At 43.3% G+C, this 144,179-nt stretch overlaps 1 pseudogene; it reads right to left on the bottom strand.

Moving 5' to 3' along the window:
- Positions 1–26,517: 26,517 nt before the first annotated feature.
- Positions 26,518–113,421, bottom strand: LOC114213474 (keratin, type II cytoskeletal 8 pseudogene; annotated as a pseudogene).
- Between the last annotated feature and the right edge of the window lie 30,758 nt (positions 113,422–144,179).

Here is a 144,179-nt window from a genome sequence, read left to right as displayed (position 1 = left end):
ATGACTGGGCCACCCAGGCGCTCCGGGTCCTCAGGTTTTAAAGGTAGCTCCAATGTTACTTACGTTTCTGACCTAATCCTCTTTCTAGGATCTCTACAAACACAGTGGGAGGACTTTCTCCCCATGTTGCAGGGAAGGATTTAAGATGCTAAACTTCTGGAATAATGCAAGGACATATCCATCAGTCAATCAAAACAAAGCTCCCAGGGGTGAAGTGATAGGGCCAGGACCTCACACATAGCAACGGGGAGAATTAGGCTTTGGACTTAAGTTTTTGGGAAGCAATTCTGGTGCTGTAAAGAGTATGCATTAAAGCAAACTTTGATTCTAAATTAGGACTGTCACTTACTAGTTAGTTATGTGATCCTGGTCAAATCAGGTAACCTCCTGGAGGTTATCCGCATTTCTAAAACAAGGAGAATGACCTCTTGCAGAGCTGGTGGGATTGGCAGTGCTGTGGTTTGGGGAAGTTGCGTGAGATGCTCAGAGCTGTGCATGCCCATAGGAGGTTGTTAGTAGTGGTTATGATTAGTGAATTCCAGGCTGAAGTTCTTTTTTCCACAGATACACAGCAACCTTTCAGGTAAGGAAAAGAAGTCTCCCAGTGCCTTTTAGACTAGCTGCAACTCTTACCCTACTCCCCCTACCACCCTGTTCATACATATAACTGCCCTGGGGCATTTGCCCCCCACAGGATAAACCCTTGTGGAAGCTGGCATACCTACCGTGGGCACCAGCAGGTACCAGCACAGGCTAAGCTTTCAGAAGGGCTGCTTCATTTGATCCTATCATTCTTCCATCCCTCAGTGTGACTCATAAGAGCCCAGACTTCCTTTCCTTTCATCTACGGTGATTTTGGTCTCTCACAGCCTCTCTTGCTTGTTAGGCTGAGCTGGGAGAAAATGCTCAGGGTTGCACTGTCAAATATTAATGAAGAAGAAAGGCCTCCTGTTTGGGGATCCCTGTAACAGCTAATAAACACCAGAGGCTCCGTTTGGGCAGTCCTTTGCAGTTTGCAGAATCCTTTCTTATCTATTAGCTCATTTAATATTTGCAAGGCAGTGTGATGGCTAAGGACGGGGCTCTGGAGTCTTGCACATTGCCTTCAAATTCCCTCCTTCACCTTTTCCCAGCTAAGTTTTCCTGGGCAACTAACTCTCTCTGAACCCCGTAGATTCGAGTGGGAAGTAGTTACTGTATGGTTAAGAAGAGCTCAGTAACGGTTGGCTAGTGTTCCTATCATGCCCATTTTACCGAGTGACTTCAATTTTTTCCATAGCCTAACCACTTGTCCTTAACCTAATAGGTCTAGCCTTACTTTCTTTATTTTTACCCCTGTATCTTGTCTTCCCAGCCCTCTGCCTCCACACCCTCCTCAGCCTCACCACCCCCCTTCACACATAGCCTACCCTGAACTTTTCCCTTTCTGCGCTGTGCAGGCTGTCTCGGGCCTTCGCAGGCGCTATCCTGTCTGTTCTGAGCCTGCTTCCTGGATCCTGGTAAATACCTACCCGTCCTCCAGGCAGGCAGACTCCCTCTTATCGCTAGGCTTCCTGCTTGCTTTCTGCACACCTTGGTTACAATACACCGACACAGTCTCTTTCCCTGTCTGTCCGCTCATCAGACTGAGTGCTCCCCTGATCTTAGATAAGCACTCAAGTCATTGAGTTTGGAGGCCGTGGGGCCGGTCCTGGAACTCAGGCTCCAGATCCCAGTCCCTCATGCTGTCTGGGCACCCCTGAGGCTGCCTCTCCACGTGGCTTCCTCACATTGCTGAGTAAATTTTTTTGGCCTAAGCTGGACACAGACAAAAATGAATGGTACGAAAACACTAGACTCCATGTTTACAGGCTCAGTAGAGATTTCCAAAGGACACCAAGCAGCCAGTGTGCAAAGGCCTGCTTTTAATGTATCAGAAAAGACACAATTACAGAATGCCCGCTTTTGATGTGCCTTCTGTTTCGTCTTTCTGAATAAAAGGGAAACTCTGGCTCCAGGCTGATTTTCGATCGCAAAAATAGACTAAATTCCAACCCTTAAATTATCAAAAGTGCCACATACTTGACAAGCAGCTAAGCAGAGAGCAGAAGCTACCAAGTTAGTAATTAAACAGAGCTTAAGTCAAATTAACAGAGACAGACATTCTTGTCTGGCGGTCAGAACAGAGGCCTGGAGAGTCCTGAATCTGGCCCTGGTGCCCGCATGTGTCAGAGTCAAGTCCTGACGTGCAGCCACAGTTGTCCAGCTGTGAGACCCAGCTCCCTCCACCCCCATCTGTCTTCCTAGAAAGGCTCCCAGGGTGGGAAGGGGTTGTGTTCCTGCTGAGAGATGAGAAGGGGGGCGGGGGAGGTAGGCCTGAAAGGAATCAGGAGGTGACTGCTGGGGGTACCTAGCTAATCCCCATTTCAGAATTTGTTTCCAAATATTACAAGGGGCCATGGTAGATCTTTTTAGAAAATACACAATGATTGTAGATTAGGAGCTCTTATAAGTACCTTAGTGGAAATTATTCATTCACTGAAAAAATACTGGGTGCCTACAGTGGTGGACAAAGCACAGTTCTAGGCGTGGGTTCCTGACATGCTGGAAGGGGAAGGCAGACAATGAACAGGCAGATAAATGTGTGGCATGGATATCACTATAGCGAAGGGAGGAAGAGAGGGAGTTCAGGAGGTAGAAGGGGTGGGCAGTAGGGGAGGATGGAGTTGTTATTATATTAGGCAATTAGGGGAAGCCCTTCTGATAAGGGATATTTGAGTAGAAACCTAAAAGCAGAAGAGAATTCCAGGCAGAAGAAGCAGCAAGTATAAAGTTCTTGAGTTGGAGGAGTGTTTAGGATGCTTGAGGACTGGCAAGGAGCCCAGTGTAGCGCGATTAGGGCAAGCAAGTGTGAGCGGTAGAAAGATGAGGTTTGAAAAGGTTAGGGGCTAGATTACATAGGCGTTCCAAAGACACTGGCTTTTATTCTAAGTCAAAAGTGAAGGCAGGATAGCCCCCTTTCTCATGGCTGAATAACATCCCATTGTGTATGTATACCACATCTTTTATCCAAGAAAAGGAGAAAAAAAGGGAAAAAAAGGCATTGAAGGATCTTGAGCAGGTCTGCGTGACTTAGAAGTAGACTTACAAGTGATTTCCAGTCACTTGGGCTGCTGCATTGGAAATAGGCTGTGGAGCAACAAGAGTAGAAACAGAAAGACCTGCTACGAGGCTATCGCAATAATCCAGTCACACAACTGTGACTCAGATCAGATGATGGTAGAAAGTGGTTAGATTCAGAATAACTTCTGACAGTGAAGCTTGTAGGATTTGCTGATAATTTGGAACCAGGATGAAAAAAGAAGCATTCAGGGATGACTTTAAGGATATGGGCCTGACCAAGTGGAATGATGGGTTCCTATATAATGAGATGGGGAAGAGAAGGTCTGGGGGTTGGAAACTAAGAATTCGTCTTTGGGTGTGATAATCGTGAGATGGCTGTCACACCGCTGTGAACAGCTTTGGGCTACTATAGTGTGTAATAGGTACTGCGAAGAAGCACAGCTCTGGAAATCAATGAGAATTTGGTTTTGTTTTTGTCTCCTGATGTCCCTTTAACATTTATTTGCTGGAGGAATAGTTTTCTCTGGCTTGGGTGAAGACTCTGGTGGGTACCATGATTTTTTGGGTTACTCTTAGGTATCAGTAAGTCTTCTAGTTTTCTTTAGGTAGGAAATCAGGGTCTGGATTCAGAAATAAGTATGTCCAGTTTAGTTTATTGATTAATACTTACATATGCATTAAAAGGTCACATTCCTTCTGCTTCCGATTTTTGCTTTTAAGCCTCTTCCTCTACCTTCAAACCTGTCAAGCTAGGTCCTGTAGCAGATAGGAAAAAATTTTCCCATTGGGGAAGAAATTATGGTTGGCTTTTTTTCTCTTACGTTCTCGGTAGCTGGGCTTTCAACCACTCCAGAGTTGGAGGCTTTGGAAGGTAGAGGGGAAAGAGATTAGAAAGTCCCCACTTGGCTGAGACCATCCTAGCACTTCTAGCCGTGTCCTCCTGGGTTCTTTCGTGGCTTCTGTGGCTGCTCCCCTGCTGTGGCTCCTCTTTCAGCAACACCGTGGGAGTGGGTGATATATCCTGTTCTTCCCGCTGCCACTGGTTTTCCCGCAGCTCCCTCTCCCATTTACAGTCTCATCACCCCACCGAGCGGCTCCTGGCTGACTCTCCTGCATGGCCCACCTCTTGTCCACAGGAAGCACACACCCTGTGCCTCAGCTGATCCCCCAAGGATATCTCTTCTCTGCTGCCACCCACTTCTTTAGCAGCCTCTCACCTTTAGCCCCCCCTCCAACCCCCCCCCCCAGGGGCAGTCAGACTCCACTGAATTAAGCAGCTCCCACCATCCCCCTTTCTCCAAACTGCAAGGAACACAGTTCAGCTCTCCAAGTCATAGTCTATCGCTAGATCTGAGCCGAAGGTAGACTTCCCCACCTTTTTTATTCTCCAGTGAGCAGAGCTATTCATAGCATAGCTGTCTTGAAAGAAATTTCACAAATCCGCTGTCTTCAATTTCTAGGAGCCAGACCATCTTATAACCTTGATTACAGTGAGGGGCTCAAGTTAAACTGTTCTCTGATACTGCTGTGAAAATCTTGATTCTCAGCAGCCCCTTGATTTCTCTGTGTTTATGTCTGTTGTATTAAAGCCTTGTCCCAAATTCCTTTATAACATCTTGTTACGTTTTCAAAGTGTGGGAATCAACAGCATATGAGATGTACTTAATGCCACAAGATTAGGGGGAATTGCCTATGGTATGAACAGCAAAAAGGTCTGAGGACTGAGCCTTGAGACTTTCAGAAATCGGAGAAATGAAGAACCAGCAAAAGGACACTGAGAAGGAGCATTTAGAATTTGCCCTATTTCTGGACCGGCTTTAAAAGAAAAAAAAAAAAAAAAAACCCAAACAACCCTTCAGGCTTGTAGAACTCCTCTTCTATTCTGAATTATAATCAATACTCTAAGAACTGGCTCTCCCAAGAGTGAATTTTCCATTCTTCATGATGTCACTCTCGATGTGTACATGCCTTGGCGTTTACCCAGTGTCTGTCATCTCCTTTTAACCGCTGATAACCCTGTGAGGAAAGTTCATTACAGACAGGAGAACTGAAGGCCAGAGAACTCTCAGAGACTTCCCCAAGGTTCAAGAAGTAAGAGACAATGGGTGGATTGAGATGTTTGGTTTCAATTTTTTCTTTAATAGACTTAATGTAGTTTAAAAAAATGTTTAATTCCAGGTAGTTCACTTTCAGTGTAATACTAGTTTCAGGTGTACAATATAGTGTTTCAATGCTTCCATACATCCCCCAGTGCTCATCACGACAAGTGCCCTCCTTCATCGCCATCACACCTATTTAATTCACCGCCCCCCTCCCCGACCGCCTTTTGGGTTTTGAGCTTTTTTGCGCAGCTGCCTTGGAGACCCTCATGAAAATCATAGTATTTCAAGCTTTTGCTGAAGTCGTCTATTTAATCAATGGATGACAAAGGTTTTATCTCACCAGCAGGACAGAGTACCTTGATTGATTAGTTATGACTGATTGATCAATTATGACTGCCTGATTGATTAGTTATGACTGCCTGATCAGTTATGACTGCCTGATTGATCAGTTATGACTGCGATTGATTAGTTATGACTGCTCTTGGTGTGGTAGGGGTTCTGGTGGCATGTATGCCATGTATTTGGCATCACCGATTTAATTTGTGTGTGTGAGTGTGCGCGCACGCGCGCGTGTGCACACACGTATTGTTTCCTGGAACAGTTTCAGTTTCTCAGAACATATTACAAGAATGGGAACAGGAAGAAAGAGCAGACTAAACCCATCTTGGGTTACTGAAGATGACAACATTGTATACATGCAATCTGAGAGCACACATTTTTTAAGATGTGGCATGAGTAAAGAAAACAGCCTCAAATCAGAGCAGCCTTACAAACCAGCAGTTTTCTCCCTGGATTTTTATTTTGAGAAATTTTGAACCAACAGAAAAGCAAAAGAGTGAGTAGTACAATGAGTACTGTATGTCATTTTCCTAGATTCATCAATTGTTAAAATTCTCCCTCTCTCTGCTTTTATTCTGAATTATTTGAAACTAATTTAGAAGTTCATGACACTTGGGGATTCATCTCTTAAGAACAGGGAATTTTCCTATGTGATCAAAATGCCATTATTATACCATTAAAAATAATATATAGGCCATATTTAAATTTACCCAGTTGTCCCTAAAAGTGAGATCAGATTGTACTACTTTTTGACAAGATTTTATCTCGGTAAATGATATATTGTAAGATTTTTGACTTCATTGATAAAATGTCCATCAAAAATGTGCATGCTGGGGTGCCTGGGTGGCTCAGTCAGGTAAGCGTCTGCCTTCAGCTCAGGTCATGATCCCGGGGTCCTGGACTCGAGCCCCGCATCGGGCTCCCTGTTCACCCTTCTCCCTCTGCCCCTCCCACTGCTCGTGTTCTCTCTCTCTCTCAAACAAAATCTTTAAAAAAAATGAGCATATTATTTTATTAGCTAGATACAGTACACTTTATTTTACTAGCCTTTTACTTTTGGGCATTTAGTCTGCTTTCTACTTATCAGTTGCTCTTGTAAATGCTGCTGCAGTGAACATTGTGGGAACATGGTAGATTGGCCATAATATATATTCCAACCTCTTTTTCCAGGGCCTTCCTATAGTAAGAGGCTACATTTTTCCCAGCTTGCCTTGATTTGGGTTCTAGATGTAATTTAGTTACCACCAATCACTTGCACTTACCTAAGATTTGGAAGACGAGAGAGAGGTGGATGTCTAGCTTTTGCTGCTCCTGGATTTCTCCTAGAAAGCATGGCTATTTATTTCTTCTGCAGTGTCAGAGGCTACGGAAAGCCATTGGAGAGTTGAAGGCAGAGGCATGGAATGATCTGATTTAGTTGTTGTTTTTTTTTTTTTTTTGAGTTCTTGTCTTTATCTTTTTTTTTAAGTTATTATGTTAATCACCATACATTACATCATTAGTTTTTGATGTAGTGCGCCATGATTCATTGTTTGCATATTACACCCAGTGCTCCATGCAGAACGTGCCCTCTTTAATACCCATCACCAGGCTAACCCATCCCCCCACCCCCCTCCCCTCTAGAACCCTCAGTTTGTTTTTCAGAGTCCAGAGTCTCTCATGGTTCATCTCCCCCGCTGATTTCCCCTTCATTTATGTTTAAAAAAAAAAAAAAAAGATAGCAGGAGGGGAAAAATAATTTAGTTTTTAGTCATGCTAGCTGCTGCTTGGAGAACAGATTAGAAGGGAGTGTAATTGGAATCAGGATCCAGTTAGGAGGCTCTTGCTATCTGGGCAGAGATGAGGGCGGTTTGGACTAAGATGGTATCTGTTGATAGAGGAGGTGAGCAATAGCTGTGTTCAGAATATATTCTGAAGGTGGAATCATCAGAATTTGCTGCTATATTGTCTATGGAATGTGAGAAAAAAATGATCCCTGGCTCCCTTGTCGTTAGAGTTCTGGATGTAATTCAGCGTTCCACCTATCAGATGCACTCACGTGAGATGTGGAAGGCAAAATTAAGGTAGAGGTCTTGCCTTTGCTATTTCTGACTTCATCCACTGCCCCTGGAAGGAAGGCAGCGTGTATGGGTTTAGCTGTAGGAACGATTGTAGATTTGGTGGTGGGAGCGTTGGCTGGTTGTCTCCTGGTGTTTCACTTTCCTCATGAACTAAAATGCAGACATCAGCTGAGATTGGGGATTGTGGGAGGAGGGACTGGGGCTTATTTTTTTATCCCGTGTTGCTTCCTCCCCTGCCAGGACCCTATGCAATTCCTGGCCTCTAGCAGATAATCACTTTGTTGTTAACTGGACAATTCTCTACTTTCACAGAAAGATTTACCCATAAAGCGGCACTTTTAACTTCAAAATAAATCAATGCAGTAAACTAAAGCAAGGAGATTGTCACATTGCTGAAAGAAGCAATCTTTTACTATTTAAACCTCAGGTTTCAAACAGTAGTTGTCTTTGAAAGTGTTGCTAGGTTTGGAAGTGTTTTTTGATTCTGACCTATCCCCAAAGGTTCTGTATCTTTTCAAGAAATGATTCGCCTCCTGAGGAGCTGTTAATGTTTCTTTAAGGGACAAATAGCCACCTATATTTGAAAACACTTGGGAAATCTCTCGCATTTTTCTGACAGTCTTGAGAAATTGGTAAGCCAGTCTTTAAAACTTGGCGTGATGAAACTGGTCATTCCTGTCATGGTCCATATTTCTTTTTAGAGCATGTTAGGTTTTTTTCATTATCCTTTGCTCTATTGAATCCTAATTTCTTGATTCAGATTTCTTTACCTAACCTCTAAATATCCTCAGATTGGAACTGAATGTTTAGATTGAATATAAGCCATCTGTGGTATCAGTGGTGGAAAAAGTATTTGATTTAGAGCTAGAAGATATAATTTTGGGTCCTTCCTCAGCAATGTCCTGGTTATATGACTTTGGGTTATTTAATTAAATTCCTGAGACTGCGTTTCTTTTTTTATAAAACAAGGTTGATACCTACCTCATATAGTTACTGTAAATAATGACAACTAACGTCTCTCTAACTTGCAGTCATTTTTCCACATACCATCTTCTTTGATCTTCAGATCAACTCCATGAGCTTGATGGGGCCTATATCAATCCCCTTCTACATACGTGGAAGCTGAGGCTGGGCAAGTCTCATGTGAAGGATCAAATAGGTGTCAGAGCTAGAATTTGAACCCAAGTATTTTTTCTGTCAAAGCCCATATGCCACCCATCGTATTCCATTGGGTGTATACAGCATTTTATAAATCTCAAAGTATTCTTCAAAAGCAAAGCACTATTATTTCTGTTATGTTACTATCTATTCCTGAGGAGATGTTCAGTGGTGGTTTTGTTGTGAAAATAGCCAGACATGCAGTTTGATGGTCTAGAATTGTGCTGTTCAGTATGGGAGTCACTAGCCACATGTGGCAGCTGGGCACTTGAAGTGTGGCTGCTATTACTGAGGAACTGAAGCTTTAAATTTTGTTTAATAACTTTAAGTTTAGAAACTGAAAATCCGTTTTAGTTACTGGAAAACTTGTAAGTATATTTGAAAGAATTTGGTTACGTCCATCTATTTTTCCAGCTGTAAATTTTATGATCTAAATACAGATGAGTATTTCCAGTGAAAATGTAGCAGTCATATTGAGATGTACTATAAGTATAAAAAATATGTCAGATTTTGAAGACTTAGTACGACAAATGTAAAACATCTTACTAATATTTATATTGATTACATTTTGAAAGGATAATACTGTAGATATACTGGGCTAAATATAGTATTAAAATTAATTTCATCTGTTTCTATTTACTTTTAAATGTGGCTACTAGAAAATTTAAAGCTATGCATGTGGCTCACATAGTATTTCTTGGACAGCATTACTCTAGAATTAGCTCTGAAGGAACATTTGTGTTTCTGTGACTAGGTATTTCCAGACCAGACAGTGCAAATCATAGTTCAAATTTCATGTTTTCTCTCAAATAAGGAGTCTCTGGAGCAACCTATTTTGTGTATTATGCACTGGCTAATTACTATTCCTTCCAAACAAGTAGATCTCTTGTGGGTGCTCAGTGAGGTTTGTTCAGACCTTCCGTGAGGAGCTTTCCTACTTCTGCCTGGTGGGAAGAACCAGCCAGTCTGGCAGGTATAGCCTTCTAACTCTCCTTCCCACCCACCCTCAAGGCTTCCCGAGTTTGTGTCTTGGGTTCCACTTTGACCTGCCCCCCCCCCAACCTCCTGCGGGTTCTAATTCTACCATGCTTGGTTTTGGTGCTTCCTGGCGAGGCTCCACCTGGGTCTGTGCTGGCTTGGCTATTTGCTTGGAGTGTTCCACTGTGCAGGACGTGATTGGACATAGCTATGGAAGATGCTAGGTTGCAGGTAATACCTTTCTACATATCCACATTCCTGAAAGTGGATGTGGAAGTTAAACATACCAAAAACAGAGCTATATAAGGTGAGGACTGTAAACCCTATAGCCTAAATAAATATCTTAAGTAATTCCTTGTCTTCTATTATTTTATTTTGGTTCAATATTTTATATATTGCAAATGATCACCACAGTAAGTCTAGTTAACATCCATCACCATACATGCAGATTTTTTTCTTGTGATGAGAACTTTTAAGATTTACTGTTTTAACAACTTTCAAATACACTATTATTAACTGTAGTCGCCATGCTGTACACTACATCGCCATGACTTATTGATTTTATAACTGGAAGTTTGTGCTTTTGACCTTCACCTATTTTGCCCATCCCATACCCCTGCCTCTGGCAATCACCAATCTCTTCTCTGTATCTGTGTTTTTAAAAATAACATATTTCCTATAAAGTGAGATTATAAAGTAGCTCTGACTTATTTCATGTAGCATAATGCCCTCAAGGTCCATTCGTGTCGTGACAAATGACAAGATTTCATTCTTTTTTATGGCTGAATAATGTTCCATTATATATCTATATCTGTCTATCTGTCTACACACATGTCGCATTTTCTTTATTCATCCACTGATGGATACTTGGTTGTTTGCATGTCTTGGCTATTGCAAGTAATGCTGCAGAGAACATGGGGACATATATAGCTTTTTGAGTAAGTGTTTTTGTTTTCTTTGGATAAGTAGCCAGTAGTGGAATTGTTGGATCATATGGTATTCTATTTTTAATTTGTTGAGGAAGCTCCATACTGTTTTCCATAGTGGCTGCACCAATTTACATTCCTACCAACAGTGCACAGGGTTCCCTTTTCTCCACATTCCTCACCTCCTGCTTGTTATTTCTTTTCTTTTCTTTTTTTTTTGGTAATAGCCATTCTAACAGGTGTGAGGTGATATCTCATTGTGTTTTGATTTGCATTTCCCTGATGATGAGTGATTTGAGCACCTTATGTTCCTGTTGGCCAAGTATATATCTTCTTTGGGAAAATGTCTGTTTAGATCCTATGCCTATTTTTTTAAATTTAAATTCAATTAGCCAACATACAGTACAGCATTGGTTTCAGATGTAGAGTTCAATAATTCATCAGTTGCATATAACACCCAGTGCTCCTCACATCACGTGCCCTCTGTAATCCCCATCCCCCCACGCATCCCCCCCTCCAGCAACCCTCTGTTTGTTTCCTATAGTTAAGAGTCTCTCATGGTTTATTTCCCTCTCTGGTGTCTTCCCATTCACTTTTCCCTCCCTTCCCCTATAATCCTCTGTGCTGTTTCTCATATTCCGCATATGGATAAAACCATTTGATAATTGTCTTTCTCTGACTGACTTATTTTGCTCAGCATAATACCGTCCAGTTCCATCCACATTGATGTAAATGGTAAGTATTCGTCCTTTCTGTTGGCTGAGTGATATTCCATTGTATATATATACCACATCTGTATCCATTCTTCGGTCAATGGACATCTCTCCTATGCCAATTTTTTAAATTGATTTTTCTTTTTTTCTTGCCATTGAGTTGTATGTCTTCTTTATGTATTTTGGATGTTATTATATATATGATTTGCAAATATTTTCTCCCACTCAGAAGTTGCCTTTTCATTTTGTTGATGTTTCTTTGCTGTGCAGAAACTTTGTAGTTTGATGTAGTCCTACTTGCTCAGTTTTGCTTTTGTTGCTCTTGCTTTTGGTGTCAGATTAAGAAAATTGTAGCCAAGGGCGCCCGGGTGACTCAGTTGGTTAAGCGACTGCCTTCAGTTCAGGTCATGATCCTGGAGTCCCGGGATCGAGTCCCGCATTGGGCTCCCTGCTCAGCAGGGAGTCTGTTTCTTCCTCTGACTCTCTTTCCTCTCATGCTCTCTCTCTCTCAAATAAATAAATAAAATCTTAAAAAAAAGGAAAAAAGAAAATTGTTACCAAGACTAGCGTCGAGGAGCTTACTGCCCATGTTTTCTTGTACGAACTTTGTGATTTTAGGTCTTATGTTCAAGTCTCTAATCCATTTTGAGTTAATTTTTGTGTATAGCATAAGATAAAGGTCCAGTTTCATTCTTTTGCATGTAGCTGTCCAGTTTTTCCAATACCATTTATTGAAGAGTTTATCCTTTCCCCTTTGTATATTATACCTTATCTCTTCTTTGAAACAAAATTTTTTTAAAAAGATTTTATTTATTTATTTGACACAGAGTGAGCATAAGTAGGCAGAGCGGCAGGGAGAGGGAGAAGCAGACTCCCTGCCGAGCAGGGAGCCCGATGCGGGGCTCGATCCCAGGACCCTGGGATCATGACCTGAGCCGAAGGCAAACGTTTAACCGAGCCACCCAGGCGCCCCGAAAAAAAATATATTTTTACTATAACGTAAGATTTACAGAAGTTTCCAGACAAGCCATACAAAACGGTCATAAGCTTTTTCTTGAAGGAAGGATTCTACACTTGGACTCTACGGCAAAGTCACAGTGTTATTAGGGCTGTGATGTTTGCTTATTGTTCCCATTTTGGTTCATCAAGCCCTTGTCCTCTACAATGTCTAAATAAAGTTAGACTTGGCTAGGGAGCATATTATAAAGAACTTGTTAGCTGCTTTTAACCAAATCTACTAGATCACCGTTCAAAGGGGGGAAAGGAGCCCGCAAAATTAAAACTACCTCTCCCCCTCAAAAAAAAAATAAAAACACCCACACCCCCAACGCTAACCCTGACAACTGCCGTCATTTGTAGTTCTTTATACTTAAACCATGATGGGGGAAGGGAATAAAAGCAGAGAGGGGCCGCTTGCTTTTAAATGTTTCGCAGCTATCCCACTGGTACTTCTAGCCTCCGCTCATGCTTTACAACAGTGAATCCGGACAAGACATAGATCTGCTAATGTGCATTTAGTCGCCAGAGGACTGAAGATGTCTGGGCTTTTATTCTGTAATGTTTCTAAGACTGTGTCCATTAAACGCAAACAATAAAGGAAGAAGTCTTGGCATATGAGGAGAAGTGATGCGCACTTGATCAGGTTGATTTTAAATATTATTCATGGCATATAGCCTAGTGCATGCTCTAGATGTTTCTATGGCTTGGGCTTTGTTGGTCTTCCACTGCTCTGCTCCATCATTTGCTAATGGATCATCTGGACTGGGAGGACTTCACAAAGCCTGGATCAATAGCAGAACTGGCAGATCTGCAGTGCGGGGGACCACTTATCTTTCAACATATCTAAACATATTTTTCCCAACTTGTCCACATTAGGATGATAAATTTCGGTCATGAAATGTACTTAAGGGGCTGCCATTGGGTATTCTACTGGAAGGAATAGTTAAAGTTTAAAAGTCCTTCCCTTGGGGCGCCTGGGTGGCTCAGTCCGTTAAGCATCTGCCTTCGGCTCAGGTCATGATCCCAGGGTCCTGGGATTGAGCCCAGCTTCTCCCTCTCCTCCCTGCGTGTGCTATCTCTCTCTCTCTTTCTCTCTAATAAATATATAAAATCTTAAAAAAGGGGGGGGGGATCCTGGGGGCCAACAAATATGGGCATTGCTCTCATCTTGTTCTTTAATGCCAGGAACTGGTTCTGCCAGCAACCGCTAGTTTCCTTGATAAAATCCTGCAGGGCAGCCCGGCCACCTTGCCAGATCCTGAGTTTGGCCTCTGGTCTTGACTCTGTCTTCCTATACCTTGTCTTTTAGCTACAATCTTTGATGCTATCTTTCTAACATTTCCTATTTGCTTTTTGATTTTGTGGGATTTTCACAGTTGAAAACATAATTATCTAAATGTACCACTATGGCTAAAGATTTGACACTTTTAGCACCCTTGATAAGTGCCCTCGTTTTTCTCAAATATATTAAGTTTTTATATCCCACAGATCTTATCGATAGTATTAATATTTTAATTTTTCCCACCATCAGTTTTTTTTTTTTTTAATATTAAGGGTAAAGAAACAACGCTTCTCAAAAGTTTTAGCCTTGGATTTTTCGCGTTTTTTTCAAATGAAACCTTAGTTGCAAGCCTAGAAAGTAAAGCAGAGCACTGTAGCATGCTGTGGTTGGAACAGCGGATGCGTGTGTTTGTGTGTGTGTATATGGGGCGGGTGGGGGGATCGGGAAGGGAGTGCAGGGGCTCTGACCAGAGCAGACAGATGGCTGCCAACTCAACATGTGAAAAATCACTGAGTCACTGAAATAAACTATTCATACAGGATATAGACCCTTCTTTTGGGGCAAAGGAGGTGATGCTGCTAAAACTATTGTTGACTTGCAGGTGGTGCCACCATGATGTTTTCGAGTTGATATCCAGTAGCCTGAAACTGCTTGTTGAAAGTTGATTTATGATTGTTAGAGTGAAATATTCCAATCAGGTTGGCCTGATTGGTCTCTGCTGGATTCTTGAATCCCATACTGGGCAGTCCTGGAGGGAGGCTCTGTGTGTTTATTCCTATGAGAACATGACTATAATTTGAAGGTGGAGGAAGAGAACTACAGATAAAGACACTTCACTCCGTGCTCAACAACTTGGTTTTATTCCCTTACCATCTAATCCCTGAAGATCGCAGATGATTTTTCTGGCCAGGTTTTCCTCATAAACCAGACAGTGAAGTATGGGACACTTGTTAAACACATAGAGATGGACTCCAAAGCTCTTGATCACCCTCCTTCCCTGCTTCCTATTCTCTGGTCCTACTTGGCGTGTTTGGCATGAGGATGGGGAGGGCAGAGCTCCAGCATCCAAGGTGGGCATGAGTGACACCATATTAATAAATGAGTATTTTATTAATGGTGAAGAAGTTCCCGCTTTTCCAAATGATGTGGTTTCAGTGAGAGGGCAGAAACTAAGATTCCTGTGCAAATGAATGGTTTATGAAATTGTCTTGCGAATGAAAGCAGATAAACGGTTTATCAGGCCCCATCCTTCTTCCCCATCAGCATTCCACTTCTTTCACTCTGCACAGTGGCATTTAGTTTTCAAACAACTTGAAAAAAAGGTGGGAAGGGGGGGGTGCCAGGTTTAAGTTTATTTACCATATGATTGGTACTGAATGCTTTAAACATTGATTTAAATGGTAGGATTTACTTTTCTATTCAAATATGAGATAATCCAGGCTCAGAGAGGTAGAGCATTTGCTGAAAGTCACACAGCTGGTAACTAGGTGTTGCTCTAAAATCCATTTGCTTACATAACACTGGGCAAATACCTTCATATGAATGAGTAGTTTCTACTTAGGATCCCTATAGCCCTTTGTACACAATAGAATATAACACACACCATGACTCGTGTTATGCACCTGTCTTCCTCACTATATGTAGGTTCCCTGAGGCTAGAGACTGAGGCAGACACTTTTGGTTCTCCTCCTATCAGCCTCTCCTTTCTTCTTTGCCGGTAGTACTTACCTCGTTGTCCAGGATATAGTCACATGACTACACTTAGCTGCAAGGAAGACTGGTAAATGTAATCTTTAAGTGGGATTTTTCTGCCCTTAAAAAAAATTGAGTTCTGGGGCACCTGGCTGGCTCAGTAGGTTAAGATCTGACTTGATTTTGGCTCAGGTCATGATCTCAGGGTCATGAGATCGAGCTCCATATTGGGCTCTGCACTCAGGGCAGAGTCTGCTTGAGATTTTCTCTCCCTCTTCTTCACTCTAAAATAAATAACCTTAAAAAAAAGTTGAGTTCTATTGCTAAGAAAGCAGGGGAGTTTGGATATGGGGTACAAAACATTTTTGTATAGAGTACTTTAAAATATATATATATTTTGGGGGCATCTTGGTGGCTTAGTCGGTTAAGCATCTGACTCTTGATTTTGGCTCAGGTCATGATCTCAGGTTCCTGGGATTGGAGACCTGCACTGGGGTCGCTGCTCACTGGGGAGTCTGCTTCTCCCTCTGTCCCTCCCCTTGCTTGTGTTCTCTCTCTCTCTCTCTCTCTAATAGATAAACAAAAACTTTAAAAAAAATTTAAAATACCTTAAAAAAATAAAATACCTTTTAGGAAGGGCACATTTTCTAGCCTCCTAACTTACCATAATAACATATATATTACCTCTGGGCATTGGGTTTAGAACTTGACAGAAACCTCTGTGGAGGCAGCACCCTCCTTTCTTTTCCTGACAATTCCTCTCTGAGGTCAGGAGTGGGTTCTACTCACTTTCTGCCTGGAAGGGGCTCCTACCCTCTCTCCAAAACCTGGAAATGAAGCTCTAATCCCTGGTAAGTGAGCCCCTCAAATCTGTATTTGCCTCTTCCTTGCTTTCTAAAGCATTTCTTTTGTCTTATCAAGTTCTTCTCATATGTTCAAAACACAGTTCAATGTGATTTTCACCTCATTTGCAGGAAAAGGTCCATTGAGAAAGGTGGGGGAAGAGGTACTTGTCATAGCTATTGCATTTTCCTGGAAACTAGTTGTGATATGATTAGCCCATTTGGAGAAGAGATCCGTGGACTCTGAGCAAGTGGTATGAATAAAAGTATTTCCCATTTAGGAAAAAAAAAACATTCATTCATTCATTTTTTTTATTTAAAATTTTCCAGCAGTTTGATTCTTGGGAAGGCTTTGAGGAACTTCGTGAAATTTTAGGCAATTTTCAAAGACTTCTCCAGTTGTTTTCCACAGGAAATGTAAAAGCACATATTTAATTTTAGTTCATTTGGAAGTATTTCAGGAAAACAGAATGTAGAAATAGGGAGAAATGTATAAATAAATAAATAAACTTTTTAAAAAAAGTCAGGAAATAAGTCATTTTGTGTTGTTTTACTAAAACCCATTTAATACTAATCACGCCTACCATTAACTATTTGAAGTTCCAACTGTCTTTTCGCAGGCAGGATTGCTTGGTAAGCTGGCTCTGTAGCACAGGGTTATGGCATTGGATTCATCTTAGTTATTTTAATAACCACAGAGATAAGCACAACCAGGGGCCTGGGACATATGTGTAGAATTGAATGGGTGCCAACAGTAGAAAGAGTTTCATTAATGGACCTAATTGATTCATGTCTTAAAACCTTGGTGAGACTCTTAAAAACTTCTGGCCATTCTGGGGAGGAAGGGAAATCAATTTGCAAGTTAATTAACTCGCCTCACATATTTATTTAGTTTAATTGTTTATGAACTTTATGCACATGGTTTTGCTCTGAATGAGAGAATCAATGTCCATAAATAAGTGAAAATATTTGATTTCTCTGCACTCTGCTTATGTGTCTGTATTATGGGTATTATAGCAGGACCCAAAGTTAACAAATTATTTTGACACAGAGAACTGTAATCAGGAACTTTCTACCTAAGTAAGGGTGTAAGCAGTTCTCCACAGTGATAGTATAAATAGAAATTTGAATTTGTTAATTGGCAAAATAAGTCATTTCCATTAGGTCAGTCTTATAGCCAATGGGGAATCTTTCTACTATCCAATTAAAAATATCAGCAATTAGGGACATCTTGTAGAAGCCTGTCTCATGTATTTTCTATTAGTAGCTGTGAAATAATAGAAAAACTATATTAATTAAACCTTTTTAATTTCCTAAGTGATAAGAACACTAGGAGCATCTTTTGTTCTAATATTTGGTCTTTGATCCTGATTCCTGACACAGAGCTCCTAAATCCCTTGTAATTTCCTGGGCAATAGCAATGTCTTTTGTTTTGATGAGATGACCTCTCGGTGGGCTCCTGGATGGGCTCTGGTCTCCAGAAACACCAAGCTATGATTAGATGCTTGGAATTTTCAGTTCCACCCCCTGTTTTCCAGAGAGGGGAGAGGGACTGGAAATGAAGTTAATGATCCACTATGCCTCTGTGATGAAGCCTCCATAAAAATCTCGGAAGTATGGGGTTTGGAGAACTTCCAGGTTAGTGAACATATCCACTTATCGGGAGGATCACACACCCCTACTTCACAGGGACGGCAGTTCCCAGACCTGCCCTAAGTATCTCTCTTCATCTGGCTGTTCATCTGTATCCTTTATTATATCCTTTATTACCTAATAAACTGGTAAGTGTTCCCCTAAATTCTATGAGCTGTTCTAGCAAATAATTGAACCTGAGGAAGGGGTAGTAGGAACCTTCCATTTAGAGCCCATTGGTCAGAAGCGCAGGTGACAACCTGGATTGGCTGTTGGCGTCTGAAGTGGTGGTGGTGGGGTGGGGAGCAGTCTTGTGGGGCTGAGCCCTCCACCTGTGGGATCTTAACGCCATCTCTGGGTAGATCGTGTCAGAAATGAGTTAAATTGTAGCATGTCAGGCTGGCATCACAGAACTGACTGGTGTGGGAGAAAGACCCACCACCCCTGGTGGCAGGAGTGTTGTGAGTGTGTCCAGAGTGGGAGAGTACAGGAGACACGCAGGGGGAATGGTGGTGGTCTCTACAGTAGCCCAGGGAGATAGAGCCAGGTTTGCCACATATTTGAAACACTCCTTTGTGAAAGTATAATTACATAGAGAAAAACATAAAAATCATAAGTGTGGAGCTCAAATTTTTATAAATGGAATCTACTCATGTAATTAGCACTCTGATTAAGAAACAGAGTATGACCAGGGGTGCCTGGATGGCTCAGTTGGTTAAACATCCAACTTTTGATTTTGCTCCGGTTATGATCTCAGGGTCATGGGATTAAACACTGTGTCGGGCTCCCTGCTGAGTGTGGAGCCTGCTTGAGATTCTCCCTCCCTCTCCCTCTGCCCCTCCCTGCTTGCACGCTCTCATTCTCTCTCTCTCTCAAAAAAAAAAAAAAAAAAAAAAACCCGAAAAAAACAAAACAAAGAAAACCCCATAACAGAATGTGACTAGTACCCTAGAAAATTCGGTCATGCTCCCTTGCAGACTGCCACTGTTTTTTGTTTTTGTTTTTGTTTTTGTTTTTGTTTTTTTAATATAGACACACAAGCACACCTTTTTCTTAGGCACCAATCCCCTTTGGTTTCCATCTATTCTTACTACCATCTAAAAGTAAATGAGTTCTGACATTTCTGATGAGCCCCCAGGTGGTACAGATGCAGTTGGTTAGCAGGCTGCACTTGGAGTAGCAGGGATCTAGAACTGCAAGGTCCAATAAGGTGACCTTAAGCTGTGTGTGACTATTGGGCACGTGAAATGTGGCTAGTCCAGGTTGCGATGTGCTGTGGCAGAGAAAGAAGAGTGAGAAACTGGAGGGGAGACTTTCCTGCTCCCATTTCCAGCACGAAGAACCTCCCTCTTGAACCAAAGGAACTCAAAGTATTCCCACACTACATACACTGCATCACTCTATGCTGCTAACTTCACAGGGACACGCACCACATCTGTTTCAGTGCGTCATTGTGATTCCAGCACCTGGCATAATGTCTGACATGTGAACATTCTTCAACATAGATCTTGAATGACTGAGAATGGAAGAACAAGGGTATGAAAAAAAAAAAGTGGTGGTCACAGGGGGCCCAAGATAGAGGAGAAATCACAACAAACTCAGTATATAGCTGCTTGACCACCTCCATGTAATTTGGTAGTTGAGCTCCATGGGATGAGACCCATTCATCTTTGAACCTCTCAACAATGCCTTGCCTATAGTAGGGGGAACTCAATAACTGTTGTGTGAAATTATATTTTTTAAAAAAGTAAATGCTACTAAAGGCCATTGCTGTTCCTTGAATTATTCTTAAAATAATAATATTGACTGGGGTGCCTGGGTGGCTCAGTTGGTTGAGTGTCCAACTCTTGGTTTTGCTGAGGTCATGATCTCATGGGTTGTGAGGTTAAGTCCCACATCAGGCTCCATGCTCAGCAGGGAGTCTGCTTGAAGATTCTCTCCCTCTGCCCCTCCCCCACTCACATGTACACTCTTTCTCAAATCTTTAAAAAAAATAATATCGATGATAGTCTGTTTAAAGGTTTTATGTTCCCATTTATATTACTTTAAAAGGTTTAGGGGTACCTGGCTGGCTCAGTTGGTAGAGCATGTGACTCTTAATGTCAGGGTTGTAAGTTCAAGTCCCACATTGGGTGGAGTAGAACTGCCACTGAGGCAGGGAGGTCACACAGCCTGCAAGGGGTCCCAGGACTCAGGAATTTCAGGGCAGGGTCTTTGCAGCTCCACCAGGAGAAATGTATGATCCTTCAGTGACCAGAGTGTATTATGGTCTCAAAGACCTTGAGATTCCTTGGTTTGTCTGACTTCCAAAAGGAGACATCTTCATCCTTCATTCAGAGACATTCCAAGTATGCAGATAATTCACGACAGGGCTGGGGGAAGAGTTGCTATCCATTTATTCTTGCATTCTTTATTGATTACTCTTTGCCAGGCACTGTTATGAACAATAGGGATACAGCATGGAACAAGACAGATATTGTCCTTGTTGTCTCTTGGTGCTTATATTCTAGACAAGGAGACAGAAAATCAATAAGTAAACACAAACATAGACAAGTTAGTTTGAAATATAGTGTCAAGACAATAAGGCTAACATGAGAGTTGGAGGGTGGGGGGCATGGGATGGTTGGGGAAGGCTTCTCTGAGGAGGTGACTTATTTTGTAAAGTAAACTTTCACTGAAGTATAACATACATGCAAAAATGTGTGCACGTCCTAAGTGTACAGTTTGGTGAATTTCTGCAGAGTGAGCACATGCAGTTATCTACCACTCAGGACAAGAAATAGAGCATTACCAACACCTGGGAGCACCCCCACTCCCTGAGGTGGTGACGTTTGAGCTGAGACCCGCATGCTAAAGAGGTGGTCGTGCAAAGCTCTAGTCTGAGTGTTCACGAACAATTGAGAACATTGGAGAAGCCAGAAAGAACTTGGCATGTTTGAGGGACAGAAAGAAGGCTAGTTTGTACCAGTTTGTTGATGTAGTACAACGATATTTGAGCTCTGTGTTTGTAATAGGACTCTCAACTTGGGACTGGAAAGGAAGCAACACCTTGATTATAACTGCTATTCAGGCCCCATCTCAGTAAGCTGGGCTCTTGGGATCCTGAAGTAACTTGGAGCAGAGAGTCTTAGCAGGAAAATCTTTGGGTATTTGATGGATCACATGGTGTCCACCTCACCCAAGGAGTGTGGTTATCCTAAGTCTGTGTGCAACTCAGGCATAGAGACTTACACAACGATTTTATAATCTCTCACATTACAATAATTCCCCTAGATTTTTTTTTTTTCGATTCCATCAACCTCCCTTCACCATAGTAACCCATCAAACAAGAGTTCCTCCTGATATCTTGTCCGGGGCCCTGGTCTTGACATTTGATTTTCCAGAATTTCATCGTGACAATCTGCTTGGAAATCCCAAGTTACCTAAACATTTGTATATAGGTAGGGTTGGTTCCTGAGAAAGGGATGTAGGGAAAGGACAGAGGTAATGGGATGCACTTATGTAACTGGAAACAGTAGGAATGACGCAGAAGTTGTTACACAAACGTCTGTTCCTTGAAGCTATTACGCTCAGAGGAGGTATGTCAAATTCTTTTCTTCCCATCTTAGTTAAGTTTTAAAGATTTATTTGTGTGTGTGTGTGTGTGTATGAGAGTGAGCGAGCGAGCACGGGCTTGCATGAGTGGGAGGGGCGGAGAGGGAGAGGAAGAGAGAATCTCAAGCAGACTCCACGCTGAGCGTAGAGCCTGATGTGAGACGCCCAACAGACTATGCCACCCAGGGCCCCCCCCCACCCTAGTTAAGTTTTATTTCTACTTTAATATTAGATAGTCCTACAAGTATTGATATTTTCTGGTATGAACAACATTCAGAACTTGACAGATGAGCACTTTGGTGAGGCAGTCATGCCTTCACACTGGGACACAAATTAACCTAATTTGGTCCCTGACTGCCTATGCAGAGGTTCCGTTTGGGCCCCCAGCCACTCTTCAGGGTGTGTTTCTGATGAGCTCAGAGCATATCCACTGTTGTCAACGTCCATGCTGTGCCACCCCAAAGAACTCTGCAGGGCGTGACCACTCCTGTGGTGGACATCGCTGCTCTGAGGTAGGCACGGCCAGGGACCCTGTTCTGTGCCTGTCTGTAGCTGGCTGTGACTTCTCCCACAGTTCTTCCCTGGTGGCTGCCCCCGCGGCCCTCAGATGCCAGAAGTGTATGGAGGAGGACCGTCTCCTCTACTTTTACTACACTCTGGAAGAGGGTTCCCCAGGCAGAGCTGCGTGAGCTCCAAAGTGTTTCCATATTTATTCCCAGCCTTTTGCTCAACAGAGAAGTCTGACACGATCCCACTGGGGGCTGAGTCAAGAGGCAAATTAGAAGGACACATACCTGGCTGAGCTCAGAATGTTCCCATCCTTAGGAGTTTCTTACAGCTTAACAGGATGTTTCTTACCCTCAGGGTATGTTCCTTTCCTGGAGGCTCCTTAGCTTACCTCCATACAGATACCTGTCAGCCTTTTCCCATCTGCCAGGTGTGTGCAGGCATCTTGACTCTCCAGCCTCGACACAGCACTAGATCTTTCTCAGGGTGGCTTTGCAGCTCACTGGTGGTTCACCATTCAGGCTCAGGAAGGCCTGAATCTTGCAGCCTTGCACTGGGAGCCCCTACTCCTTTTAAACAATGCTTTTTTTGTTTTTTCATTCAGCAAAAGCCTGATCCTTGTTTTGACAAGCCATGTCCGAACAAGAGAAGGCAGTGCTTGCAGTCAAACCACCTTAACATGTAAATCTCCTGGGAAGTTGGATCATTTCTTTGGCTCAATCTTAGGAGGATGAAGGAAGGTGGTGGGCTCCTTACTGATCTCTCAGACTAGAGTCTCACCCCCGTAATTTATCTGCTTGCATGGGACCATTTGAGTAATCTTTCTTAAGTACTGAGTTGTACCTCTGCTTTCAAAACCTGTACTGTTGGAGCCCCTGCGTGGCTCGGTGAAGCAGTTGACTCTCAATTTTGACCCAGGTCATGATCTCAGGGTCCTGGGATCAGCCTGCATTGGGCTCCCCGCTCAGCATCGAGTCTGCATCGGATTCTTTCCTCTCTCCCCATCTGCCCCACCCCCCCAAAAATAAATACATCTTCAGAACAAAACAACTGGCACTGTTCACCCATCACTTAAAGGCCGATGCCCTTCCTGATCCTTCTTGATCCAGTGGCCACCTTACTCCCTTTGCCTCTACTTGCCCTACTCCCCTCCGCGTGCCGTAGTTCCCAGTCACATGCGTCTACTCCACGCCTGTACCTTTCCTCGTGCCGTCTCCTTTGTTTGCTATACCACTCTCCCCTCCCCTTTACTACCAGGCAAGCTACTCATCCTTGAGGCCCAGCTCACAGTTCCTCCTCTAAGAAGCCTGTCCCTCCTGATACCTTAAACTGTCTCCTTACCGCAGGGAAGGTGTCCCCAGCTGGATGTACAGGAGGGCCTGGCTCACAGAGTTGAAGTTCTACTGAGTGGTTGGTTGGTCCTGAGGCCTGGCATGCCTCTCCATAGGGCATGGGTTTTCTCCTTGGTTGTGTTTGTGAAATGCACCTTCTCTCCTTATTTGGCTTCTGGCGCCCAGTGTGCCACCCATTAGTGCATAAGGGAGTTGCCTCTTCATGCCAGATCAGCAGCCTCTCTAATCCTTTTTTGTAGCTGGATTATGTCAGATTTTACTGTGTGCCTGGAGATATCCTATGGGTCTCATTTCAAAATAACAGAGAAGTGTCATGCTAACCGCCCCTGCAAGCCCCCCACAACAACGTATTTGTTTTTGCAACAGTTTAATAGAATAGTATTCAGGGAAGAACCAGGAACAAGAGCGGGAAAAGAACCCAAAACAGCCTCCCAAATTCTTGAGACGGTTAATGCACTAAGTATGTCTAAGGACTCGCAGCTCCTCTAGGAGGCCTGCAGGAGAACCAGGGAGGAGTCACTGTGTGGCGGGGTGAGTGCCTGTACTGCCTGGACAGATGAAACTGTTGGGCTGCCAGTGGGGAGGACCCGTGGGCAACAGGACCCTTTAATCAAAGCCCAAGCCACTGCTAATTGACTAGGTATTAGACCAACAAGAGGCAGGTGCTGAGAGTGGCACTGGGGTGGGGTAGGGGTGGTATGGTATGGGTGAGGGGGCGCGGAGGATTCAAGTGTTGGAAAGTTAGAGCTGAGGCACTCATAATGAGCGAGATTCTCTGGTCTGTGCTCTTCCTATCACTCCTCTGCTCAAAAACTGGTACTGCTTCCCTTTTATAGCCCCCCACCCCCCACCCGCCCCCCAGCCCACTTCCCTGGCAACCACTCATCTGTTTTCCATCTCTCTCATTTGGTCATTTCAAGAATGTTATATAAATGGAACCATACCGTCTGCAGTTGTTTTGAGGTGGGCTTTTTCACTGGGCATAATTCCTCTGTGTGTCGATAGTTTATTCCCTTTCGTTGCTGAGTAGTATCCCATGGTCTACACATATTACCATTCGTGTAACCATTCCACGAAAGGGTAGTACAGAAAATTCTTGTGATGGAGCTGTTTCTTGACTGTGGTGGTAGCTGCATGAATATACACACGTGATAAAATTGCATAGAACAAAACATGTACACACGAGTGGGTGCACAATGCTGAAAGTTGAATAAGGTGGGTGGATTGTATCAATGCTGATTTCTTAATTGTGATTCTGGGCTGTAAGTCTAGAAGATGTCAGCACTGGGGGAAACTGGATGAAGGTTATGTTGGATTCATCTATAATGTTTCTTACAACAACGTATGAATCTACAATTATCTCAAACACAAAACACAAACACTGGGTGGCTCTCCTTTGCCTGTGGAGCCAAAGGATAAACCCTTTGGTCTGGAACTCAAGGCCTTCCATGCTCCGGCTCAACTCTCACCTGCCTTCAGTCTCCTCTTGCACCACTTCAGCAGGGCTGACTTGTTCAACATTTCGTACCACTTTTCTTTAAAGTAAACTTTTCTTTTCAGTTGAAATGTAATGTTCAGATGGAAAGGGGGTCAAATCACAAAGGTACAGTTTAATGAATTTTCACAACATAAACGCACCCATATAACCAGAACTAGAATAAGAAGTCAAACATCGCCAGGACTCCAGATTTTCCCCACCCCTCACCGCCTCCTGTCCATTTACTACCCTCCAAAGGATAATTGCTGTCTGGTTTCCATCCCATATATTGGCTTTTCCTGTTTTTAAACTTCATATAAATGAATTCATGGATTCATTTTAATTGGCTTCTTTTGTTCAGCATGTTGGTTAGATTGATTCATGCTGCAGGTGGAAGTGGTTCATTCATTATCTTTGCTGTATAGTATTTATTCTAATGTGTGAAAAAACCCATAATTATACAATTTATACATGGTACTATTGGTGATTATTGGCTTGTTTACAGTTTGGGTTATTTCAAATAGATCTGTCATGAAAGCTCTTTAATATGCTTTTTGGCTCACGTCTTTACTCATTTCACTTATATTAATATCTGGAAGTGGAATTGCTGGGTCATAGAATATACATGTGTGTAGCTTTAGTCGGTACTGCCAAATACTTTTCCAAAGTGGCTGCACCAGTTTAGACTCTTCCCAGGAGCATAGGGGAGTTCTTGTTGTTCTGCATCCTTGCCAATTTTTGGCATCATCAGTCTAATTAATTGTAGTCATTCTGGTGGGGTGTATAGTGGTAGGTCATTATTGAGGACTGATTGCAAGGGGGTTTTCTGCTCTTCCCTGCCAGGAGGAGAGTGCAGTTGCTTGTTGTTCAGTGCAAGGGTTACCATGGGGATAGGGAGGTTTCCCACTTCTTCCCCAGAGGGAGATGGCTATGTCTATCCCTTCTGCAAACAGAGGATCTTAGCCTGGGCTTCCGGGGGTGGGGAGGGGAGTTGCCTACCACTCCCCTAGTGGTTTGAAGTTTTGACTTCTTAGAAGGTTCTGGAAAATGGATGGGGTTGCATGCCTATAGGCCAATGAGGGGCTCTCTCAGCTATCCTGCCTGCCTCAGCCTTTCTTTTGAGTACCTGGTAGAGATTATGGAGAAGAGCTTGGGAATATGAACCTCTCTTCTGTCTGGGGTTCCCATGGATTGTTAACTTCATGCCAACTCACACTTTACTTTTAAGAATTTGTTATAATGCTAGCTCTTTTCTTCTTACCCTGTTCCTCCAAAGAGGCTCTGGCAAAGGTGAAACAGTTCTTGTGTATTGTCTCTCTGTGGTAGGGCTTGTCATCTGTAGGAATTCAGATCTTCTGATTTGCCTTGTAACCTCCATACTCTGATGGGCTCAAGGGAAGTTATGATTTTATAGATTGTCTGGTTTTCTCTCATTGTTGCCGTATGTTCTCTTGTGGCTTTCTAACTCTCCCTGTGGTTTTTAATTTGAATTTCTTTCATGACTAATGAGTTTGAGCACTTTTTGGTGAGGGGGCAGAGCCAGCTAAAGCTTTATTTGGGAAAAGACATTTGAATTGACTTTTAGTTAGGGGCATGGGCAAGAGAGGATACCCAGGGCCGTAGACTACCCCCAAGGGTAGAATGAGGAGTGGGGCTGAGCCTTAGGTGGGCCCCCTATTCCCAATCACTCCCCTGCACATTCCCCCAAAGGCTGTATGGCAGCCACAGGAGAGAAGAGACCGGGAGGGACCGCAGTGCCTGTTTACTTGGACAGGACATCAGACGACTCAGACAGGAGCTTCCCATTGTGGGTCTCAATCTTCTTTACAACCATGGCCTTGGAGAAGCTGAGCAGCTGAAGGAGCTGGAGCCCCTGACAGAGCTGAAGCTGGACTGGAAGAAGCTAAGGCTGTAGCTGAGGCCAAGGCTCATAAGACTCCCATAGACTGAGCTCAGTTCACCAGAGTAGCTGCTGGTGGTCTTGGTAGGGATACTCGTGTTCAGCATCCCAGATTCCAGCCAGCTTTCCTCACCCTCCAGCAGTGTGGTAGGTGGTAATCTTGATGTTCAGGGCCAGCATGATGTTCATGAGCTCCTGGTACTCACGCAGCTGCCACGCCATTTCCTAGTTGGCTTGCTGCAGGGCACCCTCCATTGGCATTGGCATCCTTAATGGCCAGCTTTCTACACTGCTCTACATCAGTGATGGCAGCCCCCGGGAGGGCCCTTTGGCCTTTGAGGGCCTAGATTTCGGCCTGGATTTGTCTGATGTTCTGGCTCATCTCAGAAATGTCTATCTTTGTGCGTGCAACAGAGGTTATCCCTATGCTTCCTAGCCAGTATCTGCAGTTCCTTGTCCTTGATCTGGTACATGGTCTCAGCATTGGCCTGCCTGTGGTTGGTGAGCTCCTTGTACTGGGCCTTGACCTTGGCAATGATGCCATCTGGTCCAGGGAGCATTCTTGTCCATGAAGAGGACCATGGAGGTGTCAGAGATCTGTGACTGCAGCTGTTGGTTCTCTTCTTCATACAGTGGCCTTAAGGAGTTGTTCTTGTCGGTCAGCCCCTCCAGGTGGGACTCCAGATCTGCCTTGTTCATGGAAGCTTTATCCACAGCCATTTTGATAAGGACAGTTTCATCCTCCATCTCTGCATGCTCTTTGATCTCTCTTTAATCTCTTGCTTGTGCTTATTCTTGAAGTCCTTCACCAGCCCCTGCATGTTGCCAAGTTCTGTCTCCAGCTTCAGCTTCTCCTGGGCCACTGTGTCCAGCTGCTGCCCAAAGTTGTTGACGTAGCTCTCGAACATGTTGTCCATATTGCTCTGAGCCATTTTCTGTCACTGTAAGAGGCTCCACTTGGTCTCCACAATCCAGTTTTGCTGCTCTAGGTTCTACATCTTGTTGATAAAGCAGGTGAACTTGTTCTTGAGGGTCTTGATCTCTTTATCCTGGGTTTGTACAGCCTGGGTGTTGGGGTCCACTTCCAGCTTAACGGGGCAGAGGAGGCTCTGTTTCACTGAGAGCTGTGATGTTCCTCTTTCTCCTGGCCCCGATGTAGCCCCTGACCACACTCATGCTGGTGGCCAGGCCAACCCAGAAGTTGCTCCTGCTGCCCACCTGGGAGAAGGCCGAGCAACTGATGTGGGTGCCAGGCACGCTTGTGTACGAGTGGCTGCTGAAGGCCCAGGGACCAGAGGTGGGCACCTTGTAGGACTTCTGGGTCACCCTGATGGATGCAGTGGAGGCTGGAGTGGAGGCAAGTAGGCTGAACCAGACAGAAACTTGAGGCACTGAGAACCACCCCCTAGATGTGGAACCTTGAGCACCTTTTAATATAACAACCATATCTTTAATTTACCTGCTCCATTGCCTTTGTCTCAAATGCCTTTTCCTTTTATTCTCTGCCTATTCCTTTAAGGGTCAGTTCAAGGGTCACTTTGTCCATGTAGCTGTCTCTCACCAGCTCTGTCTTCATCTTCCACCCCTACCAAACCTTGCTCTCTCCTCTCCTCCATTTTCCCAGCATTTTGTGCTATTTGACTTAGGCAACTGGGAACTGGGGAAAGATATTACTTTTTTTCTGGTTTCCATTAGTTTTCCTTATGATCAGCTAGGAGAAGCAGAGTAGGTGGAGAGGTAGTATAAATACCCAGGGTGGTTTTTTCCTGGGACTTGAAGAGAGGAGTAGGGCACAGAGATGATTTCTTCCAGAACTGTTAAGGTTTCACCTCATTTCTTCAAAGGCAGAGCTTATAATCTGGGAATTTGTAGGAGGGTCATCTCATAAATACCCTGAAGGTATACTCCTGGTTTTGTTTTTTTGGTTTTTGTTTTGTTTTGTTTTGTTTTGCCAGGCACTTTTCCTGGTTAATAGAGCCCAAAACGCTAAAACAAACTTTCTTGGAGTTATCCTGCTGGGTATCAGCTTTCCCTAAAACCAAAATTGCTGCTTAGTCTAGACCTGCACGTTTATCGTTCTATTTTAAGAGAAGCCCCAAATCCACACCAGAACAGCAGAGGTGGCTGCTCTACATAAAACTGCCTTTCCCTGTGGCATGGACTTGTCTCCCTCACAGCCATGAACTCTTTGTACATTTTTTGTCCCTGGCTCCTTCTGGGCAGACCTCAGGTGCTTTGTTACCATCCAGGGCAGCAGCACAGCCGGAAATAGCACTTTCAAAGTGAGAAAAGAGAAAAATAGAATACGTCTCAGTCACAGAAGAGGAAGCCTGAATCCCGAGGGTGGTCACAAAAGACCACCTGTTAATTAAGCCATGACCAGACGTGCCTGGCTGGGTCTTCCTGTCTTTCTTTTCCTCTGACTCCATGGACTGCATTTTCCCTTTACATTTTGCTTCTCTGTCTGGATTTCCTGGGTGAGTTGGTAAAGCACTTTAGTTTTCTGTGATTCTCTCCCGCAGTGACCTCAAGACAGTGGTGTACTGGTAAACTTTTAACAACCAGCTTCCAGGAAGAGAAGCCTTGATTGGCAGCGTTTGCCCATTTCTGTAGTGTAAATACTTTTTTAAGCTACTAATGTGATAACCCTGAAAATGGAGTTGGGCAGAGATGTGTAAGAGCACACAGTTATATAGTATCTCCATCATATGAGTGAAATAGATGTAAATCACCTCAAGAACATAGATCAATGATTGGCAAATTATGCCCTGTAGGCCACATCTGACCCATGGCCTGCTATTGTGCAGCCCATGAGCTAAGATTGGTTTTTATCTTTTTAAAACATTGTTAAAAAAAAAAAAAAAGCAACACATGACAGACTGTCTTTGACCCTTAACGCCTAAAATATTTAGTATTTGTCCCTTTGCAGAAAAAGTTTGCTGACCCCTGGCATAGATAACAGTAAAATGTTGTAAAATAACTGGGAAGTGGTGAATTTGGGATATTTTCAACGTTGGATTTTTTTTTTTTTAAAGATTTTACTTATTTGACAGAGAGACAGCAAGAGAGGGAACACAAGCAGGGGGAGTGGGAGAGGGAGAAGCAGGCCCCACGTGGAGCAGGGAGCCCAATGGGGGACTCAATCCCAGGACCCTGGGATCATGACCTGAGCTGAAGGCAGACGCTTAACAACTGAGCCACCCAGGCACCCCATTCATTGTTGGATTTTAATATCATTTACTTAATTGTTAATGTATATTATTTAATTTTTAAAATAATAGCCATATTTCACAACCAGCCACAAAGTTCCTCCAAATTTAATAGCTGGTTCTCATGATCCAGTAAGAGCTGACTTTAGCATACCACTGCCTCAAGGGTCATTGCTTCGGGGACCTCAAGGTTCTTTAATCCAATCTCTTCACCTTATAGATAGGGACACTGAGGCCCAAAGATAATGATTTACTCAAGATCACTCGGCCAGTTAGTGGCAGAGCCAAGTTTTCTGCCCTCCCCCCGCCGCCCCGTTCTGTTGTATTTGGTCATTTGATGCTGTCTAACAAACACCTACGGTCCCTTTTTTATTGCTTTTACCTCTTAACTCCCTGATTTCCTCTGAAGTTCGAGCTGGCACTTGGCCCCATATGGTGCGCCCTAGCACTGCACAGCCTGGGCCAGCACATGGAAGAACCGGTACACAGACTAACTGGGACTCTGTTCAGATTCACTGACTTACTTGTTTTTGTGTTTATTTTGAGGATAAATATTCTTTTTCTCTCCTCCAGATTGTTGCCCCCCTGGGTATTTTCTCAACTCCTGACTTTTCACCCAGTCTTGGTTTCTTCCGACAGGATGGGTGTTCTTGTACTAGCCTCCTTGACCATCACCTCCCCTTTGGGGTTGGCACTGGGCACTCTTCTGCTAAGTCTTTATTCTCAGCAGACTGGGACCCTGTTTATTGTGAGAGAACCTGATGTTTTCTGAGGAGCTGAGGCACAGGTTGGGGAGGGAGCAGAGGAAGCTAGGCCTGAGAAAGAGGAAAATGCTGGGGGTGGGGGTGGCTGGGGCTGCATCTCCCCCCCAACAGTGAGTTGAGTGAGGGGTTAGGATCCAGGCTGGAGAGAGGAGGGAGAGGAAAGCAAGGAGCAGAGACAAGTTCTGGGTTCGACGGCTTCCATAGTCCCACAGGGCTAGGCTAACCTCCTGTGCTTTGAGGGCATCAGTGATCTCTCTAGTAAGCTTATAATTAACTCCCACATACTTTGAGCTACTCTAAGTGGATTCTTGCTCCTTGTGACCATTAAAACACTGGAAGTCTCAGAATCTTTATGGACTGGGACTAGCTGAGGCCCTGAGGGCAGGTGACCCAGTGAATGAGCAGGCACCTTTCCATCGGAGTCCCCTTGTTGTCCAGAAGCTAGGACAAGGTTCCAGTTGCTTTCTGATGTTTTCTCTTCCTCTTTTCCCAGAGTGGTTGAATGCCAAATGGTTGTTATAGCACAATTAATGTAGTCACAGGCAGGGGCAACTATAGATATTGGCCTGATTTTGATATATTCCTAGGTTCCAAAGAGAAAGTGATAAATTATAAAAGATTTCCTATGAATATATAAGTAGAAGAATCTTAGTTTGAAGAAAGTTTTCATTTTATGTTTACTTCTGTAAAGCGAAACTGAATCTATTGGAATCAGCAGTTCGAACAGATCATTTGGGAAAGCACATACATCTGGCATTAGAAAATCAGGGATTTGGGGCGCCTCGGTGGCTCAATCAGTTAAGCATCCGACTCTTGATTTTGGCTCAGGTCATAATCTCAGGGTCTTGAGACTGAGCCCTGCGTCGGGCTCCATGCTCAGCACAGAGCCTGCCTGAGATTCTCTCTCTCCCCTTCTATCCTCAGTCACACTCACTTGTGCACTCTCTCTCTCTCTAAAAAAAAAAGAAAAAATCAGCAGGGATATTATAAACCTATTTATTGTTGAGACATCATCATGCCATTAAAAAACACTTGTAAAGAAAAAAATATGCTCAGAACTCTATTTCCCCGCAATAATACTTTCATTTTGTCTGATTTTCTGCCTGTCCTTATTTACATAGATAAACTTTTGCACAGTTGTGTGCAAAATGATATACATACACATTTTCAATTTTGAAAAGTTTCCATGTTTCTGCAATCTGTGAAGTTTTCATTTGTAACGGTCAAGTGATAGTGTTTCTAGTGGATTTACAACAGTTTGCTTAAATATTCTATAATTAGATATTTAGATTGCTTCCAATTTTTGGTGTCATTTTTGATACTTCAGTGAACTTTTAAAAAAAGATTTTATTTTAGAAAGTGAGCACGTGGGGGGAGGGGCAGGAGGAGAGGAAGAGAGAAAATCTCAAGCAGACTCTACGTGGGGCTCCATCCCAGGCCCCTGCGATCATGGCCTGAGCTGAAATCAAGAGTCGGATGCTCAACTGACTGAGCCATCCAGGTGACCCGTGAACATTTTTTATATTTGACTTTAAGATCAAAATGCAAAAATCCCCTGGAGTGAGATTACTAGGTGGTGAGAGAAGGCTGGTTCCAGAAGGAACACTGAATTTAGAGTCAGAGACCTGGGATTGATCTTTGATCTATTACCTGTGTGATCTTGGGCAGATTACTTCATGTCCATGAGCTACAGTTTTCTCACCTGTAAACTTGATTTATGCTGTTTCATACCTCATAGGATTTTAATGAGCATTGATGAGATACCATAAGTATTAGCACATAGCATATTCAAATGAGTTAGTTGAAAGGGGATAGATGTTTTTATTCTTCTTGATCCATATCACCAAATTCTTTTTCAGAAGATAGAATCATCAGTTGCATATAAGCATATATGCAACTTACCAGAATTGAATTTTATGATTTTAAAGGTCAAAGTAACAGGCAATATGATATTAACAGATACTTAGGGATATTCTGCAGTGTGCAAAAGAAATGCTTAGATACTAAAAAGTAAAAAAAAAAAAAAAAAATTACAACAGTAGGCAAAACACAGCGTGGTATGAAATGACTGAAATAAGAGGAAGGATCAAAGAGACCAGGGTGGGGAAGGGCTGTGGCAGAGGAAGTCAGTACTTTTCTGATGCATCTCTAACCTTTGTCAGGTCAGCTTATGGGTGGGCCCTATTCAATATTTCCCTTTCCTTCTAGATGGGCAGTGCACAGTTCTCTCCCAGAGCCCTGGCAGATGCTCCCCAACTCAGTTCTTCCCTGCCCTCCACCCTTAGATGAGCAGATGTAGTGCAGGGAGGGAACAAAGCCCACATTGTAAGCCCAGCTGTCACACATGGCTCCCTGCTTCCCTCCCCACCATAGAGGCTGCCCCCATGCTGCCAGAGCCTTCAGCCCACTTCTCTGCCCACTCAAGCTCAGCCCTGCCAGACCCCAGGGGCAAACAATGCCTGCTTGTGCTCACGCACTGGTTTCCTTCTTGCAAGGAAACCGACCTCCCTTTGCAGAATAGCCTTTGGCCCATCTCTGACTTAGGAAGGTGGGGTTCTCTCTCTAAAGTCCTTGGCACTGGAAGAAGGAACAGTCACCTCAGTTTCAAGGGATCTGGTGGAAGTGACTTGGGTCTATTCCTTCTTCTCATGAGGCTTAAAGTGGTCTTGACCATAAAATGAAATAGAAACATCAGAACAACTATGGTGAGCCCCATGCTTCAGAACTGTTCTTCTGGAAAAATCCGTAGTCTCTACAGCAGTGGTCCTTATTGAGCACCCATACTTTGGGCTGAAGAAAATATCTCTGCATCAGGCATCTGATTTAAAATCCAGTATAAAAACTTTCTGACGTGGGAGGAGGATTTCTTCTACTTTCACGGTACTTGCTCTTCTATAAAGCTCGTTCTCTTCTATTTTCTTTGAGGGAGGCAGGAATATAAACAGGGAAACTGAGGCCCAGGGATGGAGAGTAGTTAATAAGTTTGGAACTGGGACTTCGGAATCTAGGTCATCAGTCTCCTGGGCAAAATTGTGTTCTTTTTACCACACCACACTGAGCTTGGGAAAAAGCATGGAGAGCGCAGGAAATGAGCAACTCCAGGGATGTAGAAGAGGGTCCCGGGGGTAAGCCTGGAGGGGCTCTGCAAACAGGAGAGCTACCCTGTTTGTGGAGCTTGTGGAATCGAAGCAACACAGGACTCAGATTTCTTCTGAGTTAGGTTTGCGCCAGAGTGTCTTTATGGTTTTCTGCAGTATCTCTGTCCCCAGGGTTCTTTGGCTTCTAGTAGGACTGAGAGGATTCCTCTGAGCTGAGCATTAGTGAGAAGCCGTGGACTGAGGGCAGCTGCTCAAAACTGGATTGTAGTTGCTGGTGGATCTCAGATCACTCTGATTAGAGATTGATCATCTCTGTTTTTCCCTTCCTATGGACCCTCAGTGTTTCTCCCTTCTCATCTGGGGTGATCGTTTTAAAAGGAAACTCCCCCTGTTTAGTGGCTTTCCATGGCTCCCCATTCCCTCAGGAAAAGTACAATCAATCCTTGCAGGATGACATACAAGGTCTTTTTTTTTTTTAATTTTCCACAAAATACAGTTTATTGCAATTGTTTTTGTTTCAGGATCCAATCAAAGATTATATATTACGTATGGTTGTCATTCTTTCTAGTTTCCTTTAATTTAGACTACTGAATGGATAAAGAAGATGTGGTCCTTATGTACACAGTGGAATATTACTCAGCCATCAGAAAGGATGGATACCCACCATTTGCATCGACATGGATGGGACTGGAGGAGATTATGCTAAGTGAAATAAGTCAAACTGAGAAAGACAATTACCACATGGTTTCACTTATTTGTAAGAACATAAAGAATAGCATGGAGGACATTAAAACAAGGTCTTTCTGGGCCTGTGTTGGACCCTAGCCCCTGGCCCTCCCCCCTCACTGCTTTTCCTCTGACTCCCACCTTGACCCTTTATACAGAATTTTATCAAGTTTCCTAAATGGAGTGTGCTGTTTTATGCTTCCGTGCTTCTCTTCACGCTCTGCCCTCTGCCTGGAATGCCTGCCTTACCTTATTCCCCTGCAGAGCTCGCATGCATTCTTTAGGACCCAGCTCAAACAAATTTTTCTTCCTCAGTAGAGGGTCCCCCTAATCCCACTTCTGGTCTTTCTGCCACCACGGCCCCTATTACAGCACTGAGTACTCTGGTCATGTGTCTCTCTCCCTCTCTAGACTGAGAGCTCTTGGGGGACAAGCATCAGACCTGATTCGTTTTGGTGGCCTTGGCACCAAGCAGGGGTCAGAAGGCTTGTTGAATGATTGGTCAAGGGGTTTTCTCTGGACTTCTGGCATAAAGTGCCTCTACTGGGCTCCAGTCCATTGCCACATGGTAGCTAGAGTATTCTTTTAAAAACATAGATGGCGCCATATTGCTCATCTGCCTAAAATTCCTCAGCGGTCTCCTGTTGCATTCTGGGTAAAATCTTTGTTACGGTGGCCCCTGGCTCCCTCTGATCTCGCTGTGCATGTCACTAGAGCCAGCCCGGGTGCTCTCAGTTTCTGGAACATTTTTTCCTGCTTTGAAACTTCACAGTACTGTTTCTTCAATCTGGAGTGCTCCTTCAGTTTGACGTGCCCGAGCCAGCCTGGCTCTTTGTCAGCCCCCCTAGCCTGTGAGACGGCCGACCTCAGGTTCTGGGGCAGGAACTCCACGTGCCGTGAGATTGCTTACCTGGTGTGTCCGGGAGCTGGGGCGGGCACCACCCTTTAAAAGAGTGAGAAGAAGAGAAACAAAGTGGTCTGGGGCCTTGAGGAGGCACAGCAGAGGAAAGAAAAGGAAAAAAGGTAGGAATCAATCAGTCAGACTCTTATCAGATCTAAGTCCAAATTCTGGCTCCATACTCATTAGTTGTGGGATTTTGGACAAGTTACTTAGTCTCTCTAACCTTAGTTTTCTCACCTGTGAAATCGGGTTAATAATGGTTCTTGCCTCACCTCATGGTGTTGGAGTGTGTAGTGAAGTTTAGCACAGTGCCAACTTTATTTATAATTAATGTATTAGAAACACTGTGTGGATAAATATATAAGCATTTATTCAAAATCACTTCAGAATCTCTCTTCCCCCCTTCTTCCTCTCTCTCTCTCCTCTCCCTTCCTCTGTCTTTCTCTTTTATGTTTTCCCTTCCCTCCCCTCCCCTCCCCTCCCCTTCCCATTATGTTAGGTGCCTAGTGTGGTAAGAATGTGTGTTCTGTTTTCTTTTCTTGCCCACATTCCTGGGTGAACTTGGAGTTTGTCTATATGACCTAGCCTCAAATGACAGACCCAGCAAATCTGAGGAGGTGAGGGGTGGTGGGGGGTGGCTAAAAAGGTTCTGGGGATGAAAAGGTTTCAGCTGGGCCTGCCTCCCCTGATCTCTCCCCTCCACCCACGGCCCAGCAGGAAGTCTCCACTTGTGGTATGAAAATGCCCTTTCAACAGCACCAGTGTGGAAGCTCAGATGTTTGTAACAGTTGCTTAATTTCAGGAACAGAGATATATTTTGCCAAGTTGTGATCCCACCGGGCTTCTGAGCAGTCTGAACTTGGAATGAAATCCAAACCACGAAGTCTTAAACTCTTGAAACTGAAGATAAAAAAGGGTGGTGGTGGGGGGAGTGATATCCAGGTTCAAAGAAAAAAGCTTCACGAGGATCCTGGATGAAGGAGTTGATCTAAAATATAATCATCCAAAAATAATAATCTAAATGTTTCCTTTAGTAGAATCAGAGACCTATTGGTAAAACTTTCTCTATAACAGATGCACAAAAAGGAAGTGTGGGGGAATGGTTTTCCTTTCCTTTCCTTTCAATCAAGAGTTGTTGTGTGATGTCACCTGCTAAGAGAAAATGTTTTTCTTTTTTGACTAGGGAAGATCATCTATGGTGAATGGATTTATAAGTTTGAATCCCAGTTATATTGCTTACATTTTAAAGGTGTAATTCAAAATTATCCTGTTCCAAGGCGGAGAGGCCTTAAAATGAGTGAGACCAAAGACTGTTAGCATAGTTCAAAGCAGATTGGCAGTTCATAAACAAACTGGGATTATGAAGGGTAGTTACTCTGATGTGATATTTCCTACTCCTTCTTCAGGATGCAGGTCAGATTTTAGCTTCTCTGTAAAATGTTCCTATTCCTTTTCCCCTCAGCCTGTGTCCGCCCACTTCCCCTGGCCTGTTTCCCTCCTTACTCCTACCGGCTGCCTCCTGCCTCAAGTTTGTGGCCCTCCACTAGACCTGCTGGTCACACCACCTGCCTCAGTCTGCTGTCGTCAGGACCCCCCTCACAAAGCCTGAAATCTTTGGGAAAGGGTGTGGGGTGGGGGAGTGGTAGGTAGTCCAAGGTAATGGGTGTTTCCCCATCCGATACCACTCTGAGTTGAAGGGGGGTCTTAGTCTACCTACCTGCTTATGGGGTGGAATAAGAGATGGTCCCTGCACATCCCTGGGGGGGGCGGATTGCTGGCTAGGATAGGAGTCTGGAAGCTCTAGAAGGAAGAACTGTACATGCAGAGCCTGTCTCAGGGATCAGACTTGGCTTAGCCAGCTTTACCAGTCCTGTAGTAGAGAAGGAGAGGTTGCAGGAGACAGTCCTACTGGCCTGAGTTGACTTAGACCGTGACTGTGGTGAGGCCTGGGACCTTAGGAAGGGTACCTGGGTGAAGAGAGGTCTCAGCAAGGTGGGATGCATGAGGTTATGTTTTGTTTTTTTTTTGTCTTTTTCATTTTAATTTATTGTTTTCTGATTTCAAACTTTTTTTATATGAGTATAGTTGATGCACAGTGTTGCGTTAGTGTTGGATATATAACATAGTGATTTGACATCTCTATATGTTATGCTCTGCGCACCACAAGTGTAGCTACCATCTGTCACTGTACAATGCTGTTATAATATCGATGATATTCCCTAGGCTGTGCCTTTTATTCCCATGACTTATTCAGTCCATAAATGGGGACTGTATCTCCCACTCCCTGTCACCCGTTTTGCCCATCCCTCCACCCTCCTTCCCTCTGGCAACCATCAGCTTGTTCTCTGTATTTATAGGTCTGATTCTGCTTTTTGTTTATTTGTTTTATTTTTAGATTCCATATGTGAGTGAAATCACATAGTATTTGACTTTCTCAGTCTGACTTACTTAGCGTAATACCCTTGTGAGTGTATGGTTTAAGTTCTGTCATGGCTGCCCTGGAAGTTGGGCCCATGAACCTAACTTGATAGGACTAGAAGAAGCTTCCAGTAGAAAACTAAAACCCTAGAGCTTCATGGGGTGGCAGGCTTAGTATGGGGCCATAGGGGGAGAAACTTACACCTCTGAGGCTAGACCCTTCCTGCTTTCTGGCTCTGGATTCAAGAACCATCCATGGTTAATTCCAACACAGGCCCATCTGTGAAGTCCTCAGCTCTCTCCTCCAGGAAGCTTAAAGTCTGGCCTGGACTGAGAAGGAGAGGAATGCACACTCCCTGGGCTAGGAGGTGTGCCTTTAAGAAAGGACTCCAGTGTGAGGCTTTTATGGTAGTACCCAAAATGGTGGTTTTAAAACAAGTTTGCATTTTACTTGACACTACCCTCCTAAAAGCGGAGCCTAAACTCCTTTTGAATATGGGCTGTCCTTTAGACTCACTTCTAATTAATGGGATGTGCCAGAGGGGATGGTACATGACTTCTGAGGCTAGGTTTGAAAAAGCGATACAACTTCTTGGAACCCAAGCCACCATGTTGTAGGGAGGTCCAGGCCACAAGGAGAAGCTCTGTGTGGGTATTGGAGCTGATAACGACCAACTAAAGTCTCAGCTAACAGGCAGCTTCCATTGCCAGACATTAAATGAGAGAGCCTTCAGATATAATGAGATGAGCCTCCAGCTGTTGGCCCTGCCCAGCTGATTTCACCTCCCACTCCCATGCCCTGCCCGAATTGCAGATTCATGAAAGAAATAATTGTTGCATCGTTTTTATCACGAAGTTTTGGGGTAGTTTGTTGCATAGCAATAGGTACGTAGAACACAAAATGCCAGGGTTCTCTGGCTTCTGTCATTTGTTAGACATGTAGGTATGTTGTCTTTTGTCCCCCAGCAGAAGAATGGTTCAGTAAATCATGTCACACTCAAAATGCAGAATGTCATGTGGCCATTAAAAATGCCATTTTTGAAGAATTTCTAATGATTTGAGAAGACACTCTTTTCATAGTATTGAATTAAAGAATCTAAGTGAAACATTGCATGCATGATAGAATCCCAATTCTGTTTTAAAAACATGTGCATAGGAAAAGAACTAAAATGGAACACATGTATAGGATGAAGTGGTAGGATTATATCTTTAATTTTTATCCATTTCCAATTTTCTGTAATGCATATATTCTGTTCTTATAATGAAAAAAAATGGTTACACTAAAAGAGATGATCTATGCCTTTCTTTTTTTGTCACACTAAACATGGTATCATTTTCTCATCCTTAATTTCTAGTTTCCGACTTTGCCTAAGGGGAGATTTCATATTCATTCCAGGAAACCGTTACAAATAGATAATAGTAATTGAAAAACTAGTTTCATCAAAACAAATGTAGATTAAGTGAGTTTTCATCAGACTTCAAAAAGTTAGTCCTTTCATTTCTCCCTTCTCCTCTTCTGTCTTCTTCTCTTCTATAAGCATGACTGAACCATGTTGCATCCCGCTGAGTGTCAAAAGTCTTCTCAAAACTTCACGCTTTCTGAACAGTCTCCTGGAACTGTCTCCATGCTGCTCTGATTCCCGTTCCCAAACTTATGATTTCTCTCTCTCTCAGGAGCAAGACATATCTTTCTGGAACTGTGTCTCTAAAAGGCACACACGCTGTGCAAAATTAGTCTCCAGATGAAAGCTTTCTCCCCACCCCCCGCCCCATAGCTCTAACTCAGCGTTGTAATCCAGGAGATAGTAAATGGGTCAAATCATGTTAGATTTGGAAGAAACCCCATAGATGATCTGATTCAACCTCTTTCTTCCAAAGAGAGGGAAATCCAGTTGTATTCCCAAGATCACAACATGAATGAGGACAAACCAGCAGCAGGACCAAGTTTTTCTGACTGGAGACAGCAGAGCCTGGTGGAAAGACTGAGGTTGTTGGTACCAGACATGCTTGGGTTCAAGCCTTTGCTCTGTCAGTTACTGACTGTAAAGTTGGGCAAAGTTACTAAATCTCTCCAAGCCTCAGTTTCCCCATCTGTAACGTGAGGAGAATAGCATGTACCTTGAGGAACGACTATGGTGTTAGAAATACTACATCTTCCCTTCACATGATCAGAAGACAAAGTGGCTCTTCCTGGGTTTAATCTGATCTCATAATTTCTTCAGAGGAATCAATTCAAGGATCACTGATACAGACACATATAGTCCCAAGAGACAAATGTAGGCATTTTCAAAGTCCACAGTTTTAAACACCTGAGTTAACAAATACCTTTCCTAGGCCAACAGCACCCTCCTCCCAATCGAACCACTTTGCCTCTTATCACCTGGTGGCTTGTCATTGCCCCTTCACCTGATTTGCACCCTGAGCTAAATACCTCATTCTTCTCCTACTGTCCATGGTTTACTTTACTTCTGTACCCATTTTTAAATAATTCTTTTCCTTTTTCTATATCTTCTAACACATGTCAGTTACCTCAGAAAAATCTCTCTTTATTTTATCCATAAATTTAAAAACTCCCAAAGTCCTGGAAGACATGTATAAAAATACTTATGGTCGTGATTCACTTGTGTGCAGGAAAATGAAATCCACATGCTTTTTTTTTTTAGTGCTATTAGATTGTAATAAAACGTGATTAAAAATGAAATAACATTTTTCATCCATCAGATTGGCAAGAATAACAGACATATTATCTATTGTTTGGGTAAAGGTGAGAAATTTATATACTATTATGTTAATGATATATATAAAGTATAATATGCACTATTATCTTGCATCAATAAGTGATTATTGATGTAGCCCTTTTGGAGAACATTTTGGCTCTATTTGTTAAAGTAAAAAATGTATTTATCCTTTATTTGGATAAATGAACAAAGAGACATGTCTAAGAATATTTACTAAAGCATCATTATTGTTTTTTTTAAGTAAGCTCCACACCCAGCGTGGAGCCCAATGTGGGGCTTGAACTTACAACCCTGAGATTAAGACCTGAGCTGGGATCAAGAGTCAGACGCTTTACTGACTAAGCCGCCTAGACTCCCCTAAAATATTTATAGTAAAAAATAAAACACAAATGTTTTTTTGTAGGGAAATGATTAAATGAATTATGGTTCATTCATTTTGTGGAATACTCTGAAGCTGTTAAAAAATAAATGTATCTATGTTTGCCAACATGGAAAGGTCTCTAAGACATAGGGTTATGTGAAGAGCACAAGTTGATGAACAATATATATGGTATGATACTATTATGTAATAAGTAATCACATAAAGATATGGAAAGATATGCTTCAGATGGGTAGAGTGTTTATTTTTGGAGAGGAAAGTGGTTTTTTTTGGGAAAAAATTTTAAATAATTAGGATGTTTTTACTTGTAAAATTTAAAGAACAACACTTTAAAATTAAATATGACTAAAAAACATAAAAACTCCCCATGTGATTTTGATGTTCATACAGGTTTTGAGACCAAAATATGTAATCTTTTGCTGTATAACAAATTACCTCAAAATTTAGCAGTTTAATGTAACACACATTTGTTATGTAATACTTTTTTTGGGCCAGGAATCCAGGTATGGCTTACCTAGACCTTCTGCTTTAGGATCTCTCAAAAGGCTGCTCTCAAGGTGTTTTCTGGGGCTATGATCTCATTCCACTGGTCTATTGGGAAATGCTCTGCTTTTAAGATCACTCACATGGTTTTTTGGCAGAATTCAATCTCTCCTAGGCTGTTGGATTGAGAGCTTCAGTTAGTTCTTCACGGCTTTTAGCTGAAGGCCACTCTCATTTCCTTGCCACATGAGCCTTCCTGGTTGTGGCAGTTTGCTTCATCAAAGTGTGTTAGCTGAGAAGGCAATAGAGAGATACCAGCAAGATGGAAGTCCATCTTTTGCGACCTACTCCTGGAAATGACATTCCATCACTTTGCCATAGTCTTTTCATTAGAAGCAATTCACTAGGTCCAGCCAACACCAAAGAGGGAGCGGATTACACAATGGCAAGACTACCAGGAAGGGAGATCACTGAGTGCTACATAAGATCCTGATTACCACAGAAACCACTGGCTTGGGGCGCCTGGGTGGCTCAGTTGGTTAAGTGTCTGCCTTCAGCTCAGGTCATGATCAAAGGGTCCTGGGATTGAGCCCTACATCAGGCTCCCTGTTCGGCAGGAAGCCTGCCTCTCCCTCTCCCACTGCCCCTGCTTGTCTTCCCTCTCTCGCTGTGTCTCTCTCTGTGAAATAAATAAATAAAATCTAAAAAAGAAAAAGAAAAAGAAACCACTGGCTTAGGTAATTAAGAAAAAAATCTAAAAATGAACTTGTTTTTGTCAAGCACCATCATTCAGATTTTAAATTTGCATATTCAGTTGCATTTCTACTTTAATTATAATAATTACTTAAACATTTTTATACCTTAATGTATTTCTTCAACAGTATCTCAGAGTGGTTAAATATACGTTTATGGACCAGCCTAGGAACTCCATCATCATCTAGGTCAGAGTTTCTATGGGAAAATTCATTTGAATTCTGTACAGCACTTCCACACATTGTGGGGACATCATTCACTTCTAAACTGAGGCCATAGGACCACTCAATCTAGAAATTAAAATGGCCAATATATCTTCAGATCTCTTTCTCACTTCAGAATTTGCTTGTGTTTCAGTTCACATTGCTGTATAAATACCATCCCAAAACTTAATGGCTTAAAACAACCACGATTTTATTATTGTTCATGAGTTGGTGGTTAACTGTAGTCAGCTATTCTCACCAGATGGCTGGAGCTGGATGGTGTAGGACGACCTCACTCACATGTCTGGTGACTAGGAAACTGGTTGTTTAGCTGGGACAGCTCTTTACTCCGTGTGGTCTCATTCCTCAGGAAGCTAACCTGGGCTTCTGCATATGGCAGTCTGAGGGCGAATCTCATTGGTCAAGCAAGTTACATGGCCAAGCCTGGAGTCAGTATGGGAGGGGACTCCTGAAGGGGAGGCCTGAGTGACCAGGGGCCATTACTGACCATTCCTGCCACAGTGTCAGAAGTTTTCAAAATCTTTTGTCACTTTCTTGTTCCGTACTATTTTGTTCAACATAGCCACCAAAGGGTATGTATCTTGCCAACCAGTAAAGGAGTTGCTACACTTTTGGGTCTCACTAGGGAGTATATCTCAGTGACAACTGATCTAGTCCTTGTCCAGAGCTAGGCCAGGGCTGTTGCAGTTTGAGGAAGTAATTTTTTTTTTTAAGATTTTATTTATTTATTTGACAGAAAGAGTGAGTGTGAGCACAAGCAGGGGGAGTGGCAGGCAGAGAGAGAAGGAGAAGCAGGCTTTCTGCTGAGCCGGGAGCCCAATGTGGGGCTCGATCCCAGGACACTGGGACCATGACCTGAGCCGAAGGCAGACGCTTAACCAACTAAACCACACAAGCGTCCCGAGGAAGTAAATTTGAGTGACATTTCTTCCATTCATCCCTGTACTCTAAGCTCTATCCTCATAGCATTGAAAACCAGTCAGCATCAACATGCATACCTGGACTGTAGTAACTCAGCCACCTGCAAGGAAAAAGCATCACCAAGTAAGAGCTTAATGTCATGCCTTTGACTTTTTTTTTTAATTAAAAAAATTTTTTTTAAAAGATTTTATTTATTCATTTGGGACACAGATAGAGAGCATGAGCAGGGAGAGAGGCAGAGGGAGAAGCAGGCTCCCCACTGAGCCAGGAGCCCGATGTGTGGCTCGATCCCAGGACCCTGGGATCATGACCTGAGCCGAAGGCAGACGCTTAACCATCTGAGCCACCCAGGCGCCCCCGTGCCCTTGACTTTTATTCATGGTCAGTATAAGAAATGACCGTTGGAAGAAATCTGTATATCTTTTAGAATCAATGTGGAGGATGCTATTGGGAATGATTTTCAGTGTCCCTCATATGAAGTGCCAAATGATAAATTCCTTCCAGAAATTAGTATCAGGAAAATGCTTATCTCACCTGAAAAAGGGTAATCAATCAGTCTTTCTTTATAAGGCGATAAGAGTCGATAACCTTTCTTTTTTTTGGCTTTGGATGGTAGAAATAACTAAAGTTAAATGTAATGTTTTATTATAGTAACTCTATTAGCCACATTAGCTATGGCTTTTGATACATTTATTTCCCTCTTTCTCTTTACCAGATGATATCTTTCTATTTTAAATCCTAATTTTTGAGGAAGTGTTTTGGGGATAAAATTACAAATACATGAATAAACAGATAATATTAAGCAATCTCAGTTTTGCTGCTAACAAGTTGTGTAATCACTTAAAGATTTATTTATTTGAGAGAGAGAGAGAGTGCAAGTGGAGGGAGGGGCAGAGGGAGAAAGAGAGAGACAGAGAACTTCAAGCACACTCCACACTGAACAGGGAGCTTGATCTCACGACCCTGAGGTCATGACCTGAGCCAAAACCAAGAGTTGGTTGCTTAACTGACTGAGCCACCCAGGCGTCCCAGGTTGTGCAATCATTTAAAAAATAATCACCACATGATTATTTAAAATATAATTTCCCTTTTGCAGATAAGACCAAGCTAAGATTGGACCAAATGATCTTTAAAGTCCCTTTGGCTCTTAATAAGTCCCAAACTGTTTCTGTGACTCTTCCATTTGAAAATTTTATATTTTATGATTTATTCCAGCTATTAAATGTCTTAAATGGCTTAGTAGAAAAAGGTAAATTCAGACCTCTTTCAGTGTGGTTTAAAATTTTTTCGAATATTGTGAGTTTGGCAAGAAGTGATGGATATTGGCAAGCCTTTGTCCCTTGTTGCTGAGATCCAGATGTACAGCGTGTCTACGCAAGTGTAAAGCATATGGCACTGATTCATGGTATAGCTCATCCACAGTGTTCATCAAAACACACTTGACACCTATGAAACCTCTATGACTTGACATATAAAAAGCTTTAAGTTGGATTTGCTTTTAAAAATTACTTAGATGCTAAAAGTTACCAAAAGGCAACCATTGATTCTCAAGTGCTCTTAAATTCAACCACTTTCCTAATGGTAATTAGGGGATAATTTAGTTTTTAGACTCTACTCTGGTGTTGTGTGGTTTAGACTGGCTGATTTGTTTTACAGAAAACTTTTTTATTTTTAAAGATTTTATTTATTTGAGAGAGAGTGCGGGGAGAAGCAGAGGGAGAGGGAAAAGCAGACTCTGTGCTGAGTGCGGAGCCCAAAGTGGGGCTCAATCTCGGGACCCTGAGATCATGACCTGGGAACTGAAACCAAATTTGGAGGCTTAACTGACTGAGCCACCCAGGATTCCCCAGGAAACTTTTCAAAAAGAGACTTTGGATTGGAGTTTCTTATGAAAGCCCATTAGAACATAATATGATATTCCTGTATGATTTATTAATTGCTGCTATAGAAGCATAAGGAAGCATGAATATTTGTGCTGCAGCCTCATGGTTTCATGGTTAAGAGATTAGTTATGGATATCAAACCGCAGCTCTGCCTCTCTCTGTGTGACCCTGGCAGGTTACTTTTCTAAGCTTAGTTCCTTAAGTTTTAAAAGAGTGGCCATAACTATACCTGTTGTAGAAGTCTAAGTAGGAAATGTGTGTAAGCCACTTAGCACAGTTGGCTCTATCTACATTAGCTATTATTGATGCTGTATTATTATTAATGTTAAATTACATAGGAGTAGGCCTATTTTTTCCCCCTTTGTCTCTCTCTTTATGTGAAAAGGTTTTATTGAGATTGAAATGAGCTGAGTGAATTTAGGATTGCTGATAGTCCTATTTTCATATATGTGTAAAAGGAGCCAGTGTAAAAGGAGCCATGTGTAAAAGGGCTTCTGTCTTGATTCCTTCCCAGCGATGTTATGTTGAACAAACAAGTTTCTTCACTTCTCTGAACTCCACTTTTCAAAGCATAATGTCGGTTTTCCTGCCAGTCTGGCGGGTATGTGAAGCACAGGGCTCCCCACTGAGTCACCAACCTAGTATGACTTTTCATGAATACGCCAGCAAAATTCTGATAGCAAGACTTGCCTAAGATAATGGTTCCTGAGAGTCCCACATGGGGTTCTCAGCTGGGAGGTATTTGGAAAATGTTTGGGATTGCTTTGATTGTCATGGCGACAAAGGGTGTTGCCCATAATAGGCAGGGGGCAGGGATTCTAATTGTACCACAGTACATGAGATAGTCCTGCACAGTGGAGAATTGTTTTGCCCCAAAGATCAATGGCATCCACAATGAGAAATGTTGGATTTGAGGACTGAGAGGGGGTCCCTGGTTCAGAGTCATAAGGTTCAATTGAGGTGTGATCGTGGTGCCTCTGAAGGATGAAGACTGTTGAGGATCAAGGATGTCTTTGTGGGTGCTGCCTTTTCCAAGATTTCACTAATAGTATGGATACTGAGTCATGTCCTTAAAGCACTATACAATACTCGCTGGCTTTCCTAGTCACATGGCTTCCTTGCTCTTCCGTGCTGGCTGCCATACTCACCACTCAGGGCCTTTGCACTGGCTGCAACGTTTGTTTAGAGCACTCTACCTTACTTGCTTTGCATCACTGAGGCCTACTCTAACCGCCCAATTTAAAATTGTGCTCTACCCAAAACTCCTGATTCCTCTTATTCTGCCTTGCCCCACCCATAGTACTTAACATCTTCTGTAATATTATATTACCTATGTTGATCATGTTTGTTTTTCATTTTCTGTCTTCCTGCCACTAGGAATGTAAGCTCCATAGGCAGGTGTGTGTACATGAGAAAGAGAGAGAGTTTAATTCACAAATGTATTCTAAGCCCTTTATCCAGTACCTGGCACAGAACGAGTGCTCCATAGATATTTTTGGTGCATATATGAATGAATGAATACCAGCGAAAAGAGCTAGAAAATATGATGGCATGGAAGGTCTGGGTCTCAAACACAATAGCAAGAGAAAAATTTTAAAAAAGGGATAAATCTGAGAAATATGCAGGCCTGTGTGAGAAAACTATGACATGTTATAGAGAGGCATGAAAGACTAGAGTAAATGAGATATTCTCTGATTACTTGATTTGAGGAATTTTCTAATAAAAAGAAGCCTTTGACTTTAATAAATTTTTTTTAAAAAGATTTTATTCATGTATTTGACAGAGCACAGGGAGAGGGAGAATCAGGCTCCCCGTGGAGCAGGGAGCCCGATGCGGGGCTCGAGCCCAGGGATCTGAGATCATGACCTGAGCCGAAGGCAGATGCTTAACCAACCGAGACACCCAGGAGCCCCTTTAATAAAATTTTGATTAAAAAATATGAGTTTTTTTGAATTGACAAAAATGGTTCTCAAATATTTTGGGGGAGTAAATGTGAGAAAAGCTCAGAAATGTAAAAGAGTAACAAGGAGAGGCATACCCCAGTTTTACTGAAACCATTTATAAAATAATTAAAAGGTGCAGGAGTAATCAGGCAGAGCAATGGAACAGAATAGAAGCCTCAGAAAAAGACACAGTATGTATACAGATTTGGAATGGGATAAAGGTAGTATTTTGAATTTTTGAATTCACAGGGAAAAGTAGAAATAACTAACATTTATTGAGCACTATCTATTATCTGTGTTATTTACTTCTTGCCACAGAAGGCATGCACCATCATTGCCCATTTTTTACAGACAAGGGAAGGAGGTTTAGGTGCAGTCACTGCTGGGCCTGAAGTCCACTAGTTTGTACGTTGCAGAGTTGGGATTTGAACCTGACACCAAAGTTCATACCCTTAACCTCTGTCTTACATGAATAAAAGATATTGGCTAAAGGACTTGGAAAAAAGAGTCAGACACAGATTTAAATGTAGAGAATGATAATGTAGCAAAGACTTAGCTTTAGGGAATTTTTACAAAATATTTTTATAATAAAAATTTGAAGCCACATGAATTTCATTTTCTATTTTAAAATTATATATTTTAAAATTAGTTATATCTACAAATTGGAACATTAGGCAATTATCAGAAAATGAGGGAGAGGAATATTTAATTTGAGAAATTAATTGCAATATAGGTAAAAAAAAACAATTTGCAAAATAGTGTCCAAAGTATAATGTTATTTCTATAAAATGTGTTTATAAGCATCAACAAAAGAAGAACACCCCCCCACCCCACCCCCCGCCGCCCAGTGTAGGTTACGTATGTGTAAGGGAAGGTTAGCACCTGAAGAAGTCTGTGACTGTTTTTCTCTCTTGTGGGATGGTTTGCTGCTGTTGCCAGGCAGAAAATGGCACTCTGGTACCTTGCAAAAATCGATGCCCAGGTCTTTTTTGGCCACAGTCATTTCTTAACCTGTCACTCCTATCAACAAGCCAAAATAATAGCCTGACTTTCTCTGTGCCGACTTCCCACAGGGTTCCTATCTTCCTTGACCTGACATGTCAAACCCCGTAAAAGACAAATTGGAAGCCTTGTTAACTCTCCTTCGACTTTGCCTTGACTTGGAGCGTTTGAAGGTTGCGGCTGGTTAATGATGTCTGTTTTTGCAGTTACTCAGCCCAGGGCCTTGTTTCTTACCCAGGTGTCGGACTGGCGGGAGGCCGTTCTTCCAGCCATGAGCATTAACAAGCAGAGAGGTTCGTACACCAGCTCCCTGCTCCACCTGGCTTCTCATCTGGGACGCCCTGGGGTGGGGGAGGGCTGGGAGCTCTGAGCACAGTGACTGCGCTCACTCAGTTCCTGCCTCTGTGCGAACAGCACTTAGGACTCTGTGTCTGATTATTTAATATGAGTCGGCCTGCCTAGTTAAAATATGGGAACACAGTAAGATCAAACAGCCCAACGGGGGCTGGATCTTATTCATCTCTGTGTCCTCAACACTTTGTACTCAGTGTGATGTTGAGGAAGGAGCTGTGGACCGGGAATTCCCCAGATCTTATTTGGAATCCTTACTAGCTTGGTAATTCTGGACAAATGATTTAAGCTTTTTGAGCTTCTTCATCATCTATAAAATAGGTCTAATGATAGTCACCTAATATGAGCATTAGTGAGACTAGGTATATGAAGGCACATATCCCAGAGCATGGTACGTGCAAGGCTGTCAACTGTTGTCCATTGGCCGCGTTACAGTGAAGCCTGGACAGGCCTAATGGCTCCCAAGTGGGTGGAGAGGTATCCTCCCCGGCAGTAATCCTTAGTATTGCCACTAGGAGGCGTGCGAGCTCCATGACTGATTTTTTTGGGGGGGCTCCTCCTATTCCAAGCCAGTAGTGTGTGCGATTCAACTTCTGCAACTTTACGTTTATTATTTAAGAGTTGATGAATGGCCTGCTCCTGTATTCCTTTCCTATTCAAATTATTGTCCTTAAATTAAGACAGTGGTGCTGGCTTGTAAAATGTTGGATCCTTTTTGGTTTTTTGCTGATCTCCACTTGGGGGATGAGCCTTGGTCAATTGGCTACCCAAAGCTTAGCCTTCGTTTTGTTTTCTGTACACTTAATACCCTCGGCCAGTACCTTGCGTCTTGGTCCGACAGTTTGGACTATTTATGGGAAGGGGAGTGAAACTGGTCTTGATCCATTATCTTTTATAGAACCGAGGATGTTCCTCTGTGGCCCCAGATGTGTGCTGGCTGCTCTTTCCCGCCTATAGAGGAAGCATTCTCAGCTCCACCTTTGTTTCTTGTTTCTGGCTGTGTTCTTGAGCTGGAGCCGGATACTGCCAGTCAGAAGAGCTGGGTTTGAGCCTCACAGATAGTTAAGTTAGGAAGAGCCTTCATGGGGGCGCCTGGGGGGCTCAGTCAGTTAAGCCTCTGCCTTTGGCTCAGCTCCTCATCTCAGGGCCCTGGGCTGGAGCCTGGTGTCGGGCTCCCTGTTCCGTGGGGAGTCTGCTTCTCCCTCTCCCTCTGCCCCCACCCCCTGCTCATGCTCTTGTCTCTTCCTCTCTCTCAAATAAATAAAATCTTAAAAAAAAAAAAAAAAAAAAGGAAGAGCCTTCATGGAGGAATGAGTCCAGGCTACCCCCAGATGGGGAGATTGAGGGTCAGAGTGGGGCTAGGACCTTGGGCTTTAGTTTCTTCATGGGTAAACCAAGAGGATTGGGCTGAGTATTTTCTAACACCCTTCCAGTGCTGACATTTTTCCACTTTCAAATCTAGAGGACATGCTCACAAGCCCAGTTCTCCAACTCACCTGAGGTGTGTGAATTCCGGTTATGAAGAGCAGACAGAGATGTCGTGCATTTGAATGTCACTGTGATTTATGGGTGTTGTAGGAGCCCAGCCCTTGGAGCCCTGTTGGGGCTTTCTCAAAGTAGACATTATGCCTTGGAACAAGTTGTTCTGATGAGCAACACAAGAATACATCAAAGACTCCAGCTCCCCTGCCTGGCTCTGGGGCCCATGGTTCTCCTTTTTATAATCCTGTGACGTTGGGACAGCATCAATTTTATTTCCATTTGCTAAGCAGGGCAACCTGCCATGTGAAAGCAATGGTTCTGAGTATTCTCATGGAAGTACATGGCCAGCCCAGGAAAAGAGCCCAGTTTTCTGACACATGTGAGGCATGTGGTGTTGATTGCAGCAAGAATACAGAGGATAGAACCCACAGCTGTGTGAGCTTAAGTCCTGCCTGCTATTTACTGGCTGTGTGACTTTAGGCAGGTAGCTGAACCTCTCTGAGGCTCTCTTCCCTTCCTGTGAAAAGGGATACTAATACCACCTTCTGCCCAGGGTTGGTGTGAGGTTTGAGAAGAGAGTGTTACTGTAAGGTGTTCGTGGAATATGAGACTCTCTTTATTTCTTTCATTTTGAAGCCCGAGGGCAATGAAACATGCTTTTCTGTCCTGGAATGGGGGTTTAGGTAGGGTTAAAAAAATGAGGCAGAATAATGTGAGAACTTGAAGAATGTCAGTGAGCTATAACAGAGTCTGAATTAAGGATGACTGAACATAAAAAGAAAAGAGTGATTTGGATTATGTAGGAAAAATAAACAAGACCTGCTAATTGCTAATGTCCCTGAGCTTATGAAAAACAGGAAGCCAGAATCTTGAATTCACTGGGAATTCCTGAAGGGCCAGATTGCCAAGGATCGTATCAAACTGGTGGCCATGGCTTCTTATCTTCTATTATCAATCTGCCAGAATAATTATCCTCTCTCTGACCCTCCGCTTCATTGGGCCATGCAGACATCTATTGGGCATCCATCATGAAACAGGCACGTGTCACTGCTGGGGACCTGTCCAAGGACAGGTCCTGGCCTCCATGGTCCGATAGGGAAGACCCAGATGAAAAGGCAAGTTCACTGTACCTAGGGCGAGGGGCTTCAGCTGAAGCCTTCCCCAGCAAGGAGGGGGTGTGGGGAACATCCAGCCCTGTCTTCCAGGCAGGGGTCAGGGAAGACCTGCCCAAGAAGGAAGTGTCTGGGCTGGGGGTGGAGGCTCCTGAGGTCATGGAAAGGTGGTGGAGGAGCCAGTGATGAGAGAGGAGAGAGCCAGCTCCTGAGGAGCAGAGTTGAGGAGGAGGAGATGGTCAGAATTGTGGGAGGAGGCTGTTCACCCTTTCTCCTTCCTTCTCCTGTCCACCACAAGGGTTCAGGTTAGCCTATAAAGTAAACCTAAAGCCAGTGAAAAAGCCTTCTTCTGCCTTTAGCTCTAGGAAGATGATTCAAACATCTCAATGTTCCATTTTAATTCTGACCATCATCATCTGACAGCATCATCTTAGATACTGAAGCAAGCATCTGAAGGAAGAGTATGATCACCAGGGAGCATGCATATTTAAATCCACAGCTTCTCTTCAGGGACTATTGTGAACTAACTCAGTTGGCAAGTTTTTGGAAAAAAAAAATGTTGACACTCAATGCTGATGAGTTTCTGTTGAAAACAGAACATTTGCTGTCTACCAGGAGCAGTGAAAATGGGTACAATGCCTTAGGAGAACAATCTGGTAATATAGAGCAAGAAGCAGTGAAGCTATGTATATCCCTAGGCCTGCTCCTGGCCCTTAGTTCCATTCACTTACCCCCTAAAGGAATTAAAGGAGTCTGCCCCAAGTAAGCAACTCCCTACTGTGGCCCATACAGACTGTGCACTGCACTCTGGGGGTGTCATTCACATACACAGGGACATAAATGGCATCCTCTGGAGTTGTGTGCTGCTGGGGTCTTGAGAGCAGGGACATTATCTTGGTCACTGTTAGATTCCCGGGGACCTGGACTTACATCTGGCACATAGTAGGAGTCCAATAAATACTTATTGACTCACTCTGGCATGCTTAAGTGGCATGCCAACCCATGAGTCCATTGTCCAGAAATTTAAAATGATCATCATGAAGATAATACATAAACTCACATATGCTGAAGCTTTAACCAGGAGAAAAACAAGACTTAAAGATCACTTCTGTGTAATTACTACCATGCAAAATTGTATATGAATATAAAAACGAGGCCTGAAACGGAATGGGCAAAAATGAAAATAATTCTGTTAGTGTGCTGAGATAATGGGCCATTGCTTTCCATCGTTAGGATGTTTCCAAAATAAAGTGAAGTCAGATATTTTTTAACCACACTTAAGGTTGATTTAAGAAAAACAAGGCAAGATGTTATTAGTAGTAGAAATGGGTTTAAATAACTACTTTATTTCACAACTTTTTTTTTCTCCCTTGGAGTCAATAAATATTCTGCAAGCATCTGTAATCCATACTTTGTAGTATCAATCCCAAGGCAATCAACAAACTCAAAAGCAAAAGGACTGCCAAGATGGAAACTGAGAAGAGTACTTTTGTTTTCAGTATCTACTGTGAGAAAGCACGCAAATGAACAATAAAGAACCACAAAGAGAAAAGCAAGCCCTGGTTTGTTGGGAGGTTTAGATTCACTAATTGACCAGAGATAGAATTCCCCTAGTGAGTTGAGGATGCTGTGAGGGCAAGCAAAATCGGGCCCAGCGTTTCCTGAGGCAGGACTGGCTTCGCTGAACATTCCGATTTGCCTGTTTCAGTGTCAGCGTCTCTTCCTTCTCGCTGCAGAGGATGGATGAGTTCCTAACTCTGGGAACGGAACCTCCAGTGAGGCTTTCTGGGTTCAATGCCCCATTCCACAAGGGACTTGCATCCTCAGAGGGAGATGCATTCCTTTTCCGTGTCTAATGTTTTCAATCTGTGGCTGGCTAATGGTGCTGGTTGCCACTGACAGCACAGAGATGCCATATGCAGCAGAAGGTCTCAGTGTTTGATGGGCACACATGGGAGAGCTTGCCAGCACAAAGTCCCGGGCCCTGCCCCCAGCTATTCTTACTCAGGAGGCCTGAGTGGGGCCTGAGAATGTGAATTCTAACCGGCCCCCAGGTGATGCTCCTGCTGCTGGTTGGGGGACCACATTTTGAGTAGCACTGGTGTACAGCTCTCCCAGGTGGGTCACCAGGTGCTGGCCCGGAGGGGCACGTGAGTAAGGACCAGGTTACACTCGCTCCCTGCGAAGTAAGCCACTTCGATTTCTTGAGAAGTAGCCTGACAGCTTTAGAGTTAGGTCCAGGGTCGAAGCCCTGCTCTGGCCTTTTCTCTGTGGCTGTGGGAACCTAACTCTCGGGGCCTCAGTTTCCTTGTCTACCATAGGGCCGATGTTGACCACCTAGTAAGGTTTTTGTAAAGATTAAATGAGACAGTGTTAGGAAGATACCTTGCACAGTATCTAGCTTGTAGTAGGTATTCAATAAATAGTGGTTCTTAGTAGAATTCCTTTTGAGATTCCACAGATGACTAAAATGTTATTGAGTTAAGTCTTTAAGCATCTCTAGGGAGATTCTCAAGAGCACCTCTAAGGGGTAGATGGATGGAACTAAAGGTTAGAAAGGAAAGTGGAAAGGGGGAAAACTAATATAATGCATTAAACTGCAGCTTCTCAGCCTAATTTTTGTGTTATCTGAGGGAAAACACTATTCTGTGCTACCCTACCCTGCCCCACCCCTATCCTATCCCACCTTATTCATTAAGATCTGAAGTCTCTAGAATGCCATGCACTACACCAAATGTTTCTATTCTTAAGGAGAAGCAGCCTCATGAGATGACAAAATTGTGGATTTTGAATCAGCCTGATTTGTGTTTGAATTAGGACTCTGCCCCCTCCCATTTGTGTGATCTCCAAGCTGGTCATTTCAGTTCTCTGAGCTTTAGAGTTCTTGTTTGTAGAGTAGGGAAAGAGCACAGGGAACACGGGGCAGGGAGGTACTTAGCTAACCTGACTGGCTGGGGGCTCCTGATGGAGACTGTGGACTGTGATGGGTAGAGAGAGCCTGCGGCTTTTGGGCCTGGGAGCCCTCGTTGTCTAGCCTAGATGGATGCTATCTTTACTTTGAGCAGAGCTGGGATCCCCTCCACAGGGATCTCAGGTCCCGAGGGACCAGTGCGGGTGGGAGGCCTTCCTTGTAGGGCAGAACTGGGTCTCTGATCTTTCACTGGACTGATCGTAAGAGGCCAGGGACAGCTGATCCCACTATTTATGATCAGTGTGACCGTACCATGTTTGTTTTCTTCTTGGCACCTGGCACTGTCCGTAATGACTTAGTTAATTGTTTCTTTTTCTAGTTACTGTCTCTTACCCCCCATACTGGACTGTGAGCTCCCCGAGGGCTGGGACAATATGGCTTATTTTAACTGCCTGCCCCCTGCCTTATCAATCGCCTGGCAAATGTTTGTTGTCTAAGTGAATGAATAAATGGTGACTGTGGCATAGACCATTGTTTCCTGTCTCTGCTGTCACCTACTAAGTGACCTTAGCACAGGCATTCAGTTTCCTTTCTTTTTTAAAAATTTTTATTGTTATGTTAATCACCATACATTACATCATTAGTTTTTGATGTAGTGTTCCATGATTCATTGTTTGCGTATAACACCCAGTGCTCCATGCAGAATGTGCCCTCTTTAATACCCATCACCAGGCTAACCCACCCCCCGCCCTGCATTCAGTTTCTTTTGTCACAAAGAGACAGCGGCGGGTCCTGTCTCACAGAGATACTGTGAACATGAAATCAAATAACAGATAGGAAAATGCTTGGTTATAAACCACATAATACTATGCACATGTGGGGTGAAGAGGAAATAGTTTCCTTTTAGCTGTGGGACTCTGATGAACATCCATATCTGTTCCCTCAACAGCCTTCTTGAAGTTTGCTCTTTCAATCTGATCAGTTTTGGGCAACTGGGGAGAAGTTAATGCCACCTTAGTCGGAGAGCCTAATGACTTCCTGCTAAAGTAATTTTAAACTAATTATGCCCGAAGTGGTAAATTCTTCCATTTTCTATGAAGGCCTGTGATACTTTGTCTTAGAGCAAGAGGTTTCTTGGTTAGGTCCATAGCCTGCTATGGAGGGATGATCCTTGAACTTAAAATTCAAAGACCAGGGTTTCAGTCCTGGTTCTGTCAAATGAGAGACCTTGGGCGACTTCCTTCCTTTTAGGTGAAAGGCATTATCAGGGCTGGAAGTTAGAGGTCCTCTTGTCCAGGAAGGGCAAACTATAGGCCAGTGAGCCAAATCTGGTCTACCACCTGTTTTTGTAAATGAAGTTATATTGGGACACAGCCATACTCATTTGTTTACATATTGCCTGTGGCTACTTTGTTGCCACAAAGGGGGGTGAGTAGTTGCAACAGAGACCATATGGTGTAGAAAGCTGAAAACATTTACTATCTGGCCCTTTACAGGAAAAGTTTACTGACTTCTGCTCTAGTCCAATGTCCCTCTCCCTTTTTTCTTAAATATTGGATTCCAGAAAAAGAAAGGAACCTGCCCAATAGCAAACAAAGAATTAGCAAAAGCAAAAAGGCAAGTACTTAGGAAACGAACTAAGGTTCAGAGGCTAAACATATCAACTGTTCTAAGCTCATTCAGAGATATTTGAGGTGCTTTGCCCTCCCTTACTTTATCTCTGTCCAAATAAGACTAGTATTATCACAATTAAATGGTTTCAAGGAGATGAGTGCCTTGGAGAGTCCTATAATGAAGCTTTTGCAGTGTGAATCTAATGAATTCATCCTAATGAACATACAGCCAAAACATCCATTCGCATGTTGTTTATGTAATAATGCCCCTGATGTCATGATTCATCTGAACTTTACTAATTTGGAAGTTGTGTTAATTTGATGACATAGGCTCTGGTTAAATTTATCTTTGCATACCCCCTGACAAAATGCTTCATTAAGCATGTTGATAATGTAAACAAGATTTTGGGGGAGTAGTGTTTAAATTACTGAAGGGGCTGAATGACTTTTTAGGTATTACCAAATCATTTAGAAGTGTTTATTTGAAAATAAATGATTACAAATGATTTCTATCTGCTTATTGTATATTCAAGTTCCTTCTAATTGGAAAACTTTCTGACAATGTTCAGATGTTGAAAGTAATTTCTCTCAGAATAGTCTGTAACTCAAATTTTCCACTCATTATGATCACCCTTCCTCTACAGTGGGGCCAAATGAAATTAGAAATGATCAATTGTTTCCTAAATCATAGGAATATTGAGATCATTTAGGTGATAAGGATAGGACATAATCATCAAGTCCTGTAGTGAGAAGTTACTCCCTTTTAAGTTTTCTTTCAGTCTTTTTTGATGAATCGGAGGGAAGTCTCAAGTGGGTATTGGGGTGTCCTTAACCCCTCTTGACCATTTATGAATCTCCCTGCTTCGGGAACAGCAGATCTCAGGCAGCCCGTCCTCAAGAGATAGCACTTCCCAGACATAATCAGAAGCATTGTTCTTTTTGTTGTTTTTACTTTTATGGCTGCCTTCTGTTCTCTGGCAAGTGATAGTGGTTTCCTTTCATGGTAATTCTATCAAGTTTCCTGTTAAAATCAATTTCAAGGAAGAAAAAGGTGAAGTGAGGCCATTTTAACCAAATACATGAACAGTGCCGATGAAGTACATATGACAAAAAGCACAATGTGGCATATTGTTGATACAGAAAACTGTGAAGATGGGCTCACCTGACAAAAGTTTGGGAAAAATTAATATCGTCCAATTGCCTTATTTTATGGTGGAGAAAATTAATGTCCAAAAAGGGCTAGAACAGGCAAAATTCACCCAGCCCTGATATAAGAGCTGAGATGAGGAAAGGCCCCTGACCCTCAGCTCATACCCTTTCTGCCATGTGACACCACCTTGCACCCATTTTGGTGCTCCTGCCCAGGTCCAAGCAAACACATCTGTGGTACTGAAGAAAAATTTGCGGGAATTACAGTGAGTGGAATACAGGATTGGGCCCTCACCCTATTGTGGTTCTATAAGTCCTTCTGTGACTTCCCTCACACAGCTTTAGGAAGCTAAAAAACATCAGCTCTTTGAGGAAAAAGTGATTCTTTCAGAATGTGGTCTTTTTCTCTATGTCAATATCATACTCTTTTAATTATTATAGCTTTGTAATATATTTTGAAATCAGGGAGCATGATGCCTCTAGCTTTGTTCTTCCTTTTCAAGATTGCTTTGGCTATTCAGGGTCTTTTGTGGTTCTATACAAATTTTAAGATTACTTGTTCTATTTTTTGTGAAAAATGTCATTAGAATTTTGATAGGGATTGCATATATGCTTAGTAATATCCCAGGAAGTATTTGCATTCCCCCTTCAATGGGGAGCTCACTACTTTATAGGGTGGCAGTAAATGGAGTCCAGAGGACCTTCTGGAGTTTAGGAGAATGGCCCATGGCCCTGAGATTTCAGATGTACTTCCTTGAGCTAAACTAGCAGAGATATTGAGGCTTCAGATCTTAGAATCCTGATGGGAGTAGGGGGCTGCAGTAATGGCCTCCTTGGTTTCTGTCCTTCCTTGCAGCAGGCCTAGAGGAGATCTTGCAGGAATTGCATAGGTGATTGCCCCATTTCCCCCATGTTCTTGGTCTCTGAGTATAGCTGAGACGCTGGGCCCTTCCATCGTGGGGTACACCCATTGGCTGTGGCTCTCTGGCATCCCAGGCATGTGGAGCATGGACAGATGTCACCTCTTTGCTTTGAAAGTAAAGTGGCGGAGAGAACAAAGGTTTGCCTCTCAGAGTATTGCGCCAGGATACATATTTCCTATATAATTGTCCCCAAACCACATGCCAGCTCTCATGGCATATGGTGACATCCGTTTTTAACAGTAGCTCTTCAAGTGACGCGGTGATTGGCAAATCAGGAGTTGAAAGGTCAGATGAGGAAGCTGGCTGGAGATCGGTATCTCCCCTTGGTCCTCATTTGGGAATGACTAAAGCAGGATTGAAATCATGGTAATAAAATTGCGACCACTTATTGAGCATCTGCTTTGAGCCAGGCACTGTCCTAAGCACTTTATTTCTCTTGTCCTATTGAATTCTCTCAAATACCTTTAAAGGTACATTTTATAGTCCTCAATTTTCAAATGAGAAAATGAAGCTCAAAAAGGTTAAAGTATTTGCCTCCAGCGAGAAGCAGCACTAGGATTTGATTCCAGGTCTTTCTGATCTTGGATCCCTTTTTCAAACTGCAGCAGCCTTTACAAAAAAACACTGTATTGTTGGGACTCCCTGGTCTTGCCCAAATTACATTATTTATCAATGACACATTGGATCAGAGTCCATTAAGTGAGAAGTATTACAGATGGGGCTAGGGGAAGGCTGACATTAAAAGGAAAATGTGATGGCTGGCTTGGTTTTGGATCCTTGAGGCAGCTGTCCCCTGGTCTCATGTCCACCAGATTGTGGGTGCTTCCAGGACAGGGATGAGTATGCAGCACAGGGCCCTTGAACCCAGGGGGTTTCCAGTTGAATTGGATGTAGAGTCATTTATATCCCTGAGTCCTAGAATAAACACTCGTTGGGGAGAGGGAACATCATCAGGAATAGATTACATTGAAGTTTGAAAAATATTAATACTTGATTTTTCCTTAATGTTATGCTTTTTTCCTTTCTAGTATGTGTCCTCACTCTAATTAAGTCATTTGGATGGTAATACATTCTCACATGCAATCTTCCTGCCTCTAGTCTCTCCCTCTTCCAATCTGATGAATCCCACGTAGACCTGGTTAGGACAAGGGGCGTCTTCCTCAAGTGCAATCCTGAGTATATCCCTCCTCACAAAACCCCTCCGTTGTGACAGAACTCTGTGAGCCCTTCTTCCCCCTTGAAGCTGGGAGCATTTTTTTATTGTGTATTATCTGCCTCTCTCAGGGCAGACTGCTGTGCCTGATACAAAGCAGGAGCTTTATAATTTTTCTTATTGAAGACTTCCCTCTTACTGAAAGATCCTTTCCTTTTTTCTTCATTAAAACACATTGCACTCATTCCTAAGACTGTCTTGGGTCAGGTTCCTTGAAGCAGAGCTTGAGGTGGGGATAGTTTTGCATGTGGTTTATTGAGGGAGTGCTCTCAGAGGAAAATCTTGGAAGGGAGTGAGGGTATAAGGCAGGTATGGAGCCAATCAAAGAGGAGTTTTCAGCTAAACTCCTGCCCCAACCTGATCCTACAGGCAGCTCAGGAGCATGAAGAGCACCCATGAAGCAGGGGGCCAGCCTTCTCTACTCTGAAGCAGTCAGGCATTGACTGAGGGTTACTGCTGGTTTTTATGGGGTGGAGGAGGGGCTCTGTCCCAGGCTCTGTCAGGCCAGGTGGCTTTTGTCTGCTGTGGGTAGTTTTCTCAAAAGTGTGAGGCTGTGAGCCCTTAGCAGCTGGGGGATGGGCATGCCAATCAGGCCAAGGGTTGCTGGGCCAGAGGCTCCACCAGCATCTACTGTAAAGACTAAGCTCAAATATCATCTCCTCTGTGACTCACTGGGCAGGGCGTTAAAAATTATTGCTTTTTACTGTTAGAAATACAGAACTTGCTGCCTTGTTCAACATGTGAGTTACTTGCTAGTCATGGAAGAAACTGAGGCTTTGGAGCCAGACACATCCGGGCTTCAAATCTAGCTCTGCCCCTTACTACTTTGGTACTTTGAACATCGCTTTACCTCTCTCAGCTCAGTTTCCACCTCAGAGAATTGTTGCAGCACCACATGAACTATGGATACATAGCACCTGGCCCACAGGAGGCTCAAAAAAGTGGACCCAACCATTAGATGAATGAGCAAACTTGGAATGACTTTTTTGCTTTTCAAAGAGCCATCAGTCCCCACCACTGTTATTATCCCCACTACATGGATGAAGAAACAGTTGAGGGATCTGGTCAATTGCAGAAGGTAGCAGTCAGTAAATGGCAGAGCTGCATCTTACCTTGGAACTCCATGAAGCAGCATGAGTGAGTTTTGCTGTGTTTTTCCGCGTAGCCTTACTTTTCGCTCTGAGGAAACCCTGGGGATAATTAGATCGATGGGGGAGGTAGATTGAGAATAGAACTAATGTTTATTAGATACTCGCTGTGGGCCAAGCACTGTGGGAAACATTTTTATCCCTAAATTCTTTTATTTTTTAAAAAGATTTTATTTATTTACTTGAGAGAGAGAAAGCATGGGGGGGCGGCGAGCATGAGCAGGTGGAAGGGGAGGGGCAGAAGGAGAAGCAGGCTCGATCCCAGGACCCTGGGATCATGACCTGAGCCGAGGGCAGAAGCTTAACCGACCGAGCCACCCAGGCACCCTATCCCTGAACTCTTTTAATTCTTATAACCCCCCATTTTACCCCCATTTAATAGATGAGGGAAGTGAGCTAGTTGTTCAAATCATGCATTTGCTCCGTGGAGCATCACACCCTCTCCAGGCCTGGGCTGCCTTCTTCCAGGGAGAGGTGCTGGCTTCTGCATTTCCTCTCTGCTGGGCTCTGATCTGACAGTGGTGGCTTATTCAGCCCTCGTCACGTGCCACCTCCTCTGCTGCTGTGTCTCCAGCCCTGCCCACTGTGTCTGGGGATGGTATTTTTATTGCTGTGGGCACAGAACTAGACTTTTCCCGGGCCAGTGCCATCTGTCTGCCCAGTGGACACTGGAGGCTCTTCATAGCAGATACCGTCCAGAGGCACATTCCATGCACTGCTAAAAAGCAGCGTTGTGTGGGCCCACGTGTGTGCACTTGCCCGGGCATCTCAGTCCCCAGGGGAGGCCCCTGGGATCAGACAGTCTGTCAGCATGCCTCCCAGGAAGGAGGTTGGCAAGATTGCCCCTGTCATCTGTCCACAGATGTCCGTGTGCTGCAGCGCCCTGGTGCTTGGAGCCCTGGTGCTCCTTCAGTGTGCACTGAGATTGGGAAGCCACAGTATTTGGACATTGCCTTTCGTTCATTGGCCTGTCCATGCATACAGTCCACCCCCACTTACCGAGCATCTGCCGTGTGTCACTCAGAGTCAGTGGAAAGACCCCAATGATGTCGTTTGTACGGAGATGAGAAATTGTCCAGAATTTATTGTAGAGGCTGCTGCTTTCTCAGGGAAGCAGAGTAATCCCTATCAGGGAAACCCCTTAAGTTCAAGCCTTTCCTCTTTCATGGATTCTTTGCTGATGGGTTCAGGCAAGATTAACCACTCACTCCTCTGTGCACAGCCCCTTGTAGTCACACCCCTGGTGGCCGATGTCACTTCTCCCATCTACTTGTTGCTATCTGTGACACTCCTTGAGAGGCTGAACACTGTCTGGTCGTTTTGACTTTTGGAAGAATGGCTTGGAATCAGAAAAACCTGGATTTGAATCTCAGAGCTGCTGGTTACTAATTTAGGGCCAGGACAAGGCTGAGGAGAGTGAGGCACCCACCTTAGGTTTAAATTTAAAAGGGCACCAATAGACTCACTAATCAAGATAAATTATATCCTAATGCAATATTTAAAAAAAATCAACGTTAATGCAAAAGAAATCCACGATGAACAAAATTTTAAATAAAGATAGGATCTGACCCTGAACTTGCCACACTTACTTCAACTGCCTCTCTGTAATCCTGGCCCTGTCATATTAAGTTTTCACTAATTTGGCCTAATTTCTGCCTTAATTTTGACTTAAAAAATACTGCCTTCAAGGAGCTCACATTCTAGTTGGAGGAGCAGATATGTGCACGAATAAACATAAGACATTCCGTAAAGGCACAGTCCATCTCCCAAGGTTGCTGCTGCCGGTAGTGGGATGAATGTTCGGAAATGCTGTTGAGAAGTGGTGACATTTGACTGGGGTCTTGAAGGATAAGTAAGAGTTCAACAGTCGGTTGACAGGTAGATGGTGAAAGGGAAGCAGAGGGAGTTGCCTGAGAAGCAAAAAAGGATGGGAGTGCTGACATGTCTGGGGCATGCAAACAGGCTGGGTGTTAGGTTTAGTGAGAACTGTTCAGCTGATAAGAGAAATGGTTATTTCCATTCTTGGTGTGTTTCTGAGAACATTCAAGTGAAGTTTCCCTTCAGGCAGTTAGAGATGCTGGAAGTGAGACTTGGAAGAGGGATTTCAGAGTCATAGGTAGTAAGAGTTAGGAGGTAATGGCAAGAAAGAATGTTTCTCGGGTGCCTGTGTGGCTCAGTCGTTAGGCGTCTGCCTTCGGCTCAGGGTCCTGGGATCGAGCCCCGCATCGGGCTCCCTGCTCGACGGGAAGCCTGCTTCTCCCTCTCCCACTCCCCCTGCTTGTGTTCCTGCTCTCACTCTCTCTCTCTCTGTCAAATTAATAAATCTTAAAAAAAAAAAAAAAGAATGTTTCTCAAGGGAATAATATGGGTTATCTGGCTCTGTACAGAAAAAGTTAGCTGGCCCCTGGTCTGTTACATAGCAGGTGTGCATTTTCGTTGCTTATATAATTATGTCATTCAATCCTCACAACAATCCTGTGTCATAGATTTTATTAGCTGATTCTCTCTCTCTCTCTCTCTCTCTCTCTCTCTTTTTTTAAAGTAAGCTCTGTGCCCAGCATGGGGCTTGGACTCATGACCCTGAGATCAAAAGTCTTATGTTCTACCGACCAGGCCAGCCAGGCGCCCCTATTATCTCTCATTTTAAAGGTGAAGACCTTAATGAGGTTAAGTAACTTGTCCAAAATTACAGTAGTATGAGAGTCACTGGAACATAAGGAAGAGTTGAAATCATGGGAAGTTGCCACGGGGAAGAGTATAGAGGCTAGAGCATGTATCCTAAAACTTCCAAAGGTCACAAGCCTCTTTGGAAATCTGATGAAAGCTAAGGACACCCCCTTCCCTCCCCTGCCCCAAGCATATAAATACACAAGATCCTGCATATAATTTCAGGGGGTTCATGGAACCCCCCAAATCTCCTGTGATATTGTGATTTACAATAAAAAATATGTATTTGGTCTTCGTCCCTATGGTGTCACCATGCCCAAGGTCATCTAGGTTATCTCCTATGTTACCTCCTAGGAGTTTTATAGTTTTTCATTTTATATTTAGGTCTATGATCCATTTTGAGTTGGTTTTTGTGAAAGGTGTAAAAGTCTCCTTGTTTTAATTTGTATTTCTCTGATGACTAATCATATTAAGCTTCTTTTTTTTTTTTTTTTGGTACTTATTGACCATTTGTATATTTGTTTTCGTGAAATATTCAAGTCTTTTGCTCATTTTAATTGGGTATTTTTTTTTGTTTTGTTACTTTGTAAGGGCTCTTTATTCATTTTTTCTGCATGGATGTCCAGTGTATCAGCACCATTTGTTGAAAAAAACTTTTCTCATTGAATTGACCTAGTACCTTGGTAAAAAGTCAATTGATGCTATACATGTGGGTCTATTTCTGAATTTCTCTATTTTGTTCCATTGATCTACTTGTCTATATTATACCAGTACTACACTATTTTGATTGCAATAGCTTTCTAAGGCTTGAAATAACATAGTATAAACCTTCCAGCTTTGCTTTTGTTTTTAAAGATTGTTTTGGCCATTGTAGGACTTTGCCTTCCATATATATTTTAGAATCAGCTTGTCAGCTCGAAAATTGATTGGTATCTTTTTATTTAACATCAGCTTGGAGGTATGGACACCTAATACTGTTGCCTTTTTGAATCCATGAACCTGATATTCACGTATTTAATTAAGGCTTCAATTGTTCCAAGCAGTGTTTTATAGTTTTCAGTGTGGACGTACTGTGCATTTTTCATTAGATTTACTCCTACATATTTTGCCTGCCCCCATTTTTCTGGAAGGCCAGTGCTGAGCACTTTGTAAAGTCCTAGAGAGGCTCAGAGGAATTTTCCTCAGGTCTTCCGGTCCTGCCCTCAGCTATCAGTAGTCCCCTGCCTTGTACTAGGCAAGTCTCTATGCCTCTCAGGGGGAATCTTTCTTAGCTCTTCTGCCGTACTTCAAGCCTTTAGATACCATCCCCATGCACTCGGTGAAAGCCCGTGGCAAGGACGTGGTTGATGGGGTCAGACTTGCTCTGTGACCGGCACCCCTGAAATTCTGATCCACTACTGCACTCTATACCTAGTTCGTTAACGTTCAGCTGGTTTCTCATCTCCCTGCCTATAGTGGGTCTCTCTCTCCTCCCCCAGGAAAAGTTTGCCACTTTCTGGAATTTAGTTCATTTGGATTTATTCATATTGTACCTCTTTGATGTGTTTCTACAAAACCATGATTTTGTAGCATACCTGGTTTGGTCTTGTTCTTAACGGTGGGTCTGATAGCTTCTTCTGACTCTCTGCATTCTAACTGGAACTGTATCAAACTTTTAAACAAACACCCGGAACCATGCGTATTGTTATTTTGGTTGAGTTCTGGCTGCAAAGCCTTGCTCAACTTTCAGCACCTGTGAGTTCTCAGTTATCATCCTCCACGCCCCCTCCTCACCCCATCAGTCACTGGCTTGCTGAGTCTTAAATGCTCATAGAACGTGCCGGACTCGGCTTTTGTGTTGGTTTCAAAGAGCTCTCTCCTGAGGAAAAATAGCTGGCTTATTAAAGAAAAGAGTCCAGGGAAGCGGATGCTGACGTGAAGGCCCGGACTGGGTGCCCTCTAATTTGTGGGCTTCATGTTTTGAGAAAGAACGAAAACTTCTAGCCTGTGACACACCCTGCCCAGGACTTGTTACAGCAGCTAATGTTTATCGGCCATAATATTTTTCATGTTCTGTTTCAGGCCTCCTGCAATCTTGTCCCCCAATAAGAGAATGGGTCACAGCAGAGCTGGGTAAAACAGGAATAATAAAACCTATCCTACACGACCGGTAATGAGGAAGTGAGGTAATGTTTCTGGCATGGATGGCATGTAATAGGCGCTAAATAAATACCACCTCTTCAGACCTTTAGTTAGAAGAAAAGGGCTCTCAGAATTGAGGTTGAGTTTCCTGTTTTCATGTAGAGACTGTATGGGACTGTTGAGAACGTGTGTGGCAAGTAACCCATGAGATCCAAAGCTGGATAGAGAGTTGGGGGTTGTGCCCCATAATCTGTTTTCATCATCTACCACGGAAGCTTCTGCAGAAAGTTCATGCAAGGGGCGAAGGAGTTAGGTGCATAGCTTGGTCCAGGTCTTAAGGGCAGGGGTGACTCTTATCCTGCTCTCACTTAGATTTCTCTTCAGCATCAGCCCTTGTGAATTCCTGTCTTGGTCCTGAGAAGGGGGAGTGCTGTGTGTAAAAATAGTTCTTCTGTTTTCTTTTGTATAAAATAATATTGTGTTGAAAGCAGGATCTCAAAGAGATATCTGCACTCCCATGTTCACTGCAGCATTATTTACAATGGGAAAGATATGGAAACAACCCAAGTGTCCATTGACGGACAGATAAAGAAGATGTATACATTTTTAGGCTGATTCCAATATTCCATTTATGTTAACTGCTGCTTCTGATAGAATAATTTAAAAGAATGCCACCATTTTTAGGAGAATTGAATAAACTCACTGCAAGAAGGTTCTCTTACAAACGAAAATAAATCCTGCCTAACCTAAGCAAAATCGCCTTGGTCTCCATAGTACCATTAAAGTTCACATAAAAGGGGGAGGCTTCGGGTTCTATCCCACGACTCCATGGGATCTGTAAGATACTGAATTTCATACAAAGCAGTCGGTAATGGTATTTATACTGGTGTATATTAAAACTGATGGAAATTGAACATTAGGTAAATGAGAAGTTACCTTAAGATTTATAAGCTAGTAACCAGGGCTAGGATTGGAAAACTAGTGGCCATCAGATGACCTTCTAAGTGTGAAGATAACAAAATTAAAGTTGGCTTTGATCAGAATTAAAAATGATGTGGTGAATGCATACAATATTATTCAGCCTTAAAAAAGAAGGAAGCCCTGCTATTTGTGACAACATGGATAAACCCAGAGGACATGATGCTAGATAAAATAAGCCAGTTCCAGAAGGACAAATACTGTGTGATTCCACTTACATAAGGTAGCTACATTAGTCAGAGTCATAGAGGCAGAGAGTGGAGTGGTGGAGTGGTGCCAGGGGCAGAGGGGAGAAGGAAGTGGGGAGTTGTTGCTCAGTGGGCATAAAGTTCCAGCTATGCAAGATGAATAAGTTCTAGAAATCTGCTCTATAGCATAGTGCCTAGAGTTAACAGTACCGGTAGATCTCATGTTAAGCATTCTTACCACACACACACAAAGGGACACAAGGAAACTTTCAGAGGTGATGATGAATATGTTTATTACCTTGATTATGGTGATAGCATCACAGGTGCATGCACACGTCTAAACTTATCAAATCGTATACATTAAGTGTGCAGTTTTTGGCATATCAATTATATTTCAGTCAGTTAAAGTAAAATAATTCTGTGATGCTAAGGCCGAGGCCATGTAACTTGAGAATCAGTGCAATAGAATGTGGCATGAGAGTAGGAGAGAGGCATTCTCCCACTTGGCAGGGGGCAGCACAGGAGCTCTGGTTATCTTAGTAAGGGTCTTGGCTAAGTGGCTGACATCAGTGGGTGGAGGTAGAGTCTTTTTTGCATATGGCCCCATGCATTATCCTGCTCTTCAACCAGACATCCACTTTGGTCCTGAATGCCAGAGCCCCTTCTTGGTCCTGCCCCTCTCACACATATACCACCTTCTAAAGCCTTCACATTTCGGTCAAGGAACTATTTGCTGATTTTCACAAAGCCTTGAGACCCCTTCTTTACCAGATGATGAACGTATAATATATACTTGTGTGTGTGTGTGTGTGTGTTTTCAAAGATTGCCCTTTTGCAGCAAATGATTTGGGGGGCCAGCACCTTCCCCATGTCGGGCTTATTGGCGTTCTTTGCCCCTGTGCCCAGGCGTCATCTGGCAACATTTGCATTTACGGGTCTAGACGAGAGATCTGGTGATAGCAGGAAAAGGACAGCTTTGGAGTCAAACCTGGATTGAATGTTGGCCTGGGCACTGGGCTGTGCTGTGGGTCTCTGGGCATGTCCCTGAGTCTCCATCACTCTGTCTGGAAAAAGGGGTTAATAACTGCTAGTTTTACAGGATGGTGGTGGGGAGTAAAAGGAAAGATGCACACATGGCACCTGGCACAGGGGAGGTGCTTAATCAGCTAGTACCTTTTATCCTTTATTTCCTCTCATTTGGGTGTCTTGAGAAATCACCTTCCTGTCCCCTCAAAGACATAACTCACTTCTAGTACTTCAGCTCCAAAGACAAACACACAAATTGTTCAGCAGCGACCAATTTTGCGCCATGGCAACCTGCTGTTTTTAATTATCTGTCTTTACTCTGCAACAGCTGTGGGGCACTTGGCCTGACCAAATGTAATTGAGTCTTGTGACGTGCTCCAGATGTGGAGGTGTTCTGCCAGGTGTTTATTTTGAGTATATAATGTGGCATTTTAGCACACACAGTCTTTCTTTCCCCTGCCCCCTTGCTCTACCCCAAGTATTCTTTCAGGAAAGATCCAGGCTCTGGCCCCCAGCTCTAGGCCTGGCCTCTGAGCCAGTGTTGTGAGTTTGGAGTTTTTATAACTGGGCTTCCTACCTCTTCTGAAAGGGGGGTGGGGGGGGGCGTTCCTTGGTTCCCTGGAGACTTGCTCTGTTAATTAGGAAAGTCACTGCTACTGCTTTGAGAAGGAGCCACACAGTGCCTTGGGTCTTGCCACCTTCCTCGGTGGTCTGGGTCACGTCTTCTGGGCTTTCACTTGGCTGGGCCAGGCCTTGTGCAGCGGCTTCATTTTTTGAATAGAGGCTTATCTTCCAGGGAGGGAGGCGGTAACTCCCTTTCAATATGGCTTGAACAATTAAAAATATATGTTCTTTAGAACCCAGGAGGCCAGCCTTGAACCCAGTATCCGGAGTGGCTCTGTCCAGCGGCGCTGGACTGAATGCATGGGCTTTCTCACACTGCCTCTGCCCCGGAGCCCCACCTGGATCTGGGGTCTGGCTCTCACAGACTCAAAATGGGGCAGCTGCTGGGAAAGTACGGCCTTTGGAAGTGGAAACATGTTTGGGGAATTTTTTTTTTTCCTTTTTTATAATCTTTGTAAATGTGGGACAAGCCCTTTGGATTGTTGAAGTTTTTTTCCTTGTTTGTGTTTGACCAAAACCTTTGGGGTAATGTGTTGGAAGTATTGAACACATTTGGCTGATGGTGGCTGGTTTGAAACTGGGTTTAGGTTGCCATTTAATTCAGTTTCACTTTTAACCTAATCTAATCCACTTAATTTATACATTCAACTATTTTTTAGCACCTACCGTATGTCAGGCACTCTTCCAAACACTGAGAAACAGCTGTAGGCAAAGCAAAGCCCCTGCCCTCGTGGAGTTATAATCTAGTACAGAACAAAAATAATAAATAAGACAAATATACGTTAATATGTTAGGTATGTTAAGTTTTAAACTAAAATAAAGCAGGAGGAGAGGAGAGGAAAGGAGGATTTGTCCTTTTAGAAAACCCCCAAAACAATAGGTTGAAGAAGGTAGAAGCATACATTTTTTTTCTCACGCAAAATCAAATAATCCAGCTCTTTTCATTCTCTTGTTCCATCATCCTCAATATGTGGCTTGCACATCATGGCTGTACATGGCTACTTCAGCTCCAGCCATCACATCTGCATTCCAGTAGGAAGGGGGAAAGGGGAAGAGCAGGGCATGGCCCTCTTTCGAAGGTATTTCCTGGAAGTTGTGCATATTACTTCTATTCACATTTTCTTGATCAGGTATTAGTGACATGACCACCCCTCGCTGCAGGAAAGGCTGAGGAGATGTTTTCTTTATTCTAGCCTTTATTCCGTGCCTGGCTAAAAATCAGGGGTCTTTTTTGTAGAAGAAATAGGAGAATGGCCCTTAGGGGATAAGAATAGGTTGTAAGAGAAGATCTCTCTGAGGAGGCATCATCTGAATAGAGACCAGAATGACATGGTTTTCCTCTAAGCCATTTAATGAATCAACTCCCCTGAGTGCCTCTGCTGTGCTTGGTATTAGCAATGTAAAGATGAATAATAATGCATGGTCTTGTCCTCAAGGGACTGTAATCCAGAGCAGAGGTGGCAAATCAGCAGTGCAGGGGCCATATCTAGCCAGCACGCGTGTAATTTCTTGGGCTGACACATGTTTTCACAATTAGGAAATTTCATATAAAAAGTCAGATTTCTACGTTTTCATAAAATTTGAGAAGATCTGGCCATATAGAATCTGCCTTCCCACATGACGAGCCAAATAGCAGCTGACTTTTACCAGTTGGTCATGAGCACCAACGGTTTGCTCCAGTCTCCACCATTCCCAACTGTAACACACTGGCTTGTTTTCCTCTTTTCTCTAATTTACCGGCCTGGCCCCTCTAGGCAGTTGACTTTGTAGTCCAAGAAGTCAAATGAAATAATTAAAATAAAACAGGCTTCATGATTTGGCTTGTTTCTCTCACCATTGAGGATCCACAGCTACTTGTCTCTTCTTGAAACCTTGAGTGCCCAAGGGAATTATGGGAGTTCCAGTCAAATTCACCCTGAATTTCTGTTTTTCTTGATCGTGTGTTATAGTGAGAAGAACACCACACCTTGAGTCAAAAGACATGAGTTCACATTTTGCCCTTTTACAGCTAGCTGAGTGAGAATCTTGGAAAAGTTCCTTCCTCTCTTTGGGCCTCAGTTTTCCTTTCTGTAAAAGAAGAGTGAGGGTCATCATTCCTGGTCTACTGGTCTTCCAGGACTTGAGGAAGGGCAAATAAGATAATGGAGGTGGAAAAAAGTGAAGGTGCATCATTGTGGCAAGGAGCAGAAAGCAGAAATTCAGACTCCCAGCCCTGAATGAACCCCGAGGCATGACAAAGGAATGGAGTACAGCCTTGCCTGTGAAAATTGGAGCTGGGAACTGGGAAGCCATTAAAAATTAAGGTGGCTTGTGCCCTGTTGGTTGGAGTGTGAATTGGTGCAGTCTCTATGGAAAACACTATGGAGGCTCCTCAAAAAATTAAAAACAGAACCACCATGTGATCCAGCAATTCCATTTCTGGGTATTTATCCAAAGAAAACGAAAACAGTAATTTGAAAAGGTACATGTTCCCCTATGTCACTGCAGCATTATTTACAGTAGCCAAGGTACGGAAGCAATCTAAGTGTCCCTCGATAGAATGGAAAAAAAAGAGGTACATACACACGTATATATACAATGGAATATTACTCAGCCATCAAAAAGAATGAACTCTTTTCATTTGTGACAATGTGGATGGACCTAGAAGTTATTATACTAAGTGAAATAAGTCAGAGAAAGACCAATATCATATGATTTCACTTATATGGGAATCTAAAAAACATAACAAATGAACAAACAAAACAAAACAGAAACAGGCTCATAGATACAGAGAACAAACTGATGGTTACTGTGAGAGGGGATGGAGTGACAAGCAGAAGAGGCAGAGGGGGTTAAGAGGTGTAACTTCCAGTTATAAAATAAATAAGCCATGGGGATATTAGGTACGGTATAGGGTAGTCAATAATATTGTAATAACTTAGTAAAGGGACAGGTGGTAACTAGACTTATTGAGGTGATCATTTCATAGTGTATAAAAGCATAAAATCACTATCTTGTATACCTGCAACTAATATAATGTCTGTCAATTATAAGTCAATAAAAAATAAGAAATTGAAATGGCTATTATGTTCTGGGACCACATGAGTTCTTTGCTTTTCTTTTCTTTCTTTCTTTCTTTCTTTCTTTCTTTTTTTCTATCTGAGCCAATCTCCCTCTTCTTTGTAGACTGTTTCCTTCTTATTATATATAAGGCCAAGAAGGTACGTCCAGCTCTAAAGCTATATGACTTTTTTTTTTTAAGATTTTATTTATTTGGCAGAGCAAGAGTGAGAGAACACAAGCAGGGGGAATGGCAGAGGGAGAGGGAGAAGCAGACTCCCTGCTGAGCAGGGTGCCTGACATGCTCGATCTCAGGACCCTGAAGGCACATGCTTGACCAACTGAGCCAGCCAGGTGCCCCGTTATATGATCTTTTTAACTTAACTGCCCCTGATCAATTAATGGCAGTCTCCACAACTTTTATTTCAAGTCCCCAAGAGAAAGATTCTTTTTTTTTTTTTAAAGATTTTATTTATTTATTTGACAGAGAGAGACACATTGAGAGAGGGAACACAAGCAGGGAGAGTGGCAGAGGGAGAGGCAGGCTCCCCGCAGAGCAGGGAGCCCGACGTGGGGCTCGATCCCAGGACCCCGGGATCATGACCCGAGCCGAAGGCAGACGCTCAACCAGCTGAGCCACCCAGGCGCCTCCCCCCACTCCCCGCAAGAGAAAGATTCTTAAATGATACATTGGCTTCCCCTGGGTCAGGTGACAAGCTGAGTTTTAGCTGCCTTGAGACCGTGGAAGCAGGAAGCGGGAATCACACAGTTCATACATGGTGGCTTAGGCCCAGTCCTTCAGCAGGTGCTGAGCATAGCCATTCCCGGAGCAAGGGATGTGGCTGGGCAAGGACATTAAGCATGTCTTCTAAAACATAAGAAATCTAACCATATACCTACAATGATTCTGTCTTGAATGGCTCTGCTGACAGTTCTGGCAGGTGGGGTGGAAGGGTCTTTCTAAAGAGACAAGCCATCTGAGACAACTCTGTAATGAACACACGATCATTTCCAGGCCATGGACATGTGTACCAAAGTCCTTTGAAAAATTATGCCACCTCAGTGCTCTTCGGAGCATATTTAATCTATAGTTGCTGCTAACTTCTGGGCTCCAGAAGAAGGAATGGTGCTCAGAGAGGCTGAGGAAATGACATGAGGGTTTCCATGGCTACTGGCTTGAGTGCGCATAAGACAAAAGTTTTTGAACTGCAAATCATCAATTCATCCAAAATATTTTTCCTCTTCTATTTCACTTGTTTACTTGGTAAGCAGAGAAACAGCAGGGAATGTTCTGGTACAAATACATAGCCTGAGGGAATCAGAACTTTTCCAGCTGCCAGGAACATCCCAAACAGAGCTTTGAGTGTTCAACAAATTTTGGGGACACTCAGAACTGGCTTGGGAAAATTTGGATACCAGGAGCTTGGGTCTCATTCCTGCCAGTCTCTAGCTGAGTGATGTTGGGTGAACGACTTCACCTCTCTGAGTTTAGATGTTCCATCTGTAGAAGATAGAGATGCTGGTTGAATGTGAACCCTTAACTGAGGTTAGTGCTAACAACCTATCTCAGGTAAGATTAGACTCCCCTGCATGTGAGAGAAACTCAAGTTGAGTGACTTTCACACCTATGGTTTTATTCTTTTGAGTGAGAAGCAATGATGACGTGATGAAATCACCAGGGACTCAGGCCTCTCCTTCCTGTTTTCTGATCCACCATCTCTAGGGTGTGGCCCTCATCCTCACCAGCCAAGATGGCTGGCAGAATTCTAGCCATTATATCCAGACAAGAGGATGGAGGCTGGTGCATTTCTGTAATCCCCTTCCCTTGAGTGTGGGCTCACTTCTAATGAATAGAATACAGCAGAAGTGATGTGACATCATTCCTGAGATTAGGTTACAAAAAGACTATACCCGCTCTTCCCTCCCTTCCTCTCTCCAACCCCTACCCCCAACTCCCAGCTTCCCCCATGTTGGGGGCAGTGAGCTGCTGTGTAATGAGGCAGCCCAATGGAGAGGCCCACTTGGTAAGGAACTTGAAAGCAGATTCTCCAGCCCCAGTTTGCACCTCGAGACAAGTGCAACCCTGACTGACAGCTTTAGCAGCAACCTCATCAGCAGCCTTGAACCAGAGGTCTCCTGCTAAGCTGCACTCAAGATTCCTGACCCTCTTTGAGATACAAAATGCTTGTTGTTTTTAGCCACTAAATGGGATAATTTGTCGTGCAGTAATAGAAAATGAATTCAGTCTGCAACTGCCCTAGGGGTATTCCGCGAACCTGGGTAAATATAGAGACCACCAGAGACAGCCTAATAGGAAATTGGACTTGGAGCCTCTAGTTCCCCCAGGTGGCACATGAGCAAAGCGTTTGGGCTGAAGCTTTGCTCAACTCACTGTCACTTGGGTATTTTCCTAAAATTTGCTTAGAGGAAAAGAATTAAACCACCACGAGCACTCTATGCGTAAGAGCAGAACTGACTTAGCACCCATTCTCAGAGCCTGCTCTTTGCATGCCATGGTTTGACCCTGTGCTCTGGGGCATGGGGCATAGATCTGGCACAGACGTGGCAGATGGAGGGTGCCAACTGTGCTTGCCCTCGCCGGCTCCAGTGTGGTCAGAAGCAGGCTCTCTGGGCCCACGGTCTCCATGGCTAGAGTCAGCCTCTCTCAAAGGCCAGCACACACAGCGCCTCCATGCAAATCACACAAGAGCCTCCTTCCCTGGATGTTGTCGCTGTGCCAGGGGGCTTGCCTGGGGACTGGAGCAGGCTGGCTTGCAGCTCTCATGTGTTCTCCTGGCCTCTGTGCAGGGCACAGGGCACTACATGTGATGAACCAGGTACTACCGGTCCTCTGAGGACCGGTTTCATAAGCCATTAAGAGGATGATAAGTAAGCCACCTGGTTCTTTCCACAGGACTGATCTAAGCTCAGAAGTATGGCGTCCTGAAAATAAAGTTTTCTTGATTTTTCACTAAGTATAACTCGAGTGAAAAAAATATCACAAAACAGCATGAAGAGTATGATCCCATTTATTAAGAATTGTATGCACACACATATAAACACAAACAGATTTCTTGTAGTATTAGCATTAAGATGCTAATAATCTCTGGATAATGTTTACTTTTTTCATGCTTTTTTTCCATAGTATTTTTTAACTTAAGAATATGTTCTTTTAAATAGAAAATAACAGTAAATCCTCTTTTCATTTTGTAAAAACACCCCTTTCTCTTTCATTTGTATAATGCTTTGTGACTAAGGAAATTGTTCTCAATTCATAGATTTAGTAACTGAGGCTCAGAGAGGAGAAGTGATTGGCTTATTCATGGAGACAAATCCTCCACTGTACCTTTTCTCTCTGTCTCCCTGTCCACCCCCCCGGGGGTCACCCATCTAGAATTTTATCTGACCTCATCAAGCTTATATAACTTGGGTTAGTCATTTCCCCTTTCAGTTTTCTCAACTGTAAAATGGGGCTAGTAATAGCATCTACCTCATAGGGTCATTGTGAGATTGATTGTACTAATGTGTATGAAACACTTAGCACAGCCCCTAGATCCCCAGCATCAGTACTGGTTAGCATTGGTTATTCTTGCATGACTTTGGAAAAGTCATTTCCCCTCTCTCGGTCTATCTCTTCAAATTCAAAATGCATGGATTGGACTTGGTGATTATTGAAAATTCTGCATTCAGATTCTTTGGTTCCAAAATTTCGTTGCTAATATATGAAGCAAAGTTGATTTTCAGAAGCTGGGTTGCAAGAAGCAGTTGTTATGTACTCATTACTCTGTTGAATTAGCTCAAAAAAGGATTTGAATGTATGAGCACCTAAAAAGAATCTGGGGGAAGGGTGTTCCTGGCAGAGGAATAGCATATGTACACACCCTGACAAGGGCTCGGCAACCTGGAGGGAGTGATAGGAGAAGCCTGGTGCCAGAGGTGTGGGCTGATAGCTCTTTCCAGAACCAGGTTCATACCTACAGTCAAGGAAATGGTGTCCTGCTTCTCAATGAGCTCCCCACACTGGGTTGTTGGACAGCTGAGGTGTTTTTTTTTTTTTTTTTAAAGGTGCAACATAGTCTCTTAGTGCCAGTTTTACATATCTGCTTTTGCTCATTTGTGTTAGACCCAAGAACATGAGAAAAGTGTTGAGTTCATGCCACATCGTAAATCAGAGGCCTGGATGTGGCTTTTCCATCTTCAACAAGTCCACTGGGCCATTTGTGGGAATTCCCTGCCCTTATGGAGCTGATGGTAGGAGCAGGTCTGTTGAGCCAGGAAGCTGCTGGGACGGAGACCTTCTGCAAGTCCCTCTTTGAAGCTGATCAAGGAGGTGCAGCTGCATAATTGGGAGCTTGGGAGCATCTGGGTCATGGGGAAGTTGGACAGGTGGCCAACCATTGACATGATCTGACCGGGGAGTAGTATCCTGGCCTTTATTAATTAGCTGAAGATGAGACACCCGTTACCATGGTGTCATTGAGCTCACCTGGTGTAAGGGGACTGGTCAATGACATTGTTTGTGAAGGAAAAGAGTCCTTTCTACTCAGCTTTTTGAGGATGGGAATGGAGTTAGAAGACAAACAGAAAAACCCAAAACAGCATGAACGATGCTGCCCCCTCTTCCATTCATTTTTCTTTCCTATTTTTCTCATAAAACACTGATAACTGCTTCCTGTTTGGACAGCATTCAGATAACACTACCACCCAACTTTCAGTGCATCCTCCACTCATCCAAGCCTTTAGGGCACTTTGCTAACATAGTGGCTTGGTCATTTTGTTCCCCTTTCGTGGCTCCCCACTGAGTAAAGCACAAATGCCCTAGCATGCTGTGCAAGGCTCTTCATGATCTCTTGCTAACCATCCCTCCAGACTCTTCTTGAAGCAATCCCATTCCTTCCAACTGGAACCATAGACTGTTAGAGCTGGAACGGATTTGGTGATCATCTAGTTCTTGCTTAAAAAACGTGAAGGATTTTTCTTAACAAAATCTTACCTGGATCATCAGAAAGGCAGAGGTTGTCTAGCTGAAGGAGTTAATGGTGGTAGTGGTGGGACCCAGAGGCTCACCCTTACTTGGACTCCTTAATATCTTTCCCTGTAAACCTGCAGTGGCCTCTGAGAGAGAATCTGAAACAGGTTCTGCGCAGAGCACAGAGCCCAACCCAGGGGTTTATCTCACAATTCTGAGATCACGATCTGAGCCAAAACCAAGAGTCGGGTGTTTAACTGTGCCATGCAGGTGCCCCAAGAATGGTTTTCTGAGAGCCCTACTTTACCTCTCTTCTTTGGGAATGGCCTCTGGGGACAGACTGGATAGCCATATTGGTATAGGTTGACCCTCACCCTTGGCCAGAGCTGATTGGTCCAGGGGTAGACGCCTGACCACGGGGTGGTCAATTCAGTGTCTAATCAACAACTTATCAGACTCTCCATGTGAATATGAAATGAGACGTGGGAACTAGGGTAAGTTGGTGTTGGGCCTTTGGCCCAAATGATGAGTCAGAGTGGAAAAGAAAACTGAAGTTGGCTTCCCTGTTGTGCTTATTTTCTCTTATCCAGATTGCTCTCTTGTTATGAGAGCTGGATGGAAGATGGAAAGGGGAACAGGCTTTGAAACAAAGAAAGATTAGTGAACTCATACTCTATCCCAGGGTCGCTATGATTTTGCCAGCCGGCCTTGGAGACACTGGGAAACCCAAGGCCAGGGAAGCTGTGTGTTGGTTTCCCAACCAGTGGGTGGCAGCAGTGGGCCTCGAGTCCAGGCCCTAGGTCCCAGCCAGGGGAGAGGGACTCTAGGAAAGGGGAAGGGAAGGTTGTGTTTCACATTTGCATCAGGCATTTAGAAAGGAACAATCTGGTTCAAAGAGATAAGCCTGGATTATATATTGCCCTGATCACATAAAAGAAACTTATTAAATCCACTCCAAATGCGAATATTTCATAGTAATCATTACATTTCTGTCCTATTTACCCGTAGGGGTAGGGATATGCATATTTGGGTTTATAAGCAAATGTATCATGTTTCTTAGGAGTTCATAAAGGTATCCCTCTCTAAAAACTAGGGTGGAGAGGAAAAAAAGGACGTCGGGATAAAACAACAACTTCAAACTGAACTGAGATTCCCTCTGTGGTTGGTTGGTTGGTTGGTTGGTTGGTTGGTTTTGGCCTGAGCTTTGCATACACCCCGAGAAATGTACTTTGCTCAGTTAGAAGTTAATTTTCTCTGTCATTGATGATGCTGGATACTAGCAACTCTGTTTATAATGCACTGTGGAATTAGTTACTCTCCGTGTAACACAATCGTCATTAAACAAGGGCTTCAGGAAAAGCTGGAATCCTTGTTTTGATTGTGGTTACCATGGCGACAAGTGGCCCATTGGTCCTGAGTCTCTTGTGCGATGCTCACAGTGTTTCCTTGTTCTTCTGTTACATCGTTACATGCAAGTAGCAAGTTACGTTTCCAGTAACTCACGTCAGAGTTTTAGCATGCCTAGGCGTAAGGAGAGAAAGGCTGGGAGGGAGAGGAGAGCCTCCTCATGGAAAGGGAAAGGGGTGAGGTTGGACTGCTGTTGTCATCAGGCTAAAGAAATCCTGCAAGGCCCAACAGACCTGTCCCTGCCCTGCCTCTCCTTCCTTACCTTCTCCGAGGCTAGACTCATTGACTTTCCTTCTTTCAACTGGCCTCTGCCCAGGCCTTAGATTCCTTTGGGCCTGAGTAAACAGCCCCAGCCCCTTGGAGATCTCTTTTTGTGTCTTATACTCTGGTTCAAATGAGCTGCCTGGTCCTAAAAGCCTCTTGAAAAGTCTAGAGCCTTGGTTTGGCCTGAGATCCATTTGCCTCCTGGGGATGGGGACACGATGACCTCTCATTGCCGCTTCCACCAAAAGGTATTAACCACTCCAGCCTGGGTTTTCAAGTGCCCCCTGCCCCCGTCACACTCTGCCTCTTACTAGCATACCGTATGTGTGTTCGTCTGGGACTCCCACCATTTACTGAGCCTTACTCCACTGGATCCTCTGCTTGTGCCTTAACTACATGCTAGAATGCTCACTGTCATATGGGCTTTCCCCTCCAGAACTTCCCCTAGTCTTTAGAGGCTTGGCTGGAACCCAACTCTGGCTTTTCTCTGTCACTGGTCTTTTAGCCAGCTTTACATACAACTTGTTGGTCTTTTCTGAAATACGACAGCAGCGCAGTGGGACAGCTGTTCAGTCACTTTCTGGCCTGGAGGTAGCTGTGAAAATTTATTTTGTTTCATTGGCACATTCTGCTGGATTTTAAAGAATGTACGAATAATGCAGACCCAGCCATGGGTTGAGAGCCACCAAGAGGCAAATTCCTGCCTTCTTTTCTGTCTTAGGGTCCTGTGATCCTTTTTCTGATTTTGGAGAATCAAGTCTTTGCTCAAAAAGCATTACTGCTTCCTTTCGGTTTCCAAAATAAACTTCACCACCTCCCCAGGTCTGTCCTTGGCTTGCCTCTGCAGTCCGTGGAACTGGTTTATAGGATGACTGAATGTGGTTGCATGCTATCAGGTTTTATTTTTCCCTCACCAGTGCCTCTGAAGGTGCTCCATCACCCCTTCTCCCACCCCACGTCCCAACTTGGAACAGATGCTGTTATTTGCTGGTCACTTGCAGTCTTAAAAGCCCAGTCCAAACCTAAATCTTAATCCACATTCAATTCAAAACCTCTCTCCCTTCACGTAGTCACCAGCTCAGGCTTGGCCTGTGGCTTGGGGACCCACTTTGTGGCATTCCGGCCACATGGCCTCCTGATTGATTCTAGAACTCACCCGCCACATTTCATTTCAGAGAGTGTTCCGAGCCGTCTCTGCCCAGAGTGACCCTCAGACCTGGTCGTGTGGTGGGTGGCTGTGTCTCAGCCTTTGGCTTTCAGCTCCAGTGTCCCTCCTTAAAAGGACTGATACTGATTGCCCCGTCTGAACTGTGCCCTTGCTCCAGTTCTTAGCACATAATAATTCCTCTGAGCTTTTTTACTGTTTTAATTAGTCCGTTAAATTTTTTTTGGTTAGCTGACCTCTGCTTTCTGCTGTAGTAATATTAACTCCAAGAGGGCAGAAACTGTGTTTGACTTGCTTAGAGTTATATATCCACGGCCTCATTCCATGTCTGTCACACTGTAGGCATTCAAAAATATTTGTTTAATCAATATGAATTCTTAGTTGAAATAAAATTCCAGTATTTTACGAAATGGCGAAATAATAGATTGAAAGATAGGAACTTGCTGACACTGATTTTTTTTTTTGGTGGTGGGGGAAGGTCTGGAAAATGGCAATTTCATATGGTTCATCCTAATATTTGAAGCATTCTCATTAAAGTCAACAGGAAGATATCAAGATGGTTGCTAGCACTAATATATATTACATTTTCCTGGTAATTTAATTCCAGTTAACAATAAAATGAAAAAACCAGATATAATATTGGAAATACCAGTTGCAGAGGATAAAAATTATAAAATTTCCAGTTCTCTCCATAATTAATATCAACATTTATTTCCATTCCAACCAAATTCTAATAGGATTTTGGGGGAGAAACCTAACAAAAAACAAATGCAAAGATCATCTGAGATCGGAGGGGGAGACGAACCATGAGAGACTATAGACTCCAAGAAACAAACTGAGGGTTCTGGGGGGGGTCGGGGGTTGGTTAGCCTGGTGATGGGTATTAAAGAGGGCCCGTACTGCATGGAGCACTGGGTGTTATACGCAGACAGTGAATCATGGAACACTACATCAAAAGCTAATGATGTACTGTATGGTGATGAACAAAACATAATAAAATTAAAAAAATAAAATTAGGCTATTGGATTAAAAAAAAGATCATTGGAGAGAAAAAAATCAGATCAACCAAGAATCTTCTTAAAAAGAAGAGAGATGTGTAGGGAATTTCCATGCCTGACAGTAAAACAATCATGCTACCATAATTAAAATAGTGCCAGTGGCCCATGAATAGGCTGACATATGAATGGAATGAAATGGAACGGGAACTTGAGAGCTAAATCAACTTTACACAAGCACTTAGTGTATACTACAGGTGATGTTGAATTCCAGAGGAGAGAAGGGATGTACTCTAAAAAGTATTTTGGGGTAACTAGCTACCATTTAGAAAAAAAAATTCCCATGTCACACTTAACACTGAAATAACTTTCAAATGAATTAATTTAAATATTTCTTATGCTATTAAACCATAAATATTTTAGAAGAAAATACATTATTCAGTCTTAGGGAAGAAAGGGCTTTCTAAGCAAATAAACTATGTAACTCTGAAGGAAAAGATTGATAAATTTTATAATATATGAACAAAGGTATAAACTTCTGTATATCAAAAATATCACAGACTTGAAAAGGAGCTATCAAAGTGGGTAAATGTTTTCAACATGTATGATAGAAAAAATAGTTGAAATTCTTTTTTTTTCTTAATTATCTTCAGTTAACCAGCACATAGTGCATCATAAGTTTTTGATGTAGTGTTCAATGATTCATTAGTTGCAAATAACACCCAGTGCTCATCACAACACATAAAATAGTTGAAATTCTTAATATATAAAGGACTTACACAAATCAAAAGACAAAGTCAAATATCACAGTTGAAGTGGGCACAGGACATAAATAGGCAAGTGATGAACTGAGAAATATAGAGGATGAGCCTGAACACAAATGTCAAGTGAACCAGTAAAAGAGTTGCCTCACCTCAGTTATTCTTGCTGTGTGAAATAATGCCCATGTAAGTTATTTTGTGTGGAGGTCTTCTTTTGTTTTTATTTTTATTGTTGTTATTTGCAACCCAAAGTTATTTGCAGTCCTTCCTGATCCATAATTTGGTACCAGGAGTAGGCTGTTACTACAAGTAATTGACCTAAAATGTCCAAGTGGCTAAATAGTGGAGAAAGTGTCTTGGGCTAAGATGGGCCAGTTATTTCAGGCTGAGAAGTTGGCAACTTCTTGTTCTATCACCATGAACCTTTTTCTTAATCTCTCACCTATGATACCTTAGGATCTTAACTGTATGCCCTCAGAGAGATAGTACTGGGGGGATGATAAAAGCAACTCAGGATGTTAACCTGGGTGGTTAACTCTGTCTTCAATAGGATTCTACTAGAAAGGGACAGGCTTAGCTGAAGGTGACCCATCTGAATGCAGAAAAGGAAGAAAATATAGCTTTGCTAGGAGAAGTTCTTCCTGCCTGTGGCCTTTGATATAGTCCCATCATTTGGAGTTTTTGCAGTTAAAAAACCTGAATGTTATATTCCAAGGGTAGTATCATCCAGGTAAGGGAGGTAGGAGACTTAGGAGACAGTTGCTAAGATTTGTTCCTCTCTCCACAGAAGCCTTCTTTCTTTCCCAGCAAATTTCCTTTATTAAAAAAATTGGTTTGATGTGGAGTTGAAAACACCCTACGTGGTTTAAAAAATAGCAAAATATTGGAAACAAACAAGATGTCTGACAATGGATTGGTTAAACTATGGAACCTTCACACAATGGGATATCATGCAATGCTCGTGATAAAGTGAAAAGATTAGGTAGTAAAATTGTTACTAGAGCAGGGGTGGGGATCGGAGAGGGATCTTTTGGCAGAATCAATGTCATGATCCCTGATGCTTAATGAATGGTTGCTAAATACCAGTTATGATGCTAAGGGCTTTACCTGTATTATTTCATTCCATCTGCCCAACTGCACTCTGAGGAAGACACTGCTCTTACTCCTTTCACAGATGAGGAAACTGAAACTGAAATTTCATAACTCGCTCGAGTAAATGTTAGAAGAAACAAGTCAAGCTCAGGTCTGCTTCATTCCAAAGTGTGTACTTAAAACTCGGAGCTATTTTTTGCTTTCTCTGTTTTGCCATGGTATCCAGTCAGTTTCCAAATTCCGTCAGTTCTTCTCTGTAAAGCTTATTTTATTTCCGTCCTTTCCTCTTATGTCCAATTACAACTGCCCCATTCAGGACCTTTTTATTTTTAACTTGGACAATTGCAGTAGTTGTTTAACTTCTCTCCTTCTTCCATTTTCCCTTGCTCACACCACGAATTCATTTTATTCATTCCCTTGCTCAAACCAGATTAATCTTGCAAGCATTTCACTCTGATTATGATTAAAATGATCCTTTCTCCGCCAAATACCTGCTCAGAAAATCTCTGGGGACTTCTGAATGTTTACCAAACAAATTGTAAACTCATTGGCGTTCTGGGCTCTTTACAATCCCAACCTGCCTTTTCAACTCTGTCTTCCATTATTCCTCTAAATAGGGATCAGCAAACTAAGTCCTGGGCCTGCTTTTGTAAATAAAGTTTTATTGAAATAAAGTCATTCCCATTCATTTACATGTTGTCTATGGGGACTCCGGTGCAGCAGAGCTGAATAGTTGTGATAGAGACTGTATGGTCCACAAAATTTGAAAATATTTACTGTATAGTCTTTTATGAAACAAGTTTGCCAACTCCTCTAACCAAATGGATCTACTCTTCGTCCCTGTCTCAAATAATTTTTGGAACAAGATAGAGTAAGTTAAAAAATGTACATTGTTTCCCAAAAACCACTTGAACTTTCTCACCTTCTATGTCTTTTTTAAAAATTAAAAATTAAAAATTTTTTTTCAATTCCAGTACAATTAACATACAGCGTTATATTAGTTTCAGGTATACAATATGATTCAACAATTCTGTATGTTCGTCAATGCACATCACATGGAGTGCACTCTTAATGCTCCTTGTCTGTTTCATCCATTCCCCCACCCGCCTCCCCTCTGGCAACCACCAATTTGTTCTCAGTATTTAAGAATCTGTTTTTTTGTCTGTCTCTTTTTTTTCTTTGTTTTGTTTATTAAATTTCACACGTGAGTGAAAACTGGACAGCAAGATGCAAAAGAATGAAACTGGACCACTTTCTTACACCATACACAAAAATAAACTCAAAATGGATTAAACACTTAAATGTGAGACCTAAAGCCATGTCTTTTAAAAAAAAATGCTGTTTCATTCAATGAGTGAATGATTAAACAAATTCCATGGTGCATCTATCACCAATACTTTGGAATACTACTCAATAATAAGGAACAAATGAACACTTCAGTGGCTAAAGTCATGGCTATATGCTCATGTATGAAAACTTTTTTGATTAATGTGGAGAAAGTCATCTTTGAACTCTTCCTCTGAATTACCTCCCCTGCCCACACACCTAGAAAAAATTTTTGTACCAATCACATATGTTTGTTTTCTCTTTTTCTGATCAAGTTTCTGATTCTTTAGGGCTTTCTAGGATATAGACACTTGTAGATCTTTTTTTTCCATGGTATTCCCACAGCAAACCAGTGAGGGTGGGCAGTGGTGGGCTTATCATTGCCATTTTTTTGAAGGAAGAAGCTATGTTGTTTTGAGGTTCTGTGATTTGCCAGCTGTCCCGAGGCTGGTCTTTGGAATCCAAGTCTAGTGCTGGTCCCCTTTGCCATCTCCCTGAGAAGAGTGATCAGGCAGTGTGCACATTTATATTGCTGGTACAGTTATGGCATTGGGAAGCAGTCAGTGAACCATGGATCAGTAGTTCTGCAAGTGTGGTCCCTGGATCAGCAGCACCATCATCCCCTGGGAACTGTTAGAAATGCAGATTATCAGGCCCACCCAAGACCTACTGAATTAGTCACTTTAGGGTGGGGCCTAACAACCCATGTTTTAACAAGCCCTCCAGGTGATTCTGATGCCCACTTACACTTGAGAAGCACTGATCTTGGTAATCATGAGGCATAGTCCTGCTGCTCTTCTCTCAGTCTGACTTTGGTTCTGAATGGTGGGAAGGCAGGGACACACCTGACTCCCTTTTCTTCTCTTTTTTTAATTAAAAAAAAAAGATGTTTATTTTAGAGAGAGTGAGTGGGGGGAACAGAGGGAGAGAGAGAATCTCAAGCAGACTCCCCACGGAGTGTGGAGCTGACATGGAGATCTATCTCACGACTCTGACATCATGACCTGACCCGAAACCAAGTGTCAGACACTCAACTGACTGAGCCATCCAGGCGCCCCCTGACTCCCTTTTCAATGATGATCTCTCATGCTGTCAACTGACAGCAAGGATAAGGGAGGAGGTCAGTGCACCAAAATGTTGCAATTGGATGTGCAGTACCTCAAATTAAGTTAATGAAGCCTGTGTCTTTCAACATAGGATCAAAGACTAGAAACAACTTCTTATGTTACCTTGGTTTTTTTCCCCCCAATTAAATTATCTTTACGTTCCCACAAGAGAATGAGGGAGTTAGGACCTCAGTAGAGGTGGAACGCATGGTATGCTTTTCTCACAGATAGAACGAATGAAGGAATGAATGAATGAATTTATCCATTTAAACATCATCTACATAGTGTTTAGCTCTGAGCAGGCACTGGAGTAATCTTTATTAAGAGAGGACACAAGCGGGTAGATATAGATTTACAATATCATATAATATGGACAGTAGTAGAATTTAACACAGATATAAAATTATATGGAGAAGGGAATAGTGCCCTGTGTTTGTGTGTCTGTACATGTGTGCATGTACATGTGTGCACTTGTGAACTAAGATCACTTAGTTCAGCAGGAAGACAAGGAAGATGAGAACATTCCAGGCATGGTGAACAGAACATGTAAATGTAAGGAGGCGTGAAATAGCATGGGATCCATAGGATCCATAGGAAACAATGAGTGGTTTGGTGTTTAGGTACAGCTGACGGTGAGGCCAGCGAAGGAGTCAGGAGGCAGACCATGGCTGTGGATGTGTTGCTAACAAGTCTGCCTTTGACCCTTTTACTAGCGCTTCCCAAAGTGTATCCATCACAGAACACTGGGTCCAGGGGATTCTGTTAGGCGTTCTTTGGAAAAAAGGCTTCTCTGATCAGGCAAATGTAAAAAGTTTAATAAGATTAAATGTGTGTGTGTGTGTGTGTGTGTGTGAGAGAGAGAGAGAGAGAACTCTGAGAGCCTTTAACATGTATACTGAGAATGTCTAAGATGGAGATTCAGAGGGCATGGGAAGCTGATGAGCCTCCTCAACATCCTGAGTGCCTTAAGAAAGGACTTTGGACAATGCCACTGTACACTGTGGGGGAGGGTTATTTTGTCCTGTCTCTCTTAGGATAAAAATCCACATCCTTAGCATGACCTCCGGGACTCTGCACGATCCAGTCCTGCTTACGTCTCTGACCTTGCCTCGTACCATCATTTTTGGGAACATGGCCTGCATTTATTCATTTGCATAATGTCTATGGTTGCAGAGTAGTTGCTATAGAGCCTAAAATATTTACATTTTGTTCTTAGCAGAAAAAAAACTTGCTGATCCTAGCATTGTAATAGTGCCACGGTGTTATCTGTCTGTCCGCCCCTCTAGATTTAGAGCTCCTAGATGCTGGGGTTTTGATCTTGTTATTTTTGACATTCATCTTTCTGTCACCAGCATGAAGCCTAGGTCTTCACATACAGAAGGCAGCCGGTGAATGCTTAATGAAAGAACAAGTGAAACTTTCATAATCATAATGAAAGCCTGGTATTTGTCCAGGCTTTGTGGTTTCATATATACCATCTACTTTAATCTTCATTCCAACTCTCTGAGATGGATGAACAGTATCCCTCTTTAACATATGAGGAAGGAGGGCCTCAAAGATGCTAAGAGATTTTTCCAAAGTACCACAGCCAAGTTAGAATTACGGGGTGGTCTGCTGCCGCCGCCATATCCCGTGTTTGTCCCCTTGCCCTTGGGCATCTCACACGGCTGCCCTCATTGCCAGATCCCTAGCAGCAGTTTCGCTGTGACTCACGTGTCAGCTTCCTGGTTCTTTCAGAGCGTCTTCCTGCGGCACCCCTTCTCCCTGTCCCAGCTGCCTCCCTCTCCTTCTCTCTCTTCTCTCACCTCCCTCTCCTTGTTTGCTTCTGCCCTCGGTGCAATTTGTGGCTCAGTCACTGAGGGTATGTATTTCCTAGGAAGTCCATGCACCACATGGTATGTGGTCATCTGTGTTTTGGCTTGTTTTTCTCACAATGAGAAGCAGTCACAAGTCTAGGAGAAGAGATTGACCTCCAAGCCATGCCCCACTAGGATGGACAGTGTCTTATTCTGCTCAGGCTGCTCTAACAGAACACCGTAGACTGGGTAGCTTATAAACAACAGCAGTTTTATTTCTCATAGTTCAGGAGGCTGGAAGTCAACATCAAGGCATTAACAGATTCAGTGTCTGGTGAGATCCTGCTTCCTGATTCATGGACGGCTGTCTTCTTGCTGTGCCCTCACCTGGCAGAAGGGGCAAGAATGTTCTCCATGGTAGAAGGGGCTCCACCCTCATGACCTAACCACCTCCCACAGGCCTCATCTCCAAGTACCAGCACATTGGGTGTTAGGATTTAACGTATGAATTTTGCAGAGGGGGGGCACAGACATTCTGTCTATGCCAGACTGACTCCTCTGCCAACAGACGGGGCTTTGTACTGCAGGACACTGGGCATCCGCTACTCTGCTCACAGCACAGTGCTTGAGGCATGCAGAGAAATGCGTTCTAGCCTCTCCCCTAAGACTCCTGTGAGCTGGCCTTAGGGTACTGCTTGCAGGAAAAATATTATGCTGAGCACCCCCGAGAGAAAATGAAGTCATTGCTTGCCTGAGAGTGATTTATTCGTTCATTAATAACATATTTGCTATCTTTTCCAATGATAAATTAGGTCCTTATGGCAAATGCTTTTGTTCCTAACCTGGCTCAAAGGAGAGGCCTGTGCATCACTAACAGGCTGTCAGTTTTCCTGGTGTTCATGTTTGGTCAACTGACAAATCCCTCAAACTCATCGCTAGCTGAATTATGTTTGAACTTTATTCTTGAGCTGTCTGATTGTCACACGATATGAGGCAAACCCCTAGAAGGGGTTACTTTACAACTAGCAATTTGGCCTTTGAAGGAGGTACAATATGCAAAAGAAATTACGTGAGAAAAAAAATTCTAACACCTTCTCTATCGAAGTTACTATAAAGGTCCAGATAGAAGTCTTGTAAAATGAAATCTGAGGTCATAAACATGCTTTGCACATCTGGAATCTTGCCTGTGGCAGATATTCTAAAATTGGAGATGCTATATTAAAGCAAGGAAAAGACCATTTATTGAATACCTACTAAGTGTTAGGCTTTTTCACACCTCACCTCATTACAGCAGCCTCGTGAGCAGGGGCCGTTCTTATCATCGGTTTACATAGTTAAATAACTTGCACAAAGTTCAGATTTGAATTTAATCATTTTCTGAGTGCATCTTGCCGCCCCTCCAAGCCAAGTATATCAAAGAGTTTACCAGGAGCTCCAAATAGTTTCTCCTGGGGAAGAGGAAGGAGTCTGGCTCCTCAACATCCAGGAGTGAAACTGTTTGTCGTGTGTGAAGTGGACTGATGTAGGGCTCTGAGCTGAGGATGGGAGTGGGGTTTTAGAATAATGCTCTGTATGCAATGGGTGCTTTTAAAATGAACACTGACTGACTGGCTAATTACAACTCAGTTAATGATTTGTGTTGTGACCCTCAATTCTCTTCTGATATCCTCTCTCACTTCTGTGCTGGAAGATGAAGAACGAAGACTTTATTATTATTATTATTATTATTATTAATTTTTTAAGTGTTGCCATTTAGCCTTCAAATGATTTTCCTAATTTGTATTGTTATTAGAAATCAATAAATGGTTTATTCCTTTCTTAGATGGACTTTTCACATTTCTGCCTACATCCACTTGTCAAGTTCGTCATTGGGATACCCTTGAGCTCAATAAATTGTGACACCTTTCCTGTTGTTGAGCACAGATGTTTTGTAGGCCTGGGGTTCATGAGTGCTGCTCATCACATCTTTGTGGTTCTCCAGATTCCTGGCCCCGTGGCTGGATGGGGCACGTGGCCATTTCTGGCCAATGGATTGGGACGGGGAGTGATGTGTGTCACTTCTCAAAGCATTTAATTGTCGGTGTTTTTTCTTCTTTCTAAAGCAATGACGGCCAGTGTTCTAGAAGATGCTGGCTTCTTGCTGAGCTTGGTTCTCTGAGTGATTTTGTCGAGCAGAGAGCTTTTCTGATGTCCTGTGATTGACTTATACTATGAGCCAGAAAGAAAAATTAATTGTTCTAAGACATTGAGATCCTGGGTATTTTGCTTTCATATTATAATCTAGACTATCTTGACAGAAATAAGAATTGGATAAACCCATTCCTAGTTTCTAGTCTTACCACCCTAAGTCCTAATAAGTCCTACTCCATTGTAAATCCCAAGTAAGTGTTTTTCATTCTTACTCACTTGTATAACGAGACCGTCTTTGGCCTGCCAACTTCTAGGGCCCTACTTTGTCCACCTCCCACTTTTTTTAAAAAAAATTTATTTTTAGCGACTTCATCTGCTTCTGTGATTTCTACTACTCCCCATAGTTAGAGCAAAACAGCATGATGTGAAAGAGTAGTGGATTGGAAGGTGGATGGAGGCCTGAGTTCCAGGCTTGGTTCTCCCATTTCCCCGAGGCCTGGGTGACTGCTGAAGAGCATGACAGCTCTCTCGGCTGCACAGCTGGGGCGGTGCTGATGGTCATGACTGTCGCTCCAGGTCACCTGTGAGAACCGGATGAGAGAGCAGCTCTGTGAGCGGTAATGCGGTGTTCACACGGGAGGAGTGTTTTAGAGGAACCCTGGACCTCTATCCCAGCAGAGCTTCTTCCTGGAACTTCCTCATGCTCAGGACCCACCTCCTCGTTAAGATGACCTGACTCTACATCCGTGCCCGTCTACTTTGCTGTGGCCACATTCCTATCACCGGCCCTTTGTCCTTAGGGCCCACTGCACCCCCTCTCCCCCTGGGTGACCACATCTTTATTTCTCTATCACTTTTCCCTGGGGATTCACCTGAGATTCTTCCTGAATCTCACTTGTTCCAACCTGGTACCCATCTCCAGACTGTGACCAAAAGATCTTCCCCTGCAGTTGTGACAGCCAAATTCAGCTGTGCATCACCTTCTTTTCAAGTTCTCAGTCTTTGACCTAACTCACTCTCAGCAGTGAAAACAAATTTCCCTAAGCCTCACTTAGCTTGCATCACTCCACTCCTCAAAATTAAACACTGGCTCCCAGTTGCCTCATTAAAATACGCACATGCGTGCACACACAATTTTTGTGCTTATTACAAAAGCAACTCATGCTTGATGTGCCAAAATAGTAAAATACAGAAAAGCAAATGAAAAAAAAATAGATCACCTATTATCCAGTCACTTTAAGATAATCGCTATAAGCATTTCCATTTTTTCTGTGCTTCTATATTTTATAAAAATGCCGTCAAACAATGGGTACTGTTTCATACTTGGCTTTTTCCTTTAGTAATATATTCTGAACATTTTTTCAGGGCGTTAAGTAGACTGGCTTAATGAATCAATGGCTTCATTAAAGTCCATTGAATAGATTTACTGTAATTGACTTAATTCCCTATTATAAAGCATTGATTATTTTCTATTATAAATAACATTATAAAATATATTCCTGCACATAGTCTTGTGCATGTGTCTATATTATACTTTTTTGGGGGGGAGGGAGTAATGAATCTGTACAGGTAGCATTGCTTGAAGAGTACACACATTTTCAGATTTCTGAGATATATTGCTATTTGCCTTTCTGAGAGTGTGTACCATTTTGTGTTCTGAGCAGTATAGAAGAGTGTCAGCATCCAAACACCCTCAGTGAGTTATAGTCCTTGCTAACTTTATGGGAAACATAACCCATCTTAAGCTTTTAATTTGAATGATTTTGATTAATAGTAAATTTGAACATTTGTTCATATATTTGTCAATTGTATTTCTTCTTTTGGAAACTGACTCCAGATAGTTTCCCCATTTTTATCATGTAGTAATCTTTTTATCATTGAGTCACAAAATCTCTTTAATGTATTAAAGATATTAATTCCTTACCTATCATAGATGTTTTAAGTTTCATAGTGTGTCATTTGCTTTTTTCCCCTCTATAGTATGAAAATTATTTTCAGATTATTCAATATAACTGTATTTCCCTTTAAGTTTTCTTTGTTCTTATGTTTGAGGACTATATATACATAAAAAATATATGCATATATTTTTCTATTTCTTTTATGATTCAGTTAAAAACATTTACTCTGGAGTCCAACTGTAATTTATTTTGGACTTTGATGTAAGTAAAAGTGTGACTTAATTTACTTTTACATAGTTAATCCATTAGTTCAACCAAATATCCCATGGAACATAAATGCTATCTTTGTCATTTAATAAATTCTTGTATAGTTATACTTGGAACCATTTCTGAACTTTCTACTCTACTTCTTTGATCTATCTTTCTCTTCTGGCACCTGTACAGCAGTATTTTATTTATTGTAGGTTTATAGTATATTTTAAAATCTGGTAAAGCAAGTTTAGCCACATTCTTCTTCTTTTTCAATATTTTCTTGATGGTTCTCATGCCTTTATTTTTCTAGCTGAATTAGAAATTACTTTCCCAAGTTCCAAGAATACCATTGTAATTTTGATTGAAAAAGTAGTAAGTTTGTCAATTAATGTAAAGGCTTACCACCTTTACAAAGTCTGATTTCCCATTCAGGAGTATGGAATTTCTCTCCACTTACTTGAATCTTTGTCTATGCCTCATTATAAAATTCTGAAGTTTAATGAATACTACTAAAGTTTGTTAGTTGGTATTTTAATATTTTTGGTTCCTTATTTTGATTGAGACTTTTTAAAAGTCCTTTTTTTTTTTTTTTTAAACTGGTTATTGCCGATCCCTCTGAACTGTTTTTAGTGGTTCTAAAATAAATTCTCTTGATTTTTCTGGGAGGAAAATCTTAGCATCTGAAAGTAATTATAACCTGATTTTCTCCTTCCAACTATTTCTACCTCTTATTTATTTTTCCTGTCTTATTGCATTGATTAAAACTTCTAAAACAAGGTTTAAAAATAGGAGTGGGGGTTGGCAGTTTTATCTTATCCTGAGTATTTCCCATTTAAGTAGGTAGGTTCCTGGCTGGTGCTTTCAGATAGTTACCCTTTCTCATGTTAAAAAAGTAAGTTTCAATTCCCAGTTGTCATTGTTGTTGTTTTTTAAACCTTGAATGACTGCTGAATTTTATCACATGTCTTTTTGGCATTTTTTACAATGATCATATGGTTTTTCTCCTTTGACCTATAGATGTGATGAATTATGTTAATAGATTTCTTCATATTAAACTATCCTACATTCCTGGAATAAGCTCTACTTAGTCATTCTGTATTATTCTTCAAATGCACGGCTGGATTTGATTTGATAATATTTTATTTAGGAGTTTTGCTCCTATGTTTTTGAGATTGGTCTGTAGAGTTTTTGAGAGGAGTGTCTGTGCCAGGTTTTGATTTCAGGGTTTTTCTAGCTTTCAAAAATATAATAAGATGGTCTTCATCTTGAATCAATTAAGTGACATTCCTAACATGGACATGTAGGCTCTCAGGATGGTGTGATGGAAAGAACACACGACTGGGGCTTAAAAGACCAAGGTTTAATTCCTGCCTCTGTCTCATTAACTCTGTGAGTTTGGGCAAATTATTTCAACTCCCTAAAACTTCAGTTTCCTCATCCTTAATGTGGGGATTACACCCAGATTCTGCCCCAACTACATGGCAAGGTTGTTGTGACAGTCCAGTGAGTGAATGCGAATGGAAACACTTTGCAGAGAAGAGAAACAACATTTATTGAGTATCTGTTCCATGTAAGGTGCTGTGTGGCATTCCACACAAATGATGTCATTACTGAGAATCCTCACTATAATCCTCATATGCTCCAGTGACAGTGAGGACTCCTGACAGCCTTGCGGCAGTGGTCCATGGAGCAACATCACCAGCATTACCTAGGGACATGGTAGAACTAGCAAATCTCCAGTTTCACCCGTTGAACCAGAATGCATTTTCACAAGACCTTCAGGGTGATTTACACTCACCTTAAAGTTTGAGAAGCACTGATGGTTCCCATATCACAGTGGTGCAGATTCCTCAGCATCAGAATAGAAATACAAATGTAGCATTTAGAAATAATTCCAATGATGACTCTCTTTTGTTCAGGCTTCTGATAGTCTGGATGAGGTGGCGGCACCGCTGAGACTATAAATGTTAGTCCTTTAGAACAAATATCATGAATATGCACACTAATTTCCAATCCAAAGTTGACTGTCTTTGGAACCTGAGTTAAAATGACCCATCAATTGTGAGTTATTTTCTAACAAGTCCAAAATTAAAAAGTAGTTTTAGTGCCTGCAGATGTACTCTCCTCTAGGGAGACTCAGTCATAGTGCATTCGCATCAGTCAGTCTGAAGGAATTTTTCGGCTGATCCTATGAGCAACCACAAACCTTTTACTGGGGCAAAGATTACTATGTCATTTTCATCACAAAGATTACACCAGTCACTCCTCAAGCGTGTTTTGGCTTCCACCAAAAGCAAAGGGCGGCATGCACTAAGCTTCATTACACACATTAATATATATACATGCATGCACACACATGCTTAGAGAACACCTAATATCATGGTGGGAACTGAAACCATGGTGACCAAGAGATCAACAAGGATGCCCTCCATGGGAGTTCTGCAGGGATGTGTAATGCAATCGAGGTAACTGTTTGTAGGCTGTGGCTGGCAGTTGCCATGGAGACTGACAGTTGGATGAGGGAAATCCTCCTCAGTGACGTGGTCAACAGCTGTTTTATTCCTCTGGGTCTTGTGCGCAAGCAGTTCTTTCACACCCCGTGTGGGAGGGAATCACAGGTGTGTCTTTTGCTAAGCTAGGGAAGTATACAGGAGAAAGTCCAACATAAAAATATTCCTAATCATGGCATTTTTTCCATGATGGAGAAGCTATTTCTCTTGGTTAGAATTTAAATGGACATTAAAAAAAGAAGAAGAAGAAGAACATCCATCGTGTCAAGGATGCTATCATTTTAACCCAAAGTGTAGAACTTTCTGTGGATGTGAAATGATTTCACTGTGTTAGAACTTACTTCCAAGTTCAGATGTTGTATTTATAAGGCTTTCTTTCGCTTCCTAGGGCAGAAATAATTGCTTCTGTAGCTGCACATGCTCGGAAATCTGTTTATAAGTCTATTATAAGATTTTGTAAGTTATATTGTACTTTAGGTAAAACCATCATGTTTGTTTAACAGTTCATTTCCTGTTGTCCCCACCGAGGACTGGGTCTATGGCCTAATCGAGCTAATAGGACAATTGTGTCTAGAACAGTGCTCAACTTATAGTATGTTTAGGACTGTATTAGGCATTGCTGTGTAACAAGTTACCACAAATTTACTGGTTTAAAAAACATACATTTATTATCTCACAATATATGTGGGTCACCTGTCTGGCCCTGGGTTAGCTGGTTCAGAGTTTCCTAAAGCTGCAGGCAAGGTTTTTGATGGGCTGAATTCTCATCTGGAGTCCCAACTGCAGAAGAATTTGCTTCCGAGATCATCAAGTTGTTGACAGAATTAGTTTCCTTGTGGCCTGTAGGAGATGAGGGCCTCAATTCTATGGGCTGCCTATGGTTCCCTACCATGTGGCCCTCTCCATAGGAAGTTTACAACATAGCAGCTTTCTTCTTCAGGAGGACAAGAGTGACTCTGGGGAGACAGAGTTTATATAAGGTAGTGTAGTTGTGGGAGTGACATCCTATCACCTTTGCTCTATTCTTTTGGTGAGAAGCAAGCTGCAGATCCTGCTAACACTCAGGGAGGGGATTATGCGTGAGTGTGAACACCAGGAGTTGGGGATCACTTTAGGGTCTGCCTGCTATAACGGCCCTTTGTAATTTTGCCCACTGAGCTGGCCTTTCAGGTGCACCAGAAACATGAATACTTCCTTTGAGCTTGTTAGGATGGGAAAGGAGGCACCTGTCTGTCACAGAATATATTCTATATTCTTGTGAGAATTGAGTTTCATCATAAATAGGATGTCTGAACTTTCTTCCATGTTGAGTCCATGTCTCTTAAAAAAGGCTTTTTAGAAATTATATTGGCCATTTTTGTGTTTAGAAAAAAAGGTTGCAGAATGTTCAACTGGGGTTGCAAACAAAACAAGTGTTTCAAAAGAGTTCTAAATGTTTTTGCCTGAGTCTGTACAAAAGTACCATGGCAGCTCTAAGAATGCACCTCTCTGACTATAGGGAGTGTGACCAATCAAGCCCCCAGCTGCTCTGAAGTCTGTCACTGCATTCAGGCCAAAGCCACACTTTCCACAGTTACTCTTGGCACCAGAGGAGCCTGGGAGAGATACTGAAGAATGCCTGTTCCTGTGCAGTGGGGTACTCTCTGATGGGCCACTTGGTCCGAGGAGTACCCCCAGTGGTGTGGCCAAACTTCTCTTAGGCCTGAGTGGCATTCTGAGATACTTCTACCCAGCTTTCCTTCTTGCCTTCCTTCCCTATCTCCTCCGCTCAGGGTCAGACCTCTTACATGGTCAGCCAGCTCTCCCAGCCTCCACGGACTCCCTTGCCAGCTTTTACTCACAGCCCTTTCTCCTTGTACATTTCTGGTCCATTTAATCCCGTCTGGGAAGATGGCCCAGACCAATACAATCATTACCATTGACATAAGCCTGCAGCACGATTCAGTGCTCTTTGAACATGGTCCTTTTCTCTTTGCCGAGTCCAGGAATGGCACGGGGCGACTGGACAGAACACTGGATCTGGGAGACCCAAGGTAGAATCTTTGTATTCCCTGCATGACCTTGGACGGGTCACAGTCTCTCTCAGGCTCCCTGATCTCGTCTGTAGAAGGGGAATGACACTACTAATAGTACATTTATGACAGGGTTTCAATGAAATTGTGCCTAAAAACATAATGCCTGGAACAGAGTTGGTGCTTAGAAACTACTGTGTTGATATTTTGCAAGATGTAGTAAAACAGTGATGCTTTTTACAAACTGAGAGGGGGCATTCCTAGGAGATGCATCTTCTCGTGAGTCTCATTAGAGATTATCAGGTAATCTCTCAGAGGCACAAGGGACATAGGGAGAAGGGATGCTTTCCAGGGCATCTCCGTGGATCAGAACATTCATAAAGACCAACTAAATCAACATCTGTGACACATGCCTTTGGAAGGCTGGGCAGGGAGGGGGAAGACCATGCGTTTTATAGTCAAGGTAGTGGAAAGGAGGGCTGAGCCTGGGCAAGTCTAGAGGGATGGGGCTTGCTGGCCACTGCCCCCTACTTCGGCCCAGCAGCCGGAGCTGCGGTAGGAGTGGTGACTCTGCTGCTCAGCGGGGCTGGAGAGGACCATTGCTGACGCCTTCACTCTCTTCTTCAGCGGAACCTCTACTCTACCTTCCCCATGGTATTTGTGGCTTGGTCTAGTGAGATTTCTGTGGTTTCCTTGACCTCTCTCACCTTTTCCCCTCCCCAATTCTTAACTTACCTAAACTGCCTTTACCAGGGAACGGAATGCTTCCTTCCACCCTTAGGGATAACCAGCTAAAAATGGAGATGCCTTTGGGGGAGACACATAGCTGGTGCACACGCCTGTGTTGCAGCTCAAAGCTTAGGCTTTGGACTCAACCAAGTTTGGCGTCTAATTCTGTGCTCCTCTTCCTGTGGGACTCTGGGCCCGCTTCTCTGAGTGATTCTCCTTATCTGTAAAATGGGGTAATGGTCTCTTTCTCTTATGTTGTGAGGACTGATGACCTCTTACAGGGGCTGGCACATGGGATGGGCTCAATAAATTGGATGCTTCCTTTCCTTGTGTACAACGGCCATTCCAGTGATCTTAATAGCAATTTTGGTTCCTGATAGCAATATATAAAACATGGATGAGGGTTTATGCGTATTTGCCCAGGTAGTGGCAGTTGAGCTTTGGAAAGTGAGAAGTGCGGATGAATCCTGTGTCTGACAGCGAAGGGTAAATGGCCTTGGGCCTAGCTTTAGAAGTTGGTCTAAAGAGAAACACACCTCTTAAACAAGTAGGAAGCAAAAAGCTTTCATGTGTATAAATGTTAGGGCCATTCTGCCAGTGTAGGCCAAAAAGCTGTTTGAAGTGGTCACGAGGAAAAAAAAAATTAAGGGGGAAGGGTATGCAGAAAACTTCTAGCTAGAACCATCCCACTTCCTTCCATCTCTTACTTTTCCTGGGAAGGGAAGCAAAGTGCTAGTCATGCGGGATCCCCCACTTCAAGTGAGGGTGGCTGTTGGAATGAGAGCTAGGGCCGGTGCCTTTGCAATATGACCAGAGGAAGAGTGGAGAAGTGGAAAGTTACCAGATACAGAATCTAAAAACCTAGGCTCCCATTTGCAATCTATTCCTTATACCTGTGTGACTTGGAGTAAGTCACTTTATCTTTCTGAACTTGTTCCATTATCTGTAAAATGGGCATAACAAAATAAAACATAACATAGGGCTGTTACAAGTGGGATAATGAATGCATGTGAAAGTTCTTGTAAATTACTGTGTCAGTGTTCGCTATTTATTGGAATACTGTGTCCTATTACAGCCCACCTGGGTTAGAACCTCCCTGTGGTTATTATTGAAAGATGTCTTGAAATCACTAAGTCATGAGAACCAGAGTAACTGGGTGCCTCATTCAGTGGATGACCATGATGAGGAGGAGGAGGAGGATTTATGACAACATTTGCATAACTCAAAGGGGCAGTTGCTATATAGGAGGAATTAAAAAAAAGCAATTGGACTGGAAGTAGATGCTAAGAGACCTGTCTGGAAGCTGCCCTTGCATATCATAACACTGTGTTTACATGCATCATGCATTTTTTCATTTGGGGTAGCTAGGGGAAATATTGGTGAAGGTAATGGAGAGGGAGGTGGGGCCAATGGAGAGTTGAGTCTAAATGTTTATATAACTTTTTAAAGAGAAATCTTGGATCCCCTGTTTAATTTGTTTCTTTCCCTAGTTTACAAGGAAACAAGTTCAGAGAGGTTAGTTAACTTGTCTAAGGCCACACAGCTCACAGGTTTGAGTAGGGATTCCATGCCAGGCCTGACTTGATGCACCTGAGACAGTGCATAGAGCAGGGTTTGTAAGCAGCACAGCCCCATAGAGATGGACTTCATCACTTCTTTTGCATTCAGACAAAGGAGGTAACTAAAGCCCAGAGGAGTGCAGTGGGTAGCTTGAGCCCACACAGCATTCGAAGCAATAGAGGGGCCTAGAAGCTGGATTTCCCCATTCCCAGAACATGGCCTGTTTCACTCTGGTTGCTGCCCTAACAGTGCTCTCTGGTCCTGTCCCTTGCCCCCTGCCCCTTTTTCTTTTTAAAAAATTAATAAAAGGCAGCCAAGCAATGGCTAATGGGCTCATGAGAGATTAGGAAGCATACTTGTGAGGCAATCACAAGATTGCTTTCAGCGAAACACATGATCTTGGTAACAAAAGGAATACAGAAATAAATTTCTTTAAATGCTCTTCAACCTAATCAGCCCTGATGCTGCTAAACTGTTCCTGACATTCTCTGGTCCCCCCTCCTTTAAAGCCCCAAATAAAGCATAATGAAATAAGCTATAAGCATTTGGGGGTTATTCAACTCTCTGAAGTGCTTGAGGATGCAATTTGTAGGCAAGATGTTAAGGAATTAAAAAAAAAAAACCAAAAACTGGCTGGTGCCAAGCCGCATTGTACCAATTTCTCTGTGGCCCTGTTGCATGTTAGGTATGCATATGGTCCACACATTTCTCAAAAACATACCCCCAGGTGTCAGAGCCTGTTCTTTAGAGCATATCAACTAAATGTAGAGAGACGGGTGTGCTGAGGAAATAAAAAATAAAGCCACAGCTGCTCCTTAGAACATTGCTGTAATTTGGAGGCCTGGTGTAGGGCTGCAGTGTTCTTGTCCAGAGTATTACAAATGCAGCATCTAGAAGGTGAGCTCCTGGAGGGCAGGATTGAGGGTACTGCCTCCTTGTCCCCTGGCTCAGCATGAGGCACAGCACAAAGTAAGGGCTCAGAGAATCTGAGCGAATAAATGGATAAGTGAGCGAGGCTAGTAATGAAATTGGTACAAGGGCAGAAAAGCTAATTAAAATAAGCCGTGATCCCAGCCCCATTGCCCTTTTAGCCAATTCCTGCCTACAAAGAACTGGCTGCACGCATGATGAAAAAGAGACAAGGAATGACCTTGGAAGACATGGGTATGTGACCAACAGGATTGCGTTTGAACCCCTTCGTTTTTAATGAGATTGTTGTAGAGCATCTAAGGCAATGTTTGGCACACAACAGGCATGCATTTCATTCATACAAAATTGAGGCAGTCACCTACAACGTGCCAGAACTAATGTCACAAGTGAATGGTGGAAAAGTCACTACCTTCAAGGAGCTCAAAATTGAGTGGATATGAGGAACTTTACTACCATTATTGAGTTCTCCAGATAACCCCTTCGAAACAAATTATTTCTCTTCATCGAGTGATAAGGAAGTCTAACTTCAGAGAAGCTCCACGGCCAGCCCCCCTGTAGCCCTAAGTGCTGGCGCCTCACGTGGCACAGAGGTCACCAGTGGGCAGCTCACAGACCAGCTCTGCCTCAACACATGTTCTGTTTGGGCTGCCTGTTGTTAGTTGAGCAAGACAATATGGAATGGGGATGCCTTTGGACAGAGCGTGTGCCGCTGAGTGTGTCATCCTGGCTCAGATTCGCTGTTTCCACACGTGGTGCTCTTTCCAGGGCCCTTACAGATATGCTGCCTGCCTCTGGAAGGGCCCACGCTCGCTTTACACATCTCGCTGGGTCTTTTCTAACCTAGCACCCCTGGTCACCACGATCCCTGTTACGGTTTGTTCAACCGTGTGGGCTGACTGTCAGCTTCGGATTGAATAGACCCAAATTACTTGTGGCAAGCACAGAGTCTGGCGTAGTTCTGGAGCATTCTGGGGGCAGGGACGATGGTGGTGGTGATGGTAGTGGGGACGTTGTATAGCACAGACCTGGCACACACTAGATGCTTGGTCAGTGTGTCCCACGTAAAAGCAAAATAATCTGAAGCTAGTCTCTTCCAAGAGCTCCAATTAAAAAAAGTGTTTTTTTGTTGTTGTTTTTTTTCCGCCTTCTTTTCAAAGTAAGCATTCCTAGGGCTCTCTTCAGTTCACTTTCGGTAGTTCTCTAACGGAAAGGGTGGGTAGCTGGTATTATATCCTCTAAAATGTTTCCATGCTGAGGTCATCCCTTCCATTTAATGTAGTGTGGGAGCTTTGGGGTCTCCATCAATCACTGGGAAGTAAGCCTGAGAAAACATCAGTCTCCCTCCAGAAAACTCATATTGGCCTTGGAGGTCCATGCTAGGCGTGACTTGGACTGCTTCGGGTCAGGGCAGGAGTGGAATCTGGTCTAGAAGTGTCCTTGGTGGAGGCGGGGCTTTCCATCAGGAAGGAAGGCCCCCTGACTGTCCTGTAACTGAGAGCACAACCTGTCTGCCCCGTTCCCACTTGGGTGACCTAATAAGGAGCTGAGTGAGTTCCAGAGCTTGTCCAGAGCTCATTGACTACAGAAGATGTCCAGTGGGCCACAGTCAATCAGTTGAGGTGGAGTCTTATGATGTGTAAGAAAGAGTGAGGGTTTGAAGTCAGGCTGCCTGGGTTAGAATCCGGTTCCACCATTTCTAAGCTCTGTGACTTTGGGCATGTTAATGTCTTTGTGCCTCAGTTTCCTTACCTGTAAAATGGGGATAATAATACCTACTGCATAGGGTATTTTTGAGGATTTAATTAGCTATTACACATAGTGGCTTAAAGCAGGGCACATTATAAGCACTCCGTGTGTGTAGCTATTACCAATCTTTCGAGATCCACCCCCCCAAGCCTACCTCTGAATCAAATGTGATCTACAGAGAGCAACTGACTTTTACTGACCCATCTTTGACATGATTCCTTTAGTTCTTAGCAGTTGATGCAAGGATAGCATTTCGTTCTTTTACAAATGAGAGTTGGAGATGCCTTCATTACCCATATAGTGCACTCCCCAGAGAGGCACCTACCTCTGCCTGCGGATATGTCTGTTTTCTGTTGACAAAAAATGAGTGATGTTACTATGTTTTCTTTCTGCCTAAACTGTCAGGAAATCTAGAACGTTATCCACTGCCTATCTTGAGTGCTCCAAAGCATCTATTTCTTCCATTTCCTTCAAATGGAATATTTATCCTCAACTAGTGCTTCTGAATTTTTTAACGGGACCACTAAAAATAACCAAGTATAGTGACTGAGGGGAATTTGGAGATTTTATCTTTGGAATCCAGAAGCCCAAATTCTTTTCCAAATTTTGTGCTTTATTTTATTTTTATTATTTATTTTTTTTTTAAATATTTATCTATTTGACAGAGAGAGACAAAAAGAGAGGGAACACAAGCAGGGAGAGTGGGAGAGGGAGAAGCAGGCTTCCCACAGAGCAGGGAGCCCGATGCGGGGCTCGATCCCAGGATCCCGGGATCATAACCTGAGCCGAAGGCAGACGCATAATAACTGAGCCACCCAGGCACCCTCAAATTTTGTACTTTAACTTAAAAATCTATACATGTCTTGAACGTCAGCCCGTTACATATCTATGTTTGTTTTATTGTTCAGTCAGTGTTTTGAATTATCAGCCTTTAAGTAGGACTGATGTTCTGGGAAGGTGCTTCTCTGAATTTATGACTCCTTAGATAGCTATTAGTGCTGCTCATCAAGTATTTATGTCCCTTCTTCTTTCAAGGCGTATAATAGGACTGCATGTCCCCGTCTGCCTGATGTCAGGTGTGACTGACCGTGTGACTAGCCTGACCAAGGGAAGTGGATCAGTTCTGACCAGTTTGCAGTTGGCCACATTGTTTTGCTGTGGAGAGGTAGAAGCATGGGCTACCAGGAAGCCTCCATCAGCTAGCTGGGTCACCATGTGACTGATGAGCCAAGCTCTTCTACTGGACTGGGCTGGACAGGCTGGGTAAATAAGAAATAAATGCTGTTGTTACTAGCCAGTGAGGGTTTGTCATCGTTGTATGACACGGCCCATCCGAACTGACATTATTCTCCTCCCTTTCGGTGCCCATCAAGTTTCTGAAGGGGAGCCCATCTTCCATTTCGAAAGTGTGGCCTTGAGCATCTTGTTTAGAATCACACATTTTGGAAGATGAGGAACACAGATGAGAAATGAAAAATTTCAAATACTGGTTCCCCCCCCCCCCCACTTTCCCAGAAAGATTATTATTCTTAATCTTTAAAATATAGCAGATAGGGGCGCCTGGGTGGCTCAGTTGGTTAAGCGACTGCCTTCGGCTCAGGTCATGATCCTGGAGTCCCGGGATCAAGTCCCGCATCGGACTCCCTGCTCAGCGGGGAGTCTGCTTCTCCCTCTGACCCTCTTCCCTCTCGTGCTCTCTATCTCTCATTCTCTCTCTCTCAAATAAATAAATAAAATCTTTAAAAAAAAATAAAGTATAGCAGATAGTATGAGATTTGTGAGTCGTTCTCAGATTTAGAGTCTCAATATATAGACTAAAATCAACCTGTCACTTGTGAATTTTTGGAGTGTGTCACTCTTTCGCCAGTTATGTATTTACTAAATGACCAGGACAACATACTGTTCTGAAGGTGTGAATGATAAATTTACATTGGGTCATAAACCTCTGACTGTTGGCTTTTGGTTGCGGTGTTGTGCCTAGAATATAATGGGTGCTTGGCAAATGGTAGGGTGAATGAGTGTCCCTTCATTAACATAGTAGTGTAAACCCACCGTTCTTTCACCTGCTTGCGTCTTGCTTGAGCATTGATTTCATTTGGTCATTTTGTTTTATAGCTTGCTGTTGATATGTTAGTCCCTCTGACTAAAATATTAACCCCTTTGTGCGGGAATTAGATCATCTTATCTCTGAATCTTCCAACGGGAGTAAGCTCATTTCTATACCTGGCAGGTGTTCAACAAATGCTTGCTGAGTTGAATTGAATTGGGTGGTAAATTAGTATGGTTCGGAAGCCAAGGATTCCGCAGTGTGTCCTGACACTAGCCACAGATCTCTGCTTGTGCTGACTCTAATTCTCTGCCAGAGCGCACTCCTGTTTCTCTGGCAGAACTGCCTCACCGTGGTCAGTGCTGTCCCGGAGGCCTGTCATGTGGGCACAGAGCAGCAGCAGCCTGACTTTCCTGTCCCCCCTTTTCCGAGGGAGAATGTTCCCAGTAAAATGAAAATGGCCTCAGCTCTGCATTTACAAAGCGTTACAGGATTCCTACTGTCCCGACTGGTAGGATCCGAGCAACTGTCAGGGAATTTGTCTAAAACGTTCAGCTGCATGGCTGGCATAGTTAGAGGCTATCCAGCTGGCTCTCCACATGACTAGCTGGGACTTCTTTCTAGCATGGCAGTCTGAGGGGAACAGGACTTCTTATGTGGCATCTGGCTTCCCTTAGAGCAGGGTTTCTCAACTCGGCACTAGTAACATTCTGGGCCATTCTGTCGTGGGGGGTTCTCTGTGCACTGTAGGACGTTTAGCAACATTCCTGGCCTCTATCCATTAGATGCTAGTAGCAACCCCTCTTCCCCTGCCAATTTGTGACAACTAAAAAATGTCTTCAGACATTGCCAAATGTCATCTGGGAAGCAAAATCGCCTTGGGCTGAGAACCACTGTATTGCAGGAAATCCAGGTGGAAGTTGCCAGGCTTCTTATGACCTAGCCTTGGAAGTCAGGCAGAGGTACTGTCTCTGCATTCTGCTGGTCCAATGGGAGCCCCGAGGCCAGCCCAGATTCAAGGGGAAAGGACTCTGCAAAGGCACAATATAGGGAGATATGGTTCACTGGGGGAGGCGGGGGAGTCACCTTTGGAAACCAGAGGTTTGTTGACAGGGTACTCATGGAAACAGTGGTCCAAGATTCCTTTTATGCTCATCGTTAGCTCCTTTCAAAGACTCTCTGCTCAATGCACACTTTGTCCCCATTTCTATGAGAGACACTGGATAAAATGAAGCCTAAGTCATGGCTCCTGTTTTTGAGGGTCTTGGAAGCTCTTTGGGATGACAGACTCACAACCAGAGATGTTCAGTGTGATGAGGTGGATGATGAGGTAGCGGGCACAAGGTGTGAAAGGAGCATGGGGAAGGGGTGCTCGTTCTGACAGAGGAGCTCACGCAGGGCTTCCTAGAGGATATGGCCCCTGAGCCGAGACTTGAACGCTGAGGAATCAGTCTGGCAGAGGCAATGTGGGAAGGGCGTTCCTGGGTGAGAGCACAGTGCAAGGAATGGCAGGGCGCTGGTGTACGTGCGGTGTCTACAGGCCGTAGGTACGTAACTGTGGGGCTGGGGGAGGGGGGAGCTGGTGCTGGTTCAAGGGGCAGAGGAAGCATACAGTGGCCCTGTGAACCCAGCTAAAGAGCACAGACTTGATGTATATCAATTTCCTGGTTATTGATTTACTGGTTCCTAGTCACTAGGAAATGACACATCACTGTCTGGTAAAGCAAACAGCAGTGAGGTTTTCCTTTTGGGGGTACCTGCAACCTGAAGTTACGAGGGAGGCAAAACTGAGCACTGTAAACCTGGCATGTGATGTGCTGCTCTACCAGGAGGGGTGGGGAGCCCAAGAGGGGTGGCAGGTGTCTCGTGGGGTGTGTCCTAAGCACCAGACCCTTTGACAGGGGCTTTAGAGACCTCCTGTCTGTTAGTCCCCACAGTAGCTGTGTGAGCGCATTATTCGCATTCATAGATGATGTCACTTAGAGTCACAGACTTTAAGTGAATTGATCGATGTCTCATAGTGGGTTGGAGAGCTAGGATGGTCCCCGGGTTTTCTGATGGCTACACACACACACACACACACACACACACACACACACACACACACACACACACGAGTGTTGTCTAAAAAGAAAAAAGTTAAAAGAGAAAAAGAAAACTGAGCAACCTTGTATTTTTTTTTTTTTATGGGTGAAGCATTAGAGAATGCTGATTTGTACTTAATGCCTCAGTGTACTGGGGCTCTTTTTGGTGCTTGGGGGTGTCCATGTGCCCTCTGGTTCTTGCTCTCTACCTCTCCTGCCCGCTCTGATTCACAGGAGCAGCAGCTGGTCAGCAGGGACACTGCTGATGCCACCTGAAGGTTAAGGTGGAGGATTTGGACCCTCAGCGTGAAGGGGGCCTCTGGGTAAGAGAGATCGGGCACATACTTGGCCAGACTTGGATTGAAATCCTTAGGTGTTCACTTGCTGGGCTACACCACAGCTACCAAATGAACGCCTTTGCTATTAAAAAAAAAAAAAAAGCCTCCAATTTACTGATGTCCAAGACACAATGTTTTTAATTGAGAAAGTATGTCCACATGGGTCTACCCATGGCAAGCCCACACTAATAAACGCACCCTCTGTTCCCAGGATGAAGTTCCAGCTTCTTTGCATGGCATACTGAGCATTTCCCAATTTGAGCCCAGCTTCCTTTTCCAGCCTCATCTTTTGCTGTTAGCAATGCCACATCCATACTGAAATCCTTGCCCTTCCCGCAGAGGCCCGTGCAGTGAGCCTTTTCATCATAGTGCCCGCTCTCCCTACTGTACCTCCTTTCTCTTTTTTGTCTAGTGACTCCTACTCATTCTTTGAGATCTTGATTATTTACTTGGCACATGTGTCTGAGCACCTCTGATGAGCAAAACCCTGTGCTGTGCCTAGGGGGCACAGTGATGAGTAGGACACAGTCCTTTGACGTCAAAGAGACCGCAAGTGTTACTTTCTCTTTGAAAATATCTTTAATCCCTTTGGTAATTCCCAAAGTATGCTCTTAGGGTCTCTATTACACCACTGATTACAATATGTTGCAGTTATTCGTATGTCTAGCTTCCTCATCCTTCTGTGAGGACAGAGACCACACCTGATTTGTTCATTGTTGCTCATGTTCACGATACCTAGTTCATGTCTGGATCACAGTCAATACATATTTTTAAAGGAATGAATTTAAATGAATGAGTGAGCGAATGAGTAAGTAAAGGCAGCTTCTTGGTGCTTAAGCACATGGATCTTCACCAGTATGTAGCTCACAACGCTGGGTCAGGAGAATGATGTTCCTACTATATGGAAGTTTTCTGAAGATTTCTATATGCGTACTTCACCTCTGAAATCTCTTAGTGGAAGAACAGGTTTTTGACACACAGCCAGTAAACCCAACAGAGTCAAGTTGCTTTCTTTAAGAAGATTAATGAACGAGGACTTAAGAGAAGGGATGGGTGAACTGGTTACTAACAAGTAAGAACCAGCCATAAGCTCAACCCTATTTTGGGAACAAACCAAACCAGGATCTTTAAGGTTGAGCTTGGCTTGGTTCAATTAATCCTTCCCCTTCTCTTTGTGTCTTTGCTGCTCCCACACCCACCACAGCCTCTCACTCATCTCTGTTGAATCATGAGTCACGAGCCAGTAGCACCTCCACACTGTCCTCTTTTGGGTCTGGCATTTTCCTCACTTTGCTGTCCTATGAGGACAGAGGCCTGGGGGTAGAGGAAGAGACTCAGATAAATAAGCCATTCTGAGTCTTTCGGAGGCAAGGAAGGTCTGAGTGGGCCTCATGATTCATGGTGAAAGGAAGATGCGGAGGAGGAAGGAGACATGGGCTGGATGGGGATCGGGAAGAAAGGGACGTGGGTGATGGGAGGGACTGGGTGGGAAATGTGTGCGCCACTAGAGTCAGATAAGGTTTTCGGCCGGCCGGTGAGGGATTGCAGGCAGAGTGGGTCACAGATGGCAGCATTTTACACACTCTTCTCCACGGGGGAACTCCTAGTCAGCTTTGAGGATCCAAGTGGAATGCCTCTTCCTTGTGAAACCTTCTCTGACTTCTAAGGTGCACTCTTGACTTGCTGGCATCCCTCAGTCCCCTCCTCCACCGTGTCATTCCACACACTCGTCCCTTCCTTCCCCATCGCCTTCTCTCCTAGACCGTGAGCACTCACAGGGCTGCAGCCTGGCATTCCCTGACACTGACCATCTTTTCCTAACCCAAAATTGAGTCATGTGGCCTGGCGCGGTGTGCACCACGTGGTCTGAGCCAAGGCCCAGAGCATCTGAAATGAGGACCATCTTGGAAAATCCAGGATACGTGGTAAAAACGTGCTTACGGCGCCCTGTGCACCAAGTCAGTGGAATTTAATAGAATTCATTTTATTGCCTTTCCCTCCAAACTCCTGGGTTTCTGCCCTCCCTAATATGAAGATGCGTTTTGCTGAAATGATTCATTTTATAAAATTCCTGCAGGCCAAACAAGAAGAGGCATGCATTTAGTTTGATTGGAAACGTGTGATCTGGAAATCTGGGGCTTCGGTTCCACTTTAGTTTATAGGTTTTGCTAGTTTCAGACTGCCTTTTTTTTTTTTTTTAAAACCAGGATCTCAGGTAGAGAAGGAGTGCCAACAGACCCAGTGTGCAATTATTGAGCCCCTACTGTATACCAGACCCTTTCACTGACGTTATTCCATTTAGAACCATCCTAGGAGACAGGTAGGTGTCAGTCATGTGTATTAAGCCGATGAGGAAATTGCTTGGCTCTTTGAGGGGCAGAAGTGAGCTATGCCAGAACCATTCCTAGGCTAACCACCCACATCACAATCCAGACAGTCCACAAATGAAAATGAGCCCTTGTTTCTTGAGAATGTAAGGATGGCAACTGCTCTTGCTGCTTATGTAGTTGGCCTAGAATCCCTCTTCCGGGACACCGGAGGGCAGTGTGGTATAGTGGTTTGAGCTTGGGATTTGGCGTAGGAGGATTTGGGTGTGGGGTTGAAAGCTGTGTCGCCTTGAGCAACTTAAGCAACCTCCCTGAGCCTCAATTTCCTTGTCCCCAAATGGGGATAATCACTATAATCCCTACCTCACCAGACTGTTGTAAGGATCAGATGAAGAATAGATGTGGGAAATGCTTTGTTAACTGTGAAGAGCTGAATGCAAGATTCTAATGTGATTGGAATAGCATAATGGGGGGTTATCCAATAGCAATTATCCAATAGCATAATTGGAATAGCATAATTATCCAATAGCAATTATCCAATAGCATAATTGGGACAGCATAATATCTCTAGTATCAGGGATCCTAAAGCCCTTTCTGCCTAAAACATCATTTCCCTCAAAGCTCTCTTAATGATTACCCTCCTTGACTCTGGAGTTTCCTCTCAGGATTCAAATACACCCTATAGGAGCCCATTGCTCAAATAAACCTGTATTCCCTGAGATGGAGGTGGGGAGGGGTAGCCCAGGTATAAGTGGGGGGCCCATTTATCAATTTCATCTAGTCTCGTAACAGGAAAGCAGGTTGTTCAGGATCCAGGACAGGTTTATTTGGCTGGGGAGGAGGAAGGGAAGGGTTGCCAAGACTGGATGTTGTGGGAGGCCAGGTGAACACAAGGGCTCTGGCGACTCCAGCCTTGGGGCCTGCACTTTGCTGGAAGGAGAAAGGCAGAAATCACAAGTGATCCCTGGTTGGAGGGGGAGTATGGAACATCCGAGAATCTTGAGGCAGGGATGAGCTTTCTTAGTCTTCTAGTCATCCACATTGCTTTCTTGTCTTTAGTCATTCAAGAATTTTGCCATGTCTTCATGTCCCCTCCACTGGATTTTACTTGATGGATTTCTTTACATTAATTGACTGACTTAAGTAAATCCAACCTCATCTAAAGCAAAGATATCTGTGAGATCACCTTATAACTATTAAAATAAAAAATACCTGTTCATGTACCACCTAAAATCACCCTATGGACCACCAGTTGTCCATGCACTGACTTTGTTAGAAACCTGTGTTTCAGATGACCCCCCCTCCCCCAATCTGAAGATTGAGTCTGCTCTGTAACATCTTCAATAAGTAGTCACCTTGTGTCTGTTTGCATATCTCTAGTAACAGGGAGCTCACTCTCTTGGGGCAGCAATGACAGAAAGTTCTTCTATAGATTGCACCCAACATTTCTTACCTGTAATTCTACCCGTTGGCTTTAACTCTTGTGTCACATAGACTATGTCTATTTTCACTTCCCTGCACAGCTCTTTAGAAATATGAGGCCAGCTCTCAGGTACCCCATATTCCAACCAGGCTGGACACCCACAGTTCTATCCAGTGACATGATTTCCATCCAGTTCATCCAGATGACATGGTTTCAAGTGTTCTTGACATATTTTGTCACTGTTCTTTGACAGGACTCTAATTTTGGAGTTATTTTTTAAAAATATAACTTTCAGGGGTGCCTGAGTGGCTCAGTCGGTTGAACATCCCACTATTGATTTCGGCTCAGGTCATGATCTCAGGGTTGTGAGATCGAGCCCCGCATCGAGCTCCACACCAGGCATGGAGCCTGCTTAAGATTCTCTCTCTCTCTCCCTCCCTCTGCCCCCTACCCAAATAATAAAAATAAAATGTAACCCCCAGCATGGGACACAATCCTCCATGTGTAGTCTGGACAAGTAAGGTTAAATGTGACTGTCCCCCTCCCTCATTCTAGATATGCTACTACTATTAATGCAGCTTAAATAATGCCCTCTTAATAATGTATCTATCAAGAATCAGTGGGTCCTGTGCAGAATGACTTGTTTTTACAATAGTGCAGATGCTTTGCTATGAGTAGCCATACTCTTCTCTGTCCACCCCGAAGCCAGTAGAAGGCATCTGTGGGCTCAGTGACTGCCATCCTGAGCAGAATTCTTTAAACCTTTTTGATTATGCAAGTGTCTCAGTAAAAATGTATTGAGCAGGCATCTCTAATGCATGCATTATTTATTTACTTATAAATTATATAACATATAATTTAGCACATGCAAACATCAGAAATTTTAAAGTATGAGATAAATCAGAAAAAAAATTCTAATATATCCACCCTCACCTTATTGGATCGTCTTGCACACCTCCTGGGGATATTTACCCCCAGAATTCAGACTATGCAGTGTCCTTCTGCTAAACAAAGCGAATCTCTGTATGAAAGAACTGAACTCCCAGTTATGGCCACCCTAGCACCATGCTTAAATTTACTGTTTCTCAGACTTCCCAGAGAAGGACAGTGACCTGCCTGGGTATGCACTCAGAAGAATCAGAGCAGAGAAAAAGGGGGTCATCGCTACCCACCAGCCCCATTCACCACCCTTATTTTGCTTTTTCCACACATATACCCCAACTTTCCTTTTTCCCAATGGCTTCATCTGTCTTCTACTCTGCATCCTTTTTTCATTTTATCTTAAAAGACCAGAGATGTCTTTGGAATGCACAGAGGTATGGTGACATGCTGAAGAGGTAATTGTGATTTTGGATGCTAGAGAAGTAAGGAGAAATCTTTGAAATAAGATTCCTTCCAATGTCAAAACCTCAAGCGACAAACTGGAAGTGATCTGGCCTTGGCCTGAGTTCAGAGGAGCATGAACAGAGTGCGGGTGGGTGTAAAGGCCCTCTGTGGGGGAGAGGCTTCAGTCACTGGATGGCTTTAACCAGGAGAAGAGGGGCTGGGGCATGAGTGCTACCTTTGGATGCTCAAAGGGAGTTCAGATGGGGCACTGAGAGGTAAATCAGGGAGGTGTCATGGGCTCAGTATAAGGAAAATAGTCACAGCTCTCTAAAGACTGGCAACTGTGAGAGCCAGGCTTTCCCATTGCTGGAGGATTTTAAGTGTGAGTTAGGCAAGCCGCTAATGGAAGGCTGTAGAGCCCAACTAGGCCAGAAGGCTGAATCCAGTGTTCTGAGCTCCAGGACAGAGTGGGATGTTGACTGGGAGGAGTCCCCCGTGACTCCCTCGTGGAGTCATGCTTGGCGTTCTGACATCTCTACTTCTTTCTGCAGGCATGGGGTTGCCTCCTTGTGTGAGATCATGGACTAACAGGGTCGGTTGATGTGGAGTGCCTTTGGTGTGGCAGAGAGCCCTGGTAGACCACCACCTGCCATAGTTGAGGCAGATTTAGCTAGGTGTACATGAGCTTTGAAGGGAAACAGCACCCACATTACCTTTTGCCCTCAGTGGGCTCCTCTTTTCTGGAAGTTTTCCTTATGACTTTCTTCCTTGAGTCAGTAAGAAATGTGTGATATCTGAGAACCGGTGGGCACCTTTTCCTTCCCTGAAGGTAGGAAGAAGACACTGGGCACTGTCTTTCCTAGGCCAGCGTCACCTCCTGTTGGCAGCTTGCATCCTGTGGAGACTGGGTCAACACAGTCTGCTAATTTGGCCTCAGGAATGGCCTGGGGATCCATTTGTCCCCTCTGCATTTTAGCTGTCACCCAGGACAGTGGCAAGAGCATCTTGCTGTTGGCTCTCCTGGCCTCTAGACTCTCTCCGTAGAGTGAACACCCTGAAAACTGATGTGATTGCATCGGGTTCTCTGCACACAAGATGACGACTCACGCTCAGCCCTTTGTGATGTGACGCGCACCCTCCTCTGCCCCCTTTCATGCAGGAGCCCCTTCTTACCGTACCCTCCCTCTAACCATGCTGTGGGGACTCCAGAGTTTTGCTTATGTGGTTTGGTTTTTCAGAATGCCCCAATCCACCTTTTCTGCTTGGGAAACTCCTCACTTAAGACCTTTTCAAATGTCATGTTCTCAGTGACCTCCTCCTTGACTCTGCCAGACAGAGTGAGAAAGTTTTGCCTGGCTGCTTGGAGTCCTCTGAGCCAGACTGTGCTGTGTTTCAGTTGCCTGGTGGTAGTCCTTCTGTGGCTCACATGTGTGCCCCCCAAGTGCAGGGACAGAGCTGCGCTTATGGTGGCACTTTGTGTATGCTCAGGAAATACTAGTCACATGAATGAATAATCAAATCCCTAGCCTATAATTCACTGACCTTCTGATTATCTTGTAAAGAAGCATGATATTAGGCTTGCCCTTTAGAAGTCAGCAGAAATGGCCTCTCATTTTCTTCAGAACTATTGATCTGTAGCAGAGAGAGCACTGTATTCCCTTGCTAACGGCTATTGTAACAGGATCACAAACTGAGTGGCGTAAGCAACAGAAGTGTATCATCTCACGGTTCTGGAGACTGAAAGTCTGAGATCAAGGTTGTCGGCAAGGTTGGTTTTCTCTAAAGGCTGTGAGAGAGGATCTGTTCCACGTTCTTCTCCTAGCTTCTGGTGGCTTGCTGGCAATCTTTGGAGATCTTTGGCTTGGAGAAGCCAATCTCTGACTTTATCTTTACATGGTGTGTTCTTCCTGTGTGTTTGTGTCCAGATATTCTTTAATAGGGCACTCGTCATATTGGACGAGGGTCCACCCTAATGACTTCATTTTAACTTGATTACCTCTGTAAAGACCCAAATGAGGTCACACTGAGGAACCGGGGGTTAGGATTTCTGTATGTGACCTTTTTGGGGGAGGGGACACAATTTGACTCATAACACGTACCATGTCATTGAGAACATGACTTTGCCTCTCTGAGCGTCCCTTTCCATGTCTGTAGAAGGGGAGACTGGACTAGCTAGAGAAACCCTAAGGCCCCATTTCTAATATGTTCTCTTTTCACTTGGGAAAGTCCAGCGGTAACTTTCATTTGTTCATTCCACATGTATTTCTTGAGTGCTTACTATGTGCCAGGCCCCACTGGTGCTCTTCAAGCAGAGTTCTCTCCAACGGTTCGTGCCCTTCCTGCTGAATGAGACAGAGCAAAGCGCCCCTGATATATCTGCGGTCGGCATCTTCAATGGAACCTGTGTCATTTGATTGGGAATCTGCCTCATCAGCTTTGTGAATATTGGTTTCACAATCTGAAGAATAGACCTGTGGTTGCCAAGTTTAACTCTTAGGCATAATCTGGTTATGAAATCTGTTTGGAAACACCATGAGTGAGTTCCTTTGCTCAGTTGTTCTCCAGTCCCATGTTTCTGGCTTCAGGAGGCTCCGGCATCCTTTATTCACAAAGAAAGTAGTAGTACACACCTGTGCGGGCCTGTTTTGTCCAGAACTGATTCTAAATGTGCATAACATAGCCAGGTATCCAGACAGCAGGGACCTGGGACCGGGTACCCCCAGGGGTGGGAGGTGAGCTAATTTCCCTGTCTGGTTCCCTGGGGCCTCCCACCTCCCTTACCAGAACCATGTCCATTGTTTAAAAAGCTTCTGTGGGGCCTGTGCTCACCTTGTGCTCTGGGCTCTGGGGTGAGCACTTGGAGTACTTTTTCTCAATCTTTCCTACAGCCTTGTGAAGTAGGAACTTTAACTATGACCACTTTATAATGAGAAACGGAGTTGCTACCTCTTAAATCAACAGGCCTGAGGTCTTACAGTTCGGAAGGGGCAGAGCAGGGTCTCAAATCCAGGTCTGTTTGACCCTAAAATGGGGGCTTTTACTTTCTGTTCTCCTGCCATCTCTTAATACAGGGATCTAATGGTATCACTCTCTTGCCGGAACCCGTCTGTAGCTCTGTATTGTGTACAGCGAGGGTATCTAACCCCAGATAGGAGAACACTGTGATGCTGAATGTAAAATTTTGCATTTGTGTGAGTGTATTTTCTGGGGAGAGGATTCAGAGCTTGGCCAGATTTTCAAAGGGCCCCTGACTTCAAAAGCCTTAGAGAGGCAGTTAAGACTCATCATTGTCAGCCCTCCACATTTGTCACGGGTTATTCCCTGCCACTTCCTCCCTGTGCGGTTTTGTTGTTCAGAACTTCTGACAGTTTTCTGGAAGGTTCTTTGCACTCTCACTACCTGGCCCGCACTTCTGTGATTTCCTCTGCTGGTCCTACCTGCTGTCTTCTTCCTCACTGGGGAAACTCCAGCTCATCTTCAAGGTCTATGTAAAGCTTTCCTCAACCCTCTTGGGCAAAGTCGTTTGCTCACCTGCTCTGTGCTCATGTGGGCTTTACTCCTATGATGCACATAGGACTCACTTCAGCTCCTGGGGGCTGTGGAGGCAGTTGTCGAGCCACCAAAGAGCCCAGAGTCCTCTTCGTCCTTCTCTCCTGCCTGAGAGAGAGCCTGACCTAGGATGGACACGCAGCAACCATCTGTTGAGCAGAATTTAAAAGACGTTGAGTCATTTAACTTTCTCTGAGTGCAATAATCTAGGGAACATGTTTTCAGACTCCTTTCTTGGAGGGTAGTACTAACTGACCCCTTGTAGGCTACGTGTGTTCTGCCAATTCTTACTTTCTAGAAGTGTTTGATTTGCGGAATGACATTTGTGAAACAGTAGACCCTGGACAGAATAGAAAGAAAGCTGGAGCATCCTCTGTGCAGTGACTGATAGTTTTCAGAGTCATGCTGGTCAGATTTAATAGCGAGATGATGGACTTGCTCCACTTCACTCTGTTTCCTACCTCCGTCCGTCCATCCATCCGTCCATCCACTGCATGAAGCGTCTTCCCTGTTAAGATTTTCTTTCCCTTTCCTCCCTTCCGTTCTCATCCCTTCCCATCCCTTCTCTTTCCCTTTCATATTCTGGAACCAGACTCTTTAGGTTTAAATCTTCACTTCATTTACTAGCTCTAAACCTCTATGTCTTCACATATAAAATGGGGGATAATAATGCCTGTACTAGGGGATGTTGTAAGGAATTAATTAAATGAGTTAATGTACGTGAAACTCTTAAAACTGTTCAGTCAACCCCGGTAACTCTTGTTTTTACTTTTCTTTTGCCATCTAGCTCCCCTCTCTCTCTTTGGGTCTCATTTACTCCCTTTTTCTCATTCTCAGCCTTTTTTGTCTTTTCCTCTCCCTCTGGGTCCTGGGTCTAGGAGTTCACAGGCTTCTGTCTGCCCCTGCTTGACTCACCATAAGGGAGGATGGTGCCAGGCAGGCTGAAGGGTCTTGAGCACCTGCTCCGGGACCATGAGGTCTCTGGGCTCCCGTAGGAGACCCACGTCCCCCAGGCCTGTAGGAGCTGTCTCGGCCATGGTGTCATCTCCAGCCTGGCCCGGGGATTCTTCTCCCCAGAGCCCTCCTGAGCATCCCTGCTGTGAACTCAGACCCAGGACTCTTGCACCAGGCAGTAGTGGGGGGGGTTGGCTGGGACCCCTTCGGCCCCTTACCTTCCTCATCTTCCAATCCTTTCCTTCCACATACGGTGAGGAAGATCCAAAACCTTTCTCTCATGCTTTGCCTTAGAAGCTTCTGTACACTGAGGTTAAGAATAAGCCTTGCTTGGGCCCTCTCTCATCACACCTGAGCCGTGAGCAGGATTTGTATCAACTTTTAAGCCCGAGGAGGATCCTGTTGGGGCACGAGATGGAAAGCAGAAAGCCCCCTTCCTGGGCGCCTGGGCGGCTCAGTTGGTTAAGCGACTGCCTTCGGCTCGGGTCATGATCCTGGAGTCCCGGGATCGGGTCCCACGTCGGGCTCCCTGCTCAGCGGGGAGTCTGCTTCTCCCTCGGACCCTCCCCCCTCTCATGCTCTCTCTCTCTCTCATTCTATCTCTCAAATAAATAAAATCTTAAAAAAAAAAAAAAAAAGCCCCCTTCCTTTAACTGCTGCTCACTGGTGGCTTCAGCCATGGAGGCTCTGTCAGCTCTTCTTACCTCCTATTCTTCTATCCTGTAGCCCCTGAGTATCTTTATTTTCATTAGGTATGAAAGCTCCTACTTTCATATATCATGTTCTTCTTCTAAAAAAGTGCATGACTCAAACCTAAACATATATCTACATATTCAGAGGGGATTTTATTCCTTGAGAGCTGAAAAATGATATGAAAAGTCTATTTTTTTACCTTGCTTTCGGATAATGGCAATTTTAGCGTGAAGAGTATGTTTGAATGTTTTATTCTTCTCCTTCCTAAGTAAATACACAGACTGGCTTAAGTCCATCAAGTATCCAAATGAGGCAAAAATCTGCCACGATGAGCTTGCCTAAGGATTTCCAGTTGAATGAAATCTGTGAGATCTGAGCTGCCTATTGTTAGTGTTAACTCGTTGATGTTCCTATTTTCCAGGAAGGCTGGACAGGACGCAGTACTTCCCTGTGTCCTGCACCGCCCCCCCCCCCCCCCAGGCTTATTTCTAATTTTGCTCTTGGGGCAGCTCCCCAGGAATGCCTATCACTCCAGCCCTTCCTTCTCAGTCTGTTTGTAGTCCTCAAGCACAGAGGGAGGTGCTTCCAGAGAGATTTGACTTCCTTGAAGGAAGCTCTGCTCCACAACCCTCTAGGTGGGGACCTGGCTTGTAAGTAGAGTTAGGGTACTGCTTGCAGAATTTTGGTGGACATGCAAGTTACTAGTGAGCAGCAGGGCAGGGACGGGGGTGCTTTCCTAGTTTGCAGGGCAGGCTGCAGGCTGTCTTGGGGGTTTCTGAACACTGGGCGCACTGAGCAACCTCCCAGGCTAATTGGGGTTTATTTCTTTCCTCATTCATTCAGCAAATATTGAGTGAGTTCCAGGTACCATGCTGAGCCCTGGGTAAGCCAGGCTGAATGGCACATTGGCCCATTCTCAAGGGGCTCAGACTCATGTAGGAGAAATAGAAATGTAAATAAGCAGCTGAGTGCAGAGTCCTAGGGCGGTGTAGGCAAGGGGGCTACAAAAAGGCAGAGTAGGGATCGCCTCATCTCATTCATGGTTTTTGTCATTTTTTTCATCCAACTCTGGCGCCTACTAAGTGTTCATTCTGGGTTAGCCTGCTCACATTTATGATGTGAAATGACCGTACTTGCATATCTGTCAGGAATAAAAGTTTGTTTTTAACTTCCTCAAGGGTTTCTCATCCAAAGTAGCCACCAACTCCCAATTGTTCCCCAGGGGAGAATTTAAATTCTGCAAATGTAAAAAACCATGTCAATTTTATTCAGTACTATACACCCAGCATCTAGCTGCAAGGTTATTAAAGAGTAGATACTCAGCAAATATTTGTTGAATGAATTAATAAAAAGGGAGGTGAAGGGAAGATAGTCTTTGGAATGGGTACTCAAGCTTTAGCAAAAGCATCATGTGAAGAGCTGGTTGAGATGTAGATTCTAGGGTGGAGCCTGAGAATGTGCATCTCTCCTAGGCTCCCAGGTGCTGCTGTTGCTGCTGTCAGGGCCGTGCTTTGGGGAGCTCTGGCCTGGGGCATCTTCTTCCCTTTCAGAGACCGATGATAAGAAATGGCGTTGGAGCCTATTCTCATAGGACTGCCATGGTGGGGTTTGGCCCTCCCCACCTTCTTAGCAGGGGCCCAGGGCTGTCACATGGGACAGGTCCAAGTGAATAGGGTTCTATACAGGTGTACAATAACACAGCCATGATGCAGGTGTTTAAGCCAACGAGTGGAAATATGAATGTGCACCTTCAGCAGTCAGCTCATTAAGTGAAATATAGGGCTATTAAAATATCTCTGCTTGTGAAACCTTTTTGTCTATCACAAGGATCATGGTCCCTTCTTATGCAATCAGCTTCTTCAAGGAAAAGGATCTGCTCTCGTGCAATTTGGGTTTTTACTTATTCATCATCACTGCCTATTCATGCTGAGTAAGTTTTAATTGTCTTCGAAATTGAGCAAAGAGCCCAGTGCAGGTGACTGGGCTGTGCTAACCTCTCTCACGGAACTGCTCAAGCACGCACGGACTCCAGGTGAGGGGCAGCTTTCAACCGACTCATCCTGCTGTCCTGAGGGAGGAGGTCCGACTCAGTCTCCATGAGACCGTGCTTTTTTTCCCTTTCCACAAATATTTGGAGGCTGGCGTCCCTGCCTGGACATACCGTAGACTGCACCCTTCAGAAGTACATCTGCGGTCACTCTGGAAAGCTGTCTGTCATCTGATGACATAAGCAGTGTGGTCAGGTGGAAAGAGTTTGGAAGCTTCCAGGATCCCTTTGGGTGTCACCTCTCCCATGACCTTGGCTGAGTCAGGTGCCTCACCTCTGCACACAAGCAACCCCTGGGCTTCTCTGCCCTTCTACCGTGCCCTACAATAGACATTACTGAAATAGCCAGGCCACCTGTCTGTCTCCTTTGCTGGACTTGGAGTTTCTTGAACACAGGGATCATCTCTGGTTTCTGCTTTTGCTGCAGAGCCCAGAACAGGACCTGCTGTCTGCTAGCAGCCCACTTGATGGCCACTGAACTCGTGAGGAGTCACAGAGTCTCGTGTAGTTAGCATCCTAGCGGGGCTGCTTGCTGGCCCTGTGATCTCTCAGTCACTTCCCTGAGCCTCACTCTCCTCTTCTGAAAAATGAGGATGATACTGTGTAGCTGAACGTTGGCTTTCTCTGTGCCAGGCCTGATTGTACATGCTTCATGTGTGACGTCTCATTTAATTTTCACCACCATGTGTGGGAATTAACATTTTTGCTTAAGAGCACTGAGGAACAGAGAAGCTATGGGATTTTCTCAGGATATCTGATAAATGGGGTGAGAGTGTCAGCATTGGATTCTGGCCGTCTGATTCCACAACCTACAGAATTACGTACCGTAGTAGTGGTTTTTAACTTGGGGTGATCCTGCCTCTCGGGGGACATTTGGCAATGTCTGGAGACAATCTGGATCACCACAAGTGGTGAGGGGAAGTGCGTGGAGAGCGGGGATGCTGGTGAGCATCCTACAATGCATGAGATGGGCCCCCAAGACAGGATTCTCTCTTCATAGTGTCTTGATGGAGAACCCTTGCCCTGTCCCATCCTGCCTCAGTGAAGCCAAGTGTGCTAAGAGCCAGGCCCAGAGCAGGTCCATGACAAATGACACTTCATTCTTAAAGCTTGCAGGCTGCAGCCCTGGAAAGAGGGATCAAGTGGTTTCCGGTTTCCTTCAGCAGCTCAGGTTTTCTTCTTAATGGTTCCCGGCTGCTTGGCATCTCCACCTCAGGAGTTCCTATTTTTGTGAGACGTGCTGACAGTTATCAAGAGTCAGGGCAAAACTCTCCTTGGTGGAAGTCCAATTTCCCTGAGAGCTGGGAAGTTCAGATATTCCACACGGAAAGCGCACCTTCCCGAGAAGACCCCTGGCCTCTGACCCCCACGGCATGCACGACTCTAGGGAGAGCTGGGCTGTGTGCAGGTTTCTCCTTTTGTGGGAGCCGACATTTCTTACCCTTGGCATGGAAGGTATAGTTCTGGCCCTTGAAAGTGAGTGAGCCAAGGATGAATGTGACAGAGGATCTGTCAGCTGGAGCAGTGCAAACCCCCCGCACACTGGCCCTTTTGGATAGTAGGCTGTGAGATCGTGGCTCTACCACTGACCTGCCAACTGACCTTGGGCAAGTGCCGGAACTGACCCCTTTCATTGTCAGGGCGATGGCCTCATTCCTGCCTTAGGGAGGCTCCAGGAATGACCTTTGGATCTTTTTGTGTATAAAAGAGAAACCAGAAGAGGAAGGTAGTGGCCCAGAGGAGCTTACTGCTCTGCATGCCAGAGGGTGCAGGGGTTTAGCATTTGGGGTTTTGTTTCTCTGTAAGCTCACATGCTTTCAGGCTTCAGCAATATGGAGTGCAGATTAATCAGAACAGTGTTTTCAGCCGTAAAAGGGCTGTTGAACCTCTGTTGAAAGCTTGCCCACAGCCTTGCCTGGGTCTTCATACCCTGTGCAATATCTTCTAGCCATGAGGTCAAGGAAGTTTTGCTCAAAATGTTGGCCAACAATAGGCAGCATAAATCGGCTCTGGAGAACCGATGGCAAACAATGAGCTCTCATGTCTATCCTGGCATCAGAGCAGACAAAACTGGCTTCTCTGAGGTCTAAAGAAAAAATTAATTTCTTAGGATGTTACCTGGGATTTATGAGCTGAGGAAAATACGTTCTTTTTTAAGGCTGATGTCATGCATTTATGCTTATCTCTAAACTCATCAAGGTATATATATTAAATATGTACCACTTTTTCTGTGTCAATCATGTCTCAATAAAGTGGTTAAAAAAACCCAACCTGATAGACACAGGGCTCCAGATGGAAGAGTCTGTTGTCTCTCTGGGAGTGGGTGGGTGAGGGAGTCCATAAGAGGACTCTTTACTGCTTGTGCTTCACACAATATGAGGATACTTGGAGAACTCTGAAGAATTGGCAATTATCTCTTCTCCTCAGCACTGACATGGTTCAGAGCTTTAATTTCATGAATGGAATTACCAACTTGGCCAGGGCGTGCTGCTAGTATTGCAAGGTATAATTGTTCCTTCCATGCTGCAAATCTGGAAGCTCCTTTGATAAAATGCAAGAAGGCAGTAGAGCCAATGATAACGTCCTTCCATGTGTCTCCTTTTAGGACCCACGTTTATCACTTCAGCTGGTCTCAGAAAGCCGTATCTGATGAGATGGAATGAGTAATACCATAGAAATGAAAGGAGCAGCTTCTAACTAAAATACTGACTGAGGACAGAGAGTACCTGCCCACCTGCCGGGGTTCAGTAAGTGTAGACCCACTCTCTATTGCTCGGTTGTGGAGGCTGCCCTCACATTCTAGTTGCTGAGTTGACATGCAAAGTGCCCAGTTGAAAGGCTGTAGGTGTTCAGAAGTGGGATGAAGTCCAGGGCCAGCTGTTAGGACTCCTATCATATTCCATCAGATGGACATGACTGTTCATAGGATATTGAAGCCTGAGAATTCTAACGTATTTAGGAGGTTCCGAGTTGTATGCCTCAGGGCACTGTGGGATTTGCAACAGGCCTTATCGTGTTCTGAAATAAGATGATAAAAATAGCAATTATAGCACTCATTGTGTACCAGAATCATACACGGTCCTTTATTTATAATTCTTTTAACAGTCTGAGAATTTGATATTATTTGCCCTTTTTTCATGTGAGAAAAATGAGACCTAGGATGATTAACTGTAGATGACTAATTATTGGTGAAGCTAGAATTAGAACCTAGATCTATAGGCCTTCAAAAAACACACATGCTTTCTGTTTTTACCTTCGGGTGAAATCTATATAGTTAAGGAAAGGCTAAGCTGTAACACAGTAACCCAAAAACACAGTGGATAAAATAAATATGTATTATTCATTTATACTGTTAATATACCATATTAATTTTACAAATATTAATGTTATACTGTTAATATACTATATATGAATGCTTTATTATGGTTATTAATATATAATACACTAATAATATATATATTATTAATGTACTATTAAATAAAGTAGAAACTTATTTCTCTTTCATGTTAATAGCTCTATTGTAGATGGAGGGCCCAGGATGGCTGGGCAGCTCCATGAGGTCATTCAGGGATCTAGGTTCCTTTTTTATTGCTGCTGTACTATCTCCTAGAATGCTTTCTTTATACACACACACACACACACACACACACACACACACACACACACATTTTTTTAAAGATTTTTATTTATTTATTTGACAGAGACACAGCAAGAGAGGGAACACAAGCACGGGGAGTGGGAGAGGGAGAAGCAGGCTTCCCGCCGAGCAGGGAGCCCAATGCGGGGCTCGATCCCAGGGCCCCGGGATCACGACCTGAGCCGAAGGCAGACGCCCAACGACTGAGCCACCCAGGCGCCCGCTTTCTTTATCTTCGTAGTCGATTTTTTTGCCAACAACATGTCCATGTTTTGACCTTTGGGAAGGGATAAAGAATGGTAGGAAGGCAAGAAATTTACTGTGAAGAAAGTGACCAGAAGTTGTACACATCACTTTCTACCTACACACTATTAGGGAAACATAGTCAAGTGGATACACCTTGCTGCAAGGGAGTCTGGGGAATGCATTTCTGGGTGTATCCTGCTAAAACTTGGTAGAAGTATGTGTACACATGCATGTGTGTATTCTTAGACTAAATAGAAGAAGGAAGGAATGGATTTGGGACATTTAACAGTTGCTGATATACTCCTATATAAAATTAAAAATATAGCTTTCTCTGTTTAGAAAAAGTGAAGTGCTTGAAAATTTAATCTGACGAAGCACCCTTGAACCAGTCATGCCTACCCACTGAGTTGGTACGAATGCTAATTGTGAGATGAGACTCTGGGGCAATGGCCCCGGGGCTGAGTGAGTAAGGCATTAAGCATTTTGTACCTTGCTGACCTTGCCTGGGGGAAGGTCTCAGGAGATTCTGACCTTGGCTCAGTTGGTCACTCAGCACTCTCAGCAAATACTTGGATCATGACCCAACTTGAGTACTCTCTCCTTGGAATTCCTGGAAAATTCCTTGCTCTGTGGATTGTAGAGTTGGGATGGTGGGATCACTTTAGGAAAATGGTGCTGAGGGTTGTCAGGATGTTCCGCTCACTTCATTCCCTCTACTTCTTCAGTGAAGACAAAGGAATGAAACAATCCCAGTGTCATTCTCTAATGCCTGAATTTAGATATGGCTGCTCTTTAATAATGAAATGATCTGGAATCTCTTCTGGCATTCTGTTCTAGGGACAAACATACCTGAGGGTGGGGCACCACATTTCCCATTTACAGCCCCTCCTGGTGTAATTTTTTTCTTTAACTGTACTGCATAAAAAAAAAAGACCTTTGGTTCCAAGAAATCTGAATTTGTTTCATGCTACTTTTTCTTTTCATATATTGTTCCCTCTCCTTGGGGTCTCCTAACTCACACCACCCCTGTCCTAGGTTCACACACACCTCCCTGCAATATTTAACCAACTTATTTGTTAAATCTCATTGCAACCTCTCTTCCTCTGGGGTGCCTTCCCTCAATTCCCAGTCCAGTTCAGAGGCTTCTGGTCTATGATCCTGAGAACTTTTGTACTTCTTTCGTTGTATAGTGCAGTTGTCAAAAACCAAGTCTGAGTCAGGGCTCTGCCCCTTACTAGCCATACAGTCTTGGCAGGTTTCTTCCTCTTGTCAAGTCTCAGTTGATCAGTAATTTTGATAGTAGGGTACCTGTCTTACAGGATTGCTGTGAGGATTAAATGAGATATTGCCTGTAAGTTGCTTAGCACAGAGTCTGGCACACTGGAAGTTCTCAGTGAACATTTGGCTGCCTGGCATCTGAAACCCATCCTTACATTAGGAGGATTCTCTCAGGGTGAGTCCTGGAAAGACTGTGTCCATCTGCATCCACCTTTCAAGCTGAATGACTAGCTGCTGCTTTCTCCTCTCCATTGGGACCCAGGGCCTGGGCTTGGTTCATTGGACACCCTAGACTCAGGGTTAGTGTTGCATCTTCCCATGTTATGTGGGGATTTATCCTGTTGAACTTGGCAGCAGCAAGCATAGCCTGTTTTCCAGAGTACCTGTGGAAATAGGACCAGCCACTGTGTCCTCACTGGATCTCCCCTGTGGTGGGATTTTGGCTGTGGTCCCGTGGTGTGGCCTCTCTTAGTTTCTGCGCATTTTTAGCATCTGGTTCTCCAAAGTTCCCAGAAATTCTGTGAGTAATTCCCTGCTCCCCCCACCCCAATAAATTCCCTTTCTGCTTAAATAAGCCAGAGTTAGTGTTTGTTGCTTATAATCAGAAACTTGATCAACAGAGTTAAATTTTATTGTTGTTGTAGTGGTTACTGCCCTCATCACAGTATGGTGGGATCACTGATGGACTTACCTGCCTCCTGCACTGTGAACCCAGCCATTGAACAGCCCCCAGCACAGCACTAGGCTCACAATAGACTTGTTGAATGAATGTCTGATGTTTAATGATGGGTGGGAAATGAATGAATGAATGAGGAGATAAATGAGATATTTGCTCAGTGCTTCTGATGATTCTTATAGCACCTAACTTGGAATTGAGGTGCCCTGAGTAACAGTGACATAGCGGAGCTCAGATAAGGCACTGTCATTTCTGCTGTACATTTTAATATTAGAAGGCCTAAATAACCTGCTTTTTCATGATGAAAAAAATTTACGAATAGTTGCTGAGGCTCCCAGGTGGACACATGTCTTGTCTTATCCGGGTTGTAGCAGGGCTCCCAAGGAATACCCATAACCAGGTATATGATGTTTTGCCCTTTATGATGTGTGTGAATGCATGTTCTTTTACTTAATCCTTACAAAAATGTTGATAGGTATTACTATTCTCATTTTACAGATGAGGAAACAGAGTCTCAGGATAAGTAGCTTAAAGAAGATGACTCACCCAGGAAATAGCAGAGATATGTTTCAAACTAGGTACTAATCTCCAAATATTATGCTCTTGCTGTTTTACTTCTCCACCCAGGGAGTAGTAAACTGTCAATAAGAGTTACTTATCAAGAGTGCTTTTTAAAATGAGGAAGTTGAATTATTCTTGTTGAAGGCACTAATCACATTATCTCGGGCACTCCATTGACAATATACCAGGAAGATTTGCATATGTCATAGCCCAGGAGCTAGGCTCAATGTTTTGGAATTTATTCTGATCATTAGAAAACCGCAGGATTGTGGTACATATTTTGATTTACAATGTAATGAAACAACCCAGACTAAATTTTGGTGGTAATAAACTAAGAAGGCTTGATGAAGAATCCATATGGATTTTGTAGGACACTTCCTCAAATTGTTCCTAAATGGTTTTTCTCTCCCTCTTGTATGGGCTTAAAGGGCCCATCGTTTTATTTCTGACATTAGCAGTGCCTACCTCCTCTGTGTTCCTTGTAGGAAACATGCAGATTCTGGATTCCATGAGGCTGACAAGATTGGACCGTTACCACGGTGGAGCTATGGCATTTTCAAACAGAAGTGTCTTCAGAGACATTCCCAGTTTATTCCAAGCCTTGGGCTGGTGGGCAACCTGAAAGGAGATGTAAATAGCTCAGGATATTTGAAAGAGGATTGTTGGATGAAATTGCCCTCCTCCAGTGTACCTAGCTCCTCTGTATTGATACCTGTGTATTGATAACAGGAAGCTTTTATCATGGCCCTTGGATCGTTTGTCTTTGGCAGAAGAACAAGATAGATGGCATTATACAGATTCCATTTGATGTTTTGTTGAGGATAATATAAGCTTTTTAATAGGGTAAATGACAGTTTTGTTTGTTCACTTAGTCATTGTTCAAAAATCTGTTGAAATGTTTTTCATAGCACCTGTCAGCATGCGAGAATATTGTGTTGATGTATTTGTTTACCTATTTATAATCCATCTCCTCCATCTAGAATATGATCTGTGAAAAAAAGCAGAGCCCTTCTCTTTTCTGTTTAACACAGTACCTGCAGTACCTGACGGCACTCCTTGGTATGTGGTAGGGACTCCATAAATGTTATCTCCATGAATGAGCTAATTGAAGTAAAGTAAATTATTGGATGGGACTAGGATCTTGAAACCCAAACTTGATTTTCTGGTGGAAATATGTTGAAAGAAGTACTAAAAACAGACTAAGAAAATTGTGGAAAGATGATTAGAAGGCAAAACAAATTCTAAATCTTTTATCTTCTTCATCAGATCATGTTTCCTTCTCTGTAAGTTGAGAATGATGGTAGTTACCTGGCAGGTTTTGGGGAAGATTAAAGTTAGTTCATGTACTGTGGGTAGCATGTAGGTAGATGTGTAATGAATATTGATATACAGGTAACAGGGGAGGCAAAGGAACGTGTGAGGATTATCAGTCCATAGACTGAACATGCCATTTTCATGGGAATGCTGCTTTCAAGCTTTGGGTTGTATGTTTCTTCAGAATTCTCAGAGCTCTTTCTCCATGCTTTATTTCACCTAATTCTCAGTCACCACAGTCTTGCCTAGTGGTTAAAGTTAGTTCTCTTTCACAGATGGGAGTCCGGTGCGGGGCTGGATTGAAGTTTGGGGCTTTCCAAACTTTCAGGGGCAGACTCTGAGCTTCCTGAGGGACCATCTCCTCTGGTCACGGGCACCTCCTCTTGCTGACCTGGCCAGGCTTGCCTCTCCAGCCCACTTTTAAAGATTTTTTTTTTTTTTTCATTTGACAGAGAGACACAGCGAGAGAGGGAACACGAGCAGGCAGAGTGGGAGAGGGAGAAGCAGGCTTCCCGCGGAGCAGGGAGCCTGATGCGGGGCTCCATCCCAGGACCCTGGGATCATGACCTGAGCCAGAGGCAGATGCTCAACGACTGAGCCACCCAGGCGCCCCTCCAGCCCACTTTTAATTAATCAATTAAAAAGAAATTTTTTTTATCATAATTGACACACAGTGTTACATCAGTGTCGGGTGTGCAACGTGGTGATTCAACATCTACACATTACCTCAGCTCACCACAGTGTAGCTACTCTCTGTCACCATGCAAAGCTATTACAACAGCGTCGACTGTATTCCCTGTGCTGCACCTTTCATGTGACTTATTCAGTCCATAACTGGAAGCCTGCATCTCCCGTTCCCCTGCACCCGTTTTTCCCATCCTCCAGCCCCCTTGCCTCTGGGAACCATCAGGTTTTTTCTCTATTATTTATAGGTCTGCTTCTGCTTTTTATTTATTTGTTTTGTTTTTAAGATCTACATATGAATGAAATCATGGTATTTATTTGTGTTTTTCAGTCTGACTTACTTCACTTAGCATAATATCTTCTAGGCCCATCTGTGCTGTCACAAATGGCAAGATCTCATCCTTTTTTGTGGCTGCTTAATATTCCTGTGTGTGTGTGTGTGTGTGTGTGTGTGTACATGTGTACACGTACGTATACATTTACCACATCATCTTCATTCATGTATCGATGGACACTTAGGTTGTTTCCATATCTTGGCTATTGTAAATTATGCTCTCTAATCCAGGTTTGCATTGTTTCTATAGAATTCAGACCAGGAACCCCTTGAGGGCAGGAACTGTCTCTGTTGTTCTATTTTGCAGAATCCCGGATGCAATCTGATTGCTTATGTGATTATTAGTAACAGGGTTATGAAAAGATATTGCACTCCCGGTTTATGTTCAGTTTAAGCAAATACACAGGCATTTCCTCCTGCCCCCACTCTACTCCCTGGCCTCCTTCCCTCCTAGTCTGAACACCCTCTGTGTCAGCCAGTGGATTCTGTGGGAAAAGAAAGCAAGTAGAAGTGAGCTTAAAGGTAGGATGGGAATGTGCTCCGTCTCCCATCTCCTGCCTCTCCCCTGGCTTTTGTATATCTTCTCTGTATCTGTTGCGGAACACCAGATTTCACACCTTGCTTGTGACATGCAGAATCATCAAAAAAACCCCAATACTCTAAATTATAGATTGAAAATGCAAGTGGCAAGGACTAGAGAAACTCTAGGTTGAAAGCGATCAAAGTGGTCTAAAGAGTTGGAACTCCCACTTTTTCAGTCTAACCAGTGTTTATTGAACCCTGTGATATAGGAAATTCTTGTACTGCTATTCCCTCTCTAGTTTACTGGGCTGATGGTCATTTCTGTCATTTCTGGATACTTCTGAGGAGTGGCAGTTCACCCAGGAAGAGAGCTTGGGATGGTGGTTAAGAGTATGGGTTTTAAATACATGAGAACAGAAGCAGTAGTATGGAGGACCATAGGGGAAGGGAGGGAAATCTGAGGGGGGAGAAATCAGAGAGGGAGATGAACCATGAGAGACTATGGACCCCGGGAAATGAACTGCAGGTCTCAGAGGGGAGAGGGGTGGGGGAGGAGGTAACAGGGTGATGGGTATTAAGGAGGGCACGTGTTGTGATAGGCACTCGGTGTTGTGCGTAACTGATGAATCGTTGAATGCTACATTAGAAACTAATGATGTACTATACAGTGGCTAACTGAACGTAATAAAAAAAATAAATACATGGGCTATTGACATCAGATGAATGGTCAACCACAGCCGAAGTTACAAACATAGGAAGTCTGTTCCTCCAAACCACATAATCTGAGATTAAAGATTGCACTGAGCAAAAAACAAAACTCATGTCTTAAAGATTATTTCCACAAATGATTAAAGAGTAAATGCTGTGTAGTATACACAGATGCTTAAGTAAAACTTATTTGATGACAGGAGAGCATTTAGAAACCAAACCAAACCAAAAATAAGTTCCTGGCAGAATTAGGAAGATGGTGTAGGTATGTTTCGAAAAGTGAAGTACTTTGTCAAGAAACTTTATAATAGTGACTGAGGAAAATTGTAAAATTATCATGCAATAATCGAAGGAGGGAATTCACATAATATAAGCAATCATTATAAAAAGTTCTTGATATGAAGGTAACACCTGGAGCTACCAGTGCTAATGAGGGCACTTCAGTTGCAAATACCTGCGATCAGCACCTTTTGTAAGCAAAGTTGTGCTAAAACAGCTCCCACATAATCCCTGAGGGAAGTTTAACAGAGTGTTAGTCCTCAGAGAGGGTCACGGTGATCCGGAAGCTGCAGAAACCTACTTCAACTGCGACAACCCCCTGTTTCACAGATGAACAAACTGAGGTGCAGAGTGCGTAGGTTTTAAAGCCGGAAAGATTTGGGTTCAAACCTTCAATCTCTAAGTTGATGATTCTGTCTCACACTGTTTCTAGCTAAATGACCTCAGACAAACTGCCTAATTTCTGGAAACCTGTTTCCTCATTTCTACCACCAGCATCATAAAGCAAAGTCTTACTTAGTTCCACTGAAGGTTAAACTGAAGTCTCTTCTTAAATCCCTCAGAGGGATCTGTGCGTACTAGACCCCCATTAAAGGATAGATATTCTTACCTCATAGGGCTAACCAGTCCACTAAAAAATAAGTTTCATTTTCAGACTAATTTTTTGAGCCATAAAATTCTTATGTCTTTTGATCTAGTACTGTGTAAAATGGGGACAATAATACTTTGTCTAAAGAACGAAAGAGCTATAAGCATTAAGAAGTTTGTAGTGCTATTATTTGTAATAAGAATATTTTGGAAATCACTTAAAATATCTTATAACAGAGAGTGAGTTAAGTAAATTACTGTCTGTTCTGAGGGATACAAGATGCATCATTGCAATAACAATGAAGACAATGTTAGATTTAACATGCTGAATCCAAAATTGCATTACATTATGCTTACAGAAATGTAAATATATTTATGCATGAGGGCAGGAATTGGTGGGCAGAACAGAAAAATGAAGAGGAACTTTTGGTGACTCATGAAATTCTGGGTATATATTTTTTTCATTTTCATTTTTCTTACCATCCCTCTAGGGTTATTTATAAAATAAGTAGTCACATAAAATGTTTTTATTTAAAAAAGAAAATTCGTCTCTTCTCTTCAGTAAGGCAGTGACCTCTGACTGAAGTTTCACCCTTCACTACCTGAAGAGCCACGTTATATTTTATGCTCTGCAGGACATTGTCTAAATCAGTGGAACCTTAGCCACAAGATCACTTTGGTTGCTTAAAAAATGATTTGAAAGTTGGCATGGTTGGAAAGATTTAGAGCAGAAACTCTCTGATGTCATGTGTTTTCTTTGCTTCTGACTAAGGAAATAAACAAAGAAGAGCAAGGGTGAGTTAGCAGAGTCCAGTTTTGCAGGGGATGTGTCGGTGGCCACAAAGTCTTCCCTCCTGCCTGGGCAGGTTAGTACAAGGCCAGTGACTAGGGTTGTGACAAGGCTTGAGACTGAGTCCCGCCAGGACTGATTGAAATAACTGGGTCAGTGACTGTGAAATGCTTGCTGCCTTCATGTTTTTGAAGGTAGGTCAAGCAGAAGAGAATGGACTTGTTCTGCTCAGCCTCAGGACAATGAGTCGAAGATATCAAGTGACAGAGTTCAGCCCAATATGAGGAGGAATTTTTTAACAGTCACAGATGTCCCAAAGCAGGAGGGTTCAACTCGGGAGGTGGTGAGCTCACCGTTCTTGGAGGTATTGCCTACCTTGGAGAAGCTGAAGGCGCTAGTGGGGACGTGGTATTGGCTGAGGTAGAGGATGGCAAAGGTAGGGGAAGTCTTTGAGGTGCCTTCCACCCCTGAGATTCTGTGACTCTTCCTGGAGCTTTATTCCTAGTTGGTGACAGTAGGTCTCAGGGATCCACCCTCACCTCCTTTCTTGTCACCCACCCCGAGGCACCCAAGGGAATTATTCCCTGTCACCATGTCTCAATATCGCCATGACCAAAATAGGGAAGTTAATGACCTATTATTAACTATCTCAGTTTACCGGAGGGATTAATGAAGATTAGTAAAAAAGAATTTTCAAGAGATTGTTTCCCTAAGGACAAATAATTTGGCTGCAGTGTAGGTGAATCATTTTAGGAGAAATAGCTACAGATGACAAAATATTCTGACAGTATAAATAACAATTATTTTACAAACTCATTCATTCATGAAATATCTATTGAGTTGATATCAACACTAAGAATTTCCTCTCCCAAATGCAGCATATGTATATAACAGTGTACAGTGCACAATTAAACAAAATTTTTTCCCCCACAAAATCTTTCTGACTTAATTAGAATTATTCTAATCTCTTATTCTTATTTTCCCTCTCTTATTTCCAACTTATAGTCCAGTTAGTGTTTTATTTTAGGCTCTATTTTCAGAGGGATTCTTGGATATGTTCAGCATTTGGAAAGGGACACTAAAGATGATAATCTTGTTTTACTAAGTAAACAGGGACTGTAATGATTTTGTACTATTCCAGGTTGTGCTAGTTTATGCACATAACTTACAAGAAAGAGGGCATGAAACAGAGAGAACACTAACCAAGACAGGAAGAAGGGAGGTTGTCACTCTAGTGGCTGCAAGGAGGCAGTTTTTTCTTTTTTTTAAGATTTATTTATTTGAGAGAGAGAGAGAGAGAGAGAATGAGCATGAGTGGGAGGGGCAGAGGGAGAGGGAGAAAGAGCCTCAAGCAGACTCCATGCTGAGTATGGAGCCTGGCATGGGGCTTGATCTCACAACCCTGAGGTCACAACCTGAGCTGAAACCAAGTCAGACACTCAACCAACCATACCACCCAGGTGCCCCAAAGAGGCAGTTTTTTCTGTGTGGTGCGCAGGAAGCAATGCAACAGGGAGCTTTGCTGAGTAACAGGTGCATCTTGAAGAAAGCTGGGGCTAGGACCTCTTATTTTCTTCTAAAAGCAGGGAGGTCTTCATGGGGCTCTGTGTTAAAGAAGAACTGGTCTTCCTACCCTGCAGGTATTTGCATGGATTTAAAGGATGACTAGGAAAGAGCATCACTGAGCTCGAGTAATACATAGTACAAAGGTGACTGGGAGACTGAGAACAGCCTTTGGGAGTAGCTTTACCAGGCTGCGTGGCACGGGGAGGGGTCAGCCTCAGATGCAGGTGATTTGAGGTGTATTACCTATAGAGAATTGAAAAACAATGATAAAAATAACTAAAAGTGGGGTTTCTTTTCATTATTATATGCTCTCATGATTCCCAATGATGTCAGTGATAAGATACACCTTGAGAAAATCTTTTGTTCTAAGTTTAAGAACATTTAGTAAGGTAGCTATTAATAACGTACATGTAAGCTTCACAGTAGCCCATTTTTAATATTTTATTCTTTAATGAACATTGCCTTGTACATGGAAGTTATTTCAGGAAACTCCATGTTATAGAGCTGGTGCACAGTACACGTGGACTCAGCTACATGTGTTGGTTTTGAGGATCAGTTCATAGTGGTTTGGAATCTGTACTGCTCCGTTCATATGCACTTGCATCTCCAATACATGTGGCACACCTTTGCCTGTGTTTAAACTGAAGACTTGAAATTAACAGTGATAGCACACTGATTATGAAGATGAAGAGATAGAATGTAAGTTCCATTACTGTTAGTCTGTGTGACCACTGACAGGTTTTCTCTGTGCTTAAAATTTAAAACAGATCACGTATGAACTTGTGAGGTACAATATTTTTGTTTAAGTGCAAGTTCTAATGCACATGTGAAATATTCTGTAGACCTTGAGTAATAACATTTAAAATCAAAATTTACTCTTCTTTTGAATGGACTGTTTTAAAACTAAAGAACAAAGAAAATTGTGATTCTTTTATGATAATTACTGAAATAATTTGGTTGTATAGAAGTGGCAGTTTTAAAACATTATCTATTTTAGATGTTACAATTTCTAGATCCCCCCACTGAATTGGGCAGTTTTGGATCAAGTCCTGTTGAGTTACTGAATCATTTTAAACCTAAACTTTCTCATGAATGAAAAAGGCATATCCTTTGTAGAGTTATTGTGAGATTAAATGGGATAATGCATGTAACCACCTAGAACAATAACAGGAACATAGCAAGTGCTCAATAAATGACAGTTTGATGATAATAATAATAGAAATAGTTATTGCATTTTGTGAAATTCATTGCAGAAAGGCTTTGCACATTAAAGAGATTCAAGCTGAGATGTAAACAATTATAGGTAGAGGCACTGAGACATCTCTGGATATAGTATGCTGTCCTTGTTACAGTGAAGCGAGTAGTCTCGTTCGTTCATTTAAAAAATGTCTTGGGGCACCTGGGTGGCTCTGTCATTAAGTGTCCGACTCTTGATTTTGGCTCAGGTCATGATCTCAGGGTCGTGGGATCGAGCCCCGTGTTGGGCTCCACACTCAGCTTGGAGTTTGCTTGACAATCTCTCTCTCCTTCTGTCCCACCCCCTGCTTGTGTTCTCTCTCTCTCTCTCTCTCTCTCACTCACTCACTCTCGCTCTTTCTCTGTCTCTCTAAATAAATAAATAACTTCTTAAAAAATAATAAAATAAAAAATGTCTTTTGAGGGGAGGTTACGGTCACCATTTTAGGTGATATATCTAGCAGTCAATAAGAGAGACAAGGTCTTTATTCTCATAGAGCCTACTAGCAAAGTTCCGGTGGAATTAAAAGCCCCTTTTAGGTATCACTACATGAACTGGGTAGATCCAAGCCCCGTTTATGGTTAACATTGTGGTGCCCAGAGTTAAGTGGGGAGTACATGGAATCTTAGATCAGCAGTGTGGGTGCTTTATTCTTCCAAATAAAGAATATGCACTGTACATTCATACGGGTTGAATTGCAGCTTCTCCGTGCCTGAGTTGTGTGGCTGTGAGCAGGTCATTTCACATGTCTGTGATTCAGGTTCTTCATTTCTAGAAAGGGGATAACAATCCCTGCCTCACAGCATTCTTGTGAGAAATAAATATAAAAACAAAGAAAAGGATACAGCTGTATCCCTGGTACAAAGAGGTACTCAACAGATGTTAGTCCTTTTTTCTCCTCTTACCAAATTGTGCCTGAAGAGAACCTAGCACTGTTAGGTTCATTGTTCTTTACACATACACACACATACGTATGTACATATGGACACATCAACCATAGCTAGAAGGACATTCGTTGATGCTTAAGGCATATTACCCAGGGTTGACATTGGCTGTTTCTTCTAGTAGTTAGGGTATACTTGAAGGTATGCCTACTGATAGTGTGTGGTCCCCTTCATATTTAATAGAGCAACCACCTACTCCTTCCAAACTATAGACCTGTATGTTTACCAACCTGATGTCCACACTATGTACCTGTTTGCTTCTGACAAAGTGCACATGTGATGTCTTTAACCAAATCTATTACATGAGGAGTAGGTCAGCTTTTTTTTTTTTAATTTTATTTATTTTTTTGAGACAGAGCACAAGCAGAGAGGAGGGTCAGAGGGAGAGGGAGAAGCAGACTCCCCACTGAGCAGGGAGCCTGCCATGGGGCTTGATCCCACAACCCTGAGATCATGAGCCGAGCTGAAGGCAGATGCTTAACCGACCGAGCCACCCAGGTGCCCCAAGTAGGTCAGCTTTAAACACTGTTGACGTTGTATTCTTTACCACCTTGTGGAGAAAACCGGAACAAACTAAGAGTTTTACCTTTCACTGAATTTTAAACTTTTACTCCATGGAGAAAGAATTGCTTATGGGAGAAAATCTATGTCCCCAGTAGACTAATGCTAATCTAGAATCTAAATGTTAATATTACCATGGAAGTCAGCAGAGATAGGAGTCTCCTGAGGGAGGAGATGTGCTCTCATGGGGTAAGTAATATATCCTGCTGCCCCATTTTTATAAACTTGTATGGTGATAATGTAACATGGCTCTTGGGTGACAAGGCACATGCTTTCTACCTCCGTTGACAGAGAGAATAACAATATCCTGGTTTCATCATGGTTTTTATTATTTCAAAGTAAGAGTACCTCAACAAGACAAACTGAGGCTATCATCTAACGCTTGCCAGGGAAAGATCGCTGAATATCAACTAGTCCTGAAACCTCTGACATTTAACTGGCTTACAGTTAAGAATTCTATACAGTTGTTATTGTATTGTTTACCTTCACTTACAGTTTGCAGCTAGTTTACCTTGGAGGGTAATGAACGAGGAAATGACATTTCTTAGTACCTTAGTATTATACAGAGGCTCTGTTGATTCTTTTATGGTCATAGTTGGCATTTAGAAATAACTTTAAAACCTTTCCTGGATAAATGAACATAATCATGTATATGATGTAGAACTTTGTGGTTGCGATCCTTCATTGTCTGTGCACTGGACAGAACATGTGAATGCAGAAAAATTGAACCCATAAGAGGTGTCTGCCTGTATTTTTCTCTGGCAAGTGGAGTCATTGGCCTTTAATCCAGGGATACTTCTGTTTATACAGATGTGAATTCCCTCTTGCAGATTTATATGGTTTCCCTTATCCACTCTTCCATTCTTCCTGGAAGTAGTGTTATTCTCCTTGAGTTGTAGGTAGATTTGAAGCTGCCCAAGAAAATTCCATTCCCAGTCTTCCTTGTACCTGGGTTTGTCCATATCACTAAATTTTGGTCAGTGGGATGCCAAAGAATTGATATGTGCAGCTTTTAGATCACATTTTTATAAGGAAGCTGTTTGCCTTTCACTCTCTTCATTTCTTTCCTTTGGCTTTCAAATGGTGACAGCCAGAGTGGCTGCCTTGGACTCAGAGGAAGCTGCTTGTTGAAGATGGTAGGGGCATGCTCCCAGCCAGGGTTCCTACATGACCTTGTGGAGCAGAGCTGTCCATCTACCTTGGATGATCCTCCTATACCTAGGCTGTTACCTTACGGGGAAATAAACTTTGGTTTTATCTAAGTCACTATATATTGGGGCCTCTTTGTTACAGCAGCTGAACATACATTCTAACTAATATATACTCCCACAGGTCACCTGACTGATAAATCATATGGAACTTTTCATAGTTCCACAGTATTGACTGTGTTCCGGATGCTTGTCACTTTCAGTTCACTATTACTTAATATTTATTAGAAGTTTTCCCATGAGAAGTAAAATTCACAGAGCCCAGCATATGAAGGGTGTGCAGTTAAATGATTCCTCCAGAATCTCCAGATGTCCTTTTGGATTAAGACAGACCATCAGAGAATTGCACACCTGGCCTGTCTGGATTTGGCCTCTTGGAGAATTACTCTGTGGATCTGAGCCTTGGCCTTGTGCCATCAGCCCACATTGAGGAATGCTAGCAAACAACACTGTGAGCCCCACTGCTGTATGTCCAGGAGGATGTGTTTGAGGATGTGGTTTGCTACCCTTTGTGAGGACCCAAGGGAGAAGTTTCTTTCAGTCCTTGTACCAGAAATAGTTGTATTTCTCCCGAGCAACTAGCTTGTATTTTGTTTTTGTGGACACTCTAAACTGTGTAACTGTCTGTGTCTTTCAAAGCCACCTCAAATCCTTTGGGAACAAGACAGGGTATAAAATAAAGCTAGTCAGAGTCAAGACCAACTTTGCTATTTAACTCATTATATTGCTTTTGGTAAAGTCACTTTACTTGGCTTTGCTTTCTTTGCTTGTAAGTTAGAGATAATGAGTTCTTCCTGTGAGTTAAGTGTAAATTAATGTTTATAAAGCACTTAGAGTTCCCTCAATGTAAATAATTATGGAAACTAACAGTAATATTTCAGTTTTTTATAAATCTCTGCTATTTTTTTTAAAGGTTTTATGTTTTTTTTTTTTAAGTACTCTCTATACCCAATGTGGGGCTCAAACCCATAATCCTGAGATCAAGAGTCACATGCTCCACTGATGAGCCAGCCAGATGCCCCAAAACTCTATTTTGTAATTCCCCGCCTTTTTATGTGCCTCTGAACTTTATTTGTTTATTCATTATTCAACAAATTTGAGGACATACTAGTACACCAAATACCCTGGAAGGCTACAATTTAATAAGCCTGGATCCTTGCCCTCAAGTAGCATGAGGAGTTGAGGCTGTGATTTCACCAATTTCAGGATTTAAATAAGAAATGAATAAATGGATAAATGAATACCCTTACTTATGAAATTCTGAGACTGCAACGAAGAAAAGGAATGGGGAACAGTGGGAGAGAATAATGACAGTCCTAGAGGTAGAGGTGGAAGGTGTCCGTAAGAAGGCAGCATTCAAGCAAAGATTTGGAGAATGAAAAGGAACAACTCTGCTAGCACTGAGGACACGAGTGTGAACCCATGAAAGATTTGATACAGTAATGGATCTGAACACGCGCGGTGGTAGTACAGTTAGTAAGCAAGGGCAAAAGAGGGAGTTTGGAGAGAAGGTCAGGACCGTGCCATATGGTGGCTGAGCTGAGTTGTTGAAGAGTGAGTAGGAGTCCGCAGGAGAAAGGGAGGGAAGGGTGAACTAGATCACGGACTGCACAGCCGAACGTACAAAGGTGTAGAGTTTCACAACATGGACGCTGTTGTATTGAAGCATCAAGTAAAAGAGCGCATGAGGGGAGATGAAGCTGGAAAAGAGGCTAAGAATTGGATCATGGAGAACCTTGAATGCCTAATGCTTTCTTCCCCATTACATGGCTGGGAGGTAGGAGGGAGCTGGGTTCCATCTCCTAATGTTCTTAGGACAATTGTTTGGGAAAATATTTGCTGGCAATCTCTTAAATAAAAATGTACTCCCCACTCCATACTTTCTTTCAAATAGGGCCCTTAGAGTAGAGACGGCCATGAATGACTCTTCTGGAACCTGAGATAAAGCAGTTGACTGAAGGTTAATCATCCTCACCCCTGCCAGTACCTTGTCAGGGTACTGTCCACTCCCCTGCTCTTTTCCCTAGCTCTTGCCTTCTCTAGACCTCTGCAGGGAGAGTTACTGCGGGGTGCCCATCCCGCTTTCTAATGCATGTAGATGTGCTTAGTAAAATGGTCCATGGATATGAGGTATTTATTATTAGTGCTAATAGCACTAGATTTATTTTTTAGAGATTTTATTTATTAGAGAGAGAGAGAGAGCAAGCACACAAGCAAGGGGAGGGGTGGAGGGAGAGGGAGAGGGAGAAGCAGACTCCCTGATGAGCAGGGAGTCGGATGTGGGGCTCGATCTGGCGACTCAGGGATCATGACCTTAGCTGAAGGCAGACGCATTAGGGACTGAGCCACCCAGGTGCCCCTAGTAGCAGTGGATTTAGATTCAGGGGCTGGTCCTGGGTCCTCTACTTCCTAGGTTGGGCAGGTTACTTCTTGGAGCTGTTTCCTCACATGTGTAAAGGAGAAAGTACCTACCTTCTTGAGTTGTTGTGAGGATTAAAGGAAAACTGGAATATGTGAAGTACTTACACAGTGTCTGCTTAACAAATTGTAGGTGCTATTCATAGTAGGAAGGTAAGCAAAAGGGAAAGCAAATTCAAAGTGCTTTTCTGAACACGGAGCATAGAAGACTGAGATATAGGGAATCTACTGAAAAAAAAATGAGGTAATTGATCTTGGCCAAGTCACTTACCCCATTTCCTCATCCAAACAGTGGGGACTACGAGTTCCCTTTTGTGTAATTTGTTGGCTGTTTATAAGGAATAGATATGATTATAGATGCAAAATTTCTTTGAAAACTTTTTTTTTTTTTTTTGGCTTTGTTTACAATGTTAGTCTGGGTCCTCTAAGAAAGCAATGCCAAGGATTTTATTAGGGGAAACACTTGTGAGAGAAAATGGGGTGGGAGCTAGAGAAGCTGTCAGAGCTGTCAGACAATGATGGAGGTCTGCCCTGAGGAAGGAAAGAGGTAGGGTCATTGGGTGGAAGCTATGCCATTCAAGGAAGGCTTGGCAAGGGGCGACAACCCTGGACCAAAGTCAGTCAGTACAGCAATCCTGCATGTTGCATCTTTCAGGGCTGGGGTAGCCAATCCCAGCTCTATCCCTGCGGGGCTCAGCAGTTGGCTGGGAAGAGCTCATGGCGGGGGCGGGGGGGGGGTGGCCTCAGCACAAATAAGTGCTGGCTGTCAGTGTGGCAGCTGAGGCCACTGGTCAGTTCTGCTCCTTGTAGTGGTTCTCACAACCACTACATTGACCATGAGGAAGAATCTGTTTTCTAAATAGGAGAATAAACTGCTTGCAACTAAAACTGTTTATTCTGATTCCTCTTAATATGCTTAATATGTAAGAGCGCTCTTTTTAACAAGTCTGATGCAGGCGGTCTTCCAGTGAAGGTCAGGACTAGCGTGTGGTGCTCTGACAATGAGCTAAAGGAACTGTGAGCCTGGGGACTGATTTTATCCCGTGGATCCTTGGAAGAGCTAATGGGGATGGGGTTAGTGTTCTCTTTTAGAGCTGGTACCTTTTCTTTCTTGATACAAAATAGAATTTATTGATGGTGACCTCTGCATCCATTGACTTTATTTTTAAAGATTTTATTAGAGAGGGAGAGAGAGCCAGAGAGGGAGAAGCAGGCTCCTCATTGAGCAGGGAGCCCGATGTGGGGCTCAATCCCAGGACCCCGGGATCATGACCTGAGCTGAAGGCAGATGCTTAACCACTGAGCCACCCAGGTGCCCCCATCCATTGACTTTTTACAGAGAAATTAAAAGCACTCTCTTTAAATAATTACTTATGCTTGTAAAGCACTTTACATTTTACACACTTCATATATACGTTTTCTCATGTGATTGTCACAGAAGCCTTGAGGAGCCAGAACTCCCATTTTAGAGGGATCGAAATACGGATCAAAAAGGTTAAACAACATGTCCGAAGCACAAGGCTCACAAGTGGCTAAGTGGGGACTTGAACCCGTACCGTAGTATTTCCAGATTTTGTCACGGCAGGACAGAGCTCACATGCACCTCTAATTTGTTGAAAAAGAAGTGTTCAGAATCTTTCTTATCATTGCTCCCAGTTTGGATGTCCTCATTTTATAAATAATGGAAGAAATCTGGAGAGGCTCCACAGAAAAGCACCATTTTTAAATGGGCCCTGGGAGGAGCTCTGAGGGGAGTTGGAGTCACTCATTTTGGAAAAGAGAAAGCTGAGGATTGATTTCATTACTTGCTTTACAGCCGCAAGGGGTTATTAGGAGGTAGAGGTGGACAAATTGCTCTCCATCTCCAGAAACATCAGAATGTCAGGAAATAGGGCTTAATGTGGAGGCAGAAGAGCTTTCTCCGTTGTCAGGGTAATTAAACAAATAAACCACCAAGACCGTGAGGAAAGGCTTGACTAGCTTTACAGATAAAAATGAATATGACTGGCCAGTTTTCTACCTGCTTTCATGGAGAAGGGAAGGCACCGGTGACCTCCTGCCCTCTGTACCATGTGGGAGCTGTAATTCTTTGACCTCAGAACAGAGACTTCTGCGTCTACTGGTTAGCCTCATAATGTGATGACTTGAATCATGTGAGAACCCTGACATAGCTCAGCCCTTATGTTGGTGTTACAAAAAGCTCGCTGTCATTTCATTTCTTCTTTTATGCAACAAATATTTACTGAGTGCCTACTACTTTCCAGGCACTCTGTTAGGTGCTAAGGATCTATGTCGCGGTGAGTAGAGAAGGCCCCTGCCTTTCCTGCTCTTTAGTCTGTGAGTGGAGGCCACTTACTTAACAAATAAACAAATAACAAATTCAGATAGCAGTAAGTGCTATGGAAACAATAGAACAGTGTGATGTAGTGGAGAGAGCCTCAGGCTACTCTAGGCTCAGGGGTCTGGGAAAGTTTCTCTAAAGAGGTGCCGTTTGATCCGAGGCCTCAGAAATGAGAAGGACTCAGCCCAGCAAGGTTTAAAGGAAGAGCATTCCAGGCAGAGGTAACACCAGAGTAAGGTAACATTTGGGCTGAGCCTCGAAGATAGATAGTGGAAGGAGTGTAGGAGGAAGAGGGAAAACCAAAAGTAAAGATTGATTGACTAATGATTGGGAAGCACTTTTTGTGAAGGGTGTAGTTTGGCTGGAGGTAGCGATGATGTAGAGCCATGATTCTCAAACTTGAATGTGCTTCAGAATCGCCAGGAGAGCTTGTTAAAACCCAGCTGCTGGGCCCCACACCCAGAGTTCCTGATGCAGTTGGTCTGCTGTGAATCTTGAACACTTGGATTTCTAAGTTGTGAGGTGATACTGATGCTGCTGGTTCAGGGACCATGCTTTGAGAACCACTGGAAGGATGAACAGTTTACATCTAATTAGCTTACCGATATTAATAAGAAAAGCTAACATTTGCTATGCCATCACTATACATAAGGTACTCCATGGACTTTCTTATGGAATCTATTTAACAGCTGCACGAAATAGCAATTGTGATTATCCCATTTTACAGTAGTGGGAATAAGCACACAGAGATCAAGTAATGTCCTGAAGCTTATAAAGCTTCTTCACAAAGGAAGAAAGTCGCAGAGCTGTAGGGTGAACCATGACCTTGGGATTCTGGAGTTCTTCACCACCGTACTGTAATTCAGCTACAAGACCCAGAGAGAGGGAGAGGCAGCAGCTGATGGGGCAATTTAATCAATGCGGAATGAAGGGATCATATAAGGAAAATGCAGCACGGGTGTATTAGATCCAGTTGGTTCCCTCCTTTTGATTTGTCCTAAGAGAACCCTGATTTTATTCAGATACCACTTTCTCAGCTTAGGGGATAAAACTTAATTACTCTGCATCTAGGTCTGTTAGCACACAGCATTTTCCTGGCAATTGTTATGGATTCTAGGTAAGATGTATGTCCTAAATTGGCCACATCAGACTGAAGGGAAGCCTTATATTTCATGGCTGGGAGGACAGCCCTCTCCTTCTCTTTCCTTGAGCACGAACACGGAAATGTGCCTGGTGGCAATGGCAGCCATTTTTCGACCACACAAACAGGCAATCTCTGCACAAAGCTGATAGGCTGAGGCTGCGGAGTGAGGAGATGGAAGGAAGCTCTCGATGGTACAGATTTGTCCTTGAATCAAGGAACCCAGAAGTCTGCCTGACTTCTGGACCTTGTTATGTGAAATAGCCAATTTCCATATTGCTTGGGCCAGTTTGAGTCAGGGTAACAGGGAGCCAAGAGCTCTGTAACTGGTTGAATGGGGCACTACAATATAAAGGAGAATGTTTGGGATTTATAAATTTTGAACAAAAACCAGAAGTACATGTTCTAAGTCTATAGGATATTGGGGGACATAATGGTGTCTGTTTTTATCTGGGATGCTGTCTGGAAAGGGGGAGGTGTAGGGAGACAGAAGTGAGATTGTGGGGACTTCTCTGTAGTGGCTATGGTCCCTCACACCCTCAAGAATGCCTCCAGTAAATTCAGATGGCTTTAAAATAACGATCATCTCTTGGGCGCCTGGGTGGCTCAGTTGGTTGGGCGACTGCCTTCGGCTCAGGTCATGATCCTGGAGTCCCGGGATCGAGTCCCGCATCGGGCTCCCTGCTCGGCGGGAGGCCTGCTTCTCCCTCTCCCACTCCCCCTGCTTGTGTTCCCTCTCTCGCTGTGTCTCTCTCTCTCTGTCAAATAAATAAATAAAATCTTGAAAAAAAAAAATAACGATCATCTCAACACATCCCTATTCTTTCCCTCTCCAAGCCCTTTATCCTGGCCTCTGGTTTTCTCCTCAAAATGAGTATGTAAGTCATACTTCAGGATTCTGGGCGATTTCTTTGCTGAAAACATTTTGGCCAAAGCAGTTTGATGAAGAAGAATTGTCCAGTACAGTGATGTGGCTGAAATGATGATATAATAAGAAATGAAAATTTTGCAATCATTTTTTTTTCAAATAAGTCTAATATTGGTGCATAATGAGGGTATTTTGTACTTCCCGTGCTTCCCTGTTTGTCACAAAGAAGAACTGAAATAACCTGTATGTCTGATAATAGGTGATTCATTGGAAAAATTAAATAACCAGTCATAGAGGATTGGTTGGAAGAACCTAAGGGGCAAAAATAGGAAATTAACTGAAATAAATTAAATGTCCTTTACACCGTACACAAAAATAAAGTCATTGCCAAACATAAATCCTTTCTGGAGAAGAATACCAACAAGCACATATATGTTATTTAGAAAACCACTAACATCTACACACATGTACATAGAAGCATATAAACATTTTCCCAAGTAACATGTACACGTTGGTATTTTTCTCCACAAGGGATTTATGCTATTTTTAGTATAAAGCAAAAAACGTTTATAATTCAGACGACAGTTTTTTAAGTGTTCCATCACATTGGCCATTAAAGTGACTCCACAATTTCTTTCTTAAAATCATGGAAGGAAAGGTGTAATACTTAAAAAGGAAATAGAAATAGGGATGCCTGGGTGGCTCTGTTGGTTAGGTGTCAGACTCTTGATTTCAGGTCAGGTCATGATCTCAGGGTCATGAGATTGAGCCCCACGTCAGGCTCCACGCTCAGTGCGGAGTCTGCTTGGGATTCTCTCTCCCTCTCCCTCGGCCTCTCCCACTTGTGCGCTCTCTCTCTCTCTCGAGTAAATAAATAAAAATCTTAAAAAATGAAATATAAATAAATAGAGCAGGAAAGTATTTTTGAAACTGTGGAACATTTCAAAAACAGATTAATGTGTTTAAGGGCACCTAGAATATTTGCCAAACTGCCATATTGTGCATTGAATTGGCAGTACTTGGAAAATCAGTGATTGCGGATTTTTCAATGCTTTTGCATTGATCATCTTTTTAAATCATCTCATAGCTGGGGATAGTTGTTGGGGTGAACCAGAAGTGACATGGCTTTCAACCCAAAAGTGCCAGATAGACTAACGTCCTCGTTTACGTGGGACGGTCTAGTTTTAAAACTAAAAGTCCCACAGCAAAGCAGATACCTTTTCAGTCCTGGGCAACCTCTTTCAGTCCCAGGCAAACCAGGACAGGTGGCCGTTCCGTTAAATCTTTTTCCTTCAAAAGCTGGGGAGTGATACAACCCTCTTACCTGGAAGACTCGAAGGCATTTTGAAGAGCTGTCTTCGATCTCGAAGGTAAAACATATTTCCTGTGTCTTTAGCATTTGCAAGGGTCAGTGCGGCAGCGGACAGGAAAAAGAAATAATTAGGATTACAGACTAATTTAAATGGTGAACTTTGAGTGACTCAGAGTAGAAGAGCAAAGGCCCAGCCTTTTGGTATAGTTCTGTTCCCCTGTCCCTCCTTCTCCACTCCTTTTGAGCCCATTTGCCCACTTGGGAATATAGAGATTTCCCGTAGAGCCAAGGAATTCAGGAATCAACCCGAGGTGGATGAGGACAATTTGCTGGAGGAGGAAGAAGTATAAGACCTCCTAAGGAGTGGGGCACCAGGAGAAGAGAGCTGAGATGATAGGAGCAGTAGAATGGGTGACATTTCCACTCCTCTGCATAAGAGAGATTTATAGTAATGCAGCTAAGGACACATCGTTACCGTTCAAATAGAGCCAGAACACAAGCAAAGGTAGGACAATAAAAAATATTTTCCAAGTGAAAACCTGAAAGGAAAACCAAAACCAAGAAGCACAAAACTCACCCTTACAGTCAGTCTGAGAAGTGGTTATTCTCTGCCAAGGAAGGAGAACACCCAGGAGAGGCACAGAGGGCACCTGAAAGAATGAGGGGAGCAGGAGGGGGATTCGGGGAGACAACCACAGGGTGGTTGCTCTTGCACTTTGGTCTTGGTGAGGATGTTCGTGACTGACTTAGGTTGGCAGAGTTGGTGGAGTGTTCGCTGTCAAGTGGAAGACAGCAAACTTCAGGACGGTTTGCTTTGTTAAAACAATTGATGCTTTGTTGTATTTAAGGAGGAAGTTGGTTTCAAGCAAAAAGTGACTTAGTAATTATGTGCCCAAATTAATATCAAAATATGTTCTAAGGATATCTTGGCAGGTTTATTGGACCTCAGTTCTTTCATTCTGTCTGTCTGTCTGTCAGTCAGTCAATCAAACATGTAGTTTATTTGTTTAGTTTTATCTTGTCTGGGATTTGATTTTAAAGGTACGCACAGGGCTTCTGCTTCTCACCACAGTGGAGTTAAAGGAGTAGATGCATCCTCCCTGAAGTAACCCTCCCTAACCATACTCTATGAAACAACAGTTTCAAGACACCAGACATTAGGCGGCGAAGTGTCTTTGATGCCTAGGAGCTGAGAAACAAACGAGGTGAGCCCCGTGAATGTCCCAGTTTACTGCCTGGAGACATTTCCGAACGGTTGATATGGAGGAGCCCAGAAAATGCTATGGCAGAATTACTGAGTTATTAAAAGAAGAGAGAGGGAAAGAGAGACTGAGCTGCATACAACTGCAGACAGGAGACAGACTTCTCTATGAGACTTCTGTCGGCTCTACTGTAAGGAGGCAGACTATCTGGAAGTATACCAGTGTGGGGCACAGAGGAGGGTCAGCAGATGAAAAAACACAGGACTCAACAGAAGTGGAGAAGCAAAGCCAGGGCTAATTAAGGGCTTCATAAATTTTCTAATAAGGAGGGATCGATGCTTAATGCTAGAACCATGGTGTGGCTTGACTGGTAAATTATTTGCAACTTGTTTTCTGGTATTTATGCTTAAGGACATAATGAACTGTGCACAATTTATTTTATAGGATGAGGATGAGGTTCCTTTCTCTTGAGTTCCCACTCATTTTAAAAAGTCCTCAATCAAAACCTCCATCAACTCATAAGGACGGGGCCTGAACTGAGCGCGGTGCAAAATCATTTGTCGTCCCTTATCCCTGGTGCCCTCCTGCCCTTTCCAGGAAAGGGACTCCTTCTTGTTTAAGTTGACTGTAGCTTGACCTTCACATTTCTAGTGATAAGAATTAAGGAAGCAAAAGTGAGTTTATGAAAGGGAAAGTGTTTAAAAAAAAAAAAGATAAAACGAAATTTATGGGTGGATTTGTGTGTGTGTATTCCTTCCTAAAATGAGGTGGGGTTTTCCGGAAGATTTTACATCAGAGGTTTCTTAGCACCTTAGATTAATTTTATATTTATATATGTAATAATACTATGGTATATGTAATCTTATAATTAGGTTGACCTTTTAATCTTTATATTCTGTCCAAAGTAAAGAACTTGAATCATTTAAATAAATAAATAATGTGAGTTGAACTCCTACTATGCACACATCATAGAGACGGAAAAAGAGTGTTCCTTCCCTGAGGGCTCTTATGGTCTGGGACTGGGGCGTTGGGGTTGGGGTGGCAGAGCGGTGGGTGGGGACAGAGTTGAGGGAAGCCAACAGACAGGTACACACATACCAGACAGAAATGTGGTAACTAGAGCCAGAATTAGTCTTTAGAGATTCCATGAATAAGACAGTTTGCTGACTTTTAGAAAGCCAAGAAAACCTTATATGGATTTATACTCACGTGAAAAATCAGACCTACAAACCATGTAGGGATCTGCAGGCATGTGAGCAGCCCCATGTGTGAAATGTCTTCTGCAGTTTCAATTTAAAAACAAAGTCAAGCACCAAGAGGTGGGACAGACATTTTCTGAAATGTCACTTAATTACACCTCGCCATAAATAGCTGGGAACACCATAAAATTATTTTGGTGTCTTGGGTGTGATGTTAGTGATTAGGCCTGAGTGAAAAGTCACATTTCTGGGGTTGGTATGTCAGGCCAACACCCCAAATTCCCATCAAGTTTGGTCCTGTGGCAGTAGAAGTTTGCTTTCGAGTTTGTATTGAGTCACTGTCATGTTGACTCTCCATCCAAGAACTGTGGCATTTTTTGGGTGGGGGGGGGGTGCCCAGAATCAGAAGCAAGTGTGAACTGGTTATTTGTGAGATTTTCCAACTAGAAACGGGCTGAGGTGGGTAAATAGGGAGGGGAGGGGATTT

This window comes from Eumetopias jubatus, unplaced genomic scaffold (genome assembly GCF_037043125.1).
Source record: "Eumetopias jubatus isolate StellerSeaLion01/CBP00866 unplaced genomic scaffold, mEumJub1_p1.0 scaffold_15, whole genome shotgun sequence".
Lineage (NCBI taxonomy): Eukaryota > Metazoa > Chordata > Mammalia > Carnivora > Otariidae > Eumetopias > Eumetopias jubatus.
The sequence above is the reverse complement of the archived record's forward strand: the minus strand, read 5'-3'. Positions and strand labels throughout refer to the sequence as shown.